The sequence below is a fragment of the Haematobia irritans genome, chromosome 2 (assembly GCF_050003625.1).
Source record: "Haematobia irritans isolate KBUSLIRL chromosome 2, ASM5000362v1, whole genome shotgun sequence".
Taxonomy (NCBI): Eukaryota; Metazoa; Arthropoda; class Insecta; order Diptera; family Muscidae; genus Haematobia; species Haematobia irritans.
The window spans coordinates 193926924-194071102 of record NC_134398.1 but is presented as its reverse complement, the minus strand read 5'-3'; the positions used below and the strand labels follow the sequence as shown (position 1 = coordinate 194071102).

The window sequence follows — 144179 nt, the reverse complement described above, 5'->3', positions numbered from 1 at the left end:
TAATTGGCTTTATTCTGTTTTCTTTATGTCTGCAATTAAACAATATGTTATTATTCGAGAAATTATATATTATGATATGTACGCACGAACTATCTGGACCATTTATTCTAATTCTTGTGGATTCATGTCTAGAAATTTTAGATACTGTTACTTGTTTGATTTTGGTTGGGGAACCAATACTAAAGTTATCACTGATTTATTTATATATAAATTTAAAGACATATATTTTTTGTTATATATACATATTTTTTCTGTCATACAAAGAATTATTTTATATTACTTAGGTATGATGTTGCTTTGTAAAAAAAAAAAAAATACAAAAAAAAATAAAAAATAATAATAATAAAAAAATACCAAAAATAAAACCATATTGTACTTAAGAGTAGGTGTCACTGAAGACGACAATAAAAACTTTAAATATATATATTTATTCGCAATAGTACACACAAAAAAAATTTCACGAACATTTTTCCAATTAAAATTTTAATTGTGTTTTAAAAAATATTCAATTAAAAATTTAATTGATTTTTTTATTGAAACAAAAATCAATCACAAAAATAATAGTATCAATTAATTTTTTAATTGGATCAATTAACATTAATTAATTTTTAATTTATTAATCAATTAATTTTTTAATTGATACTATCATTTCTGTGATTGAAGACATTTCAATTAAAAATTAATTGGATCAATTAATTTCGTGATTGAATCAGAAAAATTTTTTTTTGTGTGTAATATTGATTTAAAAGAAAACGATTAAAAATAAAAAAAAAATAATAATACTAATAACAATAAAAAAATATTAATAATAATTGCAAGAGTAGTTTTTTATTGAAAATTATAAAATTTTATATTTTTTTTCTTTAGACTTAAGAAGTTTATATTTGTGATAACTTTAATACCATACCTTTAACCATCTTAGATTATAAGTAAAACTTTGTTTCGAGGAGTTATTCTTTAGTAGATTAATTGTAATTTACCTCAATTGGCCTTTAAGGCTTAAAATTACAAATAAAGATAATAATAATAATTATAATATTGGCCAATAGGCTTTTGTATTATAATTTATGAATAAGTGAAATGAAATGAAATGTGTAATTGAATTAAGTAAAACACCTTTATATATGTTCCCTTTTCAGAGATATCACAAATATTGATATATCAGCTGTGGCTATTAAAAAAATGCAGGAATTAAATGCACGTAATAGAAGTGACATGCAATTCTTGCAGATGGATGCAACCAATATGGATTTTGAGGACGAGAAATTTTCGGTGGCCCTTGACAAAGGTACTCTAGATGCTCTCTTTGTTGATGACACTGAAGAAGTACGAAAGACAATTGATGCCTATTTCAAAGAAATAAGGCGGGTACTTAAAACAGGTGGCCGTTATGTGTGTATATCGCTGCTACAAGAACATATTTTAAAATACATTATTGAGTATTTCCCGAAAAACTCATTTATGTTACGGATAGTTCATTGCCCTGATGCAGAAAAAGATTTATATTTATATTTATATTTATATTTATATTTATATTTATATTTATATTTATATTTATATTTATATTTATATTTATATTTATATTTATATTTATATTTATATTTATATTTATATTTATATTTATATTTATATTTATATTTATATTTATATTTATATTTATATTTATATTTATATTTATATTTATATTTATATTTATATTTATATTTATATTTATATTTATATTTATATTTATATTTATATTTATATTTATATTTATATTTATATTTATATTTATATTTATATCTATATATTTATATTTATATTTATATTTATATTTATATTTATATTTATATTTATATTTATATTTATATTTATATTTATATTTATATTTATATTTATATTTATATCTATATATTTATATTTATATTTATATTTATATTTATATTTATATTTATATTTATATTTATATTTATATTTATATTTATATTTATATTTATATTTATATTTATATTTATATTTATATTTATATTTATATTTATATTTATATTTATATTTATATTTATATTTATATTTATATTTATATTTATATTTATATTTATATTTATATTTATATTTATATTTATATTTATATTTATATTTATATTTATATTTATATTTATATTTATATTTATATTTATATTTATATTTATATTTATATTTATATTTATATTTATATTTATATTTATATTTATATTTATATTTATATTTATATTTATATTTATATTTATATTTATATTTATATTTATATTTATATTTATATTTATATTTATATTTATATTTATATTTATATTTATATTTATATTTATATTTATATTTATATTTATATTTATATTTATATTTATATTTATATTTATATTTATATTTATATTTATATTTATATTTATATTTATATTTATATTTATATTTATATTTATATTTATATTTATATTTATATTTATATTTATATTTATATTTATATTTATATTTATATTTATATTTATATTTATATTTATATTTATATTTATATTTATATTTATATTTATATTTATATTTATATTTATATTTATATTTATATTTATATTTATATTTATATTTATATTTATATTTATATTTATATCTATATATTTATATTTATATTTATATATATTTATATTTATAATTTTATTTATATTTATATTTATATCTATATCTATATATTTATATTTATATTTATATTTATATTTATATATATATATTTATATTTATATTTATATTTATATTTATATTTATATTTATATTTATATTTATATTTATATTTATATTTATATTTATATTTATATTTATATTTATATTTATATTTATATTTATATTTATATTTATATTTATATTTATATTTATATTTATATTTATATTTATATTTATATTTATATTTATATTTATATTTATATTTATATTTATATTTATATTTATATTTATATTTATATTTATATTTATATTTATATTTATATTTATATTTATATTTATATTTATATTTATATTTATATTTATATTTATATTTATATTTATATTTATATTTATATTTATATTTATATTTATATTTATATTTATATTTATATTTATATTTATATTTATATTTATATTTATATTTATATTTATATTTATATTTATATTTATATTTATATTTATATTTATATTTATATTTATATTTATATTTATATTTATATTTATATTTATATTTATATTTATATTTATATTTATATTTATATTTATATTTATATTTATATTTATATTTATATTTATATTTATATTTATATTTATATTTATATTTATATTTATATTTATATTTATATTTATATTTATATTTATATTTATATTTATATTTATATTTATATTTATATTTATATTTATATTTATATTTATATTTATATTTATATTTATATTTATATTTATATTTATATTTATATTTATATTTATATTTATATTTATATTTATATTTATATTTATATTTATATTTATATCTATATTTACGTTTATATTTATATTTATATTTATATTTATATTTATGTTTATATTTATATTTAGATTTTGGAATTTAGTTATAGCAGTGATAAAACGCAACGTTTTAACTCACCCATTGAGCTGCTAAACATTGTCAAGTCTCTGCAACAAGTCTCAGTTGTATGCAATGGTCTGAGTCGCACCGATGTTGTAGGTCACAATGATGTTAGTATAGATTTGTGTCAACCTGGGGAGGCTAAAACACGTTACACTGTACATATCATAGATCAACCTCCAGCGCGGGGTTTACGAAAATATGCTGCATTTATTGTTCCTCAGGGCAGGTTTGTATTCTATAGCAATAAATGCGAATTTAATTAGTACCCCAAAATATAATATTTTCCTCCTTTAGAGAAGTCGAATGGCTATTTGGCACTACAAAAGGGCGCAAAAAGCTTTTGGAGCAATCAAAGTTTCAACGTATGGCCATAGTAACTTTACATCGGGACCAAATATACAACTCAATGGAAGAAGTACAAGCTGAACTTTCGAATAGTATTAAAAGCTTTGCACCAGCAGGTCTAAAGGAACAAGTAAGAATTAATAGCTATTTGTAATTTAAATAGATATTTTTACATGTGGTCCAATTGTAATGGAAAATGTGAATTTTAATGCTAGTATGCAATACGACAAAAGAAATTGTTTCAGCTTGAAAAAAAAAACATACAAGTGAAAAACAAAATATCGACATTTTGATATTCATTATAATCCCTAGATTATATGGTTTAATCACAGAGTCGCTGATGGAAACTATACTAGACAGATTTATAATTTCCATATACCAATAATAGAAAACTGTTTTCTTTCATTACAACTAACTTGGCATATTATAATAGGACCATATATTTTTTTATTAACATATGTTTTAATTTTTTTTAAGATACCATTTTTATCCATTGGTGCGGATATGGGTAAACGTGAAACCTTGTTTAAAGGTAAATCGAAACTATCGGGAGACTTTCTAGTCGAGGAAGTGGAGGGATCTGATGGAAAGATATTTAGACGCCTTATATTCATGAATAATCAAGCTGTAGTACAATCTGAAGCCTTAGTTAAGAAAGGTAAAATAATTATATAACAGAGTGTAATTAAGATATTGAAAAGTATCTATGTGGTCTATTCATGTATTCCGAACAGTAAAAACTAAAGGAAAGGAGGAGAAAAAAATAGATTTTGGTTATTTGGCTTGTCAGCACCATGCTTACATGTCCGTGGGAGTACAGATGGCAAATAAATTTGAGGAAAAACAGCAACAAAAACTTAAAGATGTTCTGGTAATTGGTTTGGGCGGAGGTGGTCTTTGTATGTTTCTTCATAAAGCCATACCGTGAGTTATTTAAAATATATAACAAATTGAAAATTGGTAACTTTTTAACAAAAATTTAGGGATGCTCACATATTTGCTGTTGACATCGATCCAGCTATGGTAGATGTTGCTGAAAAATATTTTGGCCTCCAGAAAGATGAGCGCATGGATATTATTATTGAGGATGGTTTGGAATATGTGAACCAATGTAAACTTCAAGGTTTGTTTTCAATTTAGTATCTAAAAATTTCTCAGTAACTTCGAGAGTGTTTCAGAAAAATTGAAATTAAAACGAGATTTATACGAGTTTGCTTTGCCGTTTGAAACATTCGCGAATAATTCATGCTTTGTTTACAAAGCTAATAATAAACTCTAAGTGATCTTAAATTGAATATAATTTTTATTGAAAAAGTTTCTTTCGTTACTACCTACTCAGGATAATAATCAAAGAGAACTAAAGCACTCTTGAAGTAAATGAGCGATCCAAAATTTGTTAAAAAAAAATCCTAACATTACTATTTTTTGTGGTAAAAGCTTTGTCCTTAAATTACTAATTTTTTTATATAGGACGTACCTTTAATGCTGTTCTTTTCGATGTTGACAGTAAAGATCTTACGTTGGGTATGAGTTGTCCTCCACCTGTTTTTATGTCTTCATCTGTTCTCGCCAATGTTAAATCCATTATTGGAAAAAATGGACTATTCATAGTGAACTTGGTTTGTCGTGACGAAACGTTAAGAGAGAAAACATTGAATGACTTGAAACTGGAGTTTCCAGCATTGTGCTCATATAAACTAGACGAAGATGTTAATGAGATAATCTATTGCACGAACAATGATAAATACAAAAATTTACCTGCATGGAAGAAATGTTTTGAAACATCAGCACGAAAACTAAATGAATCAACGAAATCGAAAAAGATTTTGAAAAGTTATTGATGTAATAGAGTTTTTAAAAGAATTGAAAATACATAGTTAAGTTTTTGTTTTAAAAACAAGAGAATTGGTTTTTTCTATCATTATGATGGATAATAGGAATGAATCGCTTTTTGGTAAGGTAACTGCTTGTTGTTACAAGAATAAATACTAGTAGAATAGTATTGCTACTAGATTGTTCTATATGTATCACAACCTTATACTCTTAAACAAGGGCATACCTGATGGAATGCATGCATTCACTGATGCCATTTTTTGCTGTAGGACTCATATGAAAGGAGATATGTGCGTAATAAGTTTTTTATGCAAAATTTTTGAATTTTTTTTTCATGGAATTTTAAATTTATTGGTGGATGTTACAAATAAGAAACATAGATATATAGGCGAATTAAGTTTTTCAAATTTAGCATATTTAAGCAAGTCGTCTAAATAAAACTTTTGATTATTTGAGATTTTTTTTTGGTCGTGGTCAGTGTTGCCAGTATTGGGGACTTCCTCCCAAATTGGGGACAATTTTTCGTGGAGGATGACAACAGTTTTGAGTTGGGGACTTGAGGATTTGGTGGACAATTTCCATAAAGTTGGAAATTTTTCGAAGTCGGTTCTGTATAATAAATCAGGATTACAATACAGACGAACTTCCCTATAGTGAATCTTGACGTTATTAATTTTATTATAAATAAATTATATCATGGAAGGACTTTTGGTGATGGAAAATTCACATTTGTTACCACAGTTGGTTGTTCTGTTAACGATATTTTATTTTGAAGTCGAGTCCAAAGTGTGGCCAGTCTTGATTGGGCTATCGCCGAGCAAACATCATTTTTGCGTCGACACGGTTGAAGCAAATCAAAGGCACCAATACAGTTTATTTTACCTCTCACTTTTTCTCCCGCGCTCTTCTTTCTTTTTGTTTTTGTTTTTCTCTCTACGTTATATTACATAAAAGAGTATCAAAGAACTTTGCTCGTACATAAAAATAAATGGGGCTTACCCCCCCAACCACAACAAGTTCAGTGTTTTATATATATATATATATATATATATATATATATATATATATATATATATATATATATATATATATATATATATATATATATATATATATATATATATATATATATATATATATATATATATATATATATATATATATATATATATATATATATATATATATATATATATATATATATATATATATATATATATATATATATATATATATATATATATATATATATATATATATATATATATATATATATATATATATATATATATATATATATATATATATATATATATATATATATATATATATATATATATATATATATATATATATATATATATATATATATATATATATATATATATATATATATATATATATATATATATATATATATATTTATATACTATTAATTTTTGTGATTGATCAATAAAAATCAATTCAAACGCGTACATTAGTAGTGTTTTTCCTAGTTTTACGACGGGCTCTTCGTTGCTTATTATAATTCATGTTAGCCTGATACCGACAGGCAATTAACGTCCAAATGCATTATATCTAATTTTACAATTATTAATCGAGCTTTATGCACAGATTTAGATTAAGAAACATGGTTAATAGAGTCATTGAAAAGAAAACGCCAGATAGAAATCTATACACGCCTGGAATGTACACGTTTCGATTCAATTAAATTTTTAATTGAATATTTTTTAAAACTAAATTAAGATTTTAATTGGAAAAATTTTCGTAAAATTTTTTTTTTGAGGATTTTCATGGAATTTTGATTCTATTTGTGTTGTAAACTCCTAAAATGATACTGGGGGTTAATCAAAGCATTCGATATCGAATTCATTATCGTATCGAAAAAATGCCTATACGAATAACATTTTACATGGTCCCGATTCAAAAATAACATTTTGCTCTTCTAAAATGTTTTAGGTGATCATATTCCTTTTCTGGGGGTAGTAATACCACTCAAATGAGCAAGCTTTGTAATTCGTAAGAGTGATTTAGGATATAATATGGTACTTGTTTGCTATAGTTCTCATTTAGGCCGATTCATGATTATATTCTTTTAGTACCAAAAACGTCAAAAATCAAATCGAATATGTTAAAACTAAGATACCGTTGTTCTTTAAGGATATCTATTGGCCCAAATATTAATTTTTAGATATTTCCATTTTATGTGTACTGAATGATACTATTTGGTATATTTTCTAACAAGTTAACAACTTTCCAACCAATAAATAGATAAATTACAATTTCACTCGTGCATGCCTTGTTCTTCTTTATTTTGTAGCGTTGTAAAGTCATCTGTCTATATTTGTTTAACCTAATCTAACTTCCTTTCCTATTCCCGCCGGTTTTTGGGCTGCACAATGTCCATAACCAGGTTTAAATATGATATAATCATAATCACAATACTCTGAACAACAATCTGAATTGTTTATGCACTATAATGATAAAGAGAAATTCATATGGATTTCATTACAATTACATACATATGTATTTTCAATTAGGTTCTTACCTCAATTCCAGGTTTGCGGCAAGCACCGCCGCAAACTACTGAACTAATTTGAAGAATTGCAGCTAATACCAACATTAACTTCATCTTGGAAATGACGAAGATTCGTATAAAATCAATCAACTTATATACGACCTATAGCTGTGGCATTATTAGAGGCCATGAGCCATTCCTAGATATTTATAATTGGTTACGCATGATATGAATTGTAATGTACTAACGAAATTCTCATTATTAAATTTTCTCTAAATGTAAAGGGAGTGTTTGTACGTAGTGACCAATAAACGATATTGTAACGATGAAAACCCATATCACGAAAATCCAATTTTCTCTTCGGCATTTTAAAGATTATTTTAGTAAAACATAAAAATAGATTTCTCTACGTTAAAGAAAAATAGATTACAAACAAAAATTTTTTTTTCTGATTCAATCACGAAATTAATTGATCCAATTAATTTTTAATTGAAATGTCTTCAATCACAGAAATGATAGTATCAATTAAAAAATTAATTGAAGGTCAATTAAAAAGTTAATTGATCCAATTAAAAAATTAATTGATACTATTATTTTTGTGATTGATTTTTGTTTCAATTAAAAAATTTGTTGAATCAATTAAATTTTTAATTGAATATTTTTTAAAACTCAATTAAAATTTTAATTGGAAAAATTTTCGTGAAATTTTTTGTGTGTACCACAAAAACACGCAAATCTCATAGATGAGAGTCCTACATTTAATGAAAACTTGAGTAAAAGGAAAATCAGAGCAAAGGTGATTGTGGTACTCACAATCACGATTACCGTAGTTGGTAGATTTCTAGCAAAAATTTTAGATTTTTTACTGTTTGATAGATAGGTAGAATTCTTGATGTATTGGCAAATTTTGCAATATATTCCACTACAACTAAAAGATACTTCACAAATTTTCTATGGAAATAAAGTTTTGACAAATTGTTCTATTTATATAACATATTGACTATAATTTTTTTATACACTCAAAAAAAAAGTTTACTTGGATCCAAAGATTTTGACCTTCCCTTAAGGATTTTGATATTGATTCCGAGCCAAAGATGCAGCTTCTTAAAAATAAAGACATTTTTTACGGACCTCCCTGGCTTTAAATCTAGGATCAATAAAATTAAACTTGGATACTGATCTCATTCATCGAGTTTTTATTTTTTTTTGCGATATATTAATAAAGGTATTTATGTACAAATAAATTCCAATTTCAAAATCCAAATTATGCCAGGTACTTCAAAGTAAAAACAGTTTTCTTAATACTAAAAAAACTTTAAACCAAAGATGCAAATCCTTAACCCTTTCGACCCCGAATTTTTATAGGTATCGCTAAATTTTTTTTTTTACTTTTAATCATGTTGAAGTCATTTAAGAAGCGTCTAGCCAAAATTTCGGGTCACCACGCCCATTCGTTTAGGCGGTAGAGAATGTTGTCTGTGGGCAACTTTGGGCAATTGTGACTACAAACTATTTTGTTTTGTAATGATAGACGTATTACGTTTTATTGGATTTTTGTTAAGTTTTTTGTCATTTTACAGTAAATATATACTTAGATGCGCGCGTGAGTGGAATTTCAATCACGCTCAAAAACATTCACGAAGAAATATTTGTACTCACGCATGCCATGTGGGTACACTGAAAAAAAAGCATACTCGGTTCCAAAGATTTTGTCTTTACTTTAAAAAATTTGGTATTGATTCCGAGCCAAAGAAGCGGAGAATATAAGTAAGGATACTTTTAAGACACAATTATCTTTTAAATTTAGGTTTTGTGTACTTGCTTTTAGGAAGCAAATTGTAATTTTTCGCTTTCTCAGCTTTTTTTCATCATATGCTATCAAAGTCCTTTAAAAACGAGTTAACGGCAACTTTATTTTCCAAATTAGGACTCGATTTCCAGTAGAAATTATGCTATGTTTGAAGTAAAAAACTTCTTTAAAATAAAGTTTTGAAAAACATGTCCTATATCTGAACGATTTTTTGCTTTGTAGTCAAGATGCAAAAAGACAACAAATTTAAAGGCAATTTCATTAAAGTTAAAGAATTTTTCTGAATTATTAAAGTCAAGTTGACCTTAGCCTATAAATTTTTTCTTTCATGTTAAGATACCCATTTTTAAGTCAAATCACTTAATTATAAGGACAATACGACTTCATTGAAAAGTTTATCGACTTTTGGACAAGGAAAATAACTTTATTTTAGAGAAATGCGTCTTCTATGCTAAGCAAAATTTGTATTCGTATTTTAAAGACATGAAATCTTTGACCTCACGACAATATTTTTTTCAGTGTATGTTAAGCACAATGACAAGGGACCTCCTTTTTTATGCGAGTCCGAACGGCGTTCCACATTGCAGTGAAACCATTTAGAGAAGCTTTGAAACCCTCAGAAATGTCACCAGCATTACTGAGGTGGGATAATCCAACGCTGAAAAAACTTTTTGGTGTCTGGTCGCAACTGTGTTTGATCCCACGACCCTGTGAATGCAAGACGGGCATTGCGCCACGGTGGTTCCCACCTGGAGAAGTGTAAAATGATCACAATATCGGTCGAATGAGTTATACTTTGCCGCCTCGAAGGTATATTTTACAGGCTTCAACAAAATGTATTTTTCGGATGGATTAAATATACATAGTAGGAGTTTGACCATGTGTGACGCGTTAAAGGAAAATTAGATAGCCAAGGCAAAAGATGGTCATAAAGATTCTAAAATTTAATTTTGATTAAACATTTTTTGGGGAACATGGAACGATTTTGTACAAAAATATTGTTTTCTCGCCAGACTCAAAAATGCCTAATGAAATCAGATACATAGTTTTCGAGAAAAAAAAGAAAAACATGGCTGCGGCAAACATGTTACATGTGCACCGTTCAAAACAAAATTTTGATCTTGAAACAAGTTTGAGTACTTTACTGGGTGTAATCATACCATGAGCAAGTTTACTAATTCAGTAAGGAAGGTTTAGGGTATAATATGCCCTAAGATCCTGCTCGATCTTAGACTTTACTTACTTGATTGATACAGTTCTCATTAGGCTGATCCCTGATTTTATTCCTTTAGTACCTAAAACGCCAAAAATCAAACCGGTTATGATAAGACTCCGTTATTCTTTATCAAATTGATGTACTAAATGTGTTCTATATTGGCCCAGATATTATTTTTGAGACCCTACTGCCATATCAAAATTTTGCAGTTTTGGATATTTCCGTTTTCTTTGTACTAAATTATACAATTTTGGATATTTTTGTACGAAATTTCAATTAATATGTTAGTGGTTGGCCAACTTTCAAAGCAATAAATAGACACAATACAATTTCACTTGTGTATGTTTAATATTTTTTTTTATTTTTTAGCCTTCTGTCTATATTTATTTAACCTACCCTTGATTTTTCTCCTATTGTCGGAGACACTGTGGGTGCGCAATGTCCATAATTAGGTTTAAACCAGACATAAGAATATTCACAATAATTTGTACAACAATCTGAATCGTGTATGCACTATAATATTAAAGAGAAATTAATAAGGACTTCGTTAATGTTACATACTTTTAATTAGTTTCTTACCCGAGCTGCATACGTGGTGCAATCATCACCACGAACCACTAAAATAATTTGAAGAATTGCAAAAAATACCAACATGAACTTCATCTTGGAAATGATAAAGATTCGTATAAAATCAGTAAACTTATATACGATCTATAGTTGTGGCATTATCAGGGGCCATGTGTCATTCCTTGATATTTGTAATTGGTTACGCGCATGATATGAATTGTAAAGAACGAAATGAGAAATTATGTTAGCGTTACTGAATGTTAATAAAGGATTCCAAAATGAAGACAAATAAATGGGGTTTTTATTTTGTTGGTGTTTTCTTTATATCATGCTGGTGTTTTGTTTCCCAGCCTCCCAAAGTAATTTGGATCCTCAATTTGTGATCCGGAACAGCGTTGCCAGAATTGCTTCACCAAAAACCGCTAGATTTGCCCAAAAAATAGCTAAAAAAAGCTAAAAAATAGCTAGAAAAAAAGCTAAATTTTTTTGTATCAAAAGTCACATTTTTGATTGAAATTTAACAAACTTAAAGGCTTTATTTAACTTACAATGCATATTATTTTCATTTGCATTGCATATTAGCTCTGTTTGCGTATTTGATACATTTTGATTACTATCACAAATTTTTTACTGGAAGTCCTTCGTTTTGTGGGAGCTACCTTCCCAACACCTCTATTTTATTTACTTGTTATTTTAAAATATTAAATGATCTAAGCATGCTTTAGATTTGGTAAAAAAATGATTTGTCATTTTTTTAAATAAAATTTTAGTTTGGTTTTGAAATTGTGAAAAATTCGAAATACATTACTTTTATTTAAATTGTAGAAAATACCTATAGTTTACATTTCCCAGTAAAAACATTTTCCTTTTCTTCATGAGCTATCAAAGTGCTTTAAAAACGTGCTAACGCCAACTTAAATTTCCAAATTCAGAGTCGACTTCAAGTAGAAATTATTGTATATATACGTTTTTAAAATAAAGTGTTGAAAAACATCTTCTATTTTTGAACGCTATTTTGGTTTGTGGTTAAGATGCAAAAACTCCTCACATTTAAAGACTATTAATAATCATTAATTCTTCCTTCTTTCATGAAAACATACCCATTTTTAAGTTAAATCACTTAATTATAAGGACAAAACGACTTTATCGTCTTTTGGACAAGGAAAACAGTTTATATAAAAGAAATTCACCAATGGTATTATAACCAAAATTCGCGTTCGTATTTTAAGGAGACGACAATATTTTTTCAGTGCACAAAGCTATTCACATCTACTGTTTTAATTTAGTAATATCGTAATAACTTATTATAATAACATAAAAAGGATAAACGAGTCAAATGATAATATTCCCAATAATTTACTGACAGTTTATCTAACAAATTTGTATGGTAATAGTAGATTTAAAGTTTACGATAACTTTTATGTATATAATGAAAAAACTTTACAACAAGGTGTATTTGCTACAAAAATGCCCGCATAATGGCTGGACTCATTATTAATGTTTCAACTGAGCTTTGAAATATGTGGAAACCCTTATACTTGCAGCAAGGCTTAGATAAAAACGCCGATTTATCCATATTTCAATAGAAACATGTCGGAAATAAAAAAAGCCAAAAATAGCTAAAAGGGTCATGAAAAAAAGCCAGAAAAAAAGCTAAAAGCTAAATGCATTTTTTTCCCGCTAAACGTCTTCAAAAAAGGCCAAATCTAGCGGGAAAAAGCTAAATTGGCAACGCTGATCCGGAAGTAGTGCAAACTTGCATCATCTCCAATCAATTTTACATTGGCTGGTCATAGGACGGAAGTACTCCATTTTGGATCCTTTGCATTGCTTTAGAAGTTGTGCCTTGGAAGTTTATTTGGATGAAGAAATTAAAAAAAAAACTAAAATTTTTTTCCAATTTCTTCACTTTTATTTTCTTATTATCTAATTTTTACAAATTGAAACAAGTATATACGGCCGTAAGTTCGGCCAGGCCGAAGCTTATGTACCCTCCACCATGCATTACGTACTTCTACTGAAGACTGTCATCCACAATCGAATTACTTGGGTTGCGGTAACACTTGCCGATGGCAAGGTATCTTAAAACTTCCTAACACCGTCTTCTAAATTACAAGGTAGTCCATACGTAGTATATATTAAACTAAAAAAGGCCGATTAAATACGTATATAATTAAGTTTAAAGTTTCTATAGAAATAAAATTTTGACAACATTTTCTATAGAAGTAAAATTTAGAAAAAATTTTCTATAGAAATAAAATTTTTACAAAATTTTCTATAGAAATAAAATGTTGACAACATTTTCTATAGAAGTAAAATTTAGAAAAAATTTTCTATAGAAATAAAATTTTTACAAAATTTTCTATAGAAATAAAATTTTGACAAAATTTTCTATAGAAATAAAATTTTGACAAAATTTTCTATAGAAATAAAATTTTGACAAAATTTTCTATAGAAATAAAATTTTGACAAAATTTTCTATAGAAATAAAATTTTGACAAAATTTTCTATAGAAATAAAATTTTGACAAAATTTTCTATAGAAATAAAATTTTGACAAAATTTTCTATAGAAATAAAATTTTGACAAAATTTTCTATAGAAATAAAATTTTGACAAAATTTTCTATAGAAATAAAATTTTGACAAAATTTTCTATAGAAATAACATTTGACAATGTTTTCCGGAGATCAAATCTGGGGAACGGTTTATATGGGGGCTATATATAATTATGGACCGATATGGACCAATTCTTGCGTGTTTGTTAGAGACCATATTCTAACACCATGTTCCAAATTTCAACCGGATCTGATGAATTTTGCTCCTCCAAGTGGCTACGGAGGACAAATCTGGGAATCGATTTATATGGGGGCTATATATAATTATGGACCGATATGGACCAATTTTTGCAGGGCACCATAACAGAAGGCCTTATCACACTCAGCCACAAACGCCATTGAACACGATGCATCAAAACGTTTATTCAAATGTTTATGATAAGAACTTAATATGACACCACGGCATGACATTCTAATTACTTCCTGAGATGTTCATTATTATTATGAATGAAAAAATAAAGAACGCTGGTTCAAATCTCACTATCAGAAATTGTTTATTAAATATTTTTCTAAAAAACTATTTTTTATGTTTTGTTTTGTTTTTTTTTTTTACTTATATTATTGTACAAATATATTTTTTTCTATTAAAAATTCACAAAAAATTAAAAGTTTTCGTAATTTGCAAAACCTTCTCAAAAGAACTTCCACGGATGTAAAAAAGTCAAACGGCCCAATTCAGTACTTTCACAGACTTGTTTAAAAGGACTGCAACGGAAGTGAAAAAAATCGATAGGGAATCCCGGAATGCGCTTTAAAAGAAATGTTTGAGGACTTGTCAAAAAAAAAAACTGCATTGGAAGTGGAAAAAAATTGATGGGGGATTCCGAGATGCTCTTTAAAAGAAATGTTTGTGGAACAACTTCCAATTTTTTTGCTGGGTTATTTACTATCAAGCATATTAGATTAGGTTAGGTAAGGTAAGGTCGCAGCCCAATGTATCAGGCTCACTTAGACTATTCAGTCCATTGTGATACCACAAAGGTGAACTTCTCTCTTATCACTGAGCGCTGCCCGATTGCTCAATGACAAGGGACCTCCTTTTTATAGTCCGAACGGGTTTCCACATTGCAGTGAAACCACTTAGAGAAGCTGTGAAACACTCAGAAATGTCACCAGTATTACTGAGGTGGAAAAAACTTTTTGGTGTTCGGTCGAAGCAGGAATCGAACCCATGACCTTGTGTATGCAAGGCGGTCATGCTATCCTATAGCACCACGGTGGCTCCCGTATATTGATTTTTCTAAATACACAAAACTAGTTTTTCAAAATCGAAAAATTTTTTGCGATGGTCCGTATACCCAACTGAAAAAAAAAAACACAAAAACACATCGTTGTACACGGATGAAAAAGACTGTTTTTCATATGTTTGGCTATAAACATTATATGTTTGGAACACAAATTTTTAAACACAATATTTTTGAGTGCAAGCATATAATGTTCATAAACTAGCATAACATGTTTGGGACATATATGTTAATATGTTAGAACATATTATGTTTGGGACATAAAATGTTTGTAAATATAATATGCTTGGATGCAAACATATATTAATTTAGAAATAGCCTATAAACATATATGTGTTTAGTAGCTTGGAGAGCTATTTAACAGGGAGCGATATTGAATTAAGTTGGTGGTTGTTGCTTCTTATTACAAAATTAACATTTTATTTTTCCTTGGGCAATTGATCAGCTACTTCTTTGATCCTTACAAACTGTGTGGTCCGCTGTTCGAATCCCCGCCCGGCAAAAGGTAAAATTAAAATAAAAAAATCATAAAATTGAATAATTTCTTCTACAATGTTTGTATTACAGAAAAAGGTGCTAAGAACTAAAAAATCCCGTGGAAGTGAGAAAGATGTCGGGGAATATACAATTGGGCAGAAACAAAATTTTGAGCATTCAGGTCGAAAACCTATGTTGTTAGCACCTATATTACATGTTTATTTTCATAATTCATTATGATTGTAAATATATAAATAAATAAATAAAATTTTGAGCACAATATTGTTTGGGAGAATTTTTTTTAAGCATATAATATTTTTGTGTGCAAAATGCTTCCAAACATATTATATGGTCACATAATAACATATTGTTTTTTGGAAGACAACATTATTGAATTTGGATGCAAAATGCCAATATGCTTTCAAACATATTATATATTGGTAGAGATCAAACATATAAATGTTTGGGCAATACCCAAAAATGTATATGCTTGAAGCAAAATATGTTTGGGAGTATATGTTACAGAAGCGATTTTTTGTGAGGGTGTAGGTAGACAAAAATATAAGAAAATTGTCCTATATTTTAAAAAGTCTGTGTTCCTTACACTGAAAAGCTATTGCCCTGAGGCCAAAGATTTTATGCCCTTAAAATACGAATGCAAATTTTGCTTAGCAGAGAAAAATTCTTCAACATTAATGAAATTGTTTTTAAATTTGCAGACATTTTGTATCTTGACTACAAAGAAAAAAAAGTTTAAATCTACATTCAGAAAAAAGTTTACTTGGATCCAAAGATTTTGACCTTCCCTTAAGGATTTTGGTATTGATTCCGAGCCAAAGATGCGGCTTCATTAAAAAAATTACATTTTTAGCGACATATTTGGCTTTTAATCTAGGATCAATAAAATTAAAATTAGGATACGGATCTCATTTTCAATTTCATTCTCTTTTCGCTGTATATTAACTAAGCTATTCACGGACAAACAAATGCCACTTTAAAAATCCAAATTCTTGAGAAATGTATAGACATTTCTGCTAATTTATTTAAATAAAATCGATAATGAAGTGCTGAAAACATAGTTATTTCGCTTACAATTGTAAAAGGTATATTGGTGAACAATTTTTGACTTTCTTTCCAAATGGAATAAAGTGATTGTTTTTCAGATATTTTACAGACACGCTGCCTCCATCGAGAATAAAACAAGTATATACAGTAGTAAGTTCGGCCGGGCCGAATCTTAAATACCCACCACCATGAATCAAATGTAATAGTTTCCATTGAAAATTTCAGGGGGTTTGATGACAGATCAGTTCAACCAGTACGCTTCCCACAGATACATGTAAAGATTTTACCTATGAAGGCTAGATCAGATTCTGAATTTATAAGAACCTTTTTTGTTTGAGTTTTAGAGGGATCATAAACATATCTTGTGTGTGTGCAAGAAAATGATGAAATAACGCCTTGATTTGAAATCTATAATCTGTGGATTTTCATCCCAATTATTTAAATGACTACGAGAAGTAAAATCTGGAAATTTTGCATTCAGTTTCAAGCAATTTTCATGATTAGTGCGCCTTCTATACCCTCAATAATTGAAATCGGTCTATATGGAGGCCTTACCAAATGAACCGATAAAACTAAATCATATACATTTTGTTATGGGTCTAAAATGCTAGCACGCAAAGAAAAAAACGTTTGGAAAATGTGTACCGAAAACGTTTTTCTTTTGTTAGAGTTTTTTGAATTACTTCGAAAAGTATACACTTTTATCACCCAAAAAAATCGTTTGTTACACAATGTTTATTTTTTTAATAAAAAATTTTATTTTTGAACCAACAACACAGTCCATTTCGTTTATATCAAACACTGTTCTTTTCTGACTTTTGGTTTTTAATACGACACAATTTACAATTCATAGTAAAATTTAATATAGTAGAATGTAATGATGAATTTTTTTTTTAATCTTCCAATCATATCTGGAATATATGTAAAAAAAAAAAAAAAACTTTGGTCGAAGCAGGGATCGAACCCACGACCCTTGGCATGCAAGTCGGACGTAGCAACCACTGATCCACGGTGCCCAACTAAATGTATTTTTCTGTTAAATAAACTTTGTTTAATCGGCTCGTGGGCGCCGCAAGCTATTCGCCGTCCAGGCGAAAGGTAAAAAAATTTTAAAAATTTATAAAATCGTATAATTCCTTCTACATTGTTTGTATTACAGAAAAAGGTGCTAAGAACTAAAAAACTTTGTGGAAGTGAGAAAGATGTGAGGAAATGCAATTAGCCAGAAAAAAATTTTTTTGAGTTAGTCTTTATGAAATTGTTTTTACATCCTGGAAAAGAATAAACGTTTATCACAAAAAGTATATACTTTTCTTCCAAATACACTTCCTTTCAACGAAAAGCAAATGAGAAACGAACTTTGTTTGTCTAAAATTTCGTTTGGGAGGAAAGAATTATTTTTTTGCGTGAGTATATATTCAATTTGTGGCAAATCGGATAAAAACTAAAATTTCTAGAAACCCTAGGAGTTAAATCGGGAGTTCGGTGTAATGGGGGCTATACCAAAACATGAATCTAGACCCCAAATCGGAGGGCACGTTTATAAGATGGATATATCAAAAACTGTACCGATACTCAATATATTCGGCACAACCCTTTATGGTCCCAGAATACCTCTAGATTTCCAATTTCGGGTAAATTGGCTAAAAACTACGGATTCTACACTGAAAAAACAAAAACACTAGGAAGAAAACTTTTGGGTAATTTTAGAAAATTTTGAATATTTTTAGAAAATTTTAACTAAAAAGGTATTAAAAACGCTGGCATCACGCCGATATCACAAAAATAAGTGAATATTTTTCGACAAATTCAGGAAAATTTATTAGACATAAATAATTTCTTTCACTTGATAAAGAAAATGTTATAGTTTGAAGGAAAAAAATTGGAGATCAAAATTGCACGAATGTCTTTAGTGGCATACGAAGTTCATGATGGATGCATTTCTAGTAAAATTTACAAATTTTAAAAAATAATGAACTATTTTGTGAAAAATACGAATTTAGTAAATCTTTATGCTTAATTTGTGTATAATTTTTTCCCGTTTTTTAGATAATTTAACTATCATACTTAAAAAAATTATTAGAGTAAAGGAAACTTTCTCCAAACATAATAATTCCATGAACTAAAATAAAGTTAAATTGGCTTTAGTGAAACAGAGAGTTCATTTTTTTGAGTGTAAAAGCCCAAGAAGTAAATCTGGAGATCGGTGTTTCGATATAGCCCCCATATAGGCTATGTCGAAACATGGTTCGATAATCACAATTTTCAGCACATCACTTTATTTTCCTAGAATACCTCTAGATTTCCAATTTCAGGCAAATTGGGTAAAAACTACGGATTCTAGAAGCTCAAGAAATAAAATCGGGAGATCGGTATATATGGGGGCTATATCAAAACATGGACCGATAATCACCATTTTCGGCACATCTTTTTATTTTCCTAGAATACCTTTACATTTCCAATTTCAGGCGAATTGGATAAAAACTACGGTTTCTAGAAGCCCAAGAAGTAAAATCGGGAGATCGGTCCATATGGGGGCTATATCAAAGCATGGACTGATACTCAACATTTTCGGTACACCTCCTTAAGGTCCTAGAATACCTCTAGATTTCCGATTTGAGGCAAATTGGGTAAAAATTGCGGATTCTAGAAGACCAAGAAGTAAAATCGGGAGATCGGTCTATATGGTGGCTATATCAAAACATGGACCGGTACTCACCATTTTCGACACACGTCTTTAGGGTCCTAGAGTACCTCTAGATTTCAAATTTCAGGTAAATTGGATTAAAACTGCGGATTCTAGAAGCCCAAGAAGTAAAATCGGAAGATCGGTCTATATGGGGGCTATATCAAAACATGGACCGATACACCCCATTTTCGGCACACCTCTGTATGGTCCTAGAATACCTCTAATACCAATTTCAGGCAAATCGGATAGAAAACACACTTTCTAGACGCCCAAGAAAAGGACGATGCGCCATTATTGAAGGCTGTAGCGTTATTATACCCTGCTCCACACTGTGGAACAGGGTATTATAAGTTAGTGCATATGTTTGCAACATCCAGAAGGAGACGAGATAGACACATGGTGTCTTTGGCAAAAATGCTCAGGGTGGGCTCCTGAGTCGATATAGCGATGTCCGTCTGTCCGTGAACACATTTTTGTAATCAAAGTCTATGTCGCAGTTTTTGTCCAATCGACTTCAAATTTGGCATAAGTATGTGTTTTGGCTCAGAATAGATCCCTATTGATTTTGGAAGAAATGGGTTCAGATTTAGATATAGCTCCCATATATATATATATATATATATATATATATATATATATATATATATATATATATATATATATATATATATATATATATATATATATATATATATATATATATATATATATATATATATATATATATATATATATATATATAAATATATATATATATATATATATATATATATATATATATATATATATATATATTTCGCCCGATATGGACTTAGATGGCCCCAGAAGCCAGAGTTTGCACAAGAAGAACAATTAGCACTATTGTCAAGTGTGCCAAATTTTATTGAAATCGGTTCAGATTTAGATATAGCTCCCATATATATATTTCGCCCGATATGGACTAATGCGGTCCCAGAAGCCAGAGTTTTACCCCAATTTGGTTGAAATTTTGCACAGGGAGTAGAATTAGCATTGTTGCTATGCGTGCCAAATTTGAAATCGGTTCAGATTTAGATATAGCTCCCATATATAGCTTTCGCCCGATTTACACTCATATGACCACAGAGGCCAATTTTTTGCTCCGATTTAGTTGAAATTTTGCACAGGGTGTAGAATTAGCATTGTAGCTATGCGTGTTAAATTTGGTTGAAATCGGTTCAGATTTAGATATAGCTCCAATATATAGCTTTCGGCCGATTTACACTCATATGACCACAGAGGCCAATTTTTTGCTCCGATTTAGTTGAAATTTTGCACAGGGAGTAGAATTAGCATTGTAGCTATGCGTGCCAAATTTGGTTGAAATCGGTTCAGATTTAGATATATCTCCCATATATAGCTTTCGCCCGATTTACACTCATATGACCACAGAGGCCAATTTTTTGCTCCGATTTAGTTGAAATTTTGCACAGGGAGTAGAATTAGCATTGTAGCTATGCGTGCCAAATTTGGTTGAAATCGGTTCAGATTTAGATATATCTCCAATATATAGCTTTCGCCCGATTTACACTCATATGACCACAGAGGCCAATTTTTTGCTCCGATTTAGTTGAAATTTTGCACAGGGAGTAGAATTAGCATTGTTGCTATGCGTGCCAAATTTGGTTGAAATCGGTTCAGATTTAGATATAGCTCCCATATATATGTTTTTCTGATTTCGACAAAAATGGTCAAAATACCAACATTTTCCTTGTAAAATCGCCACTGCTTAGTCGAAAAGTTGTAAAAATGACTCTAATTTTCCTAAACTTCTAATACATATATATCGAGCGATAAATCATAAATAAACTTTTGCGAAGTTTCCTTAAAATTGCTTCAGATTTAAATGTTTCCCATATTTTTTTTACTAACATTGTGTTCCACCCTAGTGCTTTAGCCGACTTAAATTTTGAGTCTATAGATTTTGTGGAAGTCTATTAAATTCTGTCCAATTCGAGTGATATTTAAATGTATGTATTTGGGACAAACCTTTATATATAGCCCCCAACACATTTGACGGATGTGATATGGTATCGAAAATTTAGATCTACAAAGTGGTGCAGGGTATAATATAGTCGGCCCCTCCCGACTTTAGACTTTCCTTACTTGTTACAACAGACAGACGGACATGCTTATATCGTCTTAGAATTCCTCGCTGATTAAGATTATATATATACTTTATATAGTCGGAAATCGATATTTCGATGTGTTACAAACGGAATGGCAAACTTATTATACCCCCCTCACCATTCTATGGTGGTGGGTATAAACATTGGCTGATAGACGCTACAACATGTAACTTGACACTTGTAAATCAACACCATTCTATTATTAATGAAAAAAAATATATTAAATGCGTTGTGATTATGGTATAAATGTTATATTTATAAGAATTTATAAATGTTTAATCAAATTAAGAAACATCTAATCAATCGTGTTTACAATATTCTTTCACAACTATCTTAAAATGCACATTTTCTGATCGTTCTAAATTTATTAAAAAAGGCACCTAATAATTGCACTCATGCGATACTTGGCGTGGTACAACGTCTCAATAGTGACGGCGCTATTCCGACGAGTTTTGAATGTCGTATACGATTTTTTTCGTCGTGGTGGAGATTCTCAGAAGCGCCGTAAAATTCAAAACATGTTGGCAGGGTCTGTTTCAAATAAAGCAATTGTGATTAAAAGAAGGTATATCCTCATTTTACTCAAGTTTTCATATAATGCGATTTGCGATTCCTTATATGGTTTTGTAGTAAGCAAATTTTCTTCAAATTAAAGAAATATATTTTTACAATTTACAAAAATAATATACAAAATGCCGAAAAGAAAATGGACAAATTCATAAATTTTAATGAGAATTTTTGTTGTATGTGGTTCGATCGTTACGATATATTTTATTACTATGTACAAAGTTTCGACATTTCCCATACATTTAGAAAAATAAAAATGAGAATTTTGTGAACACATTAGCATTCATATCACGCGTAACCAATTACAAATATCTAGGAATGGCTTATGGCCCCTGATAATATCATAGCTTTGGCCAGTATATAAGTTAACTGAGTTTATAGGAATCTTCATCATTTCCAAAATGAAGTTATTATTGGTGTTGGCTGCAATTCTTCAAATTATCTCAATGGTTCATGGTGGTTGCCTCGGTCATGGAGATCAGGTAAGAAACTAATTGAAAATATGTAACTTGTAACGAAGTCCTTATGAATTTCTCTTTTAAAATTATAGTGCACAGAAAATTCACAGTGTTGTACACGTTTTTGTGATTATAAATACTTATTTTTTAAACCTGATTATGGACATTGTGCACTTAAAATGGGTCCAGGAGTAGGTATGCAAGTTGCAACATAATCAAATATAGATGGATGGATTTACAAGGCTACAAAATAAAGAATATTAAGCATGCATGAGTGAAATTGTATTTTGTCTATTTATTGATTGGAAAGTTGATCACTACCATACAGTGAGGTACATAAGTATTGGCACACCAAACAATTTTGTTTAAAAATTGATATGAAATCTTAAATTAAAAAAAATATATTTTAATTTGGTTTGCAAAGCAAATTGGGTTGGAAAGCTCTGGTCTAGACAATGAATGGACTAATTTATTGTTTTATTTATACCTAAACCCAGAAAAAAGGGTCTCTAATGCCAACTGAACTTTATTTTAGTTCATGAAGATTAGTTGATTTTAGTTTAATTTTGCACAATATGAGTATATGTTCCTTATTTGAATTATTTTTTGCTAACTTTAATGACGTGAACTAAAAATAAGAAAAAAAGTTGTATTCAAATATAGTGCACAATTTTACTACAAAATGAAATATTTCATATTTTCCTAAAATGGCAGAAGTTTGCTTAAATTGAGTTCATAAGTCTCTAAAATGAGTAAATTTTACTAATATTGTACCTGTCTTGAACTTCGTATAGCGCTAAAGACATTTTAACAATTTTTAAATCCAATTTTTTCTTTCAACATATGAAATTTTCTTAAACAACAGAAAAAAAAAAATTATTTTTAAAAAGATTTCTTCAGTTTGACAAAAAGTATTAACTTATTTATAACATGTTGCAATTAGAAAACTATTTTAGTTAAAATTTTCTAAAATAAATCTACATTTTCTTCCACGGTGGGTTCACTTTTTTTTGGGTGTATATTCCCCATTCTTTCATCAACACCGTACCAAATTTCATCAAAATCGGTTAATAATAGTGGCCTGAATTCTCAGCTTAAAATCAATATTTCTGGTGGGCACATTTTTTCACAGATATCCTGACCACTATGTGGTTTAGGGTGGTGTGCCAATACTTATGTGTGTATATGTTGAAATTTCTAACAAAACGAGACCAAATAGTTTCATTAACCCTTTCGACCCCGAATTTTTATAGGCATCGCAAATTTTTTTTTTTACTTTTAATCATGTTGAAGTCATTTAAGAAGCGTCTGGCCAAAATTTCGGGTCGCCACGCCCATTCGTTTAGGCGGTAGAGAATGTTGCCTGTGGGCAACTTTGGGCATTTGTGACTACAAACTATTTTGTTTTGTAATGATAGACGTATTACGTTTTATTGGATTTTTGTTAAGTTTTTTGTTATTTTACAGTAAATATATACTTAGATGCGCACGTGAGTGGAATTTCAATCACGCTCAAACACATTCACGAATAAATATTTGTACTCACGCATGCCATGTGGGTAGGAATTCAAGGTCACGAAATGAAAAGTCATACTCGCACACGCTCACACATGAACAATGTTTATGTCTCACGCTTTCGCACGATTCACGACAATTTTCGTAATTCACGACAAATCTCGTAAGTCACGAATATTTTCGGAACACGACAATTTTCGTGGCTCAATAAAATTCTGGTAATTAACGAAATTTCTCGTGACTCACGCTATTGAAATCTAAAGCGTGATTAAATATGTAAAGGTGATTAAAATCGGTGAGCTTGAATTTAATCGTGAACGTGAATTAGTTCGTGATTGTGACTTTTTGTGTCTGTTTTACCGTGAGTGCGAATTTTATCGTGAATATGAATTTTATTGTTAACGTGAATTTTATCTTGAGCGTGAGTTGGATCGTGAAAGTAAATTTTTATCGGGAGCGTGATTTCGGAGAAAGTTTACTCACTCACGAACACAATTTGATTTTTACACACGCTCACGCGCCACACATTTTTCTTTAATCCCGTTCACTCACATTCACGAGGTTTCGTTTAAATTTCATTCACGAGATTTCGTTAAAATTTCATTCGCGGCTTCGCGTGAATCACGCGTGACTCACGAAAATGTGTTTTTTTTTTTGTTTTTAACCCATGTAAATTTAACTGGCGGTGCAAAAAACAAAAGTATTATAAAGCGTCAATATTCGTGCTAATCCACTAGTATGTTTCCAAGAAGTGGCTTCCTCCCTTTTTACGATTCCTTCCAAATTCCCCACTGCACTGCAGATATGTTTTCCACATCATCGCCGCATTTCTCGTCACTGGGACATCCCAATTGAAGTTCAAAATTTTTTCAAAATCATTGTTTTTCAAACCTTTTTTCTCCAGGTCTTATGTTCAAAAATATGTAATTTTACTACCACAATTGCCCAAAGTTGCCCACAGGCAACTTTTCAATTTTAAAAATTTCCCATCTGTTGCTTTTTTGCAATTCTAAGATTTGACTTCCAGAAATATTTTATTTGACATGTACTACAATAGATTTAATAAAAACTTTCAACATTTTAGTTGTAATTTTTGAAAAAAGTCAAAAGTAAAAACCTCTTTTTAAATTCGCAAATATTTTTTTCTTGAGGTACATGCGTATTAATGAAAAATTTTTTTGCTAATTGACAACCAAATTAGCTGATTTTTCATTCAACTTGAAGAAAACACTTGTAGCTTTCGATACCGTTACAGTTTTATGAACAAAAACAACGCTGACAATGAGTCTCAAAACACAAAAAGTTGCCCACAGGCAACTTTAGGGTCGAATGGGTTAAGTACCCAGAAAACGGAAATATCTAAAACTGTGAATGTTTATATAACTTTAGGTTCTTACAAATAATATTTGGGCCAATAGATATCATCTTTGGTAAACACAACGGAGTCACAGTTTTCACACAATCCATTACAGTATTGGGATTTTAGGTACTAAAGGCATACAATGAGGGATCTGCATAAATTAGAGGTGTGCACGTGAGTACACTCATAGAAAAAAGTCTGTTGTTAATAGCAAATGCTGTGTGCTGTTTTTCAGCAAACAATATGCTGCTGTTTTAGCAGTTGTTTTGCTAAGCATTCGTTTTGCTACAGCAAACAACTCTGTTATTTTGGAACAGCAAACAAACTGCAGAAAAGTCAGTAGTTTGCTGAAATTTTCTGCTGATCCGAATAAAATTATAAAGTCTCTCCAGTCAAATGGACAATAGTAAAATGGTATTTTTGATTACGCAATAACATTTGTGAACAAGCAACCCTTTTTAGTAATTTACATTTTAAGGTGGGTATTAGGTTCGAGTTTAGCCGCTAAAATAGCCATTTTTCACGATTACTTTTCTCTAGTTACTGGATTGCATTCGCGTACTTTTCAACAATTTTAAGCAAGAAGAGAGAAAAATGATCTTTTACTATCTTGTCAGTTTTTACTGGATAATTATTGCTAGAAAATTGGTGGTGTCAGTTTTGACAAATGTCAACGTCGATATGTCAGATCCCAACGCCATCAAAGCATCACTTTTAAACTTGTTGTTTTGGAAATTTGCCATTCCTTTTATAGTCCTTTTGTTTTTAATAATTTTTAGATTGGAAAATGATAAGTCCCCGGTCTGACACATAGATGTTGTCGCTAGTATTAAATGCATATTATTTTTATATAGTACCAACCTTCAAATGATTCGTGTCAAAATTTGACGTCTGTAAGTCAATTAGTTTGTGAGATAGAGCGTCTTTTGTGAAGCAACTTGTGTTATTGTGAAAAAAATGAAAAAAAAGGAATTTCGTGTTTTGATAAAATCTTGTTTTCTGAAGGGAAAATACGGTGGAAGGCAAAACTTGGCTTGAAAATGAGTTTCCGGACTCTGCTCCAGGGAAATTCAAATTCAAGCGTGGTGAAATGAGCGCGGAAGACGGTGAACGCAGTGGACGCCCGAAAGAGGTGGTTACCGAAGAAAACATCAAAATAATCCACAAAATGATTTTGAATGACCGTAAAATGAAGTTGATCGAAATAGCAGAGGCTTTAAAGATATCAAAGGAACGTGTTGGTCATATCATTCATCAATATTTGGATATGCGGAAGCTCTGTGCAAAATGGGTGCCGCGGGAGCTCACATTTGACCAAAAATAACAACGTGTTGATGATTCTGAGCGGTGTTTGCAGCTGTTAACTCGTAATGCACCCGAGTTTTTCCGTCGATATGTGACAATGGATGAAACATGGCTCCATCACTACACTCCTGAGTCCAATCGACAGTCGGCTGAGTGGACAGCGACGGGTGAACCGTGTCCGAAGCGTGGAAAGACTCAAAAGTCCGCTGGCAAAGTAATGGCCCCTGTTTTTTGGGATGCGCATGGAATAATTTTTATCTTGAGAAGAGAAAAACCATCAACAGTGACTATTATATGGCGTTATTGGTGCGTTTGAAGGTCGACATCGCGGCAAAACGGCCCCATATGAAGAAGAAAAAAGTGTTGTTCCACCAAGACAACGCACCGTGCCACAAGCAGTGTTACCGTTGTGCGACTTTAGTCGCATTTTGCAACCTTTTTGGCGTCATGCGACTTTTTTAATATGTAAAATGTGCGACTTCGCACAAAAGGGAAGTGCTTAAATTTTAAGCAATTTTAATAAGTGGGAATTCATCGACGTGCGCCTTACGCGAAGCCACCGCAATGGCCCGCCTTGTATACAAAGGGTCATGGATTCAAACTCAGTTTCGACCAAAGAGAAACATGGGTTTCTACGGTCGATGCTTCTCCACCACAATGTGAGACGCCAGAACTCGGTTATAAAAAAAAGAGTTCACTTTTCAATGACAAGTTGTCATTGAGCTAAACATAGAAGCACTCATAACTAAGAGGGAAGTAAATCACGTATAGTATCACAATGGACACCTAACATACGATACCTACCCTACACGGTGTTCTGGTTTGTTAAGTCGTTGTTTTGTTGCATATCATTTCAGCCACTGGCTCCGTTCGAGTACCCACTAATTTTTGATTATTATCAAAAATTTTTACTGGAGTCTTTCGTTTACTCCAAAAAGCCAGCAAAAGAGAGCCACAGTGAGATCAAATTTGAAATTTGAGGAATAGTAAGTCAAATCTTGCAAGAGTTAGCCATAAACAAATAATAGGTGCAATATATTTCACAGTGTCAATTAGGAGTGTAGCATAAAAAATAAATATTTTTTTTTTTTTATTGATTTAAATGCTTTTAATTAGCCTATAGTAAATTGGCACTTGATAGCGTTCTCGTACATTTCTGCTAATTTTAGGAAGGAGAAAAAAATCCATTTTTTATTTATTGCAAGTTTACGTTTTACTGGATTTTATGATACAATAAATTGCTAAAATATCTCTTTATGTTAAAGGGAGTGTTCCTTTATTGTTTTTGCGTTGATTTATAGAAGATTTTTTGTAATAAAAATACTTCACAAATGTATGCGACTTTTTTTTATCATTATGCTACTTTTTTGTGCGACCTTTTTTTGAGTATGCGACTTTTTTTGCGACTTTTTCAAAATTTCCAACGGTAACACTGGCCACAAGTCATTGATAACGATGGCAAAAATTCATGAATTGGGCTTCGAATTGCTTCCCCACCCACCGTATTCTCCAGATCTGGCCCCCAGCGACTTTTTCATGTTCTGAGACCTCAAAAGGATGCTCGCAGGGAAAAAATTTGGCTGCAATGAAGAGGCGATCGCCGAAACTGAGGCCTATTTTGAGGCAAAACCGAAGGATTACTACCAAAATGGTATCAAAAAATTGGAAGGTCGTTATAATTGTTGTATCGCTCTTGAAGGGAACTATGTTGAATAATAAAAACGAATTTTGACAAAAAAAATGTTTTTTTCTTTGTTAGACCGGGGACTTATCAGCCAACCTGTTAATTACGGTTTATTTTAAACAAGGAATGTGGTTGCAAATGTTTTGAACAGCACTGTATATGACATCGTGGCAGGTGATAAATCGTGGATTTACGCGTATGAGCACGAAAGTAAACTGCAGTCGACTGTATGAGTGTTTCAAAATCCAACAAACGTTGATCGCGAGCGAAGCAATTCCATGTAAATGATCACCTGTTTTTTTGGATGAACTGGACACATCGCAATCGTACCACTAGAGCAACGCACAACAGTCAGTCTGGAGTGGTACAAAACCAATTTCTTTGCTAGTTGTCTTCCAAGAAATTAGGTAAACCAACCGTCGAAGGCGGATCACTCTTCACAATGCGAGTTCTCACATTTCGGCTCAAACAAGTGCATTTTTGAGCATTCAAACTATCGATTTGATTGGTCATCCGCCATATAGTCCTGGGGGCTAATCACGGCATTCGATATCGAGAACTTTTGATCGAAATCTAAATTTTTCGGATCACGGCAGTCGATATCGAGTTTTTTTGATCGACAATTTTTTCGATTGGTAAATTGCAATCGTAAAACATTTTTCACATGTTTTTTACATTGTTTTCGCCATATAGGAATAGTAAATATATTAGTTTTAGTTCGAATTGTTGCTAGTTTGTAGTAAATTTACATATAATGAACATATTTTTAATATTTAGGACCAATGCAATTCCAATAAAAGTTAATCAAAAGATGGTCATAATAGTGTTCGCAGCGAGCATTCTAGCTTGGCAAAGAACCATATATAAAGCGCACATGCTAGATCGATATTCAAGAGATTGTGATCGACCAAATACCGTACCATTCCGTGACAACATAACGCTTCTGGACCACCTTGTAAGAATAGTGAATTATGAAGTCTCCCACTCGCAAAAAGTTTTAAGACGGCAGACAATTGTAAAGTGATAAAATTGACGTTGACATGCCACCGAAAATTATTTTCCATTTGAAAGCCTCCTTCGTCAGCCGAAATCTTCCATTGAGCCTACAAAAGGTGACTTTCTAACAGTGCACACCATTTCAAACCCATGTACTTACACCAATAACAATGTGCACTTTTATTCCTTATTTGTCGCCGAACTATTTTATATTCATCTCATCCTCCAATTAGGAAGGAATTTGGAGGAATGTAAAAAGAGATATGGGTCCATAAGATATAATGCAATACAATTTACTTTGAAACCTCCAAAAACATGTTTTTTTTCTACATTCTATTTTGTGACGCTAACTTAGTTTTGTTTTTAAGAGAGAAGTTCACCACTGTGGTATCACAATGGACTGAATAGTCTAAGTGAGCCTGATACATCGGGCTGCCACATAACCTAACCTAACCTAGTTTTGTCATTTCATTTTGCTCTGCTTCGTTTTTTGCTTTTGGCAACGCTTGAGAAATTGCATCAAATTTCGATCGAATGCCGTGATCCAAACTTTTAATCGTATCGACAATTTTTTCGATACGATTATGAATTCGATATCGAATGCCGTGATTAGCCCCCTGACTTGGCACCGAATGACTTCATATTATTGCAGTAGGTTAAAAATAAAATGTGAGGTCAACGTTTTTCGACAAGAAGCGGTTGATGCGTTCAGAATGCATGTTGTGGAGATACCTCAATCAGAGTGGCAAAAGTGATTTGACAATTGGTTCAAACGGATACAAAATAAATAAATTTAGTACATAAACTAACTTGATGTAATAATAAATTTTTTGTTCTCTAATCCTGATATATAAAAGGCAATACTAGTATATACATGACAAAAGACTGTGAAATTAAGCTTACTTTCACACATGTAATTTTGTCTAATAAAAAATATTTCCTAAAATCAATTTACATTACGATCGCTTTGAACCTTATTGGTCCAAATGGTTATTATGTATTATCCAGATTTTCGAATATAATACAATAACATAACAAGTATGGCGAAGAAAAATGCTAAATCAAAATATCAATTTAATCACGTTTTATTGAATTTTATAAATACATATTTAAATAAAATTTAACTTCTATGAATTTTCTATACAATAAAATACAAATTAAGATACATTTTCGATAGGCAAATAAATCAGAATTCACATATATTCTGTTATACAAATATGAACATATTAGTTGTGTTCCTTTACGTACTACTAGTTACTACTTTTACTAGTTTTTACTAGAAACCGTTCCTCAACCCCAAAAAATAGTAAAAGTAGTAAACAATTTTAAGAGAACAATGTCAAAATTCATGTCTCTTTTAAAATTTTTTTACTACAAGTTACTCGGCAAATTCTTTCGAGTAAAAGTTGTAGATATGTCATGACAAAAATAATTATTTGTTTTCAAATTTTCCAAACTAAAGTAGTTCCAAATAGCTTTTTTTTGGAAATAATTCTGTAACTTTTTAATGGATTAAGATATCATCATAATTTTTTCTTTGTGCCAAAGCTGAAATGTTTTTCTCTATATATAGAGGTTTGTAGGTCCCTAGTGGATTCACGGGCTGGTCTATAGACGTTGGAAGTTGGACACCTCGGATGTATGAAATTTAGTGTTACTTGGCAAACGCGCAATTATGCACCGATTTTCATGATTTTTGCTTTGCTGGATAGAACTTATAAACTACCATAAAAAGATTGTGTATGTGTGCGAATATATCTAATATTTGCGAGATATAATTTATAATTTATTTTTTTATATATAATTTATTTTTAATATAATTTATTTTTTTGCAAAATTTGAACAAAGTGGGGTCTGTATTTTGAGTCGAGAAGGACTACATTCCTTATAAAATTCTACGTATTCTGGAGGAAAATTTTGTGCGCCTTTGTGCTTTAGATTTAACGTGTAGACTCCACAATTTGGAATTTCAAAACAATGCCGAACCAATACCACTTGATTCGTAAAAAAGTACCAAAACATTGACCGACTCACACCAAATTCGGCACACCCTTTAATGGACCAAAACTACCTCTACGTTTTGAATTTCATGCAAATCGGATAAAAGTTTTAATGTCTATGTCATGAAGACCCCAATTGGGGGGTCGGTTCATATGGAAGCAAAATCGAAACTTAGGCCGAAGTAGTCCCATCTTCAAAATTGACCTGCATGTAGAAGAAAAACGTGTCTGCTAAAATTTCAGCACTATAGGTTCATTATTGAAGGAAGTAGCCTGATTACAACAGATAGCCAGACAGGGAGACATCGTCTTATAATTTCTCCCTGATCAAGACTATATATACTTTCTATAGTCAGAATTCGTTATTTGTATGTGTTACAAACGGAATGAAAAACCCCACCTTATAAGATACTGATAATATGCGCTATTACTCTACTTTATAGCCCAGAAGTCAGAGTTTTACTTTGATTAAAAATTTTGCAAAAGGAGTACTTTTTATAACAAAGTAAAAACCATAGCTTCTTTCTATCGTAATAAGGATTTCAATGTTTCCTGCAAAAAATCTGCCATTTGTCAAAAAAATTTCGATATAAAAGTATTTAATTTACCTACATGTTTTGAAAATATTTATTCAAATCACAATGCTTCTTTTGTTTTTTATTTGACATTTTTACAATTTTTACTATATTTTCGTTCCTGTATATTTAACAAATATACAAATCTGAGAGGATTTTCAATATTTCTCTCTTTTACTACTTTTTACTACGAGTAAAGTAAAGGAACACACCTATTAATTGTATATGCATTCATTTATTTATAGCTTAACATCTAATAGATTTCATTAATTCTAAACTTTTGTACAATTGCATAAACGAAATGAAAGAACATAACAAAATTCTATTCACGTAAGTAAAAAAAATATTTGTGTATTTGTTTTTTTAGTTTTGTTTAAATAAGAATCGATTTTATATTTAGAAATAAGCTCAACCAATCAGTCTATATTTTGAAAACAAAAATTAATTGTATATAATATGAACAATTTTTTTGATGTAATTTTTTTTAAATAATTTCTTTATATAATAATTCCATATATTTCTATTAAAACAAAGCCTTTTTTTAAATTACTAACAAAATGCAGTCACATTTAAAATAAATATATATTTTTTAAGTCGTAAAATTGAAAAGTTTTGAAATTGATGTGTAGACATTTATTTAGGTAATCAAATCAAATGGTGTTTTCACTTGAAGTGTTTGTCAAAAGGTCTACCTATGTATTTCCTAAGTCATCAACTAAAAAAATAGAAACAGAATTTTAGTTTATAAATATAATTATTGTTATAATAAAATATAATGATAAAAAATGAAAATATAACTTTTAATAATGAGATGTAATATTTTATCATATGTAGACATAAAAATAAAAAAATGTATATATGATAAGAAAGAATAAATGGAAAATTAAATTATATTATATCGTTGTCACTGGTACATAGTATGAGTGGGCAATTAAAATTATATGAATTAGGATGTTAAAAGTTTTGACTTTTTGAGAATTGAGAACAGTTTATAACGCTGCTGAGCCAGAAATCTTGCGTTAACCACAAGGTTTCCCCCAGAATTTGGTTAGAAGCGGTATGAAATGATAGAGGGATTAGAAGTTAAAAAGAACAAAGGTTGTTTTATTCAAAGTGCAATGTTTGGGAGGTCATGTTACCACGTGTTAGTGAAGCCAGTCGGTTTGGAAGTGAAGTTAACTCCTCGAAGCAACGACAGTCACCCCCGAACCCACAAAAGCATAAGTCTATAGAAAGAGAACAAAATGATTTATAATGAGTCTTTAATTTAACAAGATCGCTGGTGTTGCCATCAGCTAGAACGAAAAAACAATGATGGATTCTAGAGCAGACACTACCTTTAAAATTTATTGAGTTTATAACCGTCTGATATCTATCCACTAAGACAAGAACACTACAATTTACTGAATATGGGCCGAATTAATTTTAGCAAGGATCCATAGTAGATAGGATGTGGCATGAGGTCGTTACATCCTATATGACCCAATAGCAATATAATCCGATCTACATCAAAAATAACTACCTGAGTATTTATTTTTTGATGGGTCGCTAATTCGACTCAGAATTTCAGCACCACCCAAGTGCACACAGAAAAAATTTTTACAAAAAATTTTCCAATTTAAGTCTTAATTGAGTTTTAAGTAATACAGGAGGATTGTCTATCGACAGACTTTTAGGGAGAGAAAATTATCCCACCTGCGCATGCTTGTTTGGATTTAGATAATCTTTGGACTACCACGATCGACTATGAAGTCAATGAACAGGGAAATCCAGATCAAGACAGGAGAGCGAGAAGTAAGCTGACGTTGATAGTCGACCCGGTATATTATGTTTACATACAAAATGTAAAAACAGCAAAAGAATTTTGGAACCAGCTAGCAAAAGCATACGAAGATTCTCGACTGACTCGACGCGTAGCATTATTGCGAAAGCTGATCACAACGTCTCTTGCAAGCTGTGGATCGATGGAAGTATATATAAAAGACGACTGCATAATCTTTGAACGGTATTGGTTTCACCATAAGTGAAGAGTGGGTTGGCTCAATGTTACTTGCTGGACTACCCGATGAATACCGACCAATGATTATGGCTTTGGAAAACTCAGGAATTAGCATCACTGGAGATAGCATAAAGGTAAAACTTCTGCAAGAAATACCAAATGCATGCGAAACATCCGCATTTAAAGTTTCACAAGGAAAGTTCCAACAAGTAAACAACAAAAAAGACCCGAAATGTCGGAAATGCCAGAAATAGGGTCATATAGCAAAATACTGTCGCACGAAAGTCCCAACATCTGACAGCTGTGATAGAAAATATGATGCGTACTCAGCCGTTGCTCTTTCGACATTAAGCACCACCAACAACAACGATTGGTACTTTGACTCTGGTGCTACATCACATATGACGTTCAATTCGGATTTGTTGACAAACATTAATTAAAAAACTGGAACAGTTTCAACAGCAAATCATCATCAACAATACGTCCTGCTTGTCATGACACAATCATAGATATAAATAATGTATTGAACATTCCTGATTTGTCAACTAATTTACTCTCGGTAAGTCAAATTGTGAAGAGAGGAGAGTTCATTGTGTTATATTTAGTAAAAACGGTGTTGAGGTGTTGAACCCGGATAACAAAGTAATTTCTACAGGAAAACATATAAACGGTCTGTTTAAATTGGAGTGTAAAACCACTAATAAAGCATTTGCATGTGGGGCAACTGCAAGTTACAATTTATGGCACAGGCGTATGGGTCGTCTTAACCTCAAAAGTTTACAACTAAAAAACGGCTTACCAACTGGCATAGAATTTTCGAATGACAACGCGAATGATTGTAAAGTTTGTCCAATGGACATAGATCTGCTTCGAAGATACTCGAGGTGGTACATTGTGACGTTTGCGGCCCAATGGAAGAACATTCTCTTGGTGAAAGCCGATATTTTTTAAATCTTATCGACAAAAAAACACGAAAATTTTTTATTTATTTTCTTACAACGAAAAGTCAAAGTGAAGTTGCTGCCAAATTTAAAGAATTTTTGTGTTTTGTGGAGAGGCAAAGTGGTAAACAACTAAAAACCATACGCACCGATAATGGAACGGAGTTTGTAAACAAAACCTTTCGGCGCATAGTAAAAGAGAATGGGATAAATCACCAAACAACAAATGTACACACACCTGAGCAAAATGGAGTTGCCGAACGCAACTACAGATCAATTGTTGGAAAAGCGAGATGTATGTTAGCAGATGCAAATTTGCAAAAAATATTTTGGGCAGAAGCTGCAGCATATTCGGCATCACTCCTTAAGAGGCATGGAATGGCAGGAAACCTGATTTGTCACATATAAAAATTTTCGGAACAACTGCCATGGTCCACATACCCAGTGCAAATCGTAAAAAGTGGGATGTAAAAGCAAAAGAATGTGTTTTAGTAGGCGTTGATGAGCACACAAAAGGTTACCGTTTTTATGATCCGGATAAAAACATGGTGTTCAAAAGTCGAAATGTATCATTCATTGATGAAAACATATCTACAGATACTCCTGCGAAGTTTGCGATCAAGAAAAAACATAGCAAAGTCAGTCTGGACTTAAAAGAAAATGTACCAGAAGAACAAAGTCAAACTGAAATGATAAACAGAAATGAAGTGGCAGAACAACAACAAATTGAAATTACTCTAACTGCTTCAACGGACGACGTAAGCAAAACAAATCAACAAGTTTCTGAGCAGCAGCATACTGCAACACAGTCATTAAGACGGAGTGGAAGAAACCGAAAGAAACCCGTTAGATTATATGAATACGTCACTAACAATGAAAGTACATCTTCATCAGATGAGTATGAAACCGCTGTTTTGCGAAATGATGAACAAGGAGATGATAACTCAACATGTAATTCTGAAGTCAACTTTATTGGATTTTCTGGATTGGCGGCGCCTCCATGGCAACCAAATAGCCGAAAATTGTTTCCTCAACAAAAGGTTAAGCTCAGCGATGAGGGGCGCATATTTAAAGGCAAGTATTTTGAAACTAATTTTAAAAACAAACAAAATATTGCATCACATTTGTTTCAGACATACATGGATGATCCGGCGTCGCTAGAAGAAGCACGGCCAGATGCGAATCACTGGAAGCTGGCAATGGAAGAGGAATATCAATCTCTGATGCAAAACAATACTTGGTCAATGTCAGAATTGCCACCAAACCGTAAGGTAATCAAATGTAAATAGATTTTTCGAACTAAACGTGGCGTCACTGGTAGCATTGATCGTTATAAAGCGCGATTGGTCATAAAAGGATACTCGCAGCGAAAGGGGGTGGATTATGATGAAACGTACTCGCCAGTTATACGTCATGGTTCCCTACGATACCTTTTTGCAATCGCGGTAAAACTAAATCTACAAGTTGAACAAATGGATGCCATCACAGCACTTCTTCAAGGCAATATTGAAGAGGAGATCTACATGGAACAGCCACCGCTATATATGGATCATCATAATGCGTCAAAAGTATGTTGTCTAAATAAAGCATTGTATGGACTAAAACAGTCAAGCAGAGTTTGGAACAAAGAATTAAACAAGGTACTAGAGCCTAGTAGACTGCAAAAGTCAAAATATGATCCATGTGTATTTTACAAACTCGAAGACAACAAACTTCTTATAGTAGCTGTATATGTGGATGACATCTTACTGTTCTGTAACGATGATAATTGGCTCAAGGGTATAAAAGGTCACCTTAACCGTAAATTTCACATGAAAGACCTTAGAGCCGCGAAACAAATTCTTGGAATGAGAATCACTCGTGAAGAAGGTAAAATTTCTCTTGATCAAGAAAACTATATTGAGAGCATTCTTGAAAAATTTGGAATGAAGAATGCAAAACCAGTCAGCACACCTGCAAGTGAAAAATAATCAAAGGATGACTGTCCTACCACATCCGAGGAAATTAAGAAAATGGAAAGTATTCCGTACCAGGAAGCTATCGGATCAGTGCTGCCGCTACTACTTCAATCGAAGTATTTTGCTTCATTTTCACAAAATTTACTTCGTCACTCCTTCTTTCAAAAATCTGCTTCACTTTTTGTTCTGCTTCAAATTTTAAAATTTTTCCCCATATTACCTAATTGTTTTTCCTATTCCTTTAATTACGATGAACATAGCGGTTTTAATCATTGAATTATTAACCGACGAGGACCAATTTTTGCATAGTTGTTAGAGACCATATACTTACACCATGTACCAAATTTCAGCCAGATCGGATGAAATTTGGTTCTCTTATAGGCTCCGCAAGCCAAATCGGGGGATCAGTTAATATGGGGGCTATTATAATTATGGACCGATGTGGACTAATTTTTGCATGGTTGTTAGAGATCATATGCTGAAGCCATGTATCAAATTTCAGCTGGATCGGATGATATTTGCTTCTCTTAGAGTCCCCGCAAGCCAAATTTGGGGGTCCGTTTATATGTGGGCTATACGTAAAAGTGGACCGATATGGCCCATTTGCAATACAATTCGACCTACATCAATAACAACTACTTGTGCCAAGTTTCAAGTCGATAGCTTCTTTCGTTCGGAAGTTAGCGTTTTTCAACAGACGGACGGACAGACGGACATGCTCAGATCGACTCAGAATTTCACCACGACCCAGAATATATATACTTTATGGGGTCTTAGAGCAATATTTCGATGTGTTACAAACGGAATGACAAAGTTAATATACCCCCCATCCTATGGTGGAGGGTATAATAAAATGAATTCTATTGTTTGTTTTCAAAAATGTATGCTACTTCAATTTTATTCAATCTACTCCACTTTTTTCAAAATCTACTTCACTCAATTTGTCACTAGCGGCAGCACTGTATCGGATGACTTATGTATTTGTCTCAATGCACTATACCAGACATTACATTCGCTGTAAATAAATTGAGTTGCTTCAACGCAAATTCTGGAACCCATCATTGGTTAGCAGTAAAACATATTTTAAGGAATTTCGTGGCACCTCAAAATTAAACGGCAACAAACCGTAGCCCACTCATCGTGTGAAGCTGAATACATTGCTCTTTCATCACTTTGTGCAAGATCAATTACAAAATGGAAAGTTTAAGGTGAACTACATAAGCACAAACGAACAAGTTACTGATATCCTAACGAAACCGCTTGAGAAGAATAAATTGGAATTATTCAGAAAGGCAATGGGGCTTCAATAGAATATCCACATTAAGGAGGAGTATTGGGATTATACTATCATGTAATCTACATATCCTATTATATCCCTAATTTTATATATTTATGTATTATGATATTTATTGATAATTATCATTTCTGTAATTGAAGACATTTCAATTAAAAAATTAATTGGATCAATTAATTTCGTGAGACCTACGTTGAAAAAGTTAGTATACTCTTCATCCTATGGTCGATGGTGTATAAATATGTTTTGTTTATCAGCATCCACTACTTGCAGCGAAACTATCAACCAATTATTAGAATAAATTCGGGTAATTCACTAAACCCAAAGTAAATTATCCTTGAACCTCCCGAAAAAAATGTTTTCGATAGTCGGCTTTGCCTACATACATTTTTGTACAAATATAATTTTAGAAAATTTTTAGCTAAACTGTATTACAAAAGTTGATCAATTTAAATGTTTTAATATGCAATATCTGCAATGAAATTCTAAACTTTCGATATTGAAGCTATGTTCATAGAGAATGATAATAGGGCTGGTAATAACTAAGACGTTCGGCACGGAGGAACGGTCTTTCCGATCGTGATATCGTTAACATCCACATCCTTACTAATCAATCGCCGATTGTTTATTTTGTTGTGCTACCTTTAGAATATATTGAGTTTGTAACAGTCTGATATTTATCTACCGAAATTAATGACAGCAAGGACCAATAGTAGAGAGATCTGGCGTGATGTTGTAACTAGGGCTCAATCGAAGAATCGGCTTCGGCTTTGTCATTCGGTCAAAAATCGATAATCGGCCACGAATCGGTCTTCGGCATCAAGAGGCCAACTAACCGAAGCCGAAGCATTTTCAATAATTGTTTTCATATATACAATGTATTAATTTATATAAGAAAATCTGCATAATAAATTTAATTGTCCACTCACTAGCTGTCGAAATTTTAAAACTTTTACTGATTTACAGATTTTTAAAAATGGGTATGAAATAAACATGAGTTGAAGTAAAAGAGGAATGTATTTTATTATCTTGCATATATATGTAAATAGGATTTGTATTATGAAATGGTAATGAATGAGTTAATCACACTTTTTAAATAACAAAAAAAAAAAAATTAGGTTAAAGCATAATATGAACATTAATAAAATATTAGCATATCCGATAAGCCACGCTATGCTCTCTCAAAAAGAAGGAAAAAGAAGGAAAGAACCGCTATACTGAATATTCTATAGCTAGAATTTATCTATTTAAATGAACAGTTGGTACATGGTAAATTTATTTTGAAAGTCAGTATCACATTTAGGCCAACATTAGAGGTCTATTAATCGATCGCGACTAACATGCAAAAACAATCATTCGATTGTGAAGATTACGAAAAACTGCAATTTGATTTAAGACGAATTTCAAAATTATGAAAAGTGGAATGGTCGAATATTCCCAAAGATCTCTTTAGGATCCAAATTGATACCACATAACATATGAATTTCAAACAAAATACTCCTTAACTGATGATTGCATACAAAAAGCTACACTAGACGGTATTATTTGGTTTTTGTAACAGTTTTCAATACCAATGAACGAATTAAAATAAATTTGTTTATTCTATATCACCAATACGTTCCTGCATATGCGGAAAATCGGACGTTTCGAATTTTTAATTAGCCAACGACAAAATTCGATTACTCTATTTTAGCCAATACCAAAAGCCGATTTTAATGAGTGCGAAAAATCATGATTTTAAAGATGGTGAAAATTTGATTTTGAAATATATAAAAATTCGATCCACTTTTTATGAAAAATTAGTAGATTAGTAGATTTTAGAAAAACAATATAAATACTATCCATGGAATTTTAAACTAATTTAAATAGCAAAATTTTTAATAATTGTGGTTTTTGGGGTTAATTTTTTGTTGGGAAATTCTTAAACGTTGATATTTTTAAATTAAATTTTGAAAGTCAAAAGTTTTACTTTGGCCAAGACCAGAAATTGATATTGGACGACTTTGGATAATATCAAAAATCGATTAGTCGAATTTGAGAAACATCAAAATTCTATTTTTAGGAGATGGAAAATCGATTTGGAGATTTGATTGAATTATGAAAATTCAACTTTAGGCTAATAGGATAGAAATGCGGAAAAATGACACTGTTCACTTCGTGATGTTCGCCTAGACGAAATTATAACAGACTACTTGTTATCAGCCGTCGGTTATATAATATTGATTAATCAATTAAATTTGTCTCCGAAATAATAAAAAAAACCTGGACGTAACGCCAAGAATAATACAACAAATGAAATATGAAAACTGCGGGAAATTATGTTTCAGAATCAAAATATTATGAAAAAACCGGCGCCAATTAATTTTTAAAGTTTTAAAAAGATCACATTCAATCAAATGCCTTAACAAATTTCTTAGATTGTATATAAAGTCTTTAACTTGATAAAGAGTTATAAGATTAAGAATCGTAAATCAATCAAAAACATAAGAACATTTTAAAATTTATAATCAAAAACTTATTGAAATCTTTCCCTCTCTCTTTTAATGACTACACCAGATATTCCTCATCCTCGTCAAAATCACTTTTATTGTTTTCACTCAAAACACTTTTCGAAATATTTTATTAAAACTACGATTTTTCTTTTTCGATTGATTCGTCGTTGACGAATTCGAACTTGAACTACGATTGCTATTGCTGCTACTGCTTATACCACTACTCATCAAAATCATATTACTGCCATCGCCATCACCACGATCATACGTTCTATTATTCTTTTCGATTTCTGCTGCACTAGCCCCTGATCTATTGTTACCATTCGTTGTCGATGATGACCCGGTGGTAGTAATGGCACTTTCACCTGATGACAATATAGCCTCCTCTAAAATGCGAAATGAATTTTCTGTGGAATTAGTGGGAAAGTTAATTTCGGATAACGATGATGAATCCAAACTGGCATTGGGTGAGACACGTAAGTATGCATTAGTATTTGATGCAGCAGCAGCAGCTGGTGAGCGGCTACCATTATTAGCTGATGAAGATTTTCGCAAGCGATACCATTCCCATGAGGTGGATTCATGTGGATTAGATTTGGATGAGGTTATTTTACCTTTAAGGGATTTTGTAAATGGCGATTTGAAGAAAACTGGCGAAGATAAACGGCGTGCTTTTTTATTATTTCCTTCGGAGCCCTTGGCTATTTGTTTATTTTTCGAGGCAGGATTGCTATTGTCATTGGATTGATTGGTCGCTAGACATTGATAACCACGTGGACCACCAGGCATGAACTCATTGTAGGCTAAATCGGCATTGGGTATAAAGTTATCTAGACCATCTTCGTCTAAAATCAGACTTTCATCATATTCACTGGCGCCAGCATTTGAAAGAATAGCGGGTGAAGTATTATTTAACATATTTCCAATTTCTGGTGGAGACGATTCTTGTCGTCTTAGAAAATCCTTTTTCTTTTTAGATTTCAGATTAGATGATTGGGAGCCATTAACGAGAGGTGGCTTTCTGGCTTTTGCCAATGGAATTTCAGGACAATCTGAAAAGAGAAGAGAAGAAATAATTAGGATCCTCCGAATACCTAGTTAGGTTATATTTTTATATACTTACCCCGTATTGTATCCTCATTGTTCAATTGCTCCAAATGCTGTAAAGCTTGCTGTTGGGCGTGAGCGTTATTTGGCCACGAATGTTTTTCACCCTTTCTTCGTCCACCACCCACTGACTTTTGCGTCTGTAGGACAGGTATTGGTGGCATTGACGAATTAATATTATTATTACTTCCATAACAAACAGATTTTTTACGTTGCCGTCCAGCACCTGTGGCTCCACTGTCGTTTGAAGTATTATCCAATATTTCGGCTGTTTCGCATCCACTGTTCCCTTTTCCCACTACTACCATCATTTTACTGTCACATTTACACTCCTTTAATATCAACATAGCCTCCTCACTTGGTCGTCGCATTTTTTCACTGGTACTCTTACTATTGCTATCCTTATCACCACGGCGCTGTTGATGATCGGAGAAATCTTCAAATGATTTGCGACGATTCAATTTCTTTTGCACACTCATGGCTCCTTCATTTTTTCGCTGGACTCCTTTGCCATATAGAGCCAATACTTCCTTGGTATCACGACGCAGCGAACGATAGAATAGTATACTAACCATAAGTACTAGAAAGACAAAGGCACCCACAAAGATTATGACCACAATACAGGCATGCACCTGTAATGTTAGGTCATCCAATTCATGTTTCAACTGGGTATTACGTTGGGCATACAATTGTTCCAATTCATGGTGGCGGCGATTTTGTTCCTCCAGTGTGCGTACGGTTAAGGTTTGTTGTGTTAGCGTCTGTTGCAGTTCTTCGACTTGTTTCTTATAGCGTCGCGATAGTTCTTCGAGGTATTGACCCGAAAGAGACATATTACGTTCAAGTGCCTGTAGAAAAAAAGCAACAAAATCAAAGAGGAGAGAGAATGAGAACGGAAATTTGTGTTAGCATTTAGTTTGTTGTTGTGTTGCTCTATTGTGTTTTGTTGTTAGGAAATTTCTTTGTAAAAAATGTTGAAGGCTTTTTCGTTGCTATTGCTCGTTATGGCTATAATGAATGAAATGAAATTGAGACGCATGCAGATTGGTAGCAGGAGTAACTAACCAACATAGTGAAATACACATACATCAAAGTTTGATTAAACTTGATTACAAAATATTGTCTGCTAACCATTGATATTATTTTTCCGTGTCTTGTTGAGGGACAATTACCAGAAGGGTGTGGTTTGCATACAATAACGTCAAAACGTCAATATGCACAGTGTATTAGAATCAGTTTTAATTTTGCCTTTGCACCACAATGCGGGGGTGTATAGTGGATATTGGACCCTCTGGCTGTCTTACCTTAATAAGGGATTTGTGGTACTACACAAAGACTTAAATATTCCGAACAATCGAAGACTCAACTAATTACAAAATTAAAAAGTTTACTTTATAATTCGCGTTATAATCACGGTTGTTACTGTTTGGAAGAACTCTTGAGGGTTTGATAGATTTTGCAAAATATTTCTCTGCAACAAATATGTACATCACAAATTTGTTATAGAAATAAAATTTTGACAAAAATTTATATAGAAATAAAATGCTGACAAAATTTTCTATAGAAATAAAATCTTGATAAAATTTTCTATAGAAATAAAATTTTGACAAAATTTTCTATAGAAATAAAATTTTGACAAAATGTTCTATAGAAATAAAATATTGACAAAATATTCTATAGAAATAAAATGTTGACATAATTTTCTATAGAAATAAAATTTTAACAAAATTTTCTATAGAAATAAAATTTTGACCAAATTTTCTATAGAAATAAATTTTTGACAAAATTTTCTATAGAAATAAAATATTGACAAAATATTCTATAGAAATAAAATGTTGACATAATTTTCTATAGAAATAAAATTTTGACAAAATTTTCTATAGAAATAAAATTTTGACAAAATTTTCTATATAAATAAAATTTAAACTGAATTTTCTATAGAAATAAAATTTTGACAAATTTTCTATAGAAATAAAATTTTGACAAAATTTTCTATAGAAATAAAATTTTGACAAAATTTTCTATAGAAATAAAATTTTGACAAAATTTTCTATAGAAATAAAATTTTGACAAAATTTTCTATAGAAATAAAATTTTGACAAAATTTCATATATAAATAAAATTTTGACAAAATTTTCTATAGAAATAACATTTTGACAAAATTTTCTATAGTAATAAAATTTTGACAAAATTTTCTATAGAAATAAAATTTTGACAAAATTTTCTATAGAAATAAAATTTTGACAAAATTTCATATATAAATAAAATTTTAACAAAATTTTGTATAGAAATAAAATGTTGACAAAATTTTCTATAGAAATAAAATTTTGACAAAATTTTCGATAGAAATAAAATTTTGACAAAATTTTCGATAGAAATAAAATTTTGACAAAATTTTCTATAGAAATAAAATTTTGACAAAATTTTCTATAGAAATAATATTTGGACAAAATTTTCTATAGAAATAAAATTTTGACAAAATTTTCTATAGAAATAAAATTTTGACACAATTTGCTATAGAAATAAAATTTTGACAAAATTTTCTATAGAAATAAAATTTTGACAAAATTTTCTATAGAAATAAATTTTCTTTATAGAAATAAAATTTTGACAAAATTTTCTATAGAAATAAAATTTTGACAAAATTTTCTATAGAAATAAAATTTTGAATAAATTTTCTATAGAAATAAAATTTTAACAAAATTTTCTATAGAAATAAAATTTTGACAAAATTTTCTATAGAAATAAAATTTTGACAAAATTTTCTATAGAAATAAAATTTTGACAAAATTTTCTATAGAAATAAAATTTTGACAAAATTTTCTATAGAAATAAAATTTTGACAAAATTTTCTATAGAAATAAAATGTTGACAAAATTTGCTAAGAAATAAAATTTTGACAAAATTTTCTATAGAAATAAAATTTTGACAACATTCTCTATAGAAATTAAATTTTGACAAAATTTTCTATAGAAATAAAATTTTGACAAAATTTTCTATAGAAATAAAATTTTGACAAAATTTTCTATAGAAATAAAATTTTGACAAAATTTTCTATAGAAATAAAATTTTGACAAAAGTTTCTATAGAAATAAAATTTTGACAAACTTTCCTATAGAAATAAAATTTTGACAAACTTTCCTATAGAAATAAAATTTTGACAAAATTTTCTATAGAAATAAAATTTTGACAAAATTTTCTATAGAAATAAAATTTTGACAAAATTTTCTATAGAAATAAAATTTTGACAAAATTTTCTATAGAAATAAAATTTTGACAAAATTTTCTATAGAAATAAAATTTTGACAAAATTTTCTATAGAAATAAAATTTTCTATAGAAATAAAATTTTGACAAGATTTTCTATAGAAATAAAATTTTTACAAAATTTTCTATAGAAATAAAATTTTGACAAAATTTCATATATAAATAAAATTTTAACAAAATTTTGTATAGAAATAAAATGTTGACAAAATTTTCTATAGAAATAAAATGTTGACAAAATTTTCTATAGAAATAAAATTTTGACAAAATTTGCGATAGAAATAAAATTTTGACAAAATTTTCTATAGAAATAATATTTTGATACAATTTTCTATAGAAATAAAATTTTGACAAAATTTTCTATAGAAATAAAATTTTGACAAAATTTCTATAGAAATAAAATTTTGACAAAATTTTCTATAGAAATAAAATTTTGACAAAATTTTCTATAGAAATAATTTTTTTTCATAGAAATAAAATTTTGACAAAATTTTCTAAAGAAATAAAATTTTGACAAAATTTTCTATAGAAATAAAATTTTAACAAAATTTTCTATAGAAATAAAATTTTGACAAAATTTTCTATAGAAATAAAATTTTAAGAAAATGTTCTATAGAAATACAATTTTAACAAAATTTTCTATAGAAATAAAATATTGACAAAATTTTCTATAGAAATTAAGTTTTCACAAAATTTTCTATAGAAATAAAATTTTGACAAAATTTTCCATAGAAATAAAATTTTGACAAAATTTTCTGTAGAAATAAAATTTTGTAAAATAAGATTTTGGTATTTTTTGGCTGGTTGCTACAACCGTGGTTATGATCCCTATCCATAATATGTTAGTAGCACCACTGTTCTTAACTATGGAATAAACTCACATAAACAACTAGGAAATGTTCCAGAAACATTTCAAACAATTCTCAAGTATTGTTTGATATGAACTTCTTGTTTTATTTATAATGTTTATGATGGTGTAGTATAGCGAGAAGAAAGTCTAGACCAACAGAAGGGACGCAGCAAGGAGCCAATTTGTTTGATAGCAATACCGAAAAAATTTTACGATGATGTAAACACGCAAATTTGCTATTAAAACACACCTTCAAGGGAAAACTACAAAACTCTGAAGGAAAATCCAAAGGCGAGACAGAGGACAACAAAAACAAAAAATAATACAAAAACAAATCATGTAATTGTGTCAGGTTAAAATCCCTTCTATGATATTTTCTCTATCGTTTAAAAATTCATGGTCATAAAATATTTCGGTTATATTTTACAGGGAGTTTGAGTTTGGCCGCGGCGAATTTCATATTCTCTCAATAATGGATTTGAAACTTTTGAGCCTCCTTTGAAACCTTTAACTGTTAGATATTAGATATAAACGTTTTTTTTTTTAATATATGACCTCCTGACATTGTGGCGGGAAACAGGCACTAGATATATTTTATTAAAACGGCGGATTTGTGAACTTAGGGATATATCAAAATGACAATTTACGTGTCTGAAAGAACATCGGATTTTAATTTTAATTACGATATCATGAAAATATTGTCCCCAATGGATTAGTTGTTGACGGATTAATGGAATTGAATCTGTAGTGACCTTCCTTATCTATACAGATATTATCATTAATATCCAACTTACCTTGATTCGATTGGATAGACGTATGAAAACACTTTCCGATTGTGGGCCATTCGATATTTTCTGATTAAAATTATTCGCAGCTCCATTATGTTGATGGGTGTTTCCGGAACCAGTCGATGGCACTGTTGATGGTGGTGTTGAAGTCAATAGTATATCAATATTGCTCCATGAATTGGAATCTTCGTCATTTCTTTGTTGTTGATGCTGCTGATGTTGCATTGTTGGTGGTGTTGAAGGTAATGGTGTTGTTGTGCTTACAGATGATGCAGCTGGATCGAAATTCTCTGTCGATGTTGCTGTAGGGGGAGCCTCTGTATATTGTATTGCGGGTAATTCAGTCTCTGAGGATTGGGAAGTTAGGTCTTCGGCAGGTACATTGAATATATTCTTATCAGGTATACTAGGTTGTGGTTCTACAATTTTGGGTGCTGCAGTCGTTGTTACTTCCAAATCTTCTGCTTTGTCCAAGGGTCTAGGTAATTGCTGCTGATTCTCATCTATGGGAATTTCTGTTATTGTTTCTGTCGATTCTGGCAATAGAATTTCCTCAGATTTTTCCTTTACTATGGGCACTTCAGGTTTGATCAGTTTTGTTTCGGGTTTATGTAAAAGTTCCAAATCTTCTTTGCCGAATTTGTTTTCTAAAGTTTGATTGGTGTTCCCCGTTTCCTCTGAAGGTTCAGAAGAATCTCCATTTTTATGTGTATGATGATCCTTGAGATCAAGGATGTTTTTGTTACCAGTTGGATCTCTAGGCATGGCTAAAAGTTGGCAAAGTGCTCCCACATAATCGTGTGGAAGTATGTTGACATAGAAACTTTGTTTAATGTCTTTTTGGGAGGTTATTAGTTGTGGTCTTGTCTCAATGCCATAGAGTTTGGCACAAATGCCCGTATTAAGAAAATCATTGCGTATTCCGGGAACATTTAGTAAAGAATTTAACTGTCTGAATTCACAAGATAAGGCGTTATTTACACGTTCCACCAACGAAGACGAACACCCGGCACAGTTGAATAGTCCATATATGGGAGTGCGGCAAACTATGGGGGTTTGCTGGGATCCTTTGAATGTTTGATTTTGATTATTGGAGGGTTTCCCCACCAACTCAGTGGCCTTCTTCACTATTGAGAGAACTGCATCTGAGGCTGATTTGAAAAGATTGGGCTCCGTTTTCTTGGATTGCTCTTGCTGCAGGTCCTCATCCTCGAAATCGTTTATTTCTTCATTTGGATGATTTTCCGTCTCAAATGCTTCAAATTCGGAAGTTCCGAAAACCCGAAATAACGACAAAGTACAATAGTGCTCATTCGAGTGATGGGAATTGATGTCTACTCTCACAAATTTTCCAAAGAGATGAGGATACAGATCGAAGCTTTGCACTGCTCGCTTATCATTGGCCGCAAATCTACCTACATTTGACCATTCCCGAGTGGGGAATCTCTTCGAGACGGCCACTGTAAAGTTTTGCGGCGATGATGAATACAATTCAAAATTGGCAAAATCAATTTTTTGTGCTTGTATAGCTTCGCACAGTTCCACCACGAACCATATTCGATTTCCACACTGGCTAAGCATATACTCATCTTTGGATGAGCTTAAGACAGCACCAGCATTGGTGGTATGACTACTGGCTGCTATAATTTTTGCCCCACAATCGGGCGAGGCATAGTTTTTGGCTCTTATCTTAAGCGTCGTTGATTTGCCACTGCCATTGGTGTTGTTTTTGCGCTGCGCCGAATTATTAAAAGTTTGCTCCTTTTCAAGAGCTTGTTTTTCAGCTTCCTCCATTTGTTTTTGTGCCCATTCGGAGAAGACAGGCATAGGTACTTCCTCAGTGGTGAGATTCACTTGACTAGCTGATGCATTTTCTGCAGATTGTGATGGTGGTGATGACGAGGCAAATGATGTGGTGGATTCTGTGCTTATATTATGCTGCACCACCTCACTGTCGTGAATATTGGATGAGTGTTGTGTGGCATTTGTATCATTTGGAATGTTTGTTGCCGCTGTGGGTGATGCTGCAGGTGTAGCTGTTGGTGTTGTAGGAATTTCCAGATTTTCCAATACTATTGTTGGTGAAAATGTAACTCCACCATCTCCTGAACCTCCTCCTGAATCATTGATTTTCACAATTTGTCCATCTGTAAATTGAGAGGAAACAAAAATGATTAGGTTCTGTATTGCAATAAGCCATTAAACACATATTAAAATAGGAGGTAGGTCCTGGAAAACATTCATCGTTTATTTCTGGCTCGAGTCGAAATAAAAAAAATACATATAAGAATTTTCTTTGGTATACGACTTCTAAATATGCCAGTCGGTTTAAATGAATACTTTATCAGAACCTATATAATATACCCTTGGCCTGCATACAGACAAAAAAGAAATCAGTTCAAAATTTCGGCATAATAGCTCCATTGTTGAAAGTTTAATCTTGATTACAACAGACGGACGGTAATAATCTGTTTTCAATGCGATAATGTTTTCTATAGAAATTTTCTATAGATATAAAATTTTGACAAAATTTTTATAGAAATAAAATTTGGATAAAATTTTCTATAGAAATAAAATTTGGACAAAATTTTCTACAGAAATAAAATTCTAAAGAAATTCTATAGAAATAAAATTTTTGACAAAATTTTCTATAGAAATAAAATTTTGATAAAATTTTCTATAGAAATAAAATTTTGACAAAATTTTCTATAGAAATAAAATTTTGACAAAATTTTCTATAGAAATAAAATTTTGACAAAATTTTCTATAGAAATAAAATTTTAGCAAAAATTTCTATAGAAATAAAATTCTGACAAATTTTTTCAAAGAAATAAAATTTTGAATTTAGAAATAAAATTTAACAAAATTTTATATAGAAATAAAATTGTGACAAATTTTTCTATAGAAATACAATTTTGACAAAATTTTCTATAGAAATACAATTTTGACAAAATTTTCTATAGAAATACAATTTTGACAAAATTTTCTATAGAAATAAAACTTGGACAAAATTTTCTTTAGAAATAAAATTTTCACAAAATATTTTATAGAAATAAAATTGTGACAAAATTTTCTATGGAAATAAAATGTTGACATAATTTTCTACAGAAATAAAATTTTTGACAAAATTTTCTATAGAAATAAAATTTTGACAATTTTTTCTATAGAAATAAAATTTTGACAAAATTTTCTATAGAAATAAAATTTTGATAAAATTTTGACAAAATTTTCTATAGAAATAAAATTTTGACAAAATTTTCCATAGAAATAAAATTTTGACAAAATTTTCTATAGAAATAAAATTTTGGCAAAAATTTCTATAGAAATTAAATTCTGACAAAATTTTTCAAAGAAATAAAATTTAACAAAATTTTCTATAGAAATAAAATTTTGACAAAATTTTCTATAGAAATACAATTTTGACAAAATTTTCTATAGAAATAAAACTTTGACAAAATTTTCTTTAGAAATAAAATTTTCACAAAATATTTTATAGAAATAAAATTTTGACAAAATTTTCCATAGAAATAAAATTCTGACAAAATTTTCTATAGAAATAAAATTTTGACAAAATTTTCTATAGAAATAAAATTTTGACAAAATTTTCTATAGAAATAAAATTTTGACAAAATTTTCTATAGAAATAAAATTTTGGCAAAAATTTCTATAGAAATAAAATTTTGACAAAATTTTCTATAGAAATAATACTTTGACAAAATTTTCTTTAGAAATAAAATTTTCACAAAATATTTTATAGAAATAAAATTGTGACAAAATTTTCTATAGAAATAAAATTTTGACAAAATTTTTCAAAGAAATAAAATTTAACAAAATTTTCTATAGAAATAAAATTTTGACAAAATTTTCTATAGAAATACAATTTTGACAAAATTTTCTATAGAAATAAAACTTTGACAAAATTTTCTTTAGAAATAAAATTTTCACAAAATTTTCTATAGAAATAAAATTTTGACATAATTTTCTACAGAAATAAAATTTTTGACAAAATTTTCTATAGAAATAAAATTTGGACAATTTTTTCTATAGAAATAAAATTTTGACAAAATTTTCTATAGAAATAAAATTTTGATAAAATTTTGACAAAATTTTCTATAGAAATAAAATTTTGACAAAACTTTCCATAGAAATAAAATTTTGACAAAATTTTTTATAGAAATAAAATTTTGGCAAAAATTTCTATAGAAATAAAATTCTGACAAAATTTTTCAAAGAAATAAAATTTAACGAAATTTTCTATAGAAATAAAATTTTGACAAAATGTTCCATTGAAATAAAATTTTGACAAAATTTTCCATTGAAATAAAATTTTGACAACATTTTCTATAGAAATAAAATTTTGACAACATTTTCTATAGAAATAAAATTTTGACAAAATATTTTATAGAAATAAAATTGTAACAAAATTTCCTATAGAAATAAAATTTTTGACAAAATTTTCTATATGAATAAAATTTTGACAAAATTCTATATAGAAATAAAATTTTGACAAAATTTTCTAAAGAAATAAAATTTTGACAAAATTTTCTAAAAAAATAAAATTTTGACAAAATTTTCTATAGAAATAAATTTTTGACAAAATTTTCTATAAAAATACAATTTTGATAAAATTTTCTATAGAAATAAAATTTTGACAAAATTTTCTATAGAAATAAAATTTTGTCAAATTTTTCTATATAAATAAAATTTTGACAAAATTTTCTATAAAAATAAAAATTTCACAAAATTTTCTATAGAAATAAAATTTTGACAAAATTTTCTAAAGAAATAAAATTTCGACAAAATTCTATATAGAAATAAAATTTTGACAAAATTTTCTAAAGAAATAAAATTTTCACAAAATTTTCTATAGAAATAAAATTTGGATAAAATTTTCTATAGAAATAAAATTTTGACAAAATTTTCTATAGAAATAAAATTTTGATTTCTAAAGAAATAAAATGTTGACAAAATTTTCTATAGAAATATAGTTTTGACAAAATTTCCTATAGAAATAAAATTTTGACAAATTTTTCAATAGAAATAAAATTTTGACAAAATTTTCTATAGAAATAAAATTTTAACAAAATTTTCTAAAGAAATAAAATTTTGAAAAAATTTTCTAAAGAAATAAAATTTTGACAAAATTTTCAATAGAAATAAAATTTTGACAAAATTTTCTATAGAAATAAAATTTTGACAAAATTTTCTATAGAAATAAAATTTTGACAAAATTTTCTATAGAAATAAAATGTTGACAAAATTTTCTATAGAAATAAAATTTTGACAACATTTTCTATAGAAATAAAATTTTGACAAAATTTTGTAAAGAAATAAAATTTTGACAAAATTTTCTAGAGAAATAAAATTTTGTACGTACAATATGGTCTGATATGTTACTAAAGGAATGAAGTTTTCGATTTCCAACGAAAAAATTTTGTTTTTGCCTTCAACTCACCTTTTTGTACATCACCATCCTTGTTAACAACTATATCAAGCGTGTGATTAACTGATCGCTTATCAGGACTACTGTTTTCACCAACTTCCCCTCCAATAATTACCGAATCCATGGAATTTGAGGGTGGCTGTAGTATTTCCAACGGCAATTCAGTAATTGTGACAGTGGGTATATCCGTGATATCAGGCAGACTGAAAAAACAATAAAAATTAATTTAAATAAATATATATTTAATAATTAAGAAAGATATTAATGAAAATAAACATATGAGCAATTTGAAACATTTGAGCTAATACGAAAAAAAAATTGTAATGATGATATGAAAAAACAATACCCACCTCATAAACATTGTTGATATGGCTAAAATCTGTGAGAACCATATTATCCAAAAGAAAATCAAAAACATGGTTAAATTTGTTCTGATTTTCTTAAATTCACCACTAATGAAATTTGTTAAAACTTGTAGAAGCATTTTTTGTTTGTTTTGATTTTCACCGATTTAAATCTCCAAGAAAGAAACCGAGTTTCTAGAACAACCAGTGGTAGAAAATATAACAAAACGAAAATTGATATAAAATCAAATAAGTAACGGAAAATAAAATCAAATTATAACGAATAAAATCCGTCTATATAAACATTTATCGCCGCATTGCCCGATTGTGTGTTTACTGTTATTGGTCAAAAGGTAGAGTTGAACGAGTGCTTCGAGCATTTCCAAACGCTGTGCGACTTACTTTCTCACAAAGCCACGTCAGTTTAAATATTCGAAATGTTACTACCACGCGTATCGTGTCTGATACAGATAAGTCATGACCATGTTTAGAGTTACTACGACATGCAATGGCTGGTGGTATTAAAATAAATTAATTTAAAAGTCTCTTGTAGTCTCATATCAATAAAAACAAACGAGGTTCACAAAAACAAAATATGACTTGCAGGAGTATCAGGAGGGATTGATGTTATTATATTATTTTATAAGCCTCTTAAGTACATTGAAAGAAAAAAAAAAAAACAAATATTCAGATAATATGAAAGATTATTGAAACTTTAAATAAACTGTACTCAAAAACAAAAAAATAGAAAGTGAACGCAGAAAGGAAAATGTAGTTTAATTTTAGAAAATTTTGTCTAAACTTTACTACAAACGCCGATAAACAAAAAATAAAAAAGTAATAGGTAAGAAAATATATTGGACGTAATTGATTTTTTCACTTGTTAAGGAAATTTTCTTAGTTTATAGGATTGGAGTTAAAAAATGCAAAAATGTCTGTAGCGCCATACGCAGTTCAAGTTGGGCGCATTTATAGTAATATGTACAAATTTAATTAAATTATTAACTATAGTACGAATTTAGTAAATCTTTGTACTTCACTTGTGTATATATTTCCCCCTTATGAACTTTGGATTAAATATGAAAAATTTTCAAATATATGGGATAAGACTTATCGTGACTTACATAGAAAAAAAAATATCACAAAAATATTTCCAATTAAAAAATTGATTGAAGTTGAAAAAAAAAATTCAATTAATAAATTAATTGATGCAATTAACTTTTTAATCAAAATAGAAGCATTAATATAATTAAGTCAGCGATTCAAAATTTTTAAGTTTTTAATTAAAAAATCAATTGATACAGTTAACTTTATAATCAAACTCGAAAGACTGAATGACTTAAAAAATTGATGGATTATTTCTTTCAATTTTTAAATAAAACTTTATTTCAAAGAATCGATTTTTAATCAAACTAAACACATAAAGTCACATAAGTAAGTAATTGAAAATAGTTACGTTTATAATTCAAAAAATTATTTGAGTATTGCGATCAACATCAATTACATTTTTAATTGAATCAATTAAAAAGTTAATTGAATTTTTCAAATCAAATAAATTAATTTTTAATCATTTTTTTTTATATCCAATTAAAACTGTGAATAAAGACATTTCAATTAAAAAATTAATTGGATCAATTAATTTCGTGATTGAATCAGAAAAAAAAATTTATGATCCGCTTTGTAAATATATAGCAAAAACCGAATGGGAATTTAATACATGAGGTCTGTATATAGATGCTACACATATGTAGCTATAGAGCGAACAAAAAAAAATGTATTCACTTTAAAGAAGCCCCATCTTTAGCTCGGTAAGGAAAGGTCAAATCAAATTGGAGCTACACATAACAGATTGGCTGCTAAGTCCCCGGTCTAACAAAGAAAAACACATTTTTTGTCAAAATTCGATTTTATTGTTCAACATAGTTCCCTTCAAGAGCGATACAACGATTATAACGACCTTCTAATTTTTTGATACCATTTTGGTAGTATTCCTTCGGTTTTGCCTCAAAATAGGCCTCAGTTTCGGCGATCACCTCTTCATTGCAACCAAAATTTTTCCCTGTGAGCATCCTTTTGAGGTCTGAGAACAAGAAAAAGTCGCTGGGGGCCAGATCTGGAGAATACGGTGGGTGGGGAAGCAATTCGAAGCCCAATTCATGAATTTTTGCCATCGTTCTCAATGACTTGTGGCACGGTGCGTTGTCTTGGTGGAACAACACTTTTTTCTTCTTCGTATGGAGCCGTTTTGCCGCGATTTCGACCTTCAAACGCTCCAATAACGCCATATATTAGTCACTGTTGATGGTTTTTTCCTTCTCAAGATAATCGATAAATTATTAATTATTCCATGCGCATCCCAAAAAACAGAGGCCATCACTTTGCCAGCGGACTTTTGAGTCTTTCCACGCTTTGGAGACGGTTCACCGGTCGCTGTCCACTCAGCCGACTATCGATTGGACTCAGGAGTGTAGTGATGGAGCCATGTTTCATCCATTGTCACATATCGACGGAAAAACTCGGGTGTATTACGAGTTAACAGCTGCAAACACCGCTCAGAATCATCAACACGTTGTTATTTTTGGTCAAATGTGAGCTCGCGCGGCACCCATTTTGCACAGAGCTTTCGCATATCCAAATATTGATGAGTGATATGACCAACACGTTCCTTTGATATCTTTAAGGCCTCTGCTATCTCGATCAACTTCATTTTACGGTCATTCAAAATCATTTTGTGGATTTTTTTGATGTTTTCGTCAGTAACAACCTCTTGCGTCCATTGCGTTCACTGTCCTTCGTGCTCATTTCACAACGCTTGAATTTTGCATACCAATCAATTATTGTTGATTTCCCTGGGGCAGAGTCCGGAAACTCATTATCAAGCCAAGTTTTTGCTTCCACCGTATTTTTTCCCTTCAGAAAACAGTATTTTATCAAAACACGAAAATCCTTTTTTTCCATTTTTTCACAATAACAAAAGTTGCTTCACAAAAGACGCTCTATCTCACAAACTAATTGACTTACAGACGTCAAATTTTGACACGAATCATTTGAAGGTTGGTACTATATAAAAATAATATGCATTTAACACTAGCGACGCCATCTATGTGACTATATAAAAATAATTTGCATTTAATACTAGCGACACCATCTATGTGTCAGACCGGGGACTTATCTGCCAACCTGTTAAAACCCTTTTACTTGAGACATAGCTTAATTTCTACTTGACGTCGAGTATGTATTCGAAAACTTAATTTGTCCTTAAGACGATTTTTAAGGGGTTTGACAGCATATTTTTCTTCAGATGCTGTCAAACCCCAACTAAGCTTAAAAATAAATAAATTAAAATTTGATTTCTAGAATCAAGAACGCAAAACTACAATATAAAACAGAAGTATTTCTTAAAGGTATCTCCGGTATTCTCCGCTTCTTTGGCTCAGAATCAAAATCAAAATCATTTGTTTAAAGACCGTGTATGTTTTTTTTTAGTGTAAGTTAGAAACGGTTTAAATATTCGTAGTACGAGTGAACAAAAATATTTTTCTTTGATAAGTTTTATTACTACATACGGTGACCTTTCTATAATAAAGGAAATTAAACTTATCATTTTATAAGAAGTTTTACTAAGGAAAACTGGTTTTAATTAAGTTTTTGTGTATTTTTATGAATACTTTATTATCAGTGAATAAATTGTTTAAATAGTTGTAAATTATTACTCTTCAGGAAAAAATCAGTGTTAGTAAAATTGCTTTCAGTTTAGAACATTTTTACTAAATCAAGTAAATGTCATTATTTTATACAAAATTTTAACTTAATTTAGCTGATGGACTCAGTTGCCAATGCTTTTCTTATTTTGATACTAATTTTGTATTTACATTAAAAAAAATATTTACGTGATATTAAAGATTATACCACCTGAAATTTAGGATGCACAATTTACATTATATTAAGGGCAAATTTCTTTAAAATAATAACATTTTAATTAAAACAAAGTTAATAACCATTACTTCAAAAATGTTTTTAATTAAATTTAGGACACAAATTTATAAATTTGGGTCCATACGTTAAAGTCGCATGCCATTGAACTAAGGAAAATATTCCTTAAAATAAAGAAACATATTTTTGATTTAAAGAAATCGTCCTTAGACCCTTCCCTGACATTGTACTCGCTTGAGTACAGAAAATTGGCACATCGCAAAACTTTGTTTATAAATGAAATTAGGCAACGTTTCTTTTTGTTTTTTTGTTTTATGTTTTTATTTTTTTAATATTTTTAATATTTTTAAACTAAAGTTAAGTGTAGATATATAAATGAATTTATTTTTTTTTTTTATTTTAAATAGTCTTGGCGTGTAATGGGTTAAATTAAATGAAATATTGAATATTTAGATTTAAGATAAAAAAGTTTCAAATATAGGCTAAGAGTTATTTTGAGGATTTAGCATCTTTGGTTTAAAGTTTTTTTTTTTTTGGAATTAAGAAAACATTTTTACTTTGAGGTATCCGCTATAATTTGGATGTTTCAACTGGCATTTGTTTTTACCTGAATAGCTTTATTAATATATCACGAAAAGAAAATGAAAATTCGATAAATGAGATCTGAATCCTAATTTTAATTTTATTGATACTACACACAAACAAATTTTTTTTCTGATTCAATCACGAAATTAATTGATCCAATTAATTTTTTAATTGTTATGTCTTCAATCACAGAAATGATAGTATCAATTAAAAAATTAATTGAAGGTCAATTAAACAATTAATTGATCCAATTAAAAAATTAATTGATGCTATTAATTTTTGTGATTGATTTTTGTTTCAATTAAAAAATTTGTTGAATCAATTAAATTTTTAATTGAATATTTTTTAAAACTCAATTAAAATTTTAATTGGAAAAATTTTCGTGAAATTTTTTTCTGTGTAGACAAGCGGAAACTTTAGCAACCTGCACCGAAAAAAATGTAAACTGTTTTATAGGATGAATAAACTAACTCGTACGAAAATAGAACTAAATTTTACTTCACATTTTGAGATTTCCCCAAAGCGTTCTTAGGTTAGGTTAGGTTAGGTGGCAGCCCGATGTATCAGGCTCACTTAGACTATTCAGTCCATTGCGATACCACATTGGTGAACTTCTCTCTTATCACTGAGTGCTGTCCGATTCCATGTTAAGCTCAATGACAAGAGACCTCATTTTTATAGCCGAGTCCGAACGGCGTTCCTCATTGCAGTGAAACCACTTAGAGAAGCTTTGAAACCCTCAGAAATGTCACCAGCATTATTGAGGTGGGATAATCCACCGCTGAAAAACTTTTTGGTGTTCGGTCGAAGCAGGAATCGAACCCACGACCTTGTGTATGCAAGGCGGGCATGCTAACCATTGCACCACGGTGGCTTCAGTTCGTTCTTAAAACCAGGAAAATTTAATTCCTTGTTGTACTTTTTAACTGCAGTTCACGAAATTATACCCTCTTATAGAAGAAATAAACTAAAATTTGGGGCCAAATCATAACCATTTTAACCACACATTAGTTCATTTTTACTATTTTTGGGAATCGTACGAAAATTTTCATTTGCTTTAGTTCATATTGAACTTATGTGTACGGTCATCGAACTTTATACTCACGTTTAGTTCATAAAATATTTGAGACATACTTAAAAAAAAAATTCATTGGTGTGTGGAAAATTTCGCAAAAAAAAAATAAAATTTAACTACTAACAAATATTGTTTTTTACAATAAAAATAAGTTAAATTTAGCGTTAGTTTAGCTATGGAAATGTTTTTCTGTGTGAAGTTGGTGGCAATATATATGAGCCACCCTGCATATTGTATCACTTGCAAACATCTTTTTTAACATTATCAAAATGAGTTAGTATTTAGATATTTTTATATTAATTCCTTGCCAAAAATATATTTTAAGGAAATTCACGAAAGGACCCAAATTAAAAAATTTAACAGAAGAAGGAAAAAAAATACTCAATTTGATAAAGTCGTGTTGATTTTCATAGCATATTTATTTTACAGTAGTCAAGCCTTGGAATCAATAACAAAATCCCTAAATGAAGGTAAAAATGTTCCAGTGAACCCACCAGGAAGAAAACTTTCGGTTAATTTTAGAAAATTTTGAATATTTGTAGAAAATTTTAACTAAACAGTATTACAAACGTTGGCATCACGCCAATGTCATAAAAATAAGTACATATTTTTCGACAAATTCAAGAAAATTTATTAGACATAACTAAGTTTTTTCACTTGTTAAAGAAAATTTTGCAGTTTGAAGGAAAAACTTGGAGTTCAAAATTGCAAGAATGTCTTTAGTGACATACGAAGTTCATGATGGACGCATTTTTGGTAAAATTTACAAATTTAAAGAAATTCTGAACTATTTTGTGGAAGACACGAATTTAGTTAATCTTTATGCTTCATTTGACTATATTTTTTTCCTCGGTTTTAGTTAATTTAACTAACGTACACAAAAAATTATTAGAGTAAAGGAAACTTTCTCCAAACATAATAATTCCATGAACTAAAATAAAGTTAAATTGGCTTTAGTGAAATAGAGAGTTCACTTTTTTTTGAGTGTGCTTCGTGTTCAATTTTAGTCTGCATTTTTTCAAAATCTCATTTAAAATTTCAACAGCTTTTTAACATTTTATCAAATTCAAATTAACAAAATATGAAATGAATTTTTATTGTCACCATTGCCGCATGTAATCCTCGTATTACAATATCAAAACAACTGTTTTTGAATCTTAAATACTGTGTTTTTTGTGTGTTCTTTTAATTATTATGGTAAAATATCGTATTCACTTTAAGGGAGACTGCCCCAATTTGTTAACACCAAGTAGTAAAAATGTACTGTTCAGTTATTGTCTTATTTTTGTTTTGTTTGGTATCCATATTGTTCGATGGCCTTACGACAACTGAAATTTAAATATTTAATATGGGGTAAAACAATATAACATTCTTTTTTAATTTAGTTTGTTTTCTAGATCAAAATGTATAGCGAGAAATTGTAAACAAATATTAAGAGTATAATATCTGTTTGTATTGGGGGTGGTTTCTTGATAGTGGAAGAGTGAAAAATAAACTTTTTTAGTTTTTTAATAACTCATAAAGAATTATTCATTATATTAAAAAAGCTTTTGATTTAACAAAAATAATATTGTGGTAATACATAACAAATTAAAAAACAAAACAGAGAAAATTTTTGACGTAATATAAAAGATTATGTAACCTACATTTTACACTGGTAGAAAAATGTTTCGTATTATTAACGAACGGGCTTCGTTGATTATTTTTCTTTAATATTACGAAATTTTTCGTTATAAGAACGAAAGTGATCGTTAATACAACGAAATCAATCGTTAAAAGACAATTTTGTGTTTTGGTTTTTCGTTATATTAATGAAACACGTTTCGTTAATATTACGAATATTAACTTTGTAATTTTTTCAAGAATTAGAATAAAAAAATTTTCCAAGATGAAATTATTATAATCATTTGCACATAGAGAGTAACTTTTGGAAACTTTTAAACTAAACAGTCGTTTTATATACTCTGAAACTGGAATTGAAAATTTCATTTATAAAACGAAATCGATCGTTAATATAATGATATGGCTCGTTAAAAAATAAATTTTAAATTGTTATATTTCGTCATATTAATGAAATATGTTCATTAATAATACGAATGGGAGTTTGAGTATTTCTGCCTCTCCTTACTCTCTCTCTCTCTCTAAAACATCTCTTCATACTCTCTCTAGCGTGTATGTAATTGGTACATACACATCTTAGTATGGCAATAAGCACATGTGTGCGTGTGCGTCTTGAAAAACAAACGGTAAAAAGTTCAACAGAAAACTTGTCTGATGGGCAAACATTAACAACATTTACGTTCTTTTCGCTGAAGAGTGCACACGCTCATTACAGTTTCGTTGTGAATAATAAACATAGATGGGTGAGGTGAGTTAAATTGGTGTTTTTTGTATATTCGCAAGAAATTTATGCCCATATTCATAATAATTTACTGACAGTTTATCGAACTAATTTGTATGGTAATAGTAGGTTTAAAGTTTACGTTAACTTTTATGAATATGGGGGTAAGTGTACATTTTTAATCTTTAGTGAAAATACCCCGGGGAAGTGAACTTTCAGATGAAGAAGGCGGAACAATTACGGTGATGAACCTTGGTTGCACAAAAATTGGATAAATGGACACGGTGATACGATTATCATTTTTTGATCTTAGAAATAAGAGGCTTTTTTTCTTAAGTGAAAGTCACAATATATGTTTATTATATTACTTAATTTATCATTATATATTATTTCTTACTGTATATAAACCATATTTCAAAGATCTTAACAAAAAATAATACACTACCAATTACTACACTCAAATGCGCTAATTGGTTGGGTTTCATTAATATAACGTTTGTGTTCATTTATACAACGTTCGCCTTTCATTCATACAATGAATAATTTTCATTCATACAACGTATAAGCTGCACCGATACAACGAATAAATTTCATTCATACAACGAATAATATTCGTTAATACAACGAAAAGGCTACGTAATAGCAACGTAATTATTCGTTAATACTACGAAATGTATTCCATAAAGTGTGTCGTAAATATAACGTAAAATTACGTTGTTATAACCAGGGCTGTGGAGTCGAGCCAAATTTGCTCGACTCCGACTCCGACTCCAGCATTTTTCATCAGCTCGACTCCGACTCCGACTCCGGAGTCGACTCCGGGTAATATAACTAAATCTCATTTTAGTACCACTAATTTGTAGTTCTATTGAGGGGATATATATGGGGTATATATATGGATCGATATGAAGTATCGTATTTATTTATGTGTGCAAGAAAGGTCTTAATTTCGCATTTATACCAATTAAACTCTTTATTTCAAATTTAGGGCAATGTTTAATAAATAAAATAATGATATAAATACCCATCATAATATGAGAAGATACCGACAGTATATGTATTTGTGGACGAAAATTATTATAAAGGGTTATATTCCCATATGCATGAATTTGAATCTGAATCGATTTAGACAAAATTGTATATACTTCTAGAAAATCTCTGTACCTAAAATTTAAATCTAACGTTATGGGACGTAACACAATTATAGCAAAAAATAAAAATGCAAAGAAAGTCTAAAGTCGGGCGGGCCGATTGTAACATACTCTGCACAACTTTGTATTTAGATCAACATTTTGATAAAATCTGAAATCAGACTTCTACAAAATCTCGTGCAATATTTGGGAAACATTCATAATTTTTTATATAGCAAAATTTGAGTCACGTTTACCAGTTTTCGACTTAGCAGTGAGTATCAGTAAGAAAAAAATTTGAGAAAATTTACTACATAAATAAAATTTTGACAAATTGTTTTATAGAAATAAAATTTTGAAAAAAAAATATAAATAGAAATTTTGGAAAAATTTTTGTGTAGTAAATAAAAGTTTGCAAAATTTTCTATAGAAACAAAATTTGAACTAAATTCTCTATATAAATAAATGTTTGAGAAAATTTTCTATATAAATAAATTTTTACCAAATTTTCTATAAAAAGACTATAGTAAACAAATTTTGACAAAATTTTCTATAGAAATAAAATTTTGAAAAAAATATCAATAGAAATTTTTGGAAAATTTTTTGTGTAGTAAATAAAATTTTGCAAAATTTTCTAAAGAAATAAAATGCTGCAAAATTTTCTATAGAAAGAAAATTTAGACTACATTTTCTATAAAAATAAAATGTTGACTAAATTTTCTATCGACATAAAATGTTGTATAAATTTTGTATAAAAAAAATCTATAGTAACAAAATTTTGGCACAATTTTCTATGGAAAAAAATTTGAAAAAATTATTAATAGAAATTTTGGAAAATTTTTTGTGTAAATAAAATTTTGCACAATTTTCTATAGAAGCAAAATTTTGGCTAAATTTTCTATAGAAATAAATTTTTGACAAAATGTTCTACATAAAAATATTTTTATACCCACCACCATAGAATGGTGACAGGGGTATAATAAGTTTGTCATGTCGAAGATGATCTAGATCGGTCCAGGTTTTGATATAGCTCCCATATCAACCGATCGCCCGATTTGGGGTCTTGGGCTTATAAAAACTGTAGTTTTTATCCAATTTGCCAGAAATTGGAAACCTAGAGGTATTCTAGGGCTATAAGGAGGAGTGCTGAAAATGGTGATTATCGGACCATGTTTTAATATAGCTCCCATATAGACAGAACTCCCGATTTTATTTCTTGAGCTTCTAGAATCCGTAGTTTTTATCCAATTTGTCTGAAGTTGGAAATCTAGAGGTATTATAGGACCATTACAAGGCGTGCCGAAGATGGTCACTATCGGACGAAGTTTTGATATAGCCCCCTTTTAGACCGATGTTACGAGTTTACTTCTTGGACTTCTACAATCCGTAGTTTTTATCCAATTTGCCTGAAATTTGAAATCTGGAGGTATTCTAGGACCATTAAGAGGTGTGCCGAATATATTGTGTATCGGTCCAGTTTTTGATATAGTCCCCTTATAAACCGGCCCTCCGTTTTGGGGTCTATATTCTAGAACTACAATAGATGTGCTGAATACTGTACGTATCCTTCCATGTTTTTGTGCGTAGCCCCATTAGTCCGATTGACCAAAATAGACCCAAAAAATTATTGAAGTTGGTCCGATGGTCAGACCAAATGGAATTTTTCTGCAGAAATAACATTTGGACAAAAATTTCTATAGAAATAAAATTTTAACAAAATTTTCATAGAAATAAAATTTTAACAAATTTTTCATAGAAATAAAATTTTAACAAAATTTTGTATAGAAATAAGCTTCTTAAAAAATTTTGGGATACAATATTATGCAAAAATTTTGTACAAATTTCTGCTAAATATGTAATAGAAATAAAATTTTGGCTAAATTTTTTACAGAAATTAAATTTTGGCTAAATTTTCGATAGAATTAAACTTTGGCTACATTTTCTATAGAAATTAAATTTTGGCTAAAATGAAATCTATTGAAATAAAATTTGGACCAAATTTTCTATAGAAATAAAACATGGACAAGATTTTCGATAGAAATAGAATGAGGTCAACATTTTATATAGAAATAAAATTTTGAAAAAATTTTCTTTCGAAGAAAAATTTTAGAAAAATTGTAACTTTTAAATTATTTTAATTTAAATTAGAAAACTGGTCCCCTGATACGAATTTTGGAAAAATTTGGTCCAAAATAAAAATTCGTTGTTGCAACGCTGGTAAGGCCTCCATATAGACCGATTTCAGATATTGAGGGTACAGAAGGTGCATTTACCATAAATGTAAATTTGCCAGATATTACTTCTCGTAATCATAAAACAGTTGGTGTACTATAGATTTTAGATTTCAAATCAAGGTATTTTTTCTTAATTTTCTTGCACATTTACAGGATATGTTTATGATTCCTTTAAAACTCAAACAAAAATAGTTCTTATAAATCCGGAATCTGATAGGTAAAATCTTTGCATTTATTTTCGGGATGCGAACTGGTTAAACTGATCTGTCATCAAACCCCCATGAAATTTTCTAAGGAAATTAGTATATTTGATTCATGATGGTGGGTATTTATGATTTGGCCCGGACGAACATACTGCTGTATATACTTGTTTTATTTTTTATTTTCTATAGAAATAAATGTTGACTTAATTTTCTATAGGAAAAAAATTTTCTATAGTAATAATATTTCGAATAATTTTTTTATAGAAATTAAATTTTGACAAAACATTCCATATAAATACAATAGTGACAAAATTTTCTATAAAAAACAGCTTTGACAATTTTTTCTGTCATATGTGTGTAGGTATATAGCCTTAAAATAAAATTAAAAACAATAAATCCGAATTATTGTTCGAATTATTTCAAATAAATTGATATGGGGATTAAAATGGATCGATCCAGCCCATTTGCTAGTCTAACATTCTAGGAAACATAAAATGATAGCCGTAATTGGAAGTTGATTTTTATTTCCAATCGTGGTGTACATTGATCGAATGCATAACGCATTGGAAACTAATTTGCGTAAAAACTTTTTTAGTTACAAAAATGTGAAGTGTTTTAAAAAATTTGGTTTAGCCGGAGTCGGAGTCGAGCAAAATTTTTACGACTCCGACTCCGACTCCGACTCCGACTCCGACTCCGACTCCGACTCCAGCCAAATCTTCAGACTCCGACTCCAAGACTCCGACTCCGACTCCGACTCCACAGCCCTGGTTATAACGAAATGCTACGTTGGCTGACTTTTAATGAAGAATTTCGTTAATACAACGTAGAAATTCATCGTATTAACGAAACTTTTTCTACCAGTGTAGGGCACAACAATTTACACATTAAAATAATTCAATTTTAATTAAGAGAAAGTTTGTACATTTTCCTTTAATTTTTTTCATTACAGTTATGGCACGAATTTTTAATATTTGCGTCCCTCCGTTAAAGTCGTATGTCTTCGAAGTAAGCAAATATTCCTTAAAATATAGCAAAACATTTTTGATTTAAAGAACTAATATTGAATCTTTGGATTAGAGATAAAAAAATCTTAAAATGTAGGTCAAGACTTTCTTTGTAGATTTAGAATCTTTGTCAGTTTTATAATTCAAAAAATTTTTGCTATTGCTATACACTGAAAAAAATATTGGCATAATATGTAACATTATTTTTTTTTTCAATTGTTAAAAATTTTAATGAATTATTCCCTATATAAAACAACTTTTGATTGACTTAACAAAAAATACATAAAAATAAAACAAAAACAGTGAAAACTTATTTTGTAGATGGAGAATTTTTGTCAGTTTAATAATTCACAGAAAAAATTTTCACGAAAAAAAAATTCCAATTAAAGTCTAATTGAGTTTTAAACAAGTAAGGAAAGTCTAAAGTCGGGCGGGGCCGACTATATTATACCCTGTACCACTTTGTAGATCCATATTTTCGATAGCATATCAAATCCGTCCAATGTGTTGGGTGCTATATATAAAGGGTTATGTTCCCATATACATATTTAAATCTGATCCGATCTGGACAACATTTGTTAGAGTTCTACAAAATTATAGACTTTAAATTTAAGTCGGCTAAAACCCTGGAGTGAAACAAAATGTTAGTAAAAACAAGTAAGGAAAGTCTAAAGTCGGGAGGGACCGACTATATTATACCCTGCACCACTTTGTAGATCTAAATTTTCGATACCATATCCCATCCATCCAAACATGTTGGGGGCTACATATATAAAGGTTTGTCCCAAATACATACATTTAAATATCACTTTGGACAGAATTTGATAGACTTTTACAAAATCTATAGACTCAAAATTTAAGTCGGTTAATGCACTAGGGTGGAACACAATGTTAGTAAAAAAAATATGAAAAACATATAAATCTGAAGCAATTTTAAGGAAACTTCGCAAAAGTTTATTTATGATTTATCGCTCGATATATATGTATTAGAAGTTTAGGAAAATTAGAGTCATTTTTACAACTTTTCGACTAAGCAGTGGCGATTTTACAAGGAAAATGTTGGTATTTTATCAATTTTTGTCGAAATAAGAAAAACATATATATGGGAGCTATATCTAATTCTGAATCGATTTCAACCAAATTTGGCACACATGACTATATTACTAATTGTACTCCTAGTGCAAAAATTCAACCAAATTGGGCCAAAACTCTGGCTTCTGGGGTCATATAAGTCCATATCGGGCGAAAAATATATATGGAAGCTATATCTAAATCTGAACCGATTTCAATCAAATTTTGCACACTTGACTATACTACTAATTGTACTCCTAGTGCAAAATTTCAGTCAAATTCGGCCAAAAATCTGGCTTCTGGGTCCATATAAGTGCATATCGGGCGAAAGATATATATGGGAGCTATATCTAATTCTGAATCGATTTCAGCCAAATTTGACACGCATAGCTACCATGCTAAATCTACTCCCTGTGCAAAATTTCAACCAAATTGGGCCAAAACTCTGGCTTTTAGGACCATATTAGTCCATATCGGGCGAAAGATATATATGGGAGCTATATCTAAATCTGAACCGATTTCAATCAAATTTTGCACACTTGACTATACTACTAATTGTACTCCTAGTGCAAAATTTCAGTCAAATTCGGCCAAAAATCTGGCTTCTGGGGCCATATAAGTCGATATCGGGCGAAAGATATATATGGGAGCTATATCTAAATCTGAAACGATTTCAACCAAATTTGGCACGCATAGCTACAATGCTAAATCTACTCCCTGTACAAAATTTCAACCAAATTGGACCAAAAATCTGGCTTCTGGGGCCATATAAGTCCATATCGGGCGAAAGATATATATTGGAGCTATATCTAAATCTGAACCGATTTCTTCCAAAATCAATAGGGTTCTATTCTGACCCAAGTTAGGAACATGTGCTAAATTTGAAGGCGATTGGACTTAAATTGCAACCTAGACTTTGATCACAAAAATGTGTTCACAGACAGACGGACGGACGGATAGACGGACATGGTTATATCGACTCAGGGACCCACCCTGAGCATTATTGCCAAAGACACCATGTGTCTATCTCGTCTCCTTCTGAGTGTTACAAACATATGCACTAACTTATAATACCCTTTTCCACAGTGTGGCGCAGGGTATAAATATGGGAAATTTAAATCTGAAGAAATTTTTAGGCAACTTTGCAAAAGTGTATTAATCCCCTAATGCCCAATCCCGCCTTTAGGCGGGCTTCATTAAATCAGGAAGCTTTTAGTAAAACACACCGTAACAAAAGTGGGTAAAATAAAAATAGAACTTATTTAAAACTGTTCATGAGGCTTTGCAGCATATACTGAATTTAACCATATAAATTTTTCTTGTTTAGTTTTCTTGCTTTTGTATCGTTAACTTTGAATATTTAATCAGCTGGCAAAAAAATTTAAAGCTTATCAGGGTAGAACTCTGGCTTCTGGGGTCATTATATATCGGGTGAAAGATATATATGGGAGCTATATCTAAATCTGAACCGATTTCAACCAAATTTTGCATGCATAGCTCTAATGTTAATTCTACTCCCTGTACAAAATTTCGGACTACAAATTTAATCTCTGGGTTCATAAGAGTGTAAATCGGACGAAAGATATATGGGAGCTTTAAACCAAAGATGCAAAATCCTTAAAATACAATGAAAAAATATTGTCTTAATAAAATATTGACACTAACAAAATACTAAAAACAAATTTCACAATACTAAAAACAAAAAATAAAGAAATTTTAATTAAAAGAAAATTCATAATCTTTGATTTAAAAAATTTCTCTTTGAAATTTAGGATACGAATCTTTGAAATTTCCGTCCCTTTGTTAAAGTCGTATGAAGTAAGACAAATTTTTACTTTAAGGAAAAACATTTTTTATTTAAGGAAATAATCTTTAAATTAACTGATACATTGAATCTTTGTATTAAGGATAAAAAACTTCAAATGTAGGCCAATACTTATTTTGAGGATTTTGCATCTTTAGTTTAAGGTTTAAGGTTTAAGGTTTTTGTTTTTTTTTTTAATTAAGAAAATATTGTTTTTTTAAGTAGTTTTTATAATGTGTTTTTTAAGACATTTATTTATACATGAGCAATAAGAAATCGCTAATTTTTAAGTTTAGATTAACAGCTACAGAACTCCCTAAAAAATTTCCTTATTTTAAAGAAGCCGAATCTTTGGCTGGGATGCTATACCAAAATCCCCAGTAAAAAAAGCGTCGCCAAAAAAATAGTGAAAATGTTCTTAAAGTTGTGCCTTTGGAAGAACTTCCAAATTTTTTTTGGGTCCCTAAAGGAAGGTCAAAATCTCGGGACCACGTAAATTGTTTTAAGTGTAAGTCTTAGTCTACATTGGAAACGTTTTTTATCTTAAATCTAAAAATTCATTATATCACTTATAAAAAAATGATTTTTTTTTAAATCAAAAATGTTTTTTTTTTATACCCACCACCATAGAATGGTGATGGGGGTATAATAAGTTTGTCATTCCGTGTGTAACACATCGAAATATCGACTTCCGACTATATAAAGTATATATATTCTTGATCAGGGAGAAATTCTAAGACGATATAAGCATGTCCGTCTGTCTTTCTGTTGTAATCACGCTACAGCCTTCAATAATTGCGCTAGCGTCCTGAGATTTGGCACAGACTCGTTTTTTGGTTGCAGGCAGGTCAAGTTCGAAAATGGGCTATATCGGTCCAAGTTTTGATATAGCCCATATAAACCGATTTCTCAATTTGGGGTCTTGGGCTTATAAAAAAACGTAGTTTTTGTCCAATTAGCCTGAAATTGAAAATGTAGAGGTACTTGAGGACCATAAAGGTGAGGACCAAAATGGTGCCCATCGGACCATGTTTTGGTATAGCCCCCATATAGACCGATCTCCCGATTTTGATTCTTGGGCGTCTAGAAACTGTATTTTCTATCCGATTTTCCTCAAATTGAAAATCTAGATGTATTTTAGGACCATAAAGAGGTGTGTCGAAAATGGTCCGTATCGGTCCATGTTTTGGTATAGTCGTCATATAGACCGATCACACGATTTTTATTCTTTGGCTTCTATAAACTGTATTTATTACCCGATTTGCCTGAAATTGGAAATCTAGAGGTATTTTGGGACCCCAAATATGTGTGCCGAAATTGAGGTGTATCGGTCCATTTTTTGGTATAACCCCCATATAGACCGATCTCTCGGGTTGACTTCTTGGGCGTCTAGAGACTATATTTTCTAGTCGATTTGCTTGAAATTGAAAATCTATAGGTATATTAAGATCACAAATAGGTGTGTCGCAAATGGTGCCTATTGGTCCATATTTTGGTATAGCCCCCATATAAACCGATCTCCCGACTTTATTTCTTGGGCTTATAAAATCCGTAGTTTTTATCCAAATTGCCGGAAATTAGAAATAGAGACGTATCTTAGGACCATAAAGGGGTGTGTCGAAAATGGTCCGTATTGGTCCATGTTTTTGTATAGCCCCTATATAGACTGATCTCTCGATTTTACTTCTTGGGCTTCTAGAATTCGTAGTTTTCACCAATTCGTCTGAAAGTGGTATTCAGAGGTATTTGAGGAACATTAAGAGGTGGTGAGTATTGGTCCATGTTTTGGTATAGGCCCCATATAGAACTAACTCCCAAATTTATTTCTAGGACTTCAAATCAAGGCGTTATTTCATCATATACACGATATGTTTATGATTTCTCTAAAACTCAAACAAAATTGGCTCTCATAAATCCAGAATCTGAGCTGGTCTTCATAGGTAGAATCTTTAATTTTTTCTTCGGGAAGCGTACTGGTTGAACGGATTTGCTTGGGAGAAGATTAGTCATCAAACCCCCTAAAATGCTATATATTATCAAGTAAACCGCTACTACGATGAGTTTTCAAAGTAAACTATTATATTTGATTCATGGTGGTGGGCCGAACTTACTGCTGTATATTCTTTTTTTTTTTAATTTTAAGAAAATTTGTCTTAGTTCAAAGAGATACGACTTTAACGGAGTGATGCAAATTTCCAAGATTCGTGTCCTAAATTAAATGAAAAAAATTTGAATCAGAGATTAAGAAATTTGTCCTTAGTATTGTGTAAAATATAACTATATTTTTTATTTTCCATGACATAATAAACCCCGTTTAACTGGTTACACAAAAAATATTTTTTGTCTTTAATCACGAAGTTAATTGATCCAGTTAATTTTTAATGGAAATGATTATATCAATCACCAAAGTCAATTGAAAAATTAATTGGTCCAATTAAAAATTTAATTGACACACAACCAATTTTTGTGATTGATTTTTGTTTCAATTAAAAAATTTTGAATAGGTTTAAACTCAATTAAAATTTTAATTGGACAAATTTTTGTCATTTTTTCTGTGTAATGTAATTGCAATTTTGTTTTAATTAAAAAAATCGCTAAAACGTTAAAGATTCGCAAAATTTGGCAACACTGCAAAATATGTACAAAGGAGATAACAAAAGGAAAATATATTTTTCTTCGAGTAGTAATTATTTCCGCGGACAATATCTTGAAGTATTTAAATAATCATAATAAAATGTAAAGTGTCATTACCATAGCCAAGAATACAATGAATAAATATCCAAGCATATTGTATATATGTATATTAAATATAAACAAAACTGTAATAAGGAGACAAAAATATCAGAAATAATATTACAAGAATAAGTGGGTGTAAAAGCTACAGAAAGAAAACTCGCAATTGTGGTCATACAGCATGACCAATGGGAAAATTATGTCAATATTCTTCTTCGCTGACGTGTTTGCATTGAATACAAGAGTACAGGGCGTCACTTTGGAAAGTACCAGAATTGTAAAATGGAATTATTTATAACACACCCCCAAAAAAACGAATATGCAAAATATTTTATCAGCAAGGCCTTTGTTTTAGTACTCGTAGTATAGAAAGTTCGAAGATAACATATTTATCTCCATACAATTCATTGATTATTCCAAATCGATAATGTAGCAATTTTGCTTCGTGCCAATGCGCACATGTATGGCAATTTAATATTCAGTATGATGACTATGACGTCTCAAATACGAGGGTGATTTTTATCGATATTTTTATTTATATTAGATTTCAATTTAATTGTGGGAATTTGCCATCGTTGTAAAAGTGCATTAATTACAGTTTATTAACCTCACGATTTATTGTTGATATTTTTGAGGTAATTCTTGTGTCTTTTTTGTTGTGCTTTAAAAATTATTTATAAATTGAAATAATTTTGTTAAATGTAAAGAGTACGCCATTGGGAGATAAGAAAAGAAGTATGAAATACGCAAAATCTGATACGTCACGTCACACAATTGCGATTTTATTATCAACAAATATGAACGCTATAAAGATACGTTTCTACTGGAAAAATGTTATTGTAAGCATAAACATTTTTAGGGCTTAAAATACAGACAAAAGAGTGAATCGCCTATATAATAAAATTTAGACTAAAAAAAATTAATTTTCATTTTCAATTTTTAAAATCAAATTTATATAAATAGCTTTGAATCTAGGCTCTACAAAATTAAAATTAATATACAGATATCATTTATGGAATTTTAATTCTGGTCTCGGCAGTCTGAACAGTACGGTAGTCCGGGGTGTCCCTCTATACGGAGGAGGCTCCCCGTCATGCACCTTTTCCAATACAAAAAGACGGACAACACGTACACTGATGTAACAGTTGCTGGCCGATGCATTGGACTCATCGGGTCAATCCGGCCAAAGATATTGCTTCCTTAAAATAGCTTTAAATCTAGGCTCTACAAAATTAAAATTGAGATACAGGTATCATTTATTGAATTCTCTTTTTTATTCTTTTTTTCGGATATTATATAAACACAGCAATCCATGTATAAATTAAAGCTAGAAAAGTAAAAAATATTTTCTTAATTAAAACAAAAAAATTAACCAAAGATGCAAAATCTTCAAAATAAGTATTTTTTGAACTTTAATATAATTCAATATCTTAGTTAACATATGGCACAAGTAGTTGTTATCGATGTAGGTCCGATCCGGCTGAAATTTGGTACATGATGTTGGTATATGGTCTCTAACAACCATGCAAAAATTGGTCCACATCGGTCCATAATTATATATAGACCCCATATAAACCGATATCTAGATTTGGCTTGCGAAGCCTCAAAGAGGAGCAAATTGCATCCGATCCGGCTGAAATTTGGTACATGATATTGGTATATGGTATCTAACAACCATGCACAAATTGGTCCACATCGGTTCATAATTATATATAGACCCCATATAAACCGATATCTAGATTTGGCTTGCGAAGCCTCAAAGAGGAGCAAATTGCATCCGATCCGGCTGAAATTTAGTACATGATATTGGTATATGGTCTCTAACAACCGTGCAAAAATTGGTCCACATCGGTCCATAATTATATATAGACCCCATATAAACCGATATCTAGATTTGGCTTGCGAAGCCTCAAAGAGGAGCAAATTGCATCCGATCCGGCTGAAATTTAGTACATGGTATTGGTATATGGTATCTAACAACCATGCACAAATTGGTCCACATCGGTTCATAATTATATATAGCCCCCATATTAACCGATCCCCAGATTTGGCTTGCGAAGTCTCCAAGAGAAGCAAATTTCATCCAATCCAGTTGTAATTTGGAACATGGTGTTAGTATATGATCTTTAACAACCGTGCCAGAATTGGTCCATATCGGTCCATAATTATATATAGCCCCCATATAAAACATTCTCCAGATTTGACCTCCGGAGCCTCTTGGAGGAGCAAAATTCATCCGATCCGGTTCAAATTAGGCACGTGGTGTTAGTATATGGTCGCTAACAACCATACCAAAATTGGTCCAATCACACAAAAATTGGTCCATATCGGTTCATAATCATGGTTGCCACTCGAGCCAAAAATAATCTACCAAGATTTTATTTCTATAGAAAATTTTGTCAAAAGTTTATTTCTATAGAAAATTTTGTTAAAATTTTATTTCTGTAGAAATTTTTGTCAAAATTTTCTTTCTATAGAAAATTTTGTCAAAATTTTTATTTCTATAAAAAATTTTGTGAAAATATTATTTCTATAGAAAATTTTGTTAAATTTTATTTCTGTAGAAATATTTTGTCAACATTTTATGTCTACTTTGTCAAACTGAATTATATACGTATTGGATCGATCTTTTTTGATTTAATATATACCACGTATGGACTTACATACAATTTAGAAGATGGTGTTAGGAGGTTTTAAGATACCTTGCCATCGGCAAGCGTTACCGCAACTTAAGTAATTCGATTGTGGATGGCAGTGTTTAGATGAAGTTTCTATGCAATCCATGATGGAGGGTACATAAGCTTCGGCCTGGCCGAACTTACGGCCGTATATACTTGTTTTTTACTAACATTGTGTTCCACCCTAGGGCATTAGCCGACTTAAATTTTGAGTCTATAGATTTTGTAGAAGTCTATCAAATTCTTCCACATCGAGTGGTATTTAAATGTATGTACTTGGGACAAACCTTTATATATAGATCCCAACACCTTTGACGGATATGATATGATATCGAAAATTTAGATCTACACTGAAAAAAAAGCATACTCGGTTCCAAAGATTTTGTCTTTACTTTAAAAAATTTGGTATTGATTCCGAGCCAAAGAAGCGGAGAATACAAGTAAGGATACTTTTAAGACACAATTCTCTTTTAAATTTAGGTTTTGTGTACTTGCTTCTAGGAAGCAAATTTTAATTTTTCGCTTTCTCAGCCTTTTTTCTTCATATGCTATCAAAGTCCTTTAAAAACGAGTTAACGGCAACTTTATTTTCCAAATTTAGACTCGACTTCCAGTAGAAATTATGCTATGTTTGAAGTAAAAAACTTCTTTAAAATAAAGTTTTGAAAAACATGTCCTATATTTGAACGATTTTTTGCTTTGTAGTCAAGATGCAAAAAGACAACAAATTTAAAGACAATTTCATTAAATTTAAAGAATTTTTCTGAATTATTAAAGTCAAGTTGACCTTAGCCTATAAATTTTTTCTTTCATGTTAAGATATCCATTTTTAAGTCAAATCACTTAATTATAAGGACAATAGGACTTCATTGAAAAGTTTATCGACTTTTGGACAAGGAAAATAACTTTATTTTAGAGAAATGCGTCTTCTATGCTAAGCAAAATATGTATTCGTATTTTAAAGACATGAAATCTTTGACCTCACGACAATATTTTTTTCAGTGTACAAAGTGGTGCAGGGTAAAATATAGTCGGCTCCGCCCGACTTTAGACTTTCCTTACTTGTTTCCAAAGGCACCATGTGTCCATCTCATCTCCTTCTGGGTGTTGCAAACATATACACTAACTTATAATACCCTGTTCCGCAATGTGGCGCAGGGTATAAAAAATTAAAACAAAGATCATAATCTTTATAATCATAGTAAACTTTCTTTTCGTTAAAAATTCTTAATTCCCCCGATTGCTCCAGATTTGCCTTCCGGGCTCTTTTGGAAGAGCAAATTTCGCCCGATCCGGTTGAAATTTGGTACGTGTTGTAACCCAGCAAAACAATAGCTTCCAAAAAAGTAGTTTGGATCGGAAATTTGTGATCCGGAAGTAGTGCAAACTTGGATCATTTCCAATGAATTTTACATGGGTTTGTCATAGGACGGAAGTACTCAATTTCTGGATACTTTGCATTGCTTTAGAAGTTGTGCCTTGGAAGTTCATTTGAATGAAGAAATTTAAAAAAAAAAAAAAAAACTAAAAAAGAAACTTTTAATACCCTGCGCCACACTGTGGAACAGGGTATTATAAGTTAGTGCATATGTTTGTAACACCCAGAAGGAGACGAGATAGACACATGGTGTCTTTGGCAAAAATGCTCAGGGTGGGCTCCGGAGTCGATATAGCCATGTCCGTCTGTCCGTGAACACATTTTTGTAATCAAAGTCTAGGTCGCAGTTTTTGTCCAATCGACTTCAAATTTGGCACAAGTATGTGTTTTGGCTCAGAATAGAACTCTATTGATTTTGGAAGAAATCGGTTCAGATTTAGATATAGCTCCCATATATATATATTTTTTGTCCGATATGGACTTATATGGCCCAGAAGCCAGAGTTTTACCCTAATTTGCTTAAAATTTTGCACAAGAAGAACAATTAGTACTATAGTCAAGTGTGCCAAATTTGATTGAAATCGGTTCAGATTTAGATATAGCTCCCATATATATCTTTCGCCCGATTTACACTCATATGACCACAGAGGTCAATTTTTTGCTCCGATTTAGTTGAAATTTTGCACAGGGAGTAGAATTAGCATTGTAGCTATGCGTGCCAAATTTGGTTGAAATCGGTTCAGATTTAGATATAGCTCCCATATATAGCTTTCGCCCGATTTACACTCATATGACCACAGAGGCCAATTTTTTGCTCCGATTTAGTTGAAATTTTGCACAGGGTGTAGAATTAGCATTGTAGCTATGCGTGTTAAATTTGGTTGAAATCGGTTCAGATTTAGATATAGCTCCCATATATAGCTTTCGCCCGATTTACATTCATATGACCACAGAGGCCAATTTTTAACTCCGATTTAGTTGAAATTTTGCACAGGGAGTAGAATTAGCATTTTAGCTACGTGTGCCAAATTTTGAAATCGGTTCAGATTTAGATATAGCTCCCATATTTATGTTTATCTGATTTCAACAAAAATGGTCAAAATATGTTACCAACATTTTCCTCTTTAAATCGCCACTGCTTAGTGAAACAGTTGTAAAAATTGCTCTAATTTTCCTAAACTTCTAATACATATATATCGAGCGATAAATCATAAATAAACTTTTGCGAAGTTTCCTTAAAATTGCTTAAGATTTAAATGTTTCCCATATTTTTTACTAACATTGTGTTCCACCCTAGTGCATTAGCCGACTTAAATTTTGAGTCTATAGATTTTGTAGATGTCTATCAAATTCTGTCCAGATCGAGTGATATTTAAATGTATGTATTTGGGACAAACCTTTATATATAGCCCCCAACACATTTGACGGATGTGATATGGTATCGAAAATTTAGATCTACAAAGTGGTGCAGGGTATAGTATAATCGGCCCAGCCCGACTTTAGACTTTCCTAACATGTTTCAATTTCAATTTTTATTTTTATTAGTATTTTTTGTTACACTTTTATTTTCTTATTATCAATTTTTACAAATTGAAAAACTTCTTCACTTCCACCGGGGATCCCAGGATGCGCTTTGAAAGAAATTTTTGTGGAACAACTTCCAATTTTTTGCTGGGAAGTATATGCCCGTGCAAAAATTGGTCTAAATCGATCCACAATTATATTTAGCTCTCATATAATCTGACCCCAGATTTGATTTTCGGATCCTCTCCAAGAAGCATATTTCTTTCGATGTAGTTGAAATTTAGGAGGTGATGTAAGTTTATGCAAAAATTGGTTCATATCGGTCCATAAATATATATAGCCCCATATAAACCGATGCCCACTTTTGACTTGCAGAACCTCTTGGAGGAGTAAATTCCATCAGATCCAGTTGAAATTGGGTAGGTGATGTAAGTTTATGCCCTCTAAGCATCTTGCAAAAATTGGTCCATAATTATATTTAGCCCCCAGTTAAACCGCACCAGGATTTGGCCTCCGGAGCCTCTTTGAAGAGCAAATTTCATCCGATCCGACTAAAATTTGGTGCGTATTGTATGTATATGCCCTCTAACAACCGTACAAAAATTGGTCCATAAAGCAACCATATAAACCGATCCCCAGAGTTGACTTCAATTTCCACTGAAGGAGCAAATTTCGTCCGATACGGTTGAAATTCTATACGTGATGTCAGTATATGCGTTTTAATATTGATGCTAAAATGAGTCCATATCGGTTCACAATGTTATATAGTCCCAATATAGACCGACCTCCACGATTTTATAACTGGCGACTCGTGGAGGAACAAATTTCATTCGTTTGCGTTGAATTTAGCCTTCTAACTTTAACTTTAATATTTGTCCACAAAACTTGGAAATTTATTTTATTTCCGACATTGACCGCCATATGATGATGTCGTTTTCTTTTTTTCGTTATTAATAATTTGTTATTTTTTTTTTTTATTTTCATTGAATTATTTCAAACATATTTTTAACCCACAATTTATTTCCATTTTTATATTTTGAATACCACTTGTTGCATCACACAATTTTATTTTGAAAAAATATGCACACAACTTATACGTTTCTACTATGCTTGTAATCGTATGTATTTTCATATTTTTTGGCGGTCAATGTATTTTTTGTTGAGAAAGGTTAAGGTTGATTTTGTTTTTCGTTTTTGCTTTCATCACAATGTGTTTAAGAACTCAAAAACGAATTTGGCGGATAAGTAAATAATTACATATATGAATATATGTATTCTTATTCAAATGGTATTTTCATATACATTACGTTGACACTTGGTATTATTGAAAATGGAAATAAAAACATTTATTTTTGTATTTTGCAACAAAAACATATGTTAGATTGAATAAGATTAGATTGAAATAAAATATATTTCAAAATTACTTTTGAAAATATTCTATAAAATTATAATAAATAAAAAAATCATATAATTAAATAAAAAAAAAAATGTTGACAAAATGTTCTATAGATATTAGAGGTGTGCACGAGACACGAAATTGTCGTGAATCACGAAAAATTTCGTGACTCACGTGAGTCGCGCCTATGGCAACGTGTGAGTGTGAGTGAGCGTGATTAAGAAATCAAAAGTCGTGCGTGAGTGTGAGTCACGAAAATAAATTCTTCGTGGGTGTGCGTGAGTAACTAATTTCGGAAAAATACGCTCACAAAAAAATCCCGCCCACGGACATTTAAAATTTTAGTGACACCTGGGATGTTAAGAGTTTAATAACGCTTTCGATTTTAATCATGCTCATGTTTTCAAACAAGTCCCTAAGGTAAATTAGTCATAAAATTATTCGTGAGTCACGATATTTTTCGTGAGTCATGGTATTTTTCGTGAGTCACGACATTTCGTGGGTGAATACAAATTTTCTTTTCGTGAGTTGCGTGAGTCCTACCAAACAATATCGTGCGTGAGTAAGATTTTTCCGTCGTGAGTGTGCGTGAGTAAAATATTACTCACGTGCACACCTCTAATAGAAATAAAATTTTGGCGAAATTTTTAATAGAGATAAAATACTTTCAAAATTTTCTATGGACATAAAATCTTGACAAAATTTTTGTATGGACATAAAATTTTGACAAAATTTTTTATAGAAATAGAATTTTGACAAAATATTCTATAGAAATAAAATTTTGACAACATTTTCTATGGAAATAAAATTTTGACAAAATTTTCTATAGAAATAAAATTTTGATAAAATTTTCTATAGAAATAAAATTCTGACAAAATTTTTTTATAGAAATCAAATATTGACAAAATTTTATATGGAAATAAAATTTTGACAAAATTTTTATAGAAGTAAAATTTTGACAAAATTTTCTATAGAAATAAAATTTTGACAACATTTTTTATAGAAATCAAATTTTGACAAAATTTTATATGGAAATAAAATTTTGATAAAATTTTCAATAGAAATAAAATTTTGACAAAATTTCTTATAGAAGTAAAAGTTAGACAACATTTTCTATAGAAATAAAATGTTGACAAAATTTTATATGGAAATAAAATTTTGATAATATTTTCAATAGGAATAAAATTTTAAAAAAATGTTCTATACAAATAAAATTTTGACAAAATCTTTTATAGAAATCAAATATTGACAAAATTTTATATGGAAATAAAATTTTGACAAAATTTTTATAGAAGTAAAATTTTGACAAAATTTTTATAGAAATAAAATTTTGACAACATTTTTTATAGAAATCAAATTTTGACAAAATTTTATATGGAAATAAAATTTTGATAAAATTTTCAATAGAAATAAAATTTTGACAAAATTTCTTATAGAAGTAAAAGTCAGACAACATTTTCTATAGAAATAAAATGTTGACAAAATTTTATGTGGAAATAAAATTTTGACAAAATTTTCAATAGGAATAAAATTTTAAAAAAATTTTCTATACAAATAAAATGTTGACAAAATTTTTTATACAAATAAAATTTTGACAAAATTTTTTATAGAAATAAAATTTTGGCAAAATTTTCTATAGAAATAAAATTTTGACAAAATTTTCTATAGAAATAAAATTTTGGCAAAATTTTCTATAGAAATAAAATTTTGACAAAATTTCCTATAGAAATAAATATAATTTTGACAACATTTTCTATAGAAATAAAATGTTGACAAAATTTTATGTGGAAATAAAATTTTGACAAAATTTTCAATAGGAATAAAATTTTAAAAAAATTTTCTATACAAATAAAATTTTGACAAAATTTTTTATACAAATAAAATTTTGACAAAATTTTTTATACAAATAAAATTTTGACAAAATTTTTTATAGAAATAAAATTTTGGCAAAATTTTCTATAGAAATAAAATTTTGACAAAATTTTTTATAGAAATACAATTTTGACAAAATTTTCAATAGAAATAAAATTTTGACAAAATTTTCTATAGAAATAAAATTTTGACAAAATTTCCTATAGAAATAAATATAATTTTGACAAAATTTTCTATAGAAATAAAATTTTGGCACAATTTTCTATAGAAATAAAATTTTGACAAAATTTTTTTATAGAAATAAAATTTTGACAAAATTTTCTATAGAAATAAAATGTTGAAAAAATTTTCTATAGAAATAAAATTATGACAAAATTTTTTATAGAAATCAAATATTGAAAAAATTTTATATGGAAATAAAATTTTGACAAAATTTTATATGGAAATAAAATTTTGACAATATTTTTATAGAAGTAAAATTTAGACAAAATTTTCTATAGAAATAAAATTTTGACAACATTTTTTATAGAAATCAAATTTTGACAAAATTTTATATGGAAATAAAATTTTGATAAAATTTTTTTATTGAAATAAAATTTTTTATAGAAATAAAATTTTGTTACCATTTTCTTTGGAAATACAATTTTGACACAATTTTTTATAGAAATAAAATTGTGACAAAATTTTCTATAGAAATAAAATTTTTACAAAATTTTCTATAGAAATAAAAATTTGGCAAAATTTTCTATGGACATAAAATTTTGACAAAATTTTCTATGGACATAAAATTTTGACAAAATTTTCTATGGACATAAATTTTTGACAAAATTTTCTTTGGACATAAAATGTTGACAAAATTTTTTATAGAAATGAAATTCTGACAAAATTATTTACAGAAATAAAATTTTGACAAAATTTTCTATAGAAATAAAATTTTGACAAAATTTTGTATGGACATAACATTTTGACAACATTTTCTTTGAAAATACAATGTTGACAAAATTTTCTATAGAAATAAAATTTTGACAAAATTTTCTATAGAAATAAAATTTTTACAAAATTTTCTATGGACATACAATTTTGACAACATTTTCTTTGGAAATTTAATTTTGACAAAATTTTCTATAGAAATAAAATTTTGACAAAATTTTCTATGGACATACAATTTTGACAACATTTTCTTTGGAAATTTAATTTTGACAAAATTTTCTATAGAAATAAAATTTTGACAAAATTTTCTATGGACATAAAATTTTGACAAAATTTTCTATAGAAATAAAATTTTTACAAAATTTTCTATGGACATAAAATGTTGACAACATTTTCTTTGGAAATACAATTTTGACAAAATTTTCTATGGAAATAAAATTTTGACAAAATTTTCTATAGTTGGGTTGAGTGAATTACCCGAATTTATTCTGATAATTGGTTGATAGTTTTGCTGCAAGTAGAGGATGCTGATGAGGAATGTGGTAATTCCGAAACAGCTGTACATCCAACCATCTTGCAGTCTATAGGGCTTTGCCCAAATAAATTTGACAAGCATACTTTTCCTCTGTTGGTTAAGTTACACTTGTAGTTTAGTCAATGCATGGCTTTAAGCTGAGATCAAAAAAAAAACAACAATAACGATTGAAGAGAAGCCAACAATAACAAACAAAACGAATAAAATTTTGACAAAATTTTCTATAGAAATAAAATTTTGAAAAATTTTCTATAGGAATAAAATTTTGAAAAATTTTCTATAGAAATAAAATTTTTACAAAATTTTCTATGGACATAAAATTTTGACATTTTCTTTGGAAATGGACATAAAATAAAATTTTGACAAAATTTTCTTTTGAAATACAATTTTGACAAAATTTTCTATAGAAGTAAAATTTTGACAAAATTTTCTTTAGAAGTAAAATTTTTACAAAATTTTCTATGGTCATAAAATTTTAATAAAATTTTTTTTTTGGAAATACAATTTTGACAAAATTTTCTATAGAAATAAAATTTTGACAAAATTTTCTTTAGAAATAAAATTTTTACAAAATTTTCTATGGACATAAAATTTTAACAAAATTTTTTTGGAAATACAATTTTGACAAAATTTTCTATAAAATAAAATAAAATTTAATGTAAAATTTAAAAATTTACGATGGAAATACAATTTTGACAAAATTCTGACGGTTTGCCAAATAAGTCGAATTCGACTTTTTCTAATCTAATTGACTTTCTTTTAATCTCTCAAAAAATATATTTCGAGTAGGAAACTCTTCCTTAACAAAGCTGTCTTAAAAAAATATGAAAACATCGTTAAAAAACATCAAAATTTATTTGCAAAAAATCCATGTTCGTCTGCCTGCTATTAATTGCTGGCAGTGTTACACTTTCCATTGTTAGCATATTAACATGCATTAACAGCTTCCGTTTTTTCTCTTGGATTTTCTGCGATTTTTTTGTTTTATTTAAATAGTCAGACACGTTTTCAATACCCAGTCTCAAATTAATTTATGCAGTGTGTTATGAATTTTCTCACACATATAGCTGATTGATGAATGAACATTTTGAACGTTTCGCCATGAATGATTTTAATTATGATCTTTGTTTTGTTTTTATTGTTTAGTTGTTTTTTTAAGCATATAAGCGTGTTTGCATTTAATACAAATACTCCAGATTTCAAATTGCATAAATGTTGGGGTTCACCACTTGCATTGAATAATTCGGTGGTGATGGCCGTGGTGTTTCCCCATCACAAGAGACACAAACACACGCTCTTTTGTGGTTGGCTGAGGATTTGGGTTAGGTTGAACATTTTTTTTCTATGGTTATAGCTTGTGTGGGATGTTTAATAGTTTGGCTTCTAATGCATTTCAAACAATGGTATTAAATGAAAACGAAACTTTGGTTTAATGCACTTCTATTATATTGGTTAAAATTCTAAGTTTGAAATCAACGCATTTTTTTGTAAATGGTAGAACAATAGTAGAAATAGTCTAGGATGAAACATTTAGGTATGGTGGCAGCCCGATATTTCAGGTTTACCTAAACAGTCCTTTGTGGTACGATAGTGGTGAACTCCTTGAGTTCTCATAATAAGAAAAACAAGTAAGGAAAGTCTAAAGTAGGGCGGAACCGACTCTGCATCACTTTATAGATCTACATTTCGATACCAAAAATCAAAAATCAGTTAGTCTTTATGAAATTGTTTCCAAAGAATCAACGTTTATTAAAAGTATATAAATTTCTTCCAGACAAATTTCCTTACAGCGAAAAGCATATGTAAAAATTTCGTTGGGATGAGCAAATTTTATTCGTACTGATGATCTTTTATTCATAAATTTTCAACTTCAATCCAATTCAACCACCCAAGTGTTTTAAGTTAAGTAAGTTTGAAGACTTAAGCTTAAGTATATTCGATAGATTGGTAACAAGTGGAGGTTCTCAAATTTCATATAAATATGATGTAAAAACTCTTCACAAGTCATACTGGGAGTATTATACGCGGAGTAATGCTATCATCTCCTAAAACTCAAATCAAGTGAAATGTGTCTGTGTCTAGTAATTTAATATGATTTTTATGCGTAATGCAATAATTTTAATTACAATTGCTTCAATAAAATAAAATAGAGCAGTCGATATTGTTGACTAATCGTATTAGAAATACTAAAGTGTAGAATAACCATATATAATGATATTCATAATAATACAACAAGTAAGCATACATCTGTTTGACTGACTGGGTTACCCCGTTAATTATACTAATTTTTTTATATTACATAGGAAAATTAGTAGACATCTTTATCTTCTTGAACAAGAATGTGGAAATTTACAAAAAAAAAAAAAACGGAGAGAGCAGATATAAGATCCTGAAGGCAGTTTTTGGAAAGAGACCTAACTGCTGTGTACTTTATCCTACTGATCCGCCACCACCACCATGTGATAAAGTGAAGAGGTGTTAACTATCCAAATCATGTTACCACCCTATGATTGAAAAGCGGCTTAGATAGAAACTATTTCTTAATATCTGCTATCTCCAGAAAGAATGCCCGAAGTGTGGCCAGTCAACCCACGTCTTGGCGTGTTCTAAAGAAATTTTACTACCATCCATCGTTTACCATTTGATTTTCGCTGTAAAGAATTTTGTGCAAACAATTTAATAAAGACTAACTAAAAAAAAAAACAATCTTTTTATACCCTCCACCATAGGATAGGGGTATATTAACTTTGTCATTCCGTTTGTAACACATCGAAATATTGCTCTAAGACCCCATAAAGTATATATTCTGGGTCGTGGTGAAATTCTGTGTCGATCTCATTAAGTCCGTCCGTCTGTTCGTCGGTCGGATGGTATTGGAAACGGTCCACTTTTACGTATAGCCCCCATATAAACGGAGCCTCTTGGAATACCGAAATTCATCTGATTCGGCTGAAATTTGGTACATGGTATAAGCATATGGTCTCTAACAACCATGCAAAAATTGGTCCACATTGGTCTATAATTATATATAGCCCCCATATAAACCGATCCCCCGATTTGGCTTGCGGAGCCTCTAAGAGAAGCAAATTTCATACGATCCGGCTGAAATTTGGTACATGGTGTTGGTATATGGTCTCTAATGACCATGCAAAAATTGGTCCACATCGGTCCATAATTATATATAGCCCCCATATAAACCGATCCCCCGATTTGGCTTACGGAGCCTCTAAGAGAAGCAAATTTCATCCGATTCGGCTGAAATTTGGTACATGGTATAAGTATATGGTCTCTAACAACCATGCAAAAATTGGTCCACATTGGTCTATAATTATATATAGCTCCCATATAAACCGATCCCCTGATTTGACCTCCGGTGCCATTTGGTGAAGCAAAATTCATCGGATCTGGTTGAAATATGATGTGTGGTGGAAGTATATGATATTTAACAACCATGCCAAAAGTGGTCCATATCAGTTCATAATCATATATAGCCCCCATATAAACCGATCCCTAGATTTGGTTTTGGAGCTTCTTGGAGGAGCAAATTTCATCCGAGTCAGTTGAAATTTGGTACATTGTGCTAGTATATGGCCGTTAACAACCATGCCTAACTAGATCCATATCGGTCTATAGTTATATATAGCCCTCAGATAAATCGATCCCCAATCACATAAAAATTGGTCCATATCAAGTTAATAATTGTATATAGCTCCCATATATAGCGACCCCCATATTTCAATTCTGGCTCTCTACGTATCGTGCAAAAAGTCCATATCGATTCGTAATTATTTGTAGACTTACCTATACGTAACTTTTTTGTCTAATATATACCATATATGGACTAACTCACAATTTAGAAAATGGATGAATTTTGCTTCTCCAAAAGGCACCGGAGGTCAGATCTGGGGATCGGTTTATATGGGGGCTATATATAATTATGGACCGATTTCGACCAATTTTTGCATGGGTGTTTCAGGCCATATATTAACACCACGTACCAAATTTCAACTGAATCAGATGAATTTTGGTATTCCAAGAGGCTCCGGAGGATAAATCTTGGGATCGGTTTATATGGAGGCTATATATAATTATTGGCCGCTGTGGATCAATTTTTGCATGGTTGTTAGAGATCATATGCTGACACCATGTACCAAATTTCAGCCGGACCGGATGAAATTTGCTTCTCTTAGAGGCTCCGCAAGCCAAATCGGGGGATCGGTTTATATGGGGGCTATATATAATTATGGACCGATGTGGACCAATTTTTGCATGGTTGTTAGAGATCATATGCTGACACCATGTACCAAATTTCAGCCGGACCGGATGAAATTTGCTTCTCTTAGAGGATGCGCAAGCTAAATTTGGGGGTCCGTTTATATGGGGGTTATACGTAAAAGTGGACCGATATGGCCCAATTGCAATACCATCCGACCTACATCAATAACAACTACTTGTACCAAGTATCAAACCGATAGCTTGTTTCGTTCGGAAGTTAGCGTGATTTCAACGGACAGACGGACGGACGGACATGCTCAGATCGACTCAGAATTTCACCACGACCCAGAATATATATACTTTATGGGGTCTTGGAGCAATATAACGCACAGAAAAACCATGTTTGGACATGGTTGCCGCATCCATTTAATGCTTATCTAGAGCATGTAATTGCCGCGAAAACCATGTATTTTGTCTTTGTAAAAATAGTTTTCGAGCGGAGAAAAATGTATGGTGGCAATAAGCATTTGAATGGTTCTCAAATACCGCAAACATGTTCTATCATTTAAATGATAGAATTTGAGACCATTAAATGGTCGGGAAAATCATGTACCTGACCATTAAATTTTTTTTACTTTTTTACAGGGAAAAAAGTATTTTTATAGGTTAAGTATAGATATGTCTAGAACCATTAGATGGCCATAAAGACCATTTACATTTTTTTCGTGACCATTTAATTTTTTAACTTTTTTGCAGCGAAAAGAATTTTATAAAAACATTGAGCAGGTACACACGATTTTCATTGTGCGCGTCAGTCACGTGTTGATTGTTTCTTGGAATGGACGGAGAATACGGATTTACTGTGTTTTGTGTTAATTTATTTATTCATAAGTGGCACGTGGTTTTATGTGAACACAAAAAAGGAAAGTGTAATTGAAAAATATACCTGTTTTTTGTTCTGAATTTTGCTATATGGATCATTTATTTTTATTTGCAGTTACATGATGTCTGCGTTTGTACATTTGATGGGCACACGATGTAAATATGGAATTATTACTTATTGTTGAAATTGAAATAAAATAGTGTGTGTAAAAATATGTGATGTTTGCTTGCACGACATTATAAATGCAAACAAACAATGAATTAGTTTATAAATAAATAAAAACAAATAAATAAAGTTAATTTTGTGTTTTCTTTTCTCAAGTGGTGTCCTTTTTTCGACGATGAAAAAAGTTTTTTCATAAAGATCAAAACATTTTAGGTTGTGACCATGTTCTTTTAACTAGAAGAAAAACATTTTGAATGAATACCATAACATTTTAAATCGTGACCATTGTATTTTCATTCAAACAAAATTCTTTTTATCAATATAATAACATTTTAGATGAGGACAATTATATTTTTCTTGGAACCATGTTCACTGAGCCAACATGGTTGCAGGTTAAAATGTTACATGGTCGCCGCAAAAATAGCTCCTATCATATTATTTTGCTCTTCGAATATGATTGTGACAATCATGTTTCTTCTCTGCGTGATTTCGATGTGTTGCAAACGGAATGACAAAGTTAATATACCCCCATCTTATGGTGGAGGGTATAACAAACACCCTTTAACACTTCATATTAAAAAACACCCTTTATAAAATGTGTCGTATTTAAGACATGAAACCAGAAAAGAACAATGCTTGATACAAACGAAATGGACTGTGATATTGCCCTAAAAAATATTTTTTACTAAAAAAATACAAATTTTGTAGCAACATAATTTTTCGAAGTAATTTAAAAAAACTGTAAGAAAATAACAAAATTTGCGAAACCAGTTTTCAAAAATTGTTTTCTTTGTTGAGCAGAATGTAGACGCATTGTATGACTCTAATAGTTCAAGTCTATTATTTTTATACACAGAAAAATAGTAATAGTTCTTGAGTTCTCTCACGAAATTAATTGATCCAGTTCATTATTTTAGGTGAAAATGCATAAAATCATGGAAATTATCATATCACTCAAAGATACCATTTGAAAAATTATTCGGTTCAATTAATTTATGTGCCTTTATTTTTTGAGCCAAATAATCTTTATTTGAATATTTTTTGAATTCTAATTAAGATTAATTAATTAATTCAAAAACTATTTATGTGTAGAGACTATTTCGAAACCTTTTTAAACCTCAAGGTAGATACTGATGCTAGACAATTGTTATTTTTTGGCATTTTTGAAACCATTTGAAAAATTATTCGGTTCAATTAATTTATGTGCCTTTATTTTTTGAGCCAAATAATTATTATTTGAATATTTTTTGAATTCTAATTAAGATTGAAATTGAAAAACTATTTATGTATAGAGACTATTTCGAAACCTTATTAAACCTCAAGGTAGATACTGATGCTAGACAATTGTTATTTTTGGAAATTTTTGCATATCTTGGCATTTGTAACAGCTGCGAAAAAAATGTGTAACAAATTTTTTCTTTATTGCGTTTTCCATGGATTTGCTGACAAATTACCCGATTCATTTATTGTTTGTTCGTTTAACAACATGGACATGGGTAACAATGACAAAGAAAACCCCGCGAAAAAAAATCAATGCAACACCAACGCGCATAAAGACACAGAGAGACCAAGAACAAAGATAAGACAAAGGTGCATATAACCACCAACCATTGTATTCCTTCTAACTGCATTGCTTCGTTAGAGAGATATCGTGCCCAAAAATTGTAATTTATTTTTAATAGTAACCGGGATTCGATTCTCAACTTGTTGTGCAACATATGTTGGCGAAAATGGTTGCATAATTCGACTCCACATTCTCAACATGTGCTATGCATTTAAGGAATTTGTTTTATGTGATTTCCTTCCTCCTCCCTCCATCCAAAATTCCTTCAGAGTTATGTGGGTGGGCGGCAGTAACTCCATGGCATGGCGGTGGCGTCATAAAACGCATTAAAATGTCAAATTTATGTTTTCCGTTCTTTTTTAATGCTAGATTGGCATTTGAATTTCATGTGGAAAAAAATTCAACTAATAGGTTTAATGTATGTTTTCTGGGGGGATAATTGGTCTGATTGATGTTTACTGGTCTCTCCAAATTGTTCATATAATTTGATTTAAGTTATAATTTCCATTAATGTTGTTTTTTTGCTAAACTTTGCATGTTAGATTGTTAGAATGATTATCACTCATTTTCCATTACTGGACTTTTAAAAAATTTAAAAAATGTGTATCAGTGGAATACATTCCCCAAAGAAGATCGGTTCAAATAATTCCAGAAGTTGGCACATTTGGTGGCTGGATATAAAAAAATATTCAGGTTCTAAAGGCCATTGATAATAGCGCCCATAATATCGCGAAATGGATCCATATCACGGTTGCCATTTTAGTTAAAAATAATCCTCCAAAATTTGGAGAAAATGTTACAAAAAAATCTTATTTTTTGTTAGGTAGAAAATTTTGTCAAAATTTTATTTCTATAGAAAATTTTGTCAAAATTTTATATCTATAGAAAATTATCTCAAAATTTTATTTCTATAGAAAGTTTTGTCAAAATTTTATATCTATAGAAAATTATCTCAAAATTTTATTTCTATAGAAACTTTTATTTTTATGAAAAATTTCATCAAAATTTTATTTCTTAAGAAAACGTCAAAATTTTATTTCTATAGAATATTTTGTCAAAATTTTATTTCTACAGAAAATGTTGCCAAAATTTTATTTCTGTTGAGTTTTGTTAGTTGACCTTTGGAATTTTACAATATTTTACAAAGTTATGGAGTTTCTCCTTACAAAGCTAATGTCTAACTGTAGACATGAGCTTTGTAAGGAGTATTGTCAAAATTTTATTTCTATAGAAAATTTAGTCAAAATTTTATTTCTATAGAAAATTATGTCAAAATATTATTTCTATAGACAAATTTTGTCAAAATTTTATTTCTATAGAAAAATTTGTCAAAATTTTATTTCTTTTGAAAAATTTGTCAACATTTTATTTCTATAGAAAATTTTTTGAAAATTTTATTTCTATCGAAAATTTTTGTCAAAATTTCATTTCTATAGAAAATTTTGTCAAAATTTTATTTCTATAGAAAATTTCGTCAAAATTTTATTTTATAGACAAATTTTGTCAAAATTTTATTTCTATAGATAGTTTTCTCAAAATTTTATTTCTATAGAAAAATTTCTGAAAATTTTATTTTCATAAAAAATTTTGTCAAAATTTTATTTCTATAGAAAATTTTGTCAAAATTTTATTTCTGTAGAAAATTTTGTCAAAATTTTATTTCTGTAGATAGTTTTGTCAAAATGTTATTACTATAGACAAATTTTGTCAAAATTTTATTTCTATAGAAAATTTTTCAAAATTTTATATCTATAGAAAAATTAGTCAAAATTTTATTTCTATAGAACATTTCGTAAAAATTTTATTTCTATAGAAAATTTTGTCAAAATTTTAATTCTATAGAAAATTTTCTGAAAACTTTTTTCAATAGGAAATTTTCTGAAAATTTTAATTCTATAGAAAATTTTCTGAAAATTTTATTTCTATAGGAAATTTTCTCAAAATTTTATTTCTATAGAAAATTTTCTGAAAATTTTATTTTCATAAAGAATTTTGTCAAAATTTTATTTCTGTAGAAAATTTTTTCAAAATTTTATTTCTATAGATAGTTTTGTCAAACTTTTATTTCTGTAGATAGATTTGTCAAAATTTTATTTCTATAGACAAATTTTGTCAAAATTTTATTTCTATAGAATATTTCAAAATTTGATTTCTTTAGGAAATTTTTGTCAACATTTTATTTCTATGGAAAAAATTGTCAAAATTTTGTTTCTATAGAAAAATTTGTTAAAATTTTATTTCTATAGAAAAATTTATCAACATTTTATTTCTATAGAAAAATTAGTCAAAATTTTATTTCTATAGAAAAATTAGTTATGTAGTTTCTCCTTACAAAGCTAATGTCTAACTGTAGACATGAGCTTTGTAAGGAGTATTGTCAAAATTTTATTTCTATAGAAAATTTAATCAAAATTTTATTTCTATAGAAAATTATGTCAAAATTTTATTTCTATAGAAAATTATGTCAAAATTTTATTTCTATAGACAAATTTTGTCAAAATTTTATTTCTATAGAAAAATTTGTCAAAATTTTATTTCTTTTGAAAAATTTGTCAACATTTTATTTCTATAGAAAATTTTTTGAAAATTTTATTTCTACGAAAATTTTTGTCAAAATTTCATTTCTATAGAAAAATTTGTCAAAATTTTATTTCTATAGAAAATTTCGTCAAAATTTTATTTTATAGACAAATTTTGTCAAAATTTTATTTCTATAGATAGTTTTCTCAAAATTTTATTTCTATAGAAAAATTTCTGAAAATTTTATTTTCATAAAAAATTTTGTCAAAATTTTATTTCTATAGAAAATTTTGTCAAAATTTTATTTCTGTAGAAAATTTTGTCAAAATTTTATTTCTGTAGATAGTTTTGTCAAAATTTTATTTCTATAGACAAATTTTGTCAAAATTTTATTTCTATAGAAAATTTTGTCAAAATTTTATTTCTATAGAAAAATTAGTCAAAATTTTATTTCTATAGAACATTTCGTAAAAATTTTATTTCTATAGAAAATTTCGTCAAAATTTTAATTCTATGGAAAATTTTCTGAAAACTTTTTTCAATAGGAAATTTTCTGAAAATTTTAATCCTATAGAAAATTTTCTGAAAATTTTATTTCTATAGGAAATTTTCTCAAAATTTTATTTCTAGAAAATTTTGCCAAAATTTTATTTCTATAGAAAATTTTATTTCTAAAGAAAATTTTCTGAAAATTTTATTTCTATAGAAAATTTTCTGAAAAATTTTAATTCTATAGAAAATTTTCTGACAATTTTATTTCTATAAAAAAATTCTCAAAATTTTATTTCTGTAGAAAATTTTGTCAAAATTTTATTTCTATATGAAATTTTGTCAAAATTTTATTTCTATAGAAAATTTTGTCAAAATTTTATTTCTATAGAAAATTTTCTGAAAATTTTATTTCTATAGACAAATGTTGTCGAAATTTTATTTCTATAGACAAATTTTGTCAACATTTTATTTCTATTTATTTCTATTCTAACTGTAGACATGAGCTTTGTAAGGAGAATTGTCAAAATTGTATTTCTATAGAAAATTTTGTCAAAATTTTAATTCTATAGAAAAATTTTGTCAAAATTTTATTTCTATAGAAAAATTTGTCAAAATTTTATTTCTTTTGAAAAATTTGTCAAAATTTTATTTCTATAGAAAATTTTTTGAAAATTTTATTTCTATCGAAAATTTTTGTCAAAATTTCATTTGTATAGAAAATTTTGTCAAAATTTTATTTCTATAGAAAATTTTGTCAAAATTTTATTGCTATAGACAAATTTTGTCAAAATTTTATTTCTATAGATAGTTTTCCCAAAATTTTATTTCTATAGAAAATTTTATCAAACATTTATTTCAATAGAAAATGTTGCCAAAATTTTATTTCTATAGGAAATTTTGTCAAAATTTTATTGTTATAGGAAAGTTTGTCAAAATTTTATTGCTATAGAAAAGTTTGTCAAAATTTTATTTCTATAGAAAGTTTTGTCAACATTTTATTTCTATAGAAACTTTTGTCAACATTTTATTTCTATAAAAAATTTTGTCAACATTTTGTTTCTATAGGAAAATTTTGTCAAAATTTTATTTCTGTAGAAAATTTTTTCAAAATTTTATTTCTATAGATAGTTTTGTCAAACTTTTATTTCTGTAGATAGTTTTGTCAAAATTTTATTTCTATAGACAAATTTTGTCAAAGTTTTATTTCTATAGAATATTTCAAAATATGATTTCTTTAGGAAATTTTTTTCAACATTTTATTTCTATGGAAAAAATTGTCAAAATTTTGTTTCTATAGAAAAATTTGTTAAAATTTTATTTCTATAGAAAAATTTATCAAAATTTTATTTCTATAGAAAATTTTGTCAAAATTTTATTTCTATAGAAAAATTAGTCAAAATTTTATTTCTATAGAAAAATTAGTCAAAATTTTATTTCTATAGAACATTTCGTAAACATTTTATTTCTATAGAAAATTTCGTCAAAATTTTAATTCTATAGAAAATTTTCTGAAAACTTATTTCAGTAGGAAATTTTCTGAAAATTTTAATTCTTAGAAAATTTTCTCAAAATTTTTCAAAATTTTATTTCTAGAAAATTTCTCAAATTTTTATTTCTATAGAAAATTTTTGTCAAAATTTTATTTCTATAGAAAATTTTCTCCAAATTGTATTTATATAGAAAATTTTCTCAAAATTGTATTTCTATAGAAAATTTTCTCAAAATTGTATTTCTATAGAAAATTTTCTTAAAATTGTATTTCTATAGAAAATTTTCTCAAAATTGTATTTCTATAGAAAATTTTCTTAAAATTTTATTTTTATAGAAAATTTGTGAAAAAAAAATATTTAGCAACGGAATTTTTTTCTGTGTATGGCATCTTTATTCTATCTTTCCGTATACCTATAAAAATTACTAAATAAACTAGGGAAAATTTCTCCATTGCATCGTAAAAATCTGAAATAAATTTTTTAGTACCACATTACATATGTAAAAATATAAATGACAATTTTGCACACCTATCTTATAGATAGATGATCATGTCGTAGCACGTACATATGGATATATTATAGGTGTAATAATAAAATTTAATACGCTTTTTTAATGTGTAACACTTACGACTGAATACATAGCAATTGCATTCATTATTTTTGTGGCCCATTTTCCTGCAGTTTTTGTGACACCTTATTATGAATGGTGTTGGTGCGTTGCATTTAATTTCAGGTTTAAAGTTTTTCATATTTTTTTTTGTTGTTTTTTTTTTTAAGAAAATTGAAATACATATATATTTCGGTCGCATTTCCCTAAAGTCAGTGGAGTACATTATTTTCGCTTAAGGTCTTTGTTAAGTCTCTATTTTTTCGTATAGTAGTAGTTCAGTAATATGTATGTCATATGGGGAGATATATGTATTCTTATATTTTTACATCTTTTCTATTTTTGTACCTCATAGGAAAAGCTATATTATTGTATAGTCATTGGGTTGGAAATATTTTTTCTTTTATTTAATTTTAGCTACACCCAAAGAAATTTGTTAGTAGGGATAGCAGAAAAGTCTGCTCAAACAGTAAAAAGTCTGCTGAAAAACGAAAGCAGTCACTGTTTGCTGAAATAACAAGTATTGGGTGCTACATTTAAGCTCGATTACATTAAAACAAGTTTTAGCTGAAACAAATAAAAATGTCAAGTTAGAAGCTATCCTATCACAATTAAAACAATATTTTATGAATATCTATAGTATTTGCCCAAAAATCTGAATATTTATCAACTTGAGGGTTACGCAAACAAAATGTTTGTTGATCATGATTAGGAGCTTGCAAGTATATTACAGTGGACAAATATACCAAAAACTACTTTTGGTTCTTAAAAATGCTTTGGGGAAAAATATATAACCTAAACATTGTATAATTTGCTGTTCGTTAGACCCTGAAGTAGAAAAATATAACAGCTGACATCCACTACTGTTTTTAGCAGACTTTTTTCTATGAGTGTAGACAAAGTTGTATAATCGTTGGTTTTTCAAAGTGTAGGTTGACTGGTATATCCAATTGAGGTGGCTTAAATAAATACATTTAAGCACCTTTGACTGGTATAGCCAATTGAGGTGGCTTAAATAAATACATTTAAAAGCACCTTTAATTATGACTCATTGTCTGCAAGAGTAGGAAAATATTTTTTTAATAATATTTGCAATTTTCTATTAAGGATACAAACCTAAATTAGGAAAATATTTTATTCAATCAATTTAAAATGTATTTTCTTCGACCTTTATATTTATAATAATAAATTGGCTTTCATTTCAAGCTCGAGGTCTCAAACAACCATTTATTGTTAAAGGAGTGAATTGTTTTTTTTCTTCCGGAAATTAACGATTTTGAATAAAAATGCATCTAAATTATATTCCAAATTATCTTATTCACTATTCATGTACTATTTCGTCCTTCTCATAAAAAAAGATAAACTAAATGCTAATAGCAAAACAAAAAACAGTACACCTAGAGTATAGTAAACATTTCACATGGTGATTATAATTGTGCACAAAATGAAAGAAACAAAACAAAAGGAATGTAAATAGATTGTCGTTAAATGTCCATAAGTGTATAAATAATGTAATTATACACCACCTTAAAGTCATATTAAATCATAACAATTAGTTTGAAACCATACATTTATAGACGAAAACACTAGGGTGCCTTAAGTTACGCGGCATCCAATCACGGTTGTCAAATGTGCCAAACAAAAGCTACCAAAAAAAATTTTACCAAAAATCTACAAAATTTAAATTTTGTATAAAAAATTTTGTCAAAATTTTATTTATTTTATTTCTATAGAAAATGTTGTAAAAATTTAATTTTTCTAGAAAATTTTAATTCCTAATTTCTAAAGAAAATTTTATCAATATTTTATTTCTAAAAAAAAAAACTATCAAAATTTTAATTCTATAGAAAATTTTGTCAAAATTTAATTTTTATAGAAAATTTTAATTGCTCTAAGTTGGGAAGGTATAGGAAAGTAAAAAATCTACCAGTTTTGGTAGAATTGTAATAACAGTGGCAACCGTACATCCAATACATTTTTACAAAAATGGTTGGACACTACCTGTGTGGATTCTTTTCCTTGAACAGATGAATGTATTGGATAGTGGAAAAAGTCTTTCCTTATAGCGTAAATCCATGTTGTTGGAATCTTCTATCTCCAGTAATGCTAATCACATAGTGTTGGAAAGTTTATATTTTAAGTCGCTCAATTTTGAATGCAAGAGCATATTTGGCGAAAGATATATACGTTTTTTTCTGAATTTTATTTGACATTTCTCTATTTCAGACTTACTCAATTTGAACCATGGAGAGATACACAATCCAACAACGTGTTAAATGGTTCCAAGAAATGGCAACAGTGGATGATCAATTTTCGAAGAAAATCATCTCCAGTGATGAGGCACATTTTCACCTCAGTGGATTCGTCAATAAACAGAATTGCCGCATTTGGGAGAATGAGAATCCAAGAGTGATTGTCGAAAAACAAATGCAATGCAAAGATTGACAGTTTGGTGTGGTTTATTGGCTGGCGGCATCATCGGGCCGTATTTTTTCCAAAATGAGGCCGGTCAGGCAGTTATTGTGAATGGTGTTCGCTATCGTGAGATGATAACGAACTTTTTATGGCCCGAATTGGAAGATATGGATGTGGACGATATGTGGTTTCGGCAGGACGGTGCCACTTGCTACACAGCTAACGAAACAATGTCTCTTTTGCGCAACAAATTCAAAGGCCGTGTTATCTCACGTAATGGCGATGTCAATTGGCCGCCAAGATCATGTGATTTGACACCGTTGGACTTTTTTCTTTGGGGTTATTTGAAAGAAAAGGTTTACGTCGATAAGCCAGCAACAATTCAAGTGTTAAAGGATGAGATAATTCGGCACATTAACGGCATAGAACCTCCATTATGCCTCAGCGTCATCGAAAATTTGGACCATCGGATGAAGGTGTGCCACCGAGATCGCGGCGCCTATTTGGCCGATATTTTGTTCCATACATAATTGAGTAATACCAATATATCATAATAAAATAAAATTACAATAATTTCCTAAATAGTTTGTGTTTTATTCAAAATCAACATCGGCCCTTGAAATTTTAACCACCCTTTATATGGGAGATATATCGTAATCTGAACCGATTTCTTACAAAATCAATAGGGTTATATTCTCACCCAAAACACACCCAGAGAAGGAATATGATCACCTCAAACATGTTTTAAGAGCAAAATGTTATTTTTGGGTGGTGACCATGTAACATGGCTTTCGCAACCATGTTATTTTCTCGGAAATCATGTATCTGAGAAGGGTTTTAGACGATGCAATAATTGCATGCAATAATTGCACGCAATTCTTGTTTGTAGGCAAACGGGGTAGAGAAGCAAAGGGGGTAGAAAAAATTTCATGTTTTCCGTTCCTCTTGCAATTTTTTGACATTTCTGAAACTTGAAATTTCAAGCGATTGCATGAAAAATTTCAACGTATAAATGCTGAAGTTTTTAAGAAGCAACTTTAAAAGAGAATACAAAAAATTGCACGCAACCAATTGCATCGTCTAAAACCCCTCTGATTTCGACAAGCAGGTTATATTTGACGAGAAAATAACATTTTATTGACAAACATGTTACATGGTCACCATACAAAAATAACATTTTGCTCTTGAAACATGTTTGAGGTGATCATATTCCTTCTCTGCGTGCATATACATTGCCACAAGTATTTAAAGTAATTTATATTTAAAGTCGATTGGGTTAAAACTACGACCCAGACATTGATCGTAAAAATGTATTCACAAACAGACGGACATGACTAGATTGATGGGGCACGGTTGCCACAGTTGGTTGAATTCTACCAAAAATGCAAGATTTTTTTACAGTTTGGTAGTATTACTGATATTTTGCTGGATTTTGTAAAATATTCCTCTCCAATTAAGTTGTATTTCATAAATTTTCTATAGAAATAAAATGTTGACAAATTTGTTTTTAGGAATAAAATTTTGACAAAATTTTCTATAGGAATAAAACTTCGACAAATTTCGAAAAAAAATAAAATTTTGAAAAAAATTTCTCTTAGAAAAAAATTTTGGAAGAATTTTCTCTGCGAAAAACATATAGAAAAGAACATTTTCTATACAAACAAAATGTTGACAAAATTTTCCTAGGAGTAAAATTTTTACAAAAGTTTCTCTAGGAATACAATTTGACAAAAGTTTCCTTAGAAATAAAATTTTGACAAAATTTTATCTATGAATTTTGACAAAATTTTCTATAGGAATAAAGCTTCGACAAATTTCCTACAAATATAAAATTTTGATAAATTTCTTACAGAAATAAAATTTTGAGATTTTCGCTTGGTATAGAATTTCGACAAAATTTTTCTAGGAATAAAATTTTGACAAAATTTGTTCTAGGAAGAAAAATTTGAAAGAATTTTATCTTGGAATAAAATTTTGACAAATTTTTTCTAGGAATAAAACTTCGACAAATTTCGACAAAAATAAATTTTTGAAAAAAATGTTCCCTTAGGATAACATTTTGAAAGAATTTTCTTTACGAAAACATATAGAAAAGAAAATTTTCTATAGAAACAAAATGTTGACAAAATTTTCCTAGGAGTAAAATTTTTACTAAAGTTTCTCTAGGAATACAATTTGACAAAAGTTTCCTTAGGAGTAAAATTTTGACAACATTTTATCTATGAATACAATTTTGACAAAAGTTTCCTATAGGAATAAAACTTCGACAAATTATAATAATAAATAAAAAAATAAAATTTTGACAAATTTCCTACAGAAATAAAATTTTGAGATTTTCGCTTGGCATTGGAATTTGACAAAATTTGTACTAGGAAAAAAAATTTGAAAGAATTTTCTTTTGGAATAAAATGTTGGCAAAATGTTCTATAGGAATAAAACATCGACAAATTTCGACAGAAATAAAATTTTGAAAAAATTTTCTCGTCGAATTAAATTTTGAAATAATTTTCTCTACGACAAACATATAGAAAAGAAAATTTTCTATAGAAACAAAATTTTGACAAAATTTTTCTAGGAGTAAAATTTTTTCAAAAGTTTCTTTAGGAATACAATTTGGGCAAAAGTTTCCTTAGGAATAATATTTTGACAAAATTTTCTATAGAAATCAAATTTTGCAAGTGGAGGATGCTGATGAGGAATGTGGTAATTCCGAAAGATGCGTCCATCCAACCATCTTGTAGTCTATACGGCTTTGCCCTAATAAATTTGACAAACATTCTTTTCCTCTGTTGGTTAAGCTACACTTGTATTTTAGTCAACACAATGGTTTTTAAGCTGAGATCAAAACAACTAATATAAAATAAAATTTTGACCAAATTTTCTATAGAAGTAAAATTTTGACAAAATTTACTGTATAAATAAAATTTTGAGAAAACTTTCTATAGAAATAAAACTTTGACAAAATTTTCTATTGAAATAATATGTTGACAAACTTTTCTATAGAAAAACTTTTGACAATAATTTCTACAGAAATAAAATTTTGACAAAATTGTCTATAAAAATAAAATTTTGACAAAATTTTCTATAGAAATATAATTGTGACAAAATTTTCTATAGAAATAAAATTTCGACAATATTTTCTATAGAAATGAAATTTTGAGGAAATGTTCTACAGAAATAAAATTTTGACAAAATTTTCTATAGAAAAACTTTTGACAATAATTTCTACAGAAATAAAATTTTGACAAAATTTTCTATAGAAATAAAATTCTGACAAAATTTTCTATAGAAATAAAATTTTGACAAAATTTTCTATAGAAATAAAATTTCGACAAAATATTTTATTGAAATAATATGTTTACAAACTTTTCTATAGAAAAACTTTTGACAATAATTTCTACAGAAATAAAATGTTGACAAAATTTTCTATAGAAATAAAGTTTTGACAAAATTTTCTATAGAATTAAAATTTTGACAAAATTTTCTATAGAAAAACAATTTTGAGAAAATTTTCTATAGAAATAAAATTTTGACAAAATTTTCTATAGAAATAAAATTTTGACAAAATTTTCTAAAGAATTAAAATTTTGACAAAATTTTCTATAGAAATAAAATTCTGACAAAATTTTCTATAGAAATAAAATTTTGACAAAATTTTCTATAGAAATAAAATGTTGACAAAATATTTTATTGAAATAATATGTTGACAAACTTTTCTATAGAAAAACTTTTGACAATAATTTATACAGAAATAAAATTTTGACAAAATTTTCTATAGAAATAAAATTTTGACAACATTTTCTATAGAAAAAAAATTTTACAAAATTTTCTATAGAAATAAAATTTTGACAACATTTTCTATGGAAATAAAATTTTGACAAAATTTTCTATAGAAATAAAATTTTGACAAAATTTTCTATAGAAAAAAAATGTTGATAAATTTTCTATAGAAATAAAATTTTGACAAAATTTTCTATAGAAATAAAATTGTGACAAAATTCTCTATAGGAATAAAACTTCGAAAAATTTCCTACAGAAATAAAATTTTGACAAATTTCTTACAGAAATAAAATTTTGAGATTTTCGCTTGGTATAGAATTTTGACAACATTTTTCTAGGGATAACATTTTGACAAAATTTGTTCTAGGAAGAAAAATTTGAAAGAATTTTATCTTGGAAAAAATGTTGACAAAATTTTCTCTAGGAATAAAATTTTGACATTTTTATTTCTATAGAAATAAAATATGACAACATTTTCTCTTGGAAAAAAATTTTGAAAGAATTTTCGCTATGAAAAACATATAGAAATAAATTTTTGAAAATTTTTTTCAATAAAAAAAAATAATAAAATTTTGACAAAATATATAGAAATAAAATTTTGAAATTTTTTTTCAATAAAAAAAATAAAATTTTGATAAAATTTTCTATAAAGATAATAGTAAGTCAACACACTGAAAAAAAACAGAGGAAAAAACACCAGGAAAGAAAATTTTAGTTAATCTTTGAAAAAATAAATTAATTTTAGAAAGTTTTAACTAAATTGTATTACAAACGCAGAAGTCATGCCGATATCACAAAAAAAAAGTAAATAATTTTCGACAAATTCAAGAAAATTTATTAGACATAATTCAGTTTTTTCACTTGTTAAAGAAATACGCAGAAGTCATGCCGATTTCACAAAAAAAAAAAAATAATTCAGTTTTTTCACTTGTTAAAGAAATACGCAGAAGTCATGCCGATTTCACAAAAAAATTAAATCATTTTCGACAAATTCAAGAAAATTTATTAGACATAATTCAGTTTTTTCACTTGTTAAAGAAAATTTCCAAGTTTGAAGAAAAAAAATTTGAGTTCAAAATTGCATAAATGTCTTTAGTACAATACGAAGTTCACGATGGCCTCATTATTGGTAAAATTTAAAAATTGTAAGAAATTTTGAGGGAGACATGAATTTTTTTAATCTCTATGCTTTGGGTATAATTTGTTCCTATTTTTTAGTTAATTTAACTAACGTACGCAAAAAATTATTAAAGTAATAATTCCATGAACTAATAATTCCACGTAATAATTCCATGAACTAAAAAAGAATTAAATCGGCTTTATTGAAATATAGTGTTCACTTTTTTGAGTGGCATCTATAAAAATTTTACTTCTCGTTTTAGGTCATGTTATCAAAGTTCATTATAGTTAAGTTCACCCTTCTTGTGAGGTAGCGATTTTCCCTTGTTGGTGTAAATTAAAAATATTTCAAAATACGACACATTCAAGGAAAATTTATACTTCAGAAATAAATTGTCGCTATAAGGATTGATCATAGAATAATAAATAAAGTTCTAAAATAAAATAAGAAGAAACATTTTTGTCATAATATTTTTTTTTTTTATTTGTTAGTTTTTTGGTAAAATTTTCTTCAAATTTTGGTAGAATATTTTTGTCTCGAGTGCTAACTGTGCTCAGTTACATATCCTATAAAAAGAGTGGAGATAATGATGAAGAATTTTAATTTTTTTGTGGTGGTTTCACCGCAATGTGACACGGTGTTCGGGCTTGGCTATAAAAAGGAGGCCTAACCATAGAATCGGGCAGCACTTATTAGTTCATCATTTGTGGTCAAATTTTTTGAAAAATGTTTTCATTGTGAGAGGCCCCCTAATACTTAAATATACGTTGTATATACTCAAAGTAATTTGTGAGTTTAGCTTTTTTTTATTAAAAACAACAAATCATAGAAAAGAAATGCCACCATCAACTAAAACTATATACAAGCTTAAAAAAATAAATCTTTTTAGGTAAAAAAACGCACACAACATTTAAAGAAAAAGTAAAAAAAAAACAACGCAAAACAACGTAATTATTAAATAAACAACATAACAAGCCTAGAGCCTGCATCATCAGTAATAGGTGCATTTTTTAACGGCTTTGATTTTGTGCTTTTGTAAAAGATGCTGCAATTTTGTTTGTGTTTTTTATATTTTTTTATATAAAAATAGTGTGCACAAATTACATATGAACACTAAAACATACCACCTTCTCTTCCTGTGGAAACAAGCGACTTGAGAGTTAGCGGTTAGTTATGGCATCTGCAGTAGCAAATTGAAAACTGCCAATGATTCGGGTATCCCAAAGAAAAGGGGGGGGGGTGGTTAAAACGCAACAGGTGCACACCATGGAAACGGATTAGTTTATTTGATTATCTTATTGGCTATTAATAAATCACCATATTGTCAGAATAGAGCGGCAAAAAATAAATATTAAAGATATATTAAATAGCAATCAAGGAATTATCATCAGAGGTCAATGGAAGAGTTGATAAAACGATGTTTTGATGTAATTGCATCGATACGTTTTTATATGGATGGATTTGACAAGGAATCTTTTAATTTTTATTAAGAGAAATATTGTAATTATTTAACATTAAAATTTGTCTAAATTTTATATGCAGTAATGATGTATTGAGAGGTGGAAGGTGGTGGTCACAGCTCCAATTAAAAAAAACTCGCCTACACAGAATTTTCTTTTTCTGATTCAATAACGAAATTAATTGAACCAATTAATTTTTGAATCGCACTTTCTTCAGTCATGAAAATGATTGTATCAATCACAGAAATAATAAGAAATATAAAATACACTTGATTGAAAAATTAATTGATTTTTTTAAGGCACCTTTAATATATTTCTTAATCGGTTCAATTAAATTTGAATTAATTTCGGTAGAAAAACTCAATTAATTTTTTAATCGATCAATTATCATAGTATCAATTAATTATTGTAGCAATGTTAATTTATTTATAATTATTTTCCCTTTAGATGAAATATTTTTCTTGTAATTTTTCAAGAGTTTACACTTTTTTTATGAGCTTTCCAATTATAATTATTGTTGAATTTTTCTTTGGATTTGAAACAAAATTTAATGAACCAATGACTAGCATGAAATATTTCCGAATAAAATTTGAATTATTCAACCATTTTTTAACTGGAAATATTTTTTATTTATTTATTTATTAAACTTATATTAAATATAAGAATAATAGAGAAAAATCTAGCATTAGCTACTTAGGCTATCAGCTAAAATATTTTTAAAATATTTTTTTATTTATTTTTATGTAAGCCTGTTATCTGACTATGAACACTCGAATTAGCTACTAATAAAACATGTATAGCCAGGCTGGTGTATATTGCTATCGGTTTCTTTTCAATAACTTAATAAGACCAATTTCTTTATCTTTATGCCCAATAAGCTCTTATAAAAAATGTAAAATTAAAATTTTAATTGAAATAAATAATATTTTAATTCAATTTAAAATATTATTTATTTCAATAATTTAATTCAATATAAACATTTTTAATAATTTTCTTGAGTTTATTATACCCTCCACCATAGGACTTTGTGATTCCGTTTGTAACACATCGAAATATTGCTCTAAGACCCCATAAAGTATATATATATATATATATATATATATATATATATATATATATATATATATATATATATATATATATATATATATATATATATATATATATATATATATATATATATATATATATATATATATATATATATATATATATATATATATATATATATATATATATATATATATATATATATATATATATATATATATATATATATATACTGGGTCGTGGTGAAATTCTGAGTCGATCTGAGCCTGTCCGTCCGTCCGTCTGTTGAAATCACGCTAACTTCCGAATAAAACAAGCTATCGTCTTGAAACTTTGCATAAGTAGTTGTTATTGATGTAGGTCGGATGGTATTGCAAATGGGCCATATCGGTCCACTTTTACGTATAGCCCCCATATAAACGGACCCCCAAATTTGGCTTGCGGAGCCTCTAAGAGAAGCAAATTTGATACGATCCGGCTGAAATTTGGTGCATGGTGTAAGTATATGGTCTCTAACAACAATTCAAAAATTGGTCTACATCGGTCAATAATTATATATAGCCCCCATATAAACCGATCCCCCGATTTGACCTCCGGAGCCCCTTGGAAGAGCAAAATTCATGCGAATCGGTTGAAATTTGGTACGTGGTGGTAGTGTATGATATTTAACAGCCATACCAAAAGTGGTATCAGTCCATAATCATATATAACCACCATATAAACCGATCCCGAGATTTGGTTTTGGAGCCTCTTGGAGGAGCAAATTTCATCCGAGTCAGTTGAAATTTGGTACATTGTGCTATTATATGGCCGTTAAAACCCATGTCCAAAGAGATCCACATCGGTCTATAGTTATATATAGACCGACATTGGTCAAGTTCATAATTGTATATAGCCCCCATATAAGCGACCCCCATATTTCAATTCTGGCTCTCTACCACCCACGTATGGACTAAGTCACAATTTAGAAAACGATGTTAAGAAGTTTTAAGATACCACAACCCAAGTAATTCGATTGTGGATGACAGTCTTTCGTAGAAGTTGCTACGCAATCCATGGTGGAGGTACATAAGATTCGGCCTGGCCGTATATACTTGTTTTTGATTACAATGTTAATTGCATCAGTTAATATTTTAATTATATAATAACATCAATTAACTTTTTAATTGACAATTTTTTGGTGAATTGTTTTCTGTGTACACAGTGAGGGTGAAACCCTTGTTCTATGATATTTGAAAAGTTAACTGTATTTATTAACAACATATCCTCATTACAGGAACTTTTTTTGGCTTGTTTATACAGACGGACATGGCTACACCAGGGGCCGGGTCCGGGCATTTTTGCTAAAGACATTATGTGGCTATCTTGTCTCCTTCTGTGTGCTGAAAATATATGTACTAACTTCCCAGCAAAAAAATTGAAATTTTCTCTACAAACATTTCTTTTCCTTCTGGACAAATATTAGAATGTACGCAATTAGGCTATTTTAAGTGAATATTTTAGTTTTGAACAATTAAATTTCACAAACAAAAATAGAAAATCAATAAAAAATACAAAAAAATACAAAAAAATAATAATTAATTTCATCCCCGCTGGGATTTGAACATGTGCCGCTTTTTCTTCCTCCATGGAAGTCGACGTTGCCACTCGAGCCCAACATAATCTACCAAAATTTGGAGAAAATTTTACCAAAAAACTACCAAATAGAAAATTTTGTCAAAATTTTATCTCTATACAATTTTTTTTTTCAAATTTTATCTCTATAGAAAATTTTATTCAAAATTTTTTTCAAATTTTATCTCTATAGGAAATTTTGTCAAAATATTATTTCTGTAGAAAATTTTGTCAAAATTTTATTTCTATAGAAAATTTTGTCAAAATTTTATTTCTGTAGAAAATTTTGTCAAAATTTTATTTCTATAGAAAATTGTGTCAAAATTTTATTTCATTGGAAGATTTTGTCAAATTTTTATTTCTATAGAAAATTTTATTTCTGTAGAAAATTTGGTCAAAGTTTTATTTCTATTAATATTAAGTTCGAATCAAAAACATTTGACTAGACTTTTTGATGCATTGTGTTCAATGGCATTTGTGGCTGAGTGAACCAGCAAAAAAAGCGACGCCAAAAAAGTAATGAAAACGTTCTTTTTGGATCCGGAAGTGGTGCAAAATTGACGCAGAAACGGTGAATTTAACATGGGCTTGTCATAGGACCATTTCAACAGCCGGTGCACTGAATTTGCATCACTTCTTTAGGTGTGATCCGATTTCAATCTTTTGGGTGTAAATTAAAAAATTCTGTGATATTTTGTCAAATAAATAATTTTTATAATTTTTTATAATTTTTAATGGAAACGTTTTATCTCAAAAATTTTCAAAAATACACAATTTTTTCAGATTGGATTTAGCATTTTTTCGACAAAATTTAAGTAATTTGTACCATTTTATGAATTCTTAAACTGTTTTAAACCAATATGAAACAAAAAAAGTTAAAATTACCCATTAAAAATATGAAAAAAGCACTTTATAAAAAATTGAATGAAAAGAACTTCCTGTGTCGTTAAAATAAAGAACATCATTGGGAGTACATTTTCTGGAAGTGCTTTTAAAGTTGTGCCTTTGGAAGAACTTCCAAATTTTTTTGCTGGGGTGCTAATTCTGTTATGGTGCCAACAGACCCAGGTTCAACCCCCCGGTGGAAGCGAAGAAGTTTTTCAATGTGTAGGCTAAGTTAGGTACTATTCAGTCCACTCCCAGCAAAAAAAGCGTCGCCGAAAAAGTAATGAACATTTTCTTTTTGGATCCGGAAGTGGTGTAAAATTGACGTTGAAGCGATGAATTTAACATGGGCTTGTCACAGAACGGAAGTCCTCCATTTCAACAGCCGTTGCACTGAATTTACATCACTTCTTTAGGTGTGATCCGAATTCAATGTTTTGGATGTAAATTTAAAAATTCTGTGATATTTTGTCAAATAAATAATTTTTATAATTATTTATAATTTTTAATGGATTCTAACGCTTGTCGGAAACGTTTGACCTCAAATGTTTTCAAAAATTCAAAATTTTTTCAGATTGGATTTAGCATTTTTTTCGACAAAATTTAAATGATTTTTACCATTTTATGAATTCTTACTCTGTTTTTAACCTATTTGAAACAAATAAAAGTAAACATTACCCTTTAAAAGTATGAATAACCCAAGTTATAAAAAAATTAATTAAAAGAACTTCCTGCGTAGTTAAAAGAAAGAACATCATTGGGAGTGCATCTTCTGGAAGTGTTTTTAAAGTTGTGCCTTTGGAAGAACTTCCAAATTTTTTTGCTGGGTTGTGATACCACAGTGGTGAACTTCTCTCTTATCAGTGAGTGCTGCCTGATTCTATGTTAAGCTCAATGACAAGGGACCTCCTTTTTATAGCCGAGACCGAATGGCGTTCAACATTGCAGTGAAACCACTTAAAGAAGCTTTGAAACCGTCAGAAATGTCACCAGCATTACTGAGGTGGGATAATCAACTGCGGAAAAACTATTTGGTGTTTGTATGCAAGGCGGAAATGCTAACCATTGCACCACGGTGGCTCCCTTTTCAAGTATTTATGGTGAAATTGCATTTACTTGCGTCTATCATATGTTTTTTAAAATATAAGGTAACATTTCCACTAGAGACATGTACTTCATTACTTTATAACAATTAAGTGATTTTTTGTAGCAAATTTAAATGTTCAAACCAAACAAGCAATATTTTTGTAAACAAATAATTACGATTACTTCAAAAATACTATTGTTTTTTAAATATTACATGAAGTTGTGCCTTCAATATCAAATATTGAGTCAATTAAAATAAATGGTCCAAATTTTATTTGCTTTGCAAATTAAACCAGAGTTTTTTTTTTATGTAAATGTCTTTAATTAATAAATCATTTCATTAGATTGTTTTCATGCATGGTCACTAACAAACAAAAACAAGCCATTTTTATTTTTCTCTTAAAAAATTTGACAAGTTTTCAATGCACAAATTGTGTAATGGTGAGTGCGTTTAGACAGTCAATTTTCTGTTCATTTGAATTTGTATTTTTTTTTCGTTTAAAAAAAGTGTAGTACGAAAGTCACGGCAATAGAAAAGACCAAAGCAATATAATGCAACAAGTGGAAAACATATGCTGGTATTGAAGTTTCAAAGAACATCTGTAAGATAAGTTAAGGCAATGCGGTAGATAAATGTGGTAAATGCGTGGGAGCCATGTAGTGAATCCTGTTGGCAGGATACTGATTTATGTGGTAATTCCAAAGACAAAACAAAATCCCATAAAACACTGATTTAATTACACTTCACTGAAATAGTGCACAGCAGGCACATTACAGGATAATTTTAAAAAAAGAATCCTTTTCCTTTTTAAACTTTATATAAACGAAAGAAGAAATCTTGATAAAAAAAAACAAAAACGTTTTTATGTCGTTGTGTCAAATGACCACTGCAGCAATGTCCTTGCTGCATATAAGGACACCGTAAAACGACTAAACGCGAATCTAACCGATCGGGCGTACGGTTAACGACCGGTGGTAAGACCGACGCACGTACGTACTGAACGTACGTAAAACTAAATGAGAACTGAATTGTTTCAATTGGTTTTGTTGCGAATCAAGTGGATTTTAAGTTTTTCCGTACGAGACGAGACGCCAATTCGAACAAAAAGGCTGAAAAAAAGTGTTCATACAACATTCATAGTTGAGAGACTCCCAAAGAGGGAGACCAGCCAGCCATTTAGCCACCATGAATATTTACACCCTGGAAAAAGTTTCAAATTATCAATTTGTGGAATGCAATGCAATGAAGATCAAAAGCCGACAAACATTTTTGAGAAAAAAAGAAAAAAAATTAAAATGTCCACGAAATTTTTTATAGAAATAAAATAACGACGAAATATTCTATAAAAAAAATTTCGGAGAAATTTTTTAGACAATTAAAATTTTGACAACATTTTCTACAAAAATACAATTTCTACAAAATTTTATTTTTTTTTCTATAAATATAAAATTTCGAAATTTTCTATAAAAATAAAATTTCGACGAAATTTTCTATAGAAATAAAATTTCGACTAAATTTTCTATAGAAATAAAATTTGGAAGAAATTTTCTATTAAAATAAAATTTCGACGAAATTTTCTACAAAAATTAAATTTTGACGAAATTTTCTACAGAAATAAAATTTTTACGAAATTTTCTACAGAAATAAAATTTTTACGAAATTTTCTATAGAAATAATAATATAGAATTTTCTGTAGAAATAAAATTTCAACGAATTTTTCTATAGAAATAAAATTTCGACGAATTAAAATTTCTATAAAAATAAAATGTCGAAATTTTCTATAGAAATAAAATTTTGACAACATTTTCTATAGAAATAAATTTTCAATGAAATTTTCTATAGATATACAATTTCGACGAAATTTTCTATAGAAATAAAATTTCGTCAAATTTTTCTATACAACTAAAATTTGGACGAAATTTTCTATAAAAATACAATGTCGACAAAGTTTTCTATAAATATAAAATTTCGACAAAATACTCTATAAATATAAATATTCGACAAAGTTTCCTATAAATATAAAATTTCAATGACATTTTCTATAAAAATAAAAATTCGACGAAATTTTCCATAAAAATAAAATTTCAACGAAATGTTATATAGAAATAAAATTTTGACAAAATTTTCTATATAAATAAAATTATATAGAAAAATTTTCTATAGAAATAAAATTTCGACGAACTTTTCTATAGAAATAAAATTTTGATGAAATAAAATTTCTATAAAAATAAAATGTTGTCGAAATTTTCTATAGAAATAAAATTTTGACAACATTTTCTATAGAAATAAATTCTCAATGAAATTTTCTATAAAAATTTTTTTTGGTGGAATTTTTATAGAAATAAAATTTCGATGAAATTTTTTATAAAAATAAAATTTCGACAAAATTTTCTATAGATATAAAATTTCGACGAAATTTTCAATAGAAATAAAATTTCGACAAAGTTTTCTATAAATATAAAATTTCGACAAAATACTCTATAAATATAAATATTCGACAAAGTTTCCTATAAATATAAAATTTCGATGACATTTTCTATAAAAATAAAATTTCGACGAAATTTTCTACAAAAATACAATTTTTACGAAATGTTCTATAGAAATAAAATTTTGACAAAATTTTCTATAGAAATAAAATTTCGACGAAATTTTCTGTAGAATAAAATTTCAACGAATTTTGCTATAGAAATAAAATTTCGACGAAATCTTCTATAGAAATAAAATTTCGAGGAAATTTTGTATAGAAAAAAAATTTCGACGAGATTTTGTATAACAATAAAATTTCGACGAAATTTTCTATAGAAATAAAATTTCGATGAAATTTTATATAGATATAAAATTTCGACGAAATTTTCTTTAATAAAATTTTAAAATTTTATTTTTTTTATTTTAAAATTTTATTTTTATAGAAAATTTCGTCAAAATTTTCTATAGAAATAAAATTTCGATGAAATTTTCTATAGAAATAAAATGTCAACGAATTTGCTATAGACATAAAATTTCGAGGAAATCTTCTATAGCAATAAAATTTCGAGAAAATTTTGTATAGAAAAAAAATTTCGACGAGATTTTGTATAGCAATAAAATGTCGACGAAATTTTCTATAGAAATAAATCTTCGATGAAATTTTACATAGACATAAAATTTCGACGAAATTTTCTATAATAAAATTTTGACGAAATTTTCTATAGAAATAAAATGTTAACGAAATTTTCTATAAAAATAAAATTTCGATGAAATTTTCTATATAAATAAAATTTCGACGAAATTTTCTATAGAAATAAAATGTTAACGAATTTTGCTATAGAAATAAAATTTCGACGAAATCTTCTATAGAAATAAAATTTCGAGGAAATTTTGTATAGCAAAAATTTCGACGAGATCTTGTATAACAATAAAATTTCTATGAAATTTTCTATAGAAATAAAATTTCGACGAAATTTTCTATAGAAATAAGATTTTGACAAAATATCCTATAGAAATAAAATTTTGAAGAAATTTTCTATAGATATAAAATTTCGAGGAAATTTTCTATAGAAATAAAATGTCGACGAAATTCTCTATAGAAATAAAATGTCAACGAAATTCTCTATAGAAATAAAATTTCGACGAAATTTTCTATAAAAATAAAATTTTGACGAAATTCTCTATAGAAATAAAATGTCGACGAAATTTTCTATAGAAATAAAATTTCAACGAATTTTGCTATATACTATAAATATAAATATTCGACAAAGTTTCCTATAAATATAAAATTTCGATGACATTTTCTATAAAAATAAAATTTCGACGAAATTTTCTACAAAAATACAATTTTTACGAAATGTTCTATAGAAATAAAATTTTGACAAAATTTTCTATAGAAATAAAATTTTGACGAAATTTTCTATAGAAATAAAATGTCAACGAATTTTGCTATAGAAATAAAATTTCGACGAAATCTTCTATAGAAATAAAATTTCGAGGAAATTTTGTATAGCAAAAATTTCGACGAGATCTTGTATAACAATAAAATTTCTATGAAATTTTCTATAGAACTAACATTTTGACGAAATTTTCTACAAAAATAAATTTTTTACGAAATTTTATATACCAATAAAATTTCGACGAGATTTTGTATAACAATAAAATTTCGACGAAATTTTCTATAGAAATAAAATTTCGATGAAATTTTCTATAGAAATAAAATTTCGGCCAAATTTTCTATAGAAATAAAATTTTGAAAAAATTTTCTATACAAATAAAATTTTGACGAAATTTTCTATAAAAATAAAATTTCGACGAAGTTTTCTATAGAAATAAAATTTCGACGAAATTTTCTATAGAAACAAAATTTCGACGAAATTTTCTATAGAAATAAAATTTCGACGAAATCTTCTATAGAAATAAAATTTTGTATAGAAAAAAATTTCGACGAAATTTTTGATAGAAATAAAATTTCAACGAAATTTTCTATAGAATCAAAATTCGACGAAATTTTCTATAGAAATAAAATTTCGACGAAATTTTCTATAAAAATTAAATTTCGACGAAATCTTCTATAGAAATACAATTTTGTATAGAAAAAAATTTCGACGAAATTTTCTATAGAAATAAAATTTCGACGAGATTTTCTATAACAATAAAATTTCGATGAAATTTTCTATAAAAATAAAATTTTGACGAAATTTTCTATAGAAACAAAATTTCGACGAAATTTTCTACAGAAATAAAATTTCGACGAAATTTTCTATAGAAATAATTGCGATGAAATTTTCTATAAAAATAAAATTTCGACGAAATTTTCTATAGAAATAAAATTTCAATGAACAAACAAACCTTATTCGAGGAAAGTTCCAATAAATTAATTTAATGTAATTTTTCTTCAAGTGTAAATACTAGATATTATTTGTACAGAAATGCACTCACAATAACAACGTCACAACGCAACTGGAAAAAGACAAATATTGGAGGGTAGACAGATAGGCCGGTTGCAACGAATTACCATCGTCATCACCATTGACTGCAAGCTCTCAGCAGCTTCAGTAGGAGAGTAGTACTTGAAAAGTCTAACGAAATGGAAAACTGAGACTCAGTTATAGCTCCAGCATCTCTATCTCTATCCAGCACAAGAAAAAAACGGGGTAAACGAAAACAATACTTTTTGCTGTCGCTTGAGCTTCGTGTTTATTTTATTTTTCTTGTTACAGCTGCATTTGGTGGCGATATAGGAATGCCGGTATTACGACGATATGCGCGACAGCTCTTTGTCAGTGTTGACAAATGTTGTGGAGACATTGGGAATGAGTCACACAAGAAGAATTTAAAATAAAACATTCGGAAATGTTTCAATGGAAATTTGGTGAAAAAATAATTTAAACTAATTAAAAGATGAAAAATGGATTTTCAGAAAATTTTTTTATGAAATTGTGTTTTGAAAGTTTTGAACACATTTTTATGGTGACTGTTTTTATTTATTACAGACACACTTTGACATTGTTAATTTATATCTTATCAATTAGTTTCCTTCAGACTCAAATTTAATTTGGATATTGTAGGACCATACTTTTATAGCCAGAACCGAACTAGATATCGCTCTATGTATTAAACCTTAGGTTAGGTTAGGTTAGTCCACTATTCAGTCCATTGTGATACCACATTGGTGAACTTTTCTCTTATCATTGAGTTCTGCCTGATTCCATGTAAAGCTCAATGACAAGGGACCTCCTTTTTATAGCCACATTGCAGTGAAACTACTTAGAGAAGCTTTGAAACCCTCAAAAATGCCACCAGCATTACTGAGGTGGGATAATCCACCGCTGTAAAACTTGGTGGTGTTCAGTCGAAGTAGGATTCGAATCCATTGCACCACGATGGCTCCCTAGTTTTCAGTTGAAACTGCGAAAACCCATACTGAAAAAATTTAGGTGGTATTAAAGATTACCCCACCTAAATTTTAGGATGAACAATTTACAAAGTATTAAGGACAAATTTATTTAAAATAAAGAAAATTTAATTAAAATAAAGTTTGAAATCTTTGCTTTAAAATTTTCTTTTTATTAAATTCAGGGCACAAATTTTGAAATTTGTTGTCCCTCCGTTAAAACTGTATGTTTTTGACCTAAGGAAAATTTTCCTCAAAATAAAGAAACACATTTTTGATTTAAGGAAATCATCTTTTAATTAACTGCAATATTGAATCTTTAGAAAAATACTTCAAATATAGTCTAATACCCATGTTCGCAAATCTACTTCCAGGTGAATGTGAATCAATTCCACGATTTTGGTGTCCTACAATCCACTTTCAACGGAATTTTGGTGAAATCAATTCACTTCCAAAAGTCTTGGTGAAAGTTGAATTCTGTCCAAGATGGTCGTATTTCCGGCGTAGTAGTGAGTTGTTTCATATACCCCGTCATAGGACTAATTATGGTTCCAATGAACCAATGAGTCGTGCATTGGCTGAATTTAATAATATCTCCAATGAAGATATTGATATATTTGATAAATTTTCTAAATTTGTTAATATTCTGGATTTAATATATTTTTAGTTCTAAGTAGTCTGTAAGGAATATTGTATTTCCATAGACTTAAAAAGGTACTCGTGTAAAAAATTTGATATGTTTTATATTTAATACATGAGTTTTATTAAAAATGTGTAATTTTCAATTAAAAAATAAATAAATTTGAAATAAGTCTATTGATTCCACTTATTTTGATTTCCGCCTTAGTGATTTTTTGGGTGATTTGTGCAACCAGCTGCCCTACGGGAAATGGATCAACCACAGAACCGGTACATTACTAGTCCCTGGTGTGTATGGACCAGTCCCACTTCTGGTCAAAACGTATGGAAGGGACCGGCCACTTTAACATGGGTTTGGCATTGACGGGGTAAATATACATTTTAGGACGCGTCTTGGACTCATCCCAAAGGACACGTCCTGGGACATCAGGAACCACTCTCGGACGAACTCTTTGAAATCTGTTTCAATAGGTTATTCTGATAATTTTATTTCACTAAACCTGAAACCTTAATTGATCTAAGAGTTTAATATCAAGCGAGTACGGGAATAAATAAATTACGACTATTTAAAAAATTGCAACTTACTGGAGCACAGGTACCAGTTCAATGATAGGTCCGTCAGTGGCAATTTGCACCAATTTTCCATAGGGTGGTCACGGAAAAGTTAAAAAAGAGCGTGGAATTGAGGACACCAAATTTTCACGTTCGTGGATTTGACGTTAATAGTGGAAGTGGAATTGAAGTGGTTTTAGAATCTTTGGTTTAAAGTTTTTTTGTTGGAATTAAGAAAACTTTTTTTACTTTCAAGTATCCGTTATAATTTGGATTTTAAAACTGGTATTTATTTGTACGTGAATAGCTTTATTAATATACTGCGAAAAGAGAATGGAAATTCGATGAGATCTGTATTTAAAGCCAGATAGGTTACTAAAAAATGTCTTTATTTGAATGACGGCGAATCTTTGGCTCGGAATCAATACTAAAATCCTTAAGGGAAGGTCAAAATCTTTGGATCAAAGTATTTTTATTTTGAGTGCAGTAACCCTTAGCATGGCAGGCTGGGGCCCATAGAGTCGAAAACATATTGGTGCAAATAAATGTTACCAATGTTAGCGAGTGTAGAGTATATGGTGAAGACGATACGACGTAAGAGCATTTATGGTGTCACTGCCTTGTTTTCACAATATTAGGTTAGGTTAGGTTATGTGGCAGCCCGATGTGTCAGGCTCACTTAGAGTATTCAGTCTATTGTGATACCACATTGGTGAACTTCTCTCTTACTTCTCTTCTTCTCTCTTTCACAATATTTAGATATTGTCTATTCATAATTTGGGAGAGGACCTGAATACCGAATCTGAATCAGGATATTTAACCATTTGATAATGACTGTCGTGGATTTCCTGAAGGATTGGCCTGAAGGAGGCCGTTGTCAAATACTCTGTTCTTTAAAGTGTCAAATACTCTGTTCTTTAAAGTCAAATTTTCGAATTTACGATATTAGAAATATTTAAAATTTTTGGTCAAATTCAAAAAGGATTTTGAAAAGCATCGAAGGTGGCTTTTCAATTTTTACAAAAAAAGTCGGTTCTTGGTTTTCATCACCTCTATAAGACGAGTAATTTTAGCCTTTATAAAAAGTCTATATTGGCCAACATCTAAAATCTATTTAAACTATTCGAAAAAGAGAATAAAAAAAAATAAAAATTCCGAGTTTATCTAATTTTATCGTTACCTATTTCAAAACGTTAAATTGACAACACTTCTATATGGCAGTAGCAATATAACATATTGGCGTTAATATTCAAACGAGTGGGTCTACATGTCTACCGAAAAAAAGTTACGATAAACACAAACAATCTATAGAAATAACAACAAACATTATGGAAAAAGCAAAGAAAAAAAAATTTAAAGAAAATGAAAATTGGCATAGTAAGAAACTCAACTGATGAATTGGTGGTAATGGTGGTTCACTCACAAACTCATGAAAAGATACCATACTGTGGACAATCTACATAAAATTAGAGCGAACGTTGACCAAGAATTGATGATTGTCAACCTAAATCCTTGTTTCTATTTGGTTTGCTTCACATAGGGGAACTCATAAACTCTCCATTGACTATCCATATTGGAAAGTCTTCTAAAATAAGTTATAAATGGATTATGCTTTTTCTTAACCATGGGGCAGGATAATCAATACACCTCCCAATTTTCTTCTCAACTTCTGCTGACGAGGCTTCTACTGCTGCTACTCCAACAGCTAGCCAGCTAGCTATCCATCCTGGTGCAGATATTCCACAGCCCATATGCAAACGTGAAAGCCTTAAAACCGACAATAGAAACTTAGTGGGCTGTTTTCATACAACCCATTTGTTCAGGAAATATGTGGGAAGTTCATCTATACTCAGGGTATGTGTCTATGATAGATGTGGCGAACATGGCCAAGAGAATTTTAAGCCTGAGACAATAAAAAAAAAATTGTAATTTTCACAATTGTCCCATGTACACCAGGCAAGCATGGAACTTTTGAACGATTGCCATTTTGAGGTGGTTTGTTGGTGGAACCTATGGTAACTAATAAGTATTGGAATTCCATTAAGTTGTAATGATTTTGTTCCAAAAGAAAAAAACAATACGCAAGCATTTAATGAACAAAAAATTCAATATTTGAACATCTGCGTGTGAAGGTGAAGTCAAGTCAAATCAATTGCTACAATTGACATTTGTACATAGCTGTCTCGGAATACATCGAGTGGAAGGAGGCATGAGTATTATTCATTAAACCCAAAAATTAAGGAGTTCCTTTTATACCATAGCAGGTAATACAATAATTTGACTATTAATACAAAGTAATTAAGAAAAGAACAACTCTTTGCCATATAGTATTTCACTTTCAAGAAAAAGGCAGATCAATGCACTATTGCTGAAGGCTAAGAACCAAAAACCTGATATTTTCAGTTTTTCGAAAATTGAAAAAAAAAAAATAGGTTCGAAAGTTGCTAAGGCGAAAATATTTTTCGACTTCATAAAAATGTTGTATGTCTATATTTTTTTAACGAGTTGTCGGTGTTATTGTTAAAGGTCCATTAATCGATTTGACTCAATTTTCATAAAATAAAATAAAATAAAATAAAAAATAAAATAAAAATTTTCTGGGAAAATTAAATGTCTTCCACTACACATAATTTTTTCTAATTTAATCACGAAATTAATTGATCAAATCAATTTTTTAATTAAAATTTTCTGGGAAAATTAAATGTCTTCCACTACACATATTTTTTTCTAATTTTTTTAATTGAAATTGCTTCAATTGCGGAATTATAATATCAATCACATTTTTATTAACATTTACTAGTTTATGGTCTGACACATAGATGGCGTCGCTAGTATTAAATGCACATTATTTTTATATAGTACCAACCTTCAAATGATTCGTGTCAAAATTTGACTTCTGTAAGTCAATTAGTTTGTGAGATAGAGCGTCTTTTGTGAAGCAACTTTTGTTATTGTGAAAAAATGAAAAAAAAGAATTTCGTGTTTTGATAAAATATTGTTTTCTGAGGGGAACAAATACGGTGGAAGGAAAAACTTGGCTTCATAATGAGTTTCCGGACTTTGCCCCAGGGAAATCAACAATAATTGATTGGTATGCAAAATTGAATAACCGTAAAATCCCAGCAAAAACTGGGTAAGCACTAGTGATTCTTTCAGTAATACCGGTAATCAAAAAGTTACTACTTGAAGTTTTACCTGGGATTTCAAAATAATAACTTACCTGTGTAGGCAAAAAGTGATTCCTTCTGTTAATGCCGGTAATCAAAATCATATCTTGAGGTCCGGGTTCGGCTCTACAGTGGGCACCGTTAATAGTAGCGATAAGTAATGCCAAATTATATTTCAGAAAAAATTGCCAATAAATATACCTTTGTTTTCTAAACTTGTATAGTACACAATTTATATTACAAAATAACATCTTTGAATAGATCCACGTCGTGGAGCGTGGTATAGTGTGTTGGATTATAAAACAACAGGAGAGTTGGTACGCTTGGTATAGTGTGTTGGATTACAAAACAACAGGAGAGTTGGTACGCTTGCGAAGAAGTACTTATTTTCCGACTGCTGGTATGCTTGCACGGAAGTACTTTCCTCCAATGTCATGCCCGTATAAAAGTATTACTACTGATATATGTACGAGGAAGTTGTTACCAATTTGGCGCAGGCATACTTGTACTCATACCTGGTAATAGGAGTTTTTGCTGGGATGATGTTGATCATCGAGATAGCAGAGGCCTTAAAGATATCAAAGGAACGTGTTGGTCATATCATTGATCAATATTTGGATATGCGGAAGCTCTGTGCAAAATGGGTGCCGCGTGAGCTCACATTTGACCAAAAACAACAACGTGTTGATGATTCTTAGCGCTGTTTGCAGCTGTTAACTCGTAATACACCCAAGTTTTTCCGTCGATATGTTACAATGGATGAAACGTGGCTCCATCACTACACTCCTGAGTCCAATCGGCAGTCGGCTGAGTGGACAGCGACCGGTGAACCGTCTCCGAAGCGTGGAAAGACTCAAAAGTCCGCTGGCAAAGTAATGGTCTCTGTTTTTTGGCATGCGCATGGAGTAATTTTTATCGATTGTCTTGAGAAGGGAAAAACCATCAACAGTGACTATTATATGGCGTTATTGGAGCGTTTGAAGGTCGAAATCGCGGCAAAACGACCCCATATGAAGAAGAAAAGTGTTGTTCCACCAAGACAACGCACAATTGCCCACAAGTCATTGAGAACGATGAATTGGGCTTCGAATTGCTTCCCCACCCACCGTATTCTCCAGATCTGGCCCCCAGGGACTTTTTCTTGTTCTCAGACCTCAAAAGGATGCTCGCAGGGAAAAAATTTGGCTGCAATCAAGAGGTGATCGCCGAAGCTGAGGACTATTTTGAGGCAAACCCCAAGGAGTACTACCAAAATGGTATCAAAAAATTGGAAGGTCGTTATATTTAATCGTTGTATCGCTCTTGAAGGGAACTATATGTTGAATAATAAAAACGAATTTTGAAAAAAAAAATGTGTTTCTCTTTGTTAGACCGGGGACTTATCAGCCAACCTGTTAATTTGACTATTAATACAAAGTAATTAAGAAAAGAACGACTCTTTGCCATATAGTATTTCACAAAATTAAAAACAAAATAGGTTTGAAAGTCGCTAAGGCGAAAATATATTTCGACTTTATAAAAAAGTTGTATGTCTTTATTTTTAACAAGTTGTCGGTGTTATTGCTAAAAGTCCATTAATCGCTTTGACTCAAGTTTCATAAAATAAAATAAAAAAAAATATTTTCTGGAAAAATTAAATGTCTTCCAATACACATAATTTTTTCTAATTTAATCACGAAATTAATTGATCAAATCAATTTTTTAATTGAAATTGCTTCAATTGCAGAAATTGTAATATCAATCACATTTTATTAGTAGATGTAACCCATTAGTTTTAAAATTATGGTAGTGCTAGTATTAGTGTAGTAAGATATTGATTACACATAGAAAAAAAAAATATCACCAAAATATTTCCAATTAAAAAGTTAATTGAAGCTGAAAAATTATTCAATTAAAAAATTAATTGATACAATTAACTTTTTAATCAAACTCGAAAAATTAAGTCAATTATGTCAATGATTTTTTTTTTAATTTTTATTTAAATCATAAATTTATACAAATAACTTCCTACACAAAACATTTTTTCTGAGTCAATCACGAAATTAATTGATCCAATTAATTTTTCAATTGGTCATAACAAAACATTTAATTAATTGATTTGATTTGAAAATTTCAATTAATTTTTGAATAGTTTCAATTAAAAATTTTAATGATATTGATTGCAAAACTCAATTAAAGGGTGATACGGTCAAAATTTGGTCAATATAAACTTGACGTATTTCTTTCAATTTTGCATTTAAAAACCCTGAACACCCCTCATTTTGAAGGTGTGTGTGTGTAGAATGTTGCTCCTATTTTGATTTTGGAATTCACTCTTTAGTTGTCAAAATGCCGTCCAAGCAAGAAGAGCAGCGTATCAAAATTTTGCTCGCGCATCGCGAAAATCCGAGCTACTCGCACCCAAAGCTGGCAAAATTGCTAAAAGTTGTCAAATCAACCGTTACAAATGTATTTAAAGTGTTTGGGGAACGTTTGTCGACAGCCAGGAAGTCTGGATCGGGGGGAAATCGAAAACCGGAAGCCGCTGAGACGACAAAGAGAGTTGCCGGTAGTTTCAAGCGAAACCCTAACCTCTCTCTTCGAGATGCCGCAAATAAGCTGGGTGTATCGTCTACAACCGTGCATCGAGCCAAAAAACGAGCCGAACTATCGACTTACAAGAAGGTAGTGACTCCAAATCGCGATGATAAACAAAATACGACGGCCAAAGCGCGATCCCGGAGGCTGTACACGACGATGCTGACGAAGTTTGACTGCGTGGTAATGGTCGATGAAACCTACGTCAAAGCCGACTACAAGCAGCTTCCGGGACAGGAGTTTTATACGGCAAAAGGAAGGGGAAAGGTAGCAGATATTTTCAAGCACATAAAACTGTCAAAGTTCGCAAAGAAATATCTGGTTTGGCAAGCCATCTGTACCTGTGGCTTCAACCAAGAAATTTACGTGGAAGAGTGTTTGCTGCCTTTCCTGAAGAAACACGGTTGTTCCGTACTTTTTTGGCCGGATTTGGCATCTTGCCATTACGGTAAAAAGGCCATGGAGTGGTACACCGCCAACAACGTGCAGGTGGTTCCCAAGGACAAGAACCCTCCCAACACGCCAGAGTTCCGCCCAATTGAGAAATACTGGGCTATATATGCAATGAAATATAGTCATATTTTTATATGAGCTTTTTATAACATTGTAGATATATAAAGATACTATTTGCTTGAGCTTTTTTTTAAACAGTTAACTGTTCCAATTGATAATTTAATTAAAAAATTTATTCGATGAAGATTGCAAAACGCAAATAATTGTTTAACCGATTTAATTAGAAAGTTTAACTAAATAAATAATTGTACAACGGTTGCTTCGCGTAAGGCGCACGGCGATGAATTCTCATTTATAAAAATTGCTTCAAATTTAAACACTTCTTTTTTATGCGACTTTAGTCGCACAAAAGTTGCACAAAAAGTGGCACAAAAAGTCGCATGATGTCAAAAAGGATGCAAAATGCGACTAAAGTCGCACAACGGTATCACTGCCATGGTCTTATGAAGCTTCAAACAGTTGATTACATTAATTTAATTGAAAACATTTTAATTGGATACATTTTTATACCCACCACCATAGAATGGTGATGGGGGTATAATAAGTTTGTCATTCCGTTTGTAACACATTAATTTAATTGAAAACATTTTAATTTGATACATTTTTATACCCACCATCATAGAATGGTGATGGGGGTATAATAAGTTTGTCATTCCGTTTGTAACACATCGAAATATATATACTTGATCAAGGAGAAATTCTAAGACGATATAACCATGACCGTCTGTCCGTCTGTCTTTCCGGCTGTCTGTCTGTCTGTTGTAATCACGCTACAGTCTTCAATAATGAAGCAATCGTGCTGAAATTTTGCACAAACTCGTCTTTTGTCTGCAGGCAGGTTAAATTCGAAGATGGGCTATATTGGTCCAGGTTTTGATATAGTCTCCATATAAACCGACCTCCCGATTTGGGGTCTCGGGCTTATAGAAACCGTAGTTTTTATCCAGTTCGCCTGAAATTGGATATCTAGTGGTATTTTAATACCACAAAGAGGTGTGCCAAAAATGGTGAGTATCGGTCCATGTTTTGGAATAGCCCTCACATAGACAGATCTCCCGATTTTAATTCATGGGCTTCTAGAATCCGAAGTTTTTGTCCAATTTACCTGAAATTGGAAATCCAGAGGTATTTTAGAACCATAAAGACGTGTGTCAAAAATGGTGAGTATCGGTCCATGTTTTGGTATAGTCCCCAATAGACCGATCCCCCGATTTTACTGTTTGGACGTATAGAACCGTAGTTTTTTATTTTAGAACCATAAAGACGTGTGTCAAAAATGGTGAGTATCGGTCCATGTTTTGGTATAGTCCCCAATAGACCGATCCCCCGATTTTACTGTTTGGACGTATAGAACCGTAGTTTTTATCCAATTCGCCTGAAATTGGAAATTTAGTGGTATTTTAGAACCACAAAGAGGTGTGCCAAAAATGATGAGCATCTGTCCAGGGTTTGGTATAGCCCCCATATAGACTGATCTCCAGATTTTACTTCTTGGACTTATAGAAAACATAATTTTTATCCAATTTGCCTGAAATTGAACATGTAGAGGTATTGTAGGATCACAAATAGGCGTGCCATTGGTCCATGTTTTGGTATATCCCCCATATAGACCGATCTCCCGATTTTACTTCTTGGGCTTATATAAACCGTAGTTTTTGTCCAATTTGCATGAAATTTGACATCTAGAATTATTTGAGGACCATAAAAATGTGCGCCGAAAACGGTCAATGTATATGTATATACACCGATCTCCCGGTTTTATTTTTGGGCTTGTAGAAACCGTAGTTGTTGTTCACTTTGCCTGAAATCTGGAGGTTTCTTAGGACTATAAATAGGTGTGCAAGAAATGATTTTATTGTTTGGGATTCTAGAAGCCGTAGTTTTTATTCAATGTGCTTGAAATTTTAAATCTAGAAGTATTTTAGGACCATAAAGAGGTGTGCCGAAAACGGTGAGTATCGGTCCATATTTTAGTATAGCCCCCGTAAGACAGATCTCCCGATTTAACTCTTTGGGTTTCTAGAAACCGTAGTTGTTGTCCGATTTGCCTCAAATTGTAAATATACTGGTAATTTAGGCTCACAAAAACATGTACCGGATTTAATTTTTATCGATTCATTTGGTAAGGCCTCCACTGATCATGAAAATTGCTTAAAACCGACAGTAAAATTTGCAGATTTTACTTCTCGTTTTAAATAATGGGAGTGAAAAATTTACAGATTTTAGATTTCACATCAAGGCGTTATTTCATAATTTTCTTGCACATTTACTAGAGATGTTAATGATTCCTCTACAACTCAAACAAAAATGGTTCGTATAAATCCAGAATCTGATATAGTCTTCATAGGTAAAATCCGTAAATTTATCTTCGGCAAGTGTACTGGTTGAAGTGCTCTGCTTGGGAGATTATGTGTCATCAAACCCCCTTAAATTTCAAAGAAAACTATAATATTTGATTCATAGTGGTGGGTATTTAAGATTCGGCCCGGCCGAACTTATTGCTGTATATACTTGTTTATGTATATGTTTGGTTTTCTTAAAATTGTTAGGTAATACACATATTTCAAAAACTTACCAAATTATTAAAAATCAATTTTTATTGGATATACTATATATGGATGCTAACCTGAAAGGAGAAGAGCAAAATAAAAAGAACTTATTAAATAAAAGTGATGAAATAAAATTCATGAATTTGGTACCAATACATAGAAAGACATATAAAAAATATACATTAAATAAGAGTAAAATATAGCTCTTACTAACCCAGCAAAAAAAGCGTCGCCAAAAAAGTAATGAAAATATTCTTTTTGGATACGGAAGTGGTGCGAAATTGACACAGATGCGATGATTTTAACATGGGCTTGTCATTGGACTGAAGTCCTCTACTTCAACAGCCGTTGCACTGAATTTGCATCACTTCTTTAGGTGTGATACGAATTGGATGTAAATTAAGAAAAGTCTGTGATATTTTGTCAAATAAATAATTTTTATAATGTTTTTAAACGGAACGGAAACGTTTGACCTCAAATATTTTCAACAATTCACAATTTTTTCAGATTGGATTTAGCATTTTTTTTCGACAAAATATAAATGATTTGTACCATTTTATGAATTCTTACTGTGTTTTAAACCTATTTGAAACAAAAAAAGTTAAAATTACCCATTAAACGTATGAAAAAACCAAGTTATAAAAAATTGAATTAAAAGAACTTCCGGGGTAGTTAAAATAAAGAATATCACAATGGACTGAATAGTCTAAGTGAGCCTGAAATTTAATCGGGCTGCCACTTTAACCTATTGGGAGTGCATCTTCTGGAAGTGCTTTTAAAGTTGTGCCTTTGGAAGAACTTCCAAATTTTTTTGCTGGGAAGGTACATCGAACATCTCTCGTACGCACATGCCTATAGCACACAATTGTCCATTATAATTTCGACCCACATCTTTTTGCAGTCTTACAACAAAAGAAACCTGAAGTTCAATTCAATGCTACAGATTTTTTTTTTTTGCTATTTACCATTACAAATCATCCTTTGGAGAATTTCACAAATCTGCAAACAAATTTGTTTGCCAATTAGGAGAATTATTTAATTAAAACTTTACGACTTTTCGACAATCAGATCACAGACGTCCACATTTCCGTCCATCTATATGTATTCGTGGTGATGCTGTGGTTGTAATCGCCGTGTGTTCGGTTAAGTTAGGTTTTTCTCAACTCCCCCACATATGAATTTTTTTTTTTTTTTTTTTTTTTGCGAACATTTTGAATTATGACCATTGACAAAATGAAATCCGCAAAGAGATACGATGACGTTTTGGTACGCGGGTATAAAACATTTTTATGCATGCATTATGGATAGATGAATATATATGAGTGCACAGAGAGAAAAAAATATTTGTATCCAAAAGATGAAAAATATTTTTTTACATAAAGTTTATGAGGAGGGCTCAATGTAAATTGGGTTGGAAAACACTGATCTAGTGTAAATTTTTGCAATTAATTAAAATTAAATTCTATTAAAAAAAATTAATTGGATTATATTACAATAAATTAAATTATATTAATTTAAATGAATACCAAAGAATTACAGATCACATTCAAAATAATTTAAAAAATAATAATAAATAATTTTCAAATGGACTCACTTGACAAAATAATGTTTAAAGTTTGTTTTATATTTTTTTTATCTACATATTTTCCATAGTGTATGCATAAGAGTGAGATTATAAAATTTTTGCATATAAATATGTAAATTTTATTTTTAGATTTTTTCCCCTTTTCTCCAAATCGTCACTCTTTCGAATATTGTTAACCAAAAAATTGCCGTTTGTTGTTAACATTTTGCCATATCGCACTTCCTTAAAAAATGGGGAAAAAACAACTACAAAAGTCAACGTGAAGACAAATACAAATGTTATAGCAAAAATCTATGTTAGATATTGGTAGAAAACAAATTGTCATATATAATTTATGCACTAGGCGGCATGCCACTGATGTGATGTATTTGTTTGTCTTATATTGGAGGATAACAATAAAATCTGATGGAGTGCAATAGCACCACTGCTTCATGTCAACATAGCCTACGTATGATTTATGCCGATAGATCTGCCAACGACAAATATATCTATGATTAGACACTCATTTGCCATATTCGGAAATATATTATACGTATATGAGGAGATAACATAGGTGGTGGTAGCAAAATAAATATTCAATATTTTTAACACTTAAAATGGTTATACAAAGTTTCAATTAATACCACTTAATGGAGACAAAAAAACTAAATTATCATGATTGAATGACAAAAGATTTCAATGAAACACTAGAGCCTGTTCGGAAATGCGATGAAAACACAATTTGGATGAAATTTTATATAAAATTAATGTTATATTCCGTTCCGATATGTTTCGTTCAAGTCTTTTTTTTTTGGAGAAGATTCCAAAATTTTAAATTTTCTGATGTACCAGATATTTCCATTGTATATAGTTCATAGATCAATTTCACAATCTCATTAAGAGATTTACGACAGTCTGTTGTCGAGTTGAGTCTTTCCCATTGTGGCTACCAAAACTGACACTTTACGAGCATCGTACCCTAACATACCTTTGTTCTTTCCGAGTATAGGGATAACTTGCGTAAACTACTACGTTAATGCTGCAGAAAGCATTACCAATACGAGGTTGGTCCAAAGGCGCAACATAGTCTCATTTTCACCCAGCAATGCCAAAACCTTTTAAATTAGTTTGGAAAAACCGTAGCCCAGAGAGTGACAAAAAAAAGAAGTCGCGTGGGACCAATGCACCAATTCAGGAGGATATCCTGAATAGCCCAAATTGACCGTAACAAAGGGGATATGTGAGCACGGTTGCCACAGCTGGTAGATTTCTTCCAACAAAATTTGGTAAATTGTCTACTCTTTGGTAGAATTCTTCATGTTTTGGTAGATTTTGCCAAATATTCCTAACCACCTAAGTGGTACTTCCATTCTTTATAGAAATAACATTTTGAAAAAATAAAAATTCTATAGAAATAAAATTTTTCCCTTTTTTACAAAATTTTCTATAAAAATAAAATTTTGACAAAATTTTCTATAGAAATAAAATTTTGACAAAATTTTCTATAGAAATAAAATTTTGACAAAATTTTCTATAGAAAAAAAAATTTGACAAAATTTTCTATAGAAATAAAATTTTGACAAAATTTTCTATAGAAATAAAATTTTGAAAACATTTTCTATGGAAATAAAATTTTGACAAAATTTTCTATTAAAATAAAATTTTGACAAAATTTTCTGTAGAAATAAATAAAAAGTTTTCAATGAAAAAGTAGATTTTACGAAACGTTCCTCTCCAACTAAGAGGTACTTCAATTCTTTAAAGAAATAAAATTTTGACAAAATTTTCTATAGAAATAAAATTTTGACAACATTTTTTATAGAAATAAAATTTTGACAAAATTTTTTATAGAAATAAAATTTTGATAAAATTTTCTATAAAAAAAATTTCACAAAATTTTCTATAGAAATAAAATTTTGACAAAATTTTCTACAGAAAAAAAATTTTCACAAAATTTTCTATAGAAATAACATTTTCACAAGATTTTCTATAGAAATAAAATTTTCACAAAATTTTCTATAGAAATAAAATTTTGACAAAAATTTCTATAGAAATAAGTTTTTGCCAAAATTTTCTATAGAAATAAAATTTTGACAAAATTTTCTATAGAAATAACATTTTGACAAAGTTTTCTATAGAAATAAACTTTTGAAAAAATTTTCTATAGCAATAAAATTTTGACAAAATTTTTATAGAAATAAAATTTTGACAAAATTTTTTATAGAAATAAAATTTTCTATAGAAATAAAATTTTCACAAAATTTTCTATAGAAATAAAATTTTGGCAAAAATTTTCTACAGAAATAAAATTTTGACAAAATGTTTATAGAAATAAAATGTTGACAAAATTTTCTATAGAAATAAAATTTTGACAAAATTTTCTATAGAAAAAAATTTTCACAAAATTTTCTATAAAAATAGAATTTTGACAAAATTTTTATAGAAATAACATTTTCACAAAATTTTCTAAATTTTCACAAAATTTTCTATAGAAAAAGAATTTTGGACAAAATTTTCTATAGAAATAACATATTGACAAAATTTTCTATAGATATAAATCTTTTTCTATAGATATAAAATTTTTCTATATAAATAAAAAAATAAAAATTTCAATGAAAAAGTAGATTTTACGAAACGTTCCTCTCCAACTAAGAGGTACTTCAATTATTTATAGAAATAAAAGTTTGACAAAATTTATTTTCTATAGAAAATTTTGTCAAACTATAAAAATAAAATTTTGACAAAATTTTCTATATAAATAAAATTTTCACAAAATTGAATATAGAAATAAAATTTTCACAAAATTTAATATAGAAATAAATTTTTTTACAAAATTTTCTATAGAAATAAAATTTTGACAAAATTTTTATAGAAATAAAATGTTGACAAAATTATCTATAGAAAAAAAATTTCACAAAATTTTCTATAAAAATAAAATTTTGACAAAATTTTCTATAGAAAAAGAATTTTGGACAAAATTTTCTATAGAAATAACATATTGACAAAATTTTCTATAGAAATAAAATGTTGACAAAAATTTTTATAGAAATAAAATTTTGACAAAATTTTTTATAGAAATAAAATTTTGACAAAATTTTCTATAGAAAAATTTTTTTTGGAAAACATTTACTATATAAATAAAATTTTGGCAAAATTTTCTATAAAAATAAAATTTTGACAAAATTTCTATAAAAATAACATTTTCACAAAATTTTCTATAGAAAAAAAAAATCTATAGAAATAAAATTTGACAAAATTTTCTATAGAAATAAAATTTGGACAATGTTTTCTATAGAAATAAAATTTTTACAAAATTTTGAATTTTTTAATTTGTTAGATTTGTGGTATTTTTTTTTTGAAATTTTGGCACGAGTGGCAACCGTGGATGTGAGCCGATGCCGATTTCTATAGAAATAACATTTTCACAAAATTTTCTATAGAAAAAAAATTCTATAGAAATAAAATTTTCACAAAATTTTCTACAGAAAAAGAATTTTGGACAAAATTTTCTATAGAAATAACATATTGACAAAATTTTCTATAGAAATAAAATGTTGACAAAAATTTTCTATAGATATAAAATTTTGACAAAAATTTTTATAGAAATAAAATTTTGACAACATTTTTTATAGAAATAAAATTTTCCATTTGTTTTGTTTTGTTATTGTTGGTTTTGTTCTTTAAGCATTGTTGTTGTTTTTTTATTTCAGCTTAAAACCATACATTGACTAAACTACAAGAGTAGCTTAACCAACAGAGGAAAAGAATGTTTGTCAAATTTATTTGGGCAAAGCCCTATAGACTGCAAGATGGTTGGATGGACGCACGTTTCGGAATTACCACATTCCTCATCAGCATCCTCTACTTGCAGCAAAACTATCAACCAATTATCAGAATAAATTCAGGCAGTTTATTAAACCCAACAAAAACCACACTTGAACCCTCCGAAAAAGGTTTTACATTGATACACGCAGAGAAGAAACATGATTGTCACAATCATATTCGAAGAGCAAAATAATATGATAGCAGCTATTTTTGCGGCGACCATGTAACATTTTAACCTGCAACCATGTTGGCTCAGTGAACATGGTTCTAAGAAAAATACAATTGTCCTCATCTAAAATGTTATTATATTTATAAAAAGAATTTTGTTTCCATTAAAAGACAATGGTCACGATCTAAAATGTTATGTTATTCGTCGAAAATGTTTTTCTTCTAGTTAAAAGAACATGGTCACAACCTAAAATGTTTTGATTTTTATGAAAAAACTTTTTTCGTCGTCGAAAAAATGACGCCACTTGAGAAAAGAAAACACAAAATCAACTTTATTTATTTGTTTTTATTTATTTATAAACTATTTCATTGTTTATTTGTATTTATAATGTCGTGCAAGCAAAAATCACATATTTTTACACACTCTAGTTTGGTTCAATTTCAACAATAAGTAATCATTCCATATTTACTTCGTGTCCATCAAATGTACAAACGCAGACATCATGTAACTGCAAATAAAAATAAATTATACCATATATCAAAATGCAGAACAAAAACCAGGTGCATTTTTTTCAATTACACTTTCCTTTTTTGTATTCACATAAAACCACGTGCCATTTCTGAATAAATAAATTAACACAAAACACAATAATTCCGTATTCTCCGTCCATTCCAAGAAACAATCAACACACGACTGACGCGCAAAATGAAAAATCGTGTGTACCTGCTCAATGTTTTTATAAAATTTTTGTCGCTGCAAAAAAATTAAAAAATTAAATGGTCACGAAAACAATGTACATGGTCTTTATGGCCATGTAATGGTTGTAGACATGTCTATACGTAAACTATAAAAATACTTTTTTCTCTGCAAAAAAGTAAAAAAAATTGAATGGTCAGGTACATGATTTTCCTGACCATGTAATGGTCTCAAATTCTATCATTTAAATAATAGAACATGTTTGCGGCATTTGAGAACCATTTGAATGCTTATTGCCAACATATATTTTTCTCCGCTCGAAAATTATTTTTACAAAGACAAAATACATGGTTTTCGCGACAATTACATACTCTAAATAAGCATTAAATGGATGCGGCAACCATGTCCAAACATGTTTTTTCTGTGCGTGTAGCCGGCTTATGCCGAAATAAACTCGAAACAAACATATCTCTTTTCCTATGCCACTGTCAAATCATCGATTTGAATTCACATGGCTGGGTTTATTTTGAGCGTGCCTCCTCTTCTTTTTCCATTTGTTTTGTTTTGTTATTGTTGGTTTTGTTCTTTAAGCATTGTTGTTGTTTTTTTATTTCAGCTTAAAACCATACATTGACTAAACTACAAGAGTAGCTTAACCAACAGAGGAAAAGAATGTTTGTCAAATTTATTTGGGCAAAGCCCTATAGACTGCAAGATGGTTGGATGGACGCACGTTTCGGAATTACCACATTCCTCATCAGCATCCTCTACTTGCAGCAAAACTATCAACCAATTATCAGAATAAATTCAGGCAGTTTATTAAACCCAACAAAAACCACACTTGAACCCTCCGAAAAAGGTTTTACATTGATAGCCGGCTTATGCCGAAATAAACTCGAAACAAACATATCTCTTTTCCTATGCCACTGTCAAATCATCGATTTGAATTCACATGGCTGGGTTTATTTTGAGCGTGCCTCCTCTTCTTTTTCCATTTGTTTTGTTTTGTTATTGTTGGTTTTGTTCTTTAAGCATTGTTGTTGTTTTTTTATTTCAGCTTAAAACCATACATTGACTAAACTACAAGAGTAGCTTAACCAACAGAGGAAAAGAATGTTTGTCAAATTTATTTGGGCAAAGCCCTATAGACTGCAAGATGGTTGGATGGACGCACGTTTCGGAATTACCACATTCCTCATCAGCATCCTCTACTTGCAGCAAAACTATCAACCAATTATCAGAATAAATTCAGGCAGTTTATTAAACCCAACAAAAACCACACTTGAACCCTCCGAAAAAGGTTTTACATTGATAGCCGGCTTATGCCGAAATAAACTCGAAACAAACATATCTCTTTTCCTATGCCACTGTCAAATCATCGATTTGAATTCACATGGCTGGGTTTATTTTGAGCGTGCCTCCTCTTCTTTTTCCATTTGTTTTGTTTTGTTATTGTTGGTTTTGTTCTTTAAGCATTGTTGTTGTTTTTTTATTTCAGCTTAAAACCATACATTGACTAAACTACAAGAGTAGCTTAACCAACAGAGGAAAAGAATGTTTGTCAAATTTATTTGGGCAAAGCCCTATAGACTGCAAGATGGTTGGATGGACGCACGTTTCGGAATTACCACATTCCTCATCAGCATCCTCTACTTGCAGCAAAACTATCAACCAATTATCAGAATAAATTCAGGCAGTTTATTAAACCCAACAATAGGGCTTTGCCCAAATAAATTTGACAAACATTCTTTTCCTCTGTTGGTTAAGCTACTCTTGTAGTTTAGTCAATGTATGGTTTTAAGCTGAAATAAAAAAACAACAACAATGCTTAAAGAACAAAACCAACAATAACAAAACAAAACAAATGGAAAAAGAAGAGGAGGCACGCTCAAAATAAACCCAGCCATGTGAATTCAAATCGATGATTTGACAGTGGCATAGGAAAAGAGATATGTTTGTTTCGAGTTTATTTCGGCATAAGCCGGCTATCAATGTAAAACCTTTTTCGGAGGGTTCAAGTGTGGTTTTTGTTGGGTTTAATAAACTGCCTGAATTTATTCTGATAATTGGTTGATAGTTTTGCTGCAAGTAGAGGATGCTGATGAGGAATGTGGTAATTCCGAAACGTGCGTCCATCCAACCATCTTGCAGTCTATAGGGCTTTGCCCAAATAAATTTGACAAACATTCTTTTCCTCTGTTGGTTAAGCTACTCTTGTAGTTTAGTCAATGTATGGTTTTAAGCTGAAATAAAAAAACAACAACAATGCTTAAAGAACAAAACCAACAATAACAAAACAAAACAAATGGAAAAAGAAGAGGAGGCACGCTCAAAATAAACCCAGCCATGTGAATTCAAATCGATGATTTGACAGTGGCATAGGAAAAGAGATATGTTTGTTTCGAGTTTATTTCGGCATAAGCCGGCTATCAATGTAAAACCTTTTTCGGAGGGTTCAAGTGTGGTTTTTGTTGGGTTTAATAAACTGCCTGAATTTATTCTGATAATTGGTTGATAGTTTTGCTGCAAGTAGAGGATGCTGATGAGGAATGTGGTAATTCCGAAACGTGCGTCCATCCAACCATCTTGCAGTCTATAGGGCTTTGCCCAAATAAATTTGACAAACATTCTTTTCCTCTGTTGGTTAAGCTACTCTTGTAGTTTAGTCAATGTATGGTTTTAAGCTGAAATAAAAAAACAACAACAATGCTTAAAGAACAAAACCAACAATAACAAAACAAAACAAATGGAAAAAGAAGAGGAGGCACGCTCAAAATAAACCCAGCCATGTGAATTCAAATCGATGATTTGACAGTGGCATAGGAAAAGAGATATGTTTGTTTCGAGTTTATTTCGGCATAAGCCGGCTATCAATGTAAAACCTTTTTCGGAGGGTTCAAGTGTGGTTTTTGTTGGGTTTAATAAACTGCCTGAATTTATTCTGATAATTGGTTGATAGTTTTGCTGCAAGTAGAGGATGCTGATGAGGAATGTGGTAATTCCGAAACGTGCGTCCATCCAACCATCTTGCAGTCTATAGGGCTTTGCCCAAATAAATTTGACAAACATTCTTTTCCTCTGTTGGTTAAGCTACTCTTGTAGTTTAGTCAATGTATGGTTTTAAGCTGAAATAAAAAAAACAACAACAATGCTTAAAGAACAAAACCAACAATAACAAAACAAAACAAATGGAAAAAGAAGAGGAGGCACGCTCAAAATAAACCCAGCCATGTGAATTCAAATCGATGATTTGACAGTGGCATAGGAAAAGAGATATGTTTGTTTCGAGTTTATTTCGGCATAAGCCGGCTATCAATGTAAAACCTTTTTCGGAGGGTTCAAGTGTGGTTTTTGTTGGGTTTAATAAACTGCCTGAATTTATTCTGATAATTGGTTGATAGTTTTGCTGCAAGTAGAGGATGCTGATGAGGAATGTGGTAATTCCGAAACGTGCGTCCATCCAACCATCTTGCAGTCTATAGGGCTTTGCCCAAATAAATTTGACAAACATTCTTTTCCTCTGTTGGTTAAGCTACTCTTGTAGTTTAGTCAATGTATGGTTTTAAGCTGAAATAAAAAAACAACAACAATGAAATAAAATTTTGACAAAATTTTCTATAGAAATAAAATGTTGACAAAATTTTCTATAGAAATAAAATTTTGACAAAATTTTCTATAGAAATAAAATTTTGACAAAAATTTTCTATAGAAATAAAATTTTGACAAAAATTTTCTATAGAAATAAAATTTTTACAAATAAAATTCTATTGAAATAAAATTTTGACAAAATTTTCTGTAGAAATAAATAAAAAGTTTTCAATGAAAAAGTAGATTTTACGAAACGTTCCTCTCCAACTAAGAGGTACTTCAATTCTTTATAGAAATAAAATTTTGACAAAATTTTTTATAAAAATAAAATTTTGACAAAATTTTCTATAGAAATAAAATTTTCACAAAATTGAATATAGAAATAAAATTTTCACAAAATTTAATATAGAAATAAAATTTTTTATAAATTTTCTATAGAAATAAAATTTTGACAAAATTTTTATAGAAATAAAATGTTGACAAAATTTTCTATAGAAATAAAATTTTGACAACATTTTCTATAGAAAAAAAATTTCACAAAATTTTCTATAAAAATAAAATTTTGACAAAATTTTCTATAGAAAAAGAATTTTGGACAAAATTTTCTATAGAAATAACATATTACAAAATTTTCTATAGAAATAAAATGTTGACAAAAATTTTTATAGAAATAAAATTTTGACAAAATTTTTTATAGAAATAAAATTTTGACAAAATTTTCTATAGAAAATTTTTTTTTTGGAAAACATTTGTGGTAATTTTTTTTTTTTTTTTGAAATTTTGGCACGAGTGGCAACCGTGGATGTGAGCCGATGCCGATTTCTATAGAAATAACATTTTCACAAAATTTTCTATAGAAAAAAAATTCTATAGAAATAACATTTTCACAAAATTTTCTACAGAAAAAGAATTTTGGACAAAATTTTCTATAGAAATAACATATTGACAAAATTTTCTATAGAAATAAAATGTTGACAAAAATTTTCTATAGATATAAAATTTTGACAAAAATTTTTATAGAAATAAAATTTTGACAACATTTTTTATAGAAATAAAATTTTGACAAAATTTTCTATAGAAAAAATTTTTTTGGAAAACATTTTCTATATAAATAAAATTTTGGCAAAATTTTCTACAAAAATAAAATTTTGACAAAATTTCTATAAAAATAACATTTTCACAAAATTTTCTATAGAAAAAAAAATTCTATAGAAATAAAATTTTGACAAAATTTTCTATAGAAATAAAATTTGGACAAAGTTTTCTATAGAAATAAAATTTTTACAAAATTTTGAATTTTTTTAATTTGTTAGATTTGTGGTATTTTTTTTTTTGGAAATTTTGGCACGAGTGGCAACCGTGGATGTGAGCCGATGCGTTACCGTTAGTAAATAACACTTTTTTTAATCCCGAAGTAGGTCGCAGTTTCTTTACTTCAATTTCATTCAGTGTGTACTTTTAGATCGCCGAGAGTTACGAAAAGACACCGAAACTTCCCCGTTTTGTCCCAAGTACTGCATTGAAATATTCGCAAGGTTCGACTTGTTGTCAGGAATAAACAAACGAATCACCAAACAGCCGACCCATGTCATGTTCAGAATATGACCTCCCTTCAAACGAATTCGAAAACACGTTCAAAAACGATAAACCAATTTTTGAGATAAGAAGCTATCGAAAGAATCACGAACCAATATTTATCTTTGCGTTGGTTCTGGTCCTCCGATTCACACAAGAAAAAATTTTCTAATTCAATCACGAAATTAATTGATCCAATTAATTTTTTAATTGAAATTTCTTCAATCACAGAAATGATAGTATCAATTAAAAAATTAATTGACAGTCAGTTAAAATATTAATTGAGCCAATTACAACATTAATTGATACTATTAATTTGTGTGATTGATTTTTGTTTCAATTATCAAATTTGTTAAATCAATTAAATTTTTAATTGAATATTTGTTAAAACTCAATTAAGATTTTAATTGGAAAAATTTTCGTGAAATTTGTTTCTGTGTAAGGAGGTGTTCCTTGTCTCGGTCTCGGTGCCTATCTACTAGAAGCAGAGACTACAATAGTAAGAGAGCGCGCGGTGGTATGAAAAAAAATTTGATTCAACTTTTCACTTCATAACTGCCTCCGATAATCGATTCGGACCACTCTTCAATGTTGCATCCGACAAAACATTGGGGAAATTGAATTGATTATCACCAAAATATTTCCAATTAAAAAGTTAATTGAAGTTGAAAATTTTTTCAATTAATAAATTAATTGATACAATTAACTTTTTAATCATGATAGAAACATTAAGTTAATTAAGTCAATGATTGAAATTTTTAACTTTTTAATCAAATTCGGAAGACTAATTCAGTTAAAAAAAGTGCTGATTTTTTTTTTACTTTTTTAATTAAAAATGTATTTCAAACAATCATTTGTTAATCCAAATAAAAACTCTAAGCCAATCTAACTAAGTAATTAAAAATAGTTACCTTTTTTAATTAATAAATTAATTGCGTTTTGCAATCAACATCAATTAAATTTTTAATTGAATCAATTACAAAATTAATTGAATTTTGCTGAAAAAATTAATTAATTTTTTAATCAAGAATTTTTTCTATGCCCAATTAAAACTGTGATTGATACTATCATTTTCGTGATTGAAGACATTTCAATTGAAAAATTAATTAGATCAATTAATTTGGTGATTGAATCAGAGAAAAAATTTTTTGTGTGTACACACAAAAAAAAAAAAATTCTGATTCAATCACGAAATTAATTGATCCAATTAATTTTTTAATTGAAATGTCTTCAATCACAGAAATGATAGTATCAATTAAAAAAATAATTGATCCAATTAAAGAATTAATTGATACAATTAATTTGTGTGATTGATTTTTATTTCAATTAAAAAATTTGTTGATTCAATTAAATTTTTAATTGAAAATATTTAAAAACTCAATTAAGATTTTAATTGGAAAAATGTTCGTGAAATTTTTTTCTGTGTACCGATGTCCACGTAGAAGTCATTCGAAAACGACACCAAACTCTATTTCCCCACTTAGTTTCGATTTATTTCGCGATGTTATTTGTAAGTAGAGGCTTTAATCTAAATATGCTATAAATATTTTCCATATTGGTGACCAATAAAATGCATTTTTATAAACTTCTTTAACAATAAACGAAAAATACGAAATGTTGAGACCATTTTTCTACTGTATGTCTCTAGTAAATGAAAAATTCATACAAGTAAATGACAATTCATATAGCTGATATGCAAGATATTATAGGTCAAATAGCGCTTATTTTCATAAGGCCATTTAGCCACAATTCAAGAATCAAGTCTTTAGAACCAACTCATATAGCTCTTCAAGTAGGTAGGTCCTCAAAATTAAATTTTTTGTTCTATATGCTGTGAGTACAAGTAAAAATTGAAGAAAAATTAACCTTGTTAACATTAAGTTTATTTTGGTAGCGAAAGGGTTAAAACAAGTAATAACCAAAAGAATTGCAGAAGTGGAGAAAATAGATAGAGGACCTCTGGATGCTATTAAAAAGACATTTTTATGGAACAACTTCCATTTTTTGAATCATTAATCCCTCTTCTTTTTAGATGTTGCAACTCTATTTATAAACGTTTAATATTTTGCAAGGCACTAATGGTATAGGGTGTACTAATGCTATTCCCATCTATTACTTCATCATAAAAAATCGAAAGTGTCCGTATTATTATCCACCATATAAATAACAATCGAACATTATTTGCGTATAGAGTATTATACAACAATCGTAACAATGCAAAAAGACATTTAATAACTTTCGGTTGTTGTTGATCGTCGTCTTACTATCTGCATAGAATTACTATGGACATAAGTCAAACCGCATGCGCAGTAATCAGTGACGGGTTGGCGGTAATAAAACGCAACAATAATAAAGTCGAAAAACTCATAAATATTTTGGAAAAATTATTTGTTTATCAATGTTTCTTATTTTGTAAATTGTTGCTTTGCAATGTATCATCTTTATGTCAGAGGAGAAAAATTTGTAAGTTATATCTATAAAATAATTTCTTGATGTTTTTGCATTTGTCATACTGAGGAAGATTTTTTTCTTTGATTGTATGGAATTTTCAATTTCGGTTATTTTAATATTCGGTTGAATATCCGGCAGTGGAGAACTGTAATAATTACGCATTTTAAGGTCGAATCACCTAACTCTTAGGACAAAAAAACGCCTTCAATGAAAACTTTCTCAATTTTTGGTCAAGTAAAAAATCTTTCACTGAAAAAATATCATTCGAATAATTCCAATTAAAAAATTGATTGAAGTTGAAATTGTAATCTATAAAGAAAGTTAATTGATACAATTAACTTTTAAATCAAATTAAATTATCCCAATTTATTTAATCAAAATATTAAATAAAAACTATATCCAATTAAAAATTTTACTTGAATGTAAAGAATTTCGAATTTAAAGAAGTTTCATAAGAAAATAGAAACTCCCCTAAAATGACAAGAAAATTTATTCAAATAATTATGAATGATAATACAATAACACAGAAAAAAATTTCGCGAAAATTTTTCAAATTAAAAACTTAATTGAGTTTTAAAAAATTTTCAATTAAAAATTTAGTTGATTCAACAAATGTTTTTATTGAAACAAAAATCAATCAAAAAAATTAATAGTATCAATTAACATTTTAATTAGATCAATGAAAAAATTAATTGACTTTCAATACATTTTTTAATTGATACTATCATTTCTGTGATTGAAGACGTTCCAATTAAAAATTAATTGGATCAATTCATTTCGTGATTGAACACAAAAAATATTTTTTTGTGTAAAATAATTAATTACCTCAATTAAAAAAAATTAATTGAGTATTGCGAACAAAATCAATTATTTTTTTAATTGAACCAATTAATAAATTAATTAATATTACCGATGAAATCAATTTATTTGTTAATCAAGTATATTTCGTATTTCTAATTAATTATGTGATACTTTAATTTTCATGATTGAAGCAAATTAAATTAAACAAGTAAGGAAAGTCTAAAGCCGCGCGGGGTCGACTATATTATACCCTGCACAACTTTGTAGATCCATATTTTCGATTTTCGATATCCATATATAACTATATCTATATATAAAGGTTTATGTTCCCATATACATATATTTAAATTTGAGCAGATCTGGACAAAATTTGTTAGAGTCCTACAAAATTTATAGATTTTAAATTTAAGTTGGCTAATGCCCTGGGGTGGAGCACAATGTTAGTAAAAACAAGTATATACGGCCGTAAGTTCGGCCAGGCCGAATCTTATGTACCCTCCACCATGGATTGCGTAGAAACGGCTACGAAATACTGTCATCCACAATCGAATTACTTGGGTTGTTGTATCTTAAAACTTCTTAACATCGTTTTCTAAATTGTGAGTTAGTCCATACGTGGCATATACTACACAAAAAAGGTATGTATAGGTAAGTCTACAAATAATTACGAACCGATATGGACTTTTGCATGGTACCTAGAGACCCAGAATTGAAATATGGGGGGTCGCTTATATTGGGGCTATGTACAATTATGACCTTGATATGGCCCAATTTTTGTGTGATCGAGTGGGGATCGATTTATCTGAGGGCTATACATAACTATAGACCGATATGGGCCTTGTTAGGCATGGTTGTTAACGACCATATACTAGCACAATCTACCAAATTTCAACTGTCTCGGATGAAATTTGCTCCTCCAAGAGGCTCCAAACCCAAATCTCTGGATCGGTTTATATGGGGGCTATATATGATTATGGACTGATATGGACCACTTTTGGCATGGTTGTTAAATATCATATACTACCACCACGTACCAAATTTCAACCAGATCGGATGAATTTTGCTTCTCCAAAAGGTAGCGGAGTTCAAATCTGGGGATCGGTTTATATGGGGGCTCTATATAAATATGGACTGATATGAACCAATTCCTGCATGGTTGTTGGATACCATATACTAACATCACGTACCAAATTTCAACAGAATCAGATGAATTTTGGTCTTCCAAGAGGCTCCGAAGGTCAAATCTGGGGATCGGTTTATATGGGGGCTATATATAATTATGGACCGATTTCGACCAATTTTTGCATGGGTGTTTGAGGCCATATACTAACACCATGTACCAAATTTCAGCCCGATTGGATGAAATTCGCTTCTCTTAGAGGCTCCGCAAGCCAAAACGGGGGATCGGTTTATATGGGGGCTATATAAAATTATGGACCGATATGGACCAATTTTTGCATGGTTGTTAGGGACCATATACTTACACCATGTACCAAATTTCAGCCGGATCGGAAGAAATTTGATTCTCTTATAGGCTCCGCGAGCCAAATCTGGGGATCGGATTATAAGGAGGCTATAAATAATTATGGATCGATGTGGACCAATTTTTGCATGGTTGTTAGAGATAATATGCTGACACCATGTACCAAATTTCAGCCGAATCGGATGAAATTTGCTTCTCTTAGAGGCTCCGCAAGCCAAATTTGGGGGTCCGTTTATATGGGGTCTATACGTAAAAGTGGACCGATATGGCCCATTTGTAATATCATCCGACCTAAATCAATAACAACCACTTGTGCCAAGTTTCAAGTCGATAGCTTGTTTCGTTGGGAAGTTAGCGTGATTTCAACAGACGGACACGCTCAGATCGACTCAGAATTTCACCACGACTCAGAATATATATACTTTAAGGGGTCTTAGAGCAATATTTCGATGTGTTACAAATGGAATGACAAAGTTAATATGCCCCCATCCTATGGTGGAGTGTATAAAAATGGGAAACATTTAATTCTGAACAAATTTTGTGGCAAATTTGGAAGCATGCATATCCCGAACCTTATTTCCACTCCCTGTGCAAAGTTTCAAATAAATCGCGGTAAAACTTTGGTCTCGGTGGGTAGGTTAGTTAGGTTAGGTTAGGTTAGGTTAGGTGGCAGCCGGATGCATCAGGCTCACTTAGACTATTCAGTCCATTGTGATACCACATGGGTGAACTTCTCTCTTGTCACTGAGTGCTGCCCGATTCTACGTTAAGCTCAATGCCAAGGGACCTCCTTTCTATAGCCGAGTCCGAACGGCGTTCCACATTGCAGTGAAACCACTTAGAGAAGCTTTGAAACCCTCTGAAATTTCACCAGCATTACTGAGGTGGGATAATCCACCGCTGAAAAACTTTTTGGTGTTCGGTCGAAGCAGGAATCGAACCCGCGACTTTGTGTATGCAAGGCGGGCATGCTAACCATTGCACCACGGTGTCTCCCTGGTCTCGGTGGTTATATGAGTCTAAATCGGGCGAAAGATATATATTGGAGCTATATCTAACTCTGAACCGATTTCAATAAAGTTTAGCACACTTGGCTACAGTACTAATTGATCTCCTTGGCTCCACAAACTCTGGATTGTGGGGCCATATAAGTCCATATCGGTTAAATGATATATATGGGAGCTATATCTAAATCTGAAGAGATTTCAATCAAATTTGGCACAGTTGACTATAGTACTAATTGTTCTCCTTGTGCAAAATTTCAAGCACGTAATGGTGAACGTCTGGCTTCTTGGCCCATTTAAGTGCATATCGGGCGAAAGATATATATGGGAGCTATATCTAAATCTGAACCAATTTCTTCCAAAATCAATACGGTTCTATTGAGACCTAAAACAGAAACTTGTGCCGAATTTGAAGTCGATAAGACTAAAATTGCGACCGTGACTTTGATCACAAAAATGTGTTCACAGACAAACGGACATGGCTAGATCGAATCGGGGACCCACGCTGAGCTTTATTGCCAAAGACACCATGTGTCTATTTCGTCTCCTTCTGGGTGTTGCAAACATATGCACTAACTTATAATACCCTGTTCCACCGTGTGGCGCAGGGTCATCGCGAAATTTATTAGATCAATTAATTTCGTGATGATCAAATAATTTCGTGCACAGAAAAAAATATCACCAAAATATTTCCAATTAAAAAGTTAATTGAAGTTGAAAATTTTTTCAATTAATAAATTAATTGATACAATTAACTTTTTAATCATGATAGAAACATTAAGTTAATTAAGTCAATGATTGAAATTTTTAAAATGTTTAATTAAAAAATTAATTGATACAATTAACTTTTTAATCAAATTCGGAAGACTAATTCAGTTAAAAAGTGCTGATTTTTTTTTACTTTTTTAATTAAAAATGTATTTCAAACAATCATTTGTTAATCCAAATAAAAACTCTAAGCCAATCTAACTAAGTAATTAAAAATAGTTACCTTTTTAAAAATAGTTACCTTAATAAATTAATTGCGTTTTGCAATCAACATCAATTAAATTTTTAATTGAATCAATTAAAAAATTAATTGAATTTTGCTGAAAAAATCAATTATTTTTTTAATCAAGAATTTTTTCTATGCCCAATTAAAACTGTGATTGATACTATCATTTTCGTGATTGAAGACATTTCAATTAAAAAATTAATTGGATCAATTAATTTGGTGATTGAATCAGAGAAAAAATTTTTTGTGTGTGATGACCCAAGTTTCTCAATGAGATGGCTGAGCAACTCAATATCGAAATAATAGGGGTGTTTGGCAACGGAACCATGCCATAGGACTGGAGAGCGAATGAGTTACCAAACCTACATATTACAGGGCAACTAGAACTTGCTGGTATACCTTTAGCTACCTGTAAGTTTATACTTGCAGAGAAGGATATTATCGGGACGAATGACCCTTGAGAGTAAGGGTTAGGTTAGGTTAGGTGGCAGCCCAATGTATCAGGCTCACTTAGACTATTCAGTCCATTGTGATACCACATTGATGAACTTCTCCCTTATCACTGAGTGCTGCCCGATTCCATGTTAAGCTCAATGACGAGGGACCTCCTTTTTATAGCCCAGTCCGAACGGCGTTCCACATTGCAGTGAAACCACTTAGAAAAGTTTTGAAACCCTCAGAAATGTCACAAGCATTACTGAGGTGGGATAATCCACCGCTGAAAAACTTTTTGGTGTTCGATCGAAGCAGGAATCGAACCCACGACCTTGTGTATGCAAGGCGGGCATGCTAACCATTGCACCACGGTGGCTAAGGGTTACAAAATAACCAAATATAATCGTCATATCAGTTTTCACATATAATATTAGTTTCTTCATAGGGAAATTTGGGAAATCGTACAATATTTAGGACTGGCTCTGATTTGGAAAACTCCAAAAGATCTCAAGATCACTTTGAGTTTACAAGAGGACATATTTCAATGGCACAAACACAATTCAATTCCAATCGAATGGCCGCAAAATGATTTTATATGTTGCAAAATGTATAAAAGATTACATGAATAGGGAATCATACCAACAGAAAGTGTGATTTTTAGGCCGAAGACCGATAGCCGAATATGTTTAATCGGTCATACTCGACGAATCTGTCGAACTTCTCACACTGGAGGAGTGTAAATGGTTTGGGTCTCACTATTAGCCTTTCTTGCGGCGAAATTATCTGACAAAAGGTTATTGCCAAACAACCAAGACTATTGGATTGTACATGGGATTAGTGAAAAAGGAGTTGGCCAACTCATAGCTTATAAAATACGCAATGGTCACCACTGCCAACCTCGCCAAAAGTACCTTAGATAGTCTTTGGCTGGGAAATTATAAATAACAACTTTAAATAAAATTAAAACTGAAAAAAAGAAACAAATTAAAATTGACCAGAAATAGTAAAATAAAACTTCAAGTACAAAGTGAAAATAAAACACTTGATGTTGGCCAAAAAAACAAAAAACATCTTGACAAAAAGTGAAGTATTAGACATATTCATGCAATGAACATTAGCATGAGACGGGCGACATAGTGATATGGTGGTGGTGTTGGTCTGCTGTGTTAGGTATATTCCACATATGGCAATAGGTATATGACCAACGTTTTCGGACACCAATAATCTCCCATCCATTGGTGCTTATGGTCTAGGGGTTGCATATTGTACGATAGATAAATGTTTGGACAGACAGCTAGACATTTGGTACTTTCCATGAGTTCAAATTATATGGTAGTAAAAGTTTTCATTATGAGATAAATTTGGAATTATATAATTCACATACGAGGAATTTCTTGTCTAGAGCAAATGACACTAGGGTGAATTAATAATTTGGTTGGGATATGGTTGGTCTTTACAACAACAAAAATATTCAGATTTCCCTTAGCCGGGATTTTCAACGATGAAAATTCTAAGAAATGAGCATTTGGTGGTCGGCTGATCTAATTTTAAAAGTTAGATCAGTCGCTCCTAGGTTGGGTGCCATCGTGGTGCAATGGTTAGCATGCCCGCCTTGCATACACAGGGTCGTGGGTTCGATTCCTGCTTCGACCGAACATCCAAAAGTTTTCCAGCGGTGTATTATACCACCTCAGTAATGCTGGTGACATTTCTAAGTGTTTCAAAGCTTCTCTAAGTGGTTTCACTGCAATATGGAACGCCGTTCCGACTCGGGAATAAAAAGCAAGTCCCTTGTCATTGAGCTTAACATGGGGAGCACTCAGTGATAAGAGAGAAGTTCAGCACTGTGGTATCGCAATGGACTGAATAGTCTAAGTGAGCCTGATACATCGGGCTGCCACCTAACCTAAACTAGGTTTTTTGCTTTGGTAAATTGCGGCTTTTGTTGAATTACAGTTACAGGCGTTGTTGCACACAAACATTTAACAGGTTGGCTGATAAGTCCCCGGTCTAACAAAGAAAAACAATTTTCTTTTGTCAAAATTCGTTTTTATTATTCAACATAGTTCCCTTCAAGAGCGATACAACGATTATAAAGACCTTGCAATTTTTTGGTACCATTTTGGTAGTACTCCTTCGGTTTTGCCTCAAAATAGGCCTCAGTTTCGGCGATCACCTCTTCATTGCAGCCAATTTTTTTCCCTGTGAGCCTCCTTTTGAGGTCTGAGAACAATAAAAAGTCTCTGGGGGCCAGATCTAGAGAATACGGTGGGTGGGGAAGCAATTCGAAGCCCAATTCATGAATTTTTACCATCGTTCTCAATTTCTTGTGGCACGGTGCGTTGTCTTGGTGGAACAACACTTTTTTCTTCTTCATATGGGGCCGTTGTGGCGCGATTTCGACTTTCAAACGCTCCAATAACGCCATATAATAGTCACTGTTGATGGTTTTTCCCTTCTCAAGATAATCGATAAAAATTATTCCATGCGCATCCCAAAAAACAGAGGCCATTACTTTGCAAGCGGATTTTTGAGTCTTTCCACGCTTCGGAGACGGATCACCGGTCGCTGTCCACTCAGCCGACTGTCGATTGGACTCAAGAGTGTAGTGATGGAGCCATGTTTCATCCATTGTCACATATCGACGGAAAAACTCGGGTGTTTGACCCATCAGCCTGCTCACTTCTGTCGTCCTATCTGACTGGAAGATCACAAGTAGTTCTGGCCAGGGATAGATATTCGCAACCCATGAACCTCATTAGAGGAGTTCCACAGGGGTCTGTTTTGGGCCCTTTGCTCTTCTCCATATTAGTGAATGCTTTAATCATATAGTGAATGCTTGTGAGAGTTGCGATGTACATATTTATGCAGACGATGTCCAATTGTGTTTTTCGAGTGATA

At 29.6% G+C, this 144179-nt stretch overlaps 2 protein-coding genes and 2 long non-coding RNA genes across 6 annotated transcripts in view; 3 read left to right on the top strand and 1 right to left on the bottom strand.

Moving 5' to 3' along the window:
* LOC142226854 (eEF1A lysine and N-terminal methyltransferase homolog) overlaps positions 1 to 5842 on the top strand; it is a 7472-nt gene extending 1630 nt beyond the window's left edge. The window contains 8 exon segments of the mRNA XM_075297088.1: positions 1140 to 1528; positions 3518 to 3818; positions 3887 to 4067; positions 4415 to 4595; positions 4672 to 4861; positions 4921 to 5060; positions 5408 to 5768; positions 5770 to 5842. Of these exon segments, the coding sequence (XP_075153203.1) occupies positions 1140 to 1528; positions 3518 to 3818; positions 3887 to 4067; positions 4415 to 4595; positions 4672 to 4861; positions 4921 to 5060; positions 5408 to 5768; positions 5770 to 5818 (1792 nt within the window). The 3' untranslated portion in view covers positions 5819 to 5842.
* A 35487-nt stretch (positions 5843 to 41329) lies between these two features.
* LOC142226855 (uncharacterized) lies at positions 41330 to 107815 on the bottom strand. Of its 3 annotated transcripts, none has more exons than XM_075297090.1 (6): positions 107574 to 107815; positions 53064 to 53252; positions 52726 to 52916; positions 47277 to 49417; positions 42386 to 43217; positions 41330 to 42314 (listed from the first exon to the last, which is right to left on the bottom strand). In XM_075297090.1, the coding sequence occupies exons 2-6, from the start codon at positions 53195 to 53197 to the stop codon at positions 41368 to 41370; spliced, it is 4245 nt and encodes a 1414-aa protein (XP_075153205.1). In that variant the 5' UTR covers positions 53198 to 53252; positions 107574 to 107815; the 3' UTR covers positions 41330 to 41367. The 3 variants fall into 3 exon arrangements, with proteins under 3 accessions (XP_075153205.1, XP_075153207.1, XP_075153204.1); XM_075297092.1 differs by lacking the exon at positions 107574 to 107815 and adding an exon at positions 59866 to 59960; XM_075297089.1 differs by lacking the exon at positions 107574 to 107815 and adding an exon at positions 59755 to 59947.
* LOC142224435 (uncharacterized) lies at positions 60809 to 61484 on the top strand. The gene is made up of 2 exons (XR_012719159.1): positions 60809 to 61018; positions 61181 to 61484. It is a non-coding gene; the product is annotated as an uncharacterized LOC142224435 (long non-coding RNA).
* On the top strand, positions 107299 to 112239 carry LOC142226857 (uncharacterized). Its single transcript, XR_012719764.1, has 3 exons — positions 107299 to 107434; positions 111703 to 111956; positions 112023 to 112239. It is a non-coding gene; the product is annotated as an uncharacterized LOC142226857 (long non-coding RNA).
* Positions 112240 to 144179: the final 31940 nt, after the last annotated feature.

Excerpts from the sequence above, each read along its gene's own strand:
- LOC142226855 (XM_075297090.1), bottom strand. The coding sequence starts at position 53,197 with ATGCTTCTACAAGTTTTAACAAATTTCATTAGTGGTGAATTTAAGAAA. Across the intron at positions 43,218-47,276 it reads GTCTATCCAATCGAATCAAG|GCACTTGAACGTAATATGTC; the intron begins GTAAGTTGGATA and ends TTTTTTCTACAG. Across the intron at positions 42,315-42,385 it reads CAATGAGGATACAATACGGG|ATTGTCCTGAAATTCCATTG; the intron begins GTAAGTATATAA and ends TTCTCTTTTCAG.